The sequence below is a fragment of the Tenrec ecaudatus genome, chromosome 1, assembly GCF_050624435.1.
Source record: "Tenrec ecaudatus isolate mTenEca1 chromosome 1, mTenEca1.hap1, whole genome shotgun sequence".
In the NCBI taxonomy this organism is placed as follows: Eukaryota; Metazoa; Chordata; class Mammalia; order Afrosoricida; family Tenrecidae; genus Tenrec; species Tenrec ecaudatus.
Genome location: NC_134530.1, coordinates 157123863 through 157267341, shown reverse-complemented (window position 1 = coordinate 157267341; position 143479 = coordinate 157123863). Strand labels below are relative to the sequence as shown.

Below are 143479 nucleotides of genomic sequence, written 5' to 3'. Positions count from 1 at the left end.
CTTCGGTCCATTCGAATCCCTTGCTTTGCTCCCTCACCCCCCATGGGGTGTATCATGCTTGACAGCCCGTATCTGCATCTATCTGTCTCCTCCGTCGATATGAGCTCCAGGAGGCAGACTGCCGCCTTCACCGGCGTGGACCCAGCACCCAGAGGGCGCCTGCCACACACTCGCGCACCTATCTGTTGTGTAAATTCACACACCCCACTGCCACTTCTCCCCAGGGCCCTATTGTGCTTTCTGAATGGGTTGCATCCATTCTTCCCACCCCCATCCTTCACCACCTGGCCCCTAGCCTCATCCCTGGACCCCCTTACCTGCCCTCACCTGATAAGCCGGAACCATGTCTTCAGAGAAACAGCGATGCTGCTGTGGACCTCAGTCCATGCTGTTCCATGGCTGGCCTCTGATCCAGCTCCCCTGTCTGTCTCATCCCCCCGTGTGGCAGTGTGTCTCTCCCCGGGGGCCGCACTTCTTGTCCACGGATGTATTCCTAGAGCCAAGCGCAGGGCTCGGCACAGAGTAGACATCAGCAAAGATGCATTCGATGAATGGGTTCTTTTACTGCCGTGATCTGAGTGAAATTGAATGTCATTCACCCCTTCATACACACTTCGATTCATGGCAGTGACCGCAATGCCCAGGACCAACAGATCTCCTCCGTCTTCCCCTGCCTTTTCCATCCACCCAGCTCTCTGCCGCCCCTTCCTCCCCTGCCAGCTTCATCCCTGGGCACAGGCTCCCCTTGGGACCTTATGTGGTTGATTGACCGATGGCATGGACACCTTCCTGGGATTTTATTTTTCTTTGATCAATTTAACAACTTGTATGTATGTGTAACAGAGAGAGAATAATGTGCCTTTCTGGTGCTACTGTTCGCCCTGTTGGCCTGCCGGTGGCTTGGCTGAACGTTGAGCCTGGAGGAGTGAGTCTAGGTCCAGGCTTGAAGGGCGACGAAGGGCATCGTCTCAGGTGTCCTACTGGTCACTGTCGGAGCAGTAAGCCTGGTCTTTCAAGGATTTGGGGTGTTGTGTCACATGTTTCTCCTTCTCTGTCCAAGACCTTCTGTTGTGAGCCATCGCGGAGTGCCTGCTGGTGACAGCCGGACACCACGCTGATTGTTCTAGGATCAGGGTTGAGGAGGCCGCAGCTCGAGCAACCCAGCAGTCTTTGGGGTTGTTTGTTTCCAGTGTCTCTGACGTTCTTCACTGGTCTTTGCTGCAGACAGAGAGAGGCCCGGAGTTTCGCCTCAGATGGCCGCTCGTTGGCTTTGAAGACCGCAATCACGACTCACCAAAGCAGGATGGAGAGCATTGTCCTCATCAACATCGTTCAGCCGGTTGAGCTAGCTGTCCCAAGCTGTGGTCCTAAGCCCCAAGCCCCGTAACTTATTACCTCAAGGTGTTTGACTGTGGTCTCCATTTTTTTAATGAAGGGATTCTGAACGTTAAACTTTCCTCTCCGCCTCTATCCCGCAGGAACGTAGAATGTAGATGCTATGCACGCATGTCCACTCACCACCGGGGGGAAGAAGGCTTTAACTGGGTTCAGTTTCTGACTTCACGTTTTTGTTTCTTTGTGACCCCTGAATAGGTGTTTCTGAGCCCGTTTTTTCCTCTCCTGTAAAATGGGGAGAAATATGCTTATGAATTAGGTTGCTGGGAGGATTAAATGCGGAGGTGCCACGGCCTTCAAATGTCCTTCCTCCCCCTCCCCCTCATTTCTACCCGCTTATCTCTGTAGCTTAATTGACCCTCAGAGGAGTTTTCCATCATTTGCTAAAGGTTGGCAGTTTGAGCTCACCCAGTGTGCCCATGAATAAAGGCCTGGCCATCTGTTTTCATGAAGATTACACTCAAGGAAAGCCTCGCGGAGCAGTTGTAGTTTGTAACACGTGATTGGCTCTCTGGCAAGGTGGTTTTGCTGTCTTCCCAGTGTCCAGAGAACACTCTTCCCAGCAGCCCTCTCCGCGGGCAGTGCATCCTCTCTGCCTGGGCTCGCCAAGGGCATGTGCCTGTGTGTGCGAGGCGCCTGGACCCAGAATCAGGCTCCCTCACCGAGCAGGGGAGTATCCATGGGGAAGCCACTCTGCTTCTCTGAGCATTGGCTTTCCCAGTTTGGAACGAGATGGGCATGCTTATCTTCGTGACCATTTGTCCTCAGGATGGAAGGGGATCAGATGGGTGTGAGACAGAACTTCATAAATACCTAACCTGCCCCCACCCACCCACCCACCTACCCCATCTTGCCTCCTTTCTCTTAATAGGAACCCTGTTGGATTTGAAGAATTTCCAGAGGGCTCTCATCCTTGATTCGCAAAGTTAGTGTCTTCCAGGAGAGAAAAGAGCAGCCCCTCTTTCTTCCCTCATGCAGCTGGGCTGGCCTGGGGTGTGCCCTGCAGCCCCTGGGCAGCTGTGACTCACAGAGAGGTTGGCTCTGGCGGGCACGGGGTGAAAGCCAGCCGCTGCTCTGTGCTGGCTGTCCGGGAAACCCCACGTGGAGTGAGAAACAGGGCAGCCAGAGGAAAGGCTCTCAAGGGCCCACCTGAACGGGCTGAGGGTGGGGAGAACACTTGCTCCTCCCGACCCTGCCCCCGCGTCCCCACCTCTCGCTCCCAGTCCCTGGACTACAGGGCTTGACCTGTGGACGGATTTGGGTTCATAAGAAACTCAGGTCACCTCACTGACCCATAACCCTACAGAGGACAACACTGGAGACACAGTGTGGGAATTCTGTCTGATCTGACCCCACCACACCAAGGCAAAACAATAAGGACATGGAACAGAGCAGCAAGGGGAACAGAACAACGAAGTCCCCAGGGAATACCAAAAATAGACTTTGGGGCCAGGGCTTGGTGCCCCATCAGACTCAACTGGAAAACACGCCTAAGGGCCAACAGTCCTTGAACTAACTACAAGCTTTTCTTTCTTGTTGTGTTTTGTTTTGCCATTGGCTTGTTGTTGTTTTGTTTTGTTGCTTGGTTTTACGCTGTCTTGTTTTTATGCATGTTATTATCTCTGCAGCTCTGTCTAAATAAACTGAAGGAGAAAACAATGGGACTGAAAGTTCCAGGGGAACATGGGAGTGGGGGAGGTGGGGGGAAAGGAAGTGGTGTTAGCAAACTCAGGGACAAGGGAACAACAAATTATCCAAATCAGTGGTGAGGAGGGTGTAGGAAGCCTGGTAGGGCATGATCAAAGGTAATGTAACCGAAAGGAATTACTGAAACCCTAATGAAGGCTGAGCATGATAGTGGGACAAAAGGAAAGTCAAAGGAAATAGAGGAAAGAGCTAGGAGGCAAAGGGAATTTATAGAGGTCTAAATGTACATATGTAAATATATTTATATATGAGGATGTGGAAATAGATCTATATGCATATATGTATAGGTTTAGTATTAAGGTAGCAGATGGACATTGGGCCTCCACTCAAGTACTCCTTCAATGCAAGAATACTTTATTAAACTGGCATTTCATGATGTTCACCTTCCCGACATAATTGCTGAAGACAAAGCCGGTGAATAAGCAAATGTGGTGAAGAAAGCTGATGGTGCCCGGCTATCAAAAGATACAGCATCTGGGGTCTTAAAGGCTGGAAGGTAAACAAGCGGCCATCTAGCTCAGAAACAACAAAGCCCACATGGAAGAAGCACACCAGCCTGTGTGATCACAAGGTGTCGAAGGGATCAGGTATCAGGCATCATCAGACCAGAAAATCATATTGTGAATGAGGGTTAGTGCGGAGTGGAAACCCAAAGCCCATCTCTAGGTAATTGGACATCCCCTTACAGAAGGCCTCGGGGGAGGAGACGAGCCAGTCAGGGTGCAGTGTAGCAACGATGAAACATACAACTTTCCTCTAGTTCCTAAATCCTCCCTTCCCCTCCCCACCCCACCTCCACCACTATCATGATCCCAATTCTACCTTCCAAATCTGGCTTAGACCAGAGGATGTCCACTGGTACAGATAGGAACAGGAAACACAGGGAATCCAGGGCAGATGATCCCTTCAGGACCAGTGGTGTGAGTGGCGATACTGGGAGGGTGGAGGGAGGGTGGAGTAGGAAGGGGGAACCAATTACAAGAATCTACATATAGCCTCCTCCCTGGGGGATGGACAACAGAGAAGTGGGTAAAGGGAGATGTCAGACAGTGCAAGAAATGACAAAACAATAATTTATAAATTATCAAGTGTTCATGAGGGAGGGGGGAGCAGGGATGGAGGGGGAAAAATGAGGAGCTGATGCCAGGCGCTTAAGTGGAGAGCAAATGCTTTGAGAATGATGAGGGCAATGAATGTACAAATGTGCTTTACACAATTGATGTATGCATGGATTGTGATAAGAGTTGTATGAGCCCCTAATAAAATGATTAAAAAGAAAGAAAGAAATTCAGGTCTTGAAATACGGAATGAAATCCCACATCCTAAGAAATATCTGATAGTGACTGAGCCCTCAGACATCCCACAGACCCCCAGGACCCCTTCCATCAAACCACAGCGAGGAATAGAGCAAACAGTAATGCCCAGTGGGAACGTACGGTACCCGCCCCCCAACAACCAGCCCACCCTATGTGACCCAGAGGGCCGCATTTGTCCGAGGAGGAAGTGGGAAGTGTGCCCTTACACTGAGTGCGTTGTCACTCATGTCAGGAAACACACGTACCGAGGTTTGAATGACACACTAATCTTTAGGATCACCTTTCAGTGAAGGTTTCACCTGAACCACGGCAAAATGTCCAAAAGCGAAAAGAAAGTCAGGTCGTTGCAGTGGCACCTGGCATCCCTTCTTAGTGGACGCCTCCAGGGCAAAGGGCAAAGCTGCTCCTCCGCTCACACAAGGCAGGGAAATACTGTTGGAAGCTTGTGTCCTGCGACGTGGGCCATGTATGGGGCCCTTGGGCTGGCTAGGAAATCCTCGGGGAGGCTTGGGTCCGATCCTGCCCCTAGTGGTCAAAGGGACCTTGCAGTCCTGTCCTGCCTCCAAGCACCTGGTCCCGCCCCGCCAGGCTGACTGCTGGGAAGACTTGAGGCAGGATGTACCCATTAAGAAGTGGGTTTTCCCTGGACTCCTTTTGCTCCACTGGCTTTTGAAACAGACCCGTCCCTGAAGGACGTGAGGAGAGAGAGAAAGAGAACTTGAGAGAGCTCTGGTCTTGGAGTCACAAGCTCTAAGGTCAGGTTCACACTCTCTGTGCCTTTGCTCAACGCAGCTAACTCCCCGAGCTCGCTTTGTTTTGAAGTGAACTTCCTGTACTGCCTCCCTCAAACAATTACCCTAGAAACCCGCACTGATCCGGCGCTTTACACACCTTATCCCCGCGGTTCCCTGGGAGGATTAGAAAGCTCTTAATAATGTGAAGCGCGTTATGCGAGTGTAAAGCGTTGCTTGTGGTCTTGCCAAAGACCTTCATTCGGTCCTCAGGAAGCGTTCCACAGGAAGCCGTGGGCAGCCGGTGCCCAGTCTTCAAGGGCTAACAGATGAGGTGGCAAGATCTTGGTGGCTAAAGGTTGAGCTGTTTTAGGGAGTTGTCGAATTCTCACTTTCCATTCGGGAACCCCAAACTCATGGCCATTGAGTTAATTCTGACTCAGAGTGACCCTAAAGGACAGCCTGCAGCGGCTCCCGTGGGTTCCCGAGCCTGCAGTCTTCATGTGCATGGAAGCCCCCATCTGTCTTCTGCAGAGCAGAGCAGCTGGTGCTTTCAAAATGCGGGCCTTGCGGCTGGCAGCCCCAGGGGAGACCCACTACACCACCAAGGCTCCTCCCACTCCAGAGACCCAGGTTCTATTCCTACCCTCGATGGCAGAATGGCTCAGTGCTCCCTGCTCACCGAAACAGGAGGAAAGGGCTGGCAGTCTGCTCCCTGAAGGGCCACAGCCTAGGAAACGCTCCTGCGCAGTTCTGCTCTGTCCTGCAAGACACTGTGATATGGAGGGGACTCAACCGCATGTAACAATAGCATTCCTAGCCAAGCCACCTCAAGCGCAGCCAGCACCCTGCTGTCACTGGGAGCCTGTTGCTAGGATTTGGAACTGGTTTCAGCAGAGCTTGCAGACCACGAGAGACTAAGAAGAAAGGCCTGGTGATTTCCTTCCAACACTCAGCTGATGAAAACCCTATTGTGGTAGTTACATAATCGCAGGTCACTTTGATCAATACAGTGAAAGGGTGCAGTCTAGCCTGTCAGTCAGGTCACAGACTGATGGTACCTCCTTGAGGTCAAGGCCTTCTCATAAGGAGGGGCCTGGGAACCTCCCCCCTCTCACTTTCACCTTCATGTGGACAAGCTACTTCAAGCCACGCTGATGGCAGCCAGAGCACTGGAGATGTGCCCACCACCATTGGATCTACCAGACTTTGCACCCACCGGCCTGTGATCTTCCTGCATTCTACATCATTGCGTGTGTGGCTGAGTGAGTCTGAATAGGGATTTATGGACTAGCATTGGACTTGTGGGGTAGTATTGGCCTATGGACTTGATCCAGACTGGGCTGGGGTGTTTGCTTGATATAAAGCTCTCTTACACATATATGAGTGTCCCTGGATTTGTTTCTCTAGTCAACCCAGTCTAACACACCGATAGATCCCAACCTTCCTATCCCCAACTAACCGTGGGGCGGGTACAGGACTGTGTGGGGCAGCCATGGGTCGGGTGGGTCCAGCTCCCTACCACCACTTCCCTGAAGGTGAGAGAAGACCTCTAGGCACACAGAGCCCCAGCAGCTGTGAATTCCAGCTCGGCCGCTTTACTGTTCCAGGGGTCTTGGGAATTCCCTGACCATCTCAGGCTCCCGATGTCTGCATCTTGAGGGTGGTGCTGCCTCCTGTGGGAGGGGCGAGGGGAGAAGGTTAAGCAAGTACATCAGGACAGAGTTCTAGAGCAGTTCTTCACCTTCCTAATGCCGCGACCCTTTCATACAGGTCCTTATTGTCATGGCTATTTCATCGCTGTAATGTTGCTGCTGTTAGGAATCGTCATGCAAATAGCTGATGGGCAGGATGTCTTTTCATTGTTACAAACTGAGCATGATGAAAGCATCTCAAAAACAAGATGTCATTCTATATGGTGAACTATTTCTTTCTAATGACAATAAAATGATTTATTAAAAAAAAAAAGCTGGGGATTCTGAATCCCGAGTCTGACACCGTGCGCCAGGGATGCCCCCTTTGAACTCAGAGCAGCCCTTCCTTCCGTCGCCCTGATGGTGCTTCAGGAAAGGCCATGGCACACGGGGTGTGCAAGCCGGCTGGGTGTGCAGCCTGGGTACTGGGGCAGGGGGCTCAGCTGTTAGCAGTTGTCGTATTGACCCGACTCACTGCAGCCGGCACCTGACCCCAGGCCATGCCCATGACGGCTGCAGATGGGACTGTGATCCAGGAGGTCAGCACATATTCCTTCATTGGCTGGTTTTGTCATCGCAGCCACCTGACAGCCACCTGACAGCCACCTGACAGCCACCTGACAGCCACCTGACAGCCACCTGACAGCCACCTGACAGCCACCTGACAGCCACCTGACAGCCACCTGACAGCCACCTGACAGCCACCTGACAGACACCTGACAGACACCTGACAGACACCAGGGCACTGGCCCGGCATCCCACCCCGGCCTTGCCGCTGGCTGCATGCCTAGAGGACAGTGGTTACGAAGCGGGCTGTGATCCTCAAGGTCAGCGGTCTGATCAAAGCCACCAGCCCCTCCACAGAAGGAAGCTGGGCGGTAAAGAGCTACAGTGTTGAACACTCCCTGGGGCTGCTCTGAGTCGGCATCCACTCATGGCAGTGAGCTTGGTTTTGGAGCCGTCCTCTTGTCATCATAGTCACGCCTTGGGCTGCTAACTGCAAGGTCAGCCGTTCGAAACCACCAAGCTGTTCTGTGGGCGAAAGACGAGGTCTTCCATGCCTGTGAAGCGTTACAATCTTGGAAACTCACAAGGGCAGTTCTAGCCTCTACGACCTGAGAGAGCGTGGCTGGGAAGAGGCCCTTTGGACAAAACAACAGTGTCCGTATTGTGTTGTGACCCGTCAGCTTACGCAACAAACCCCGTAATCCGGAGCCGTGTCTGTCGAGCCATGTGGCACAAACCCCGCGAGAGCCCCTGGGAAGAAGAGTTGCCATCAGAATGAGGTGAAGAAGGACGGGGGGGAGGGGGGTGCACTCACTAGGCCTTGGGCGAATGGGGAGTTGGACTCTCCTCCCTTATGTAGTTGGCAGAGGTCAGATGTGACCCCCATATTTACCCCTCAGCTGGTCGCATTTGCTGAAGTAGATTCAAGGGAGGAGCCGCTCCTCGGGAGAAAGATGAGGCTCCCCACGCCCCTAAAGCGTCTCAGAAGCCCCCAGGGGTAGGGTCGCTACGAATCAGAATCGACTCAATGGCAGTGGGTCCAGTTTTGGGTTTTACCCTTGTTTGTTTTTCTTTTAGCGTCTAGAGCACATGTGTCTGCGTGGATCTCTCTTTCAGACCCCGGGCTGAATGTTAGCAGATGAACTTCAGTGGGGACAAATGCAGAGTTGTGATGGTGGGCCTTCGAACCAGGCGCCCACAGCAGAACAGGCTTCTGAGCGAGCGGGTTGTGGAAAGTGAATCGATAGTGTGATCCTCCAGATTCCACATGCTCCAGCCGCTCGGCATTCTGGGCTGCGGGGAGCCGGGCTCAGAGCTGAGGCCACACTTGACCCCAGAAGCAGACGAACCTGTCAGTTGGGCGAAGGCCATCAAGGCGGAGGCATCGAGGGGGGCCTGGGGACAGATGCACTATTTGATTTATGAGACCTTGAGCACAACACTCAGACCAGTACCTAGCAGCTTCAGTGAGCTAGAGATTCTGGATCAATATCAAACAAACAAACTTTGTAATCAGGAGAGCTGACCGCATGTGAATTGGGCTCCCACGGAGGGCTCCTGTCCATGGGGGTTTGAGTTGGTCCTGGGCACTTGGCCAGGGCACTGTGGGAGAGTCACCCTGCAGCCAGGTCCCTGGAACACATGGCCTTTAAAGTCCCTGGCTGCCCGCAACAGCCTGGTTATGATTCCACGGCACCTTTCATGCCTGTGAAGAGGCCTCATCTACCTTTTCGTGTGGTCAGGGACGGGGTGTGGCCCTCTAATTTGATAGTCTGGGCTTTAAAGAAGAAGGAAGGATGTATTTGAGAATCAGGCGACCCCGGGTGACCTTCTTTAAAGGACTGCTACCTTCCCCCTGGGCGACCCGGGTGACCTTCTTTAAAGGACTGCTACCTTCCCCAGGGCTGGTTGGACTTTGGTTTCTAAAAACACTTCCTGCTGTTGCCACCATCGCCCCGTCTTTCTGGAAGGTAATCCAGCGCGGCCTTTCCGTGTCCAGGGGGGCAGCAAGAGGTTCTCCATGGCGCCCTCCTTCTCCGAGAAGAAAGATTCCCGCTTCTGCCCGAGTCTTGCTCTTGCTCCATTAGCCCGTCCTGGGAGCTTTGACATTTCCTCACCTGGGCGGTGATTAGGATCTCCACATGGCAAACCCCGGGGGAATCTTCTTCTTCTTCTCTGTTTTGGTAATTGCTCTGATAACTCCAAGGTAAAATGGAAAGCTTTGTACTAGCCACGGCACGTATGTTATCTGATTTGCGCCTCAGACACCCTGTGAGGCAGGGAGCAGTACCACCTGCAAGCAGAAGGAGCTGGCTCCAAGAGGTGGAGGCACCATTCAGGGGCACCGCCCCCTCCCCGCGGCTCCCCTTGTCCCCGCACTGCCCGTGCTCCCAGGGGAGCCTTCCCTTGCTTTGTCTCCACCACGCCTGTGCCACCTCCTTCCTGCCTCCCCCACGCTGGCAGCGCCCCTTCCCCCAGGTTGACCTCCACCTCCACGGGTGCTCTCACCCCTCCCCTGCTTCTTTCGGAGCTTCTGTCACCCTGTTCTCTGTCTCCTCAATCCTTCCTTCTCACGTGGTTCTCCCCTCTCTGTCTTAAAAGTACTAAGCGTCCCTGCTCTTTAACGCATTGCCTCGGACGGGTCTCCTTTACGGACTGTCCTTCTTCACCACGTGGAGGGCGGGCTCCCCACTCCACGGTCTCTACTTCCTTTATCGCCGCTTTTGACTGTGCCAGCCCTCCCAGCTGCGTCCTTGGCTCTGTGGAGGACCCGCATCCCCATAGCTTGCGCAAACCTCTCACCCAGCCCCGTGCCCTTTCGCTCCGGCAACCCACAAAGACGCCCCAGCGCCACTGCACACTCACTGTTCCCTCCACCGCCAATACGCACTTCGTCCCAACTTCCTCAATTTTGACCCTTCCTCGTCGGGGCCCAGATGGCATCGTGGCAACCTGTTGAGCTGCTAACTGCAGGGTCAGCCGTTTGAAACCACCAGCCACTCCGAGGGAGAAAGAGGGAGCTTTCTACCCCCGTAACGTCATCGTCTCAAAACTCACATGGATGGTTCTCCTCCGTCCTCTGGGGTCTCTATGAGACGGCATGCGTTTGGTTGGGGTTTTATCAGGGACCGGGGTGAGGCGAGAACACTAGGACTTTTAGGGTACTTCAATCATATTGAGAGACAGACAGATACACACAGAGAATGAAGTTTAAAAAGGTGGGGGAGCGCCAGCGTTTAGGGGAAAGGGCTGAGATGAAAGACAAACTGCTACCCGTCCACTCCGAATTCCTCCTGCCTTTTCAAGCCAGTCTCGGAACAGGAAGAGCACATTTGAATCGCAGAGGTCAGGAGAAGCGTGAAGGAGGGGGCCCACATCTTAACGAGGTGAGCGCACAGCCCTGGGTGCTTTTCATGAGCTTGCATCTTCACACCTGAGGCTGCTTCAAACAATTAGCCCATGAGGAAATGAGGTGCCCTCCACTTTCTGGTCTTAAAGAGCCAGAGGGCAAATGAGGCCTGCGTCCCTCCTGACACCCAAGAAACGGGAGACCTGATCTGAAGAGTCCTGAGCTCAGTCACCGTCAAGGTCCCGAGAGGTGTCAGAGACAGAGAAGGGTGTGGGCACCTCCTCTAGCCTGGCACCAGAGAACTAGGCGGTGCCTGGATGCCACTGCTGGCCCCGCTCATCAAGACCACAGCGGAAGAGCCTCATTCGAATGTGTTCATCTGTTTACACACACACACACACACACACACACACACACACACACACACACACACACAGCCTTTCTAGAAGCCCCTGAAAAAACCTTCTGCCTTGAAACTGAGCCTTCCTTGGGCCTCCTTCCAGGCCAGCACCAGAGGAGAAGACAACACCAGCGTCTCAGAACCAGCAACATTTGTCCCCAGCCGCAGACGGGAGCAGGAGGGAGAAGGTGAGCGGCAAGCCGGGCACCCAGGGAGGAACTCGGCAGGGTGCTGACATTTGGGGAGGATCCCAGACAATGTCACGGGATCAATTTGTGTGTGGACCACTCACTGGGCCAACAAATGTGCTGTGCAAACATTCACCTGGAGAACAAGCAGAGGGCTTTTTGGTTTGTTTTTCAGGGTGCGTGAGCTCGTGAGGAAGGAAACGTTACATGGGATTAGGAATCAGCATTAGTTTGCTAACCCGTGTCCTTTCTTGTTTGGGTCAATCGAGCAACAGATGGAGGATTGTCTGAGGGCGACTTCAAACCTTCCCGGCTGGGTTGGCCAGTCTTCCATGCCAGCAGCTTCCTTTGCTCTCTCCCGGCGGCGCCCCTGCCCCCAAATCATCATCACTTGCTCAGCGTCTAACCTCCACAGTGCACTCTGAGCTTGACGGGGGACTGCCCCGGTCAATTCATAGCCGTGGCCACAGTTCCTAGCCTTCTCAATACCGTTGAAAAGGACAGATTGAATAACTAAAATCAATGAAAATACGTAGTAGGTAAGAAGCCCCGGGGGCAGAGTGGTTCCGTGCTTCCCTGCTAGACAGGAAGTTGGCCGTTCTAACCCCCCTGCAGCGCCCCAGGAAAAAAGAGCTGGCACTTTGCTCCCACAAAGATCCCAGTTGTGTTCCATCGTCACCTAGAGCCCCGACGCGTTAGCGTCCATTCAACAACCCTCAAAAACGATGGAATGGGCCACTGAGAAATGTGAGCTGCAAAGTACTGAGTGGAGTCTAAGTGCTTGCACGGATACAGGAAAACATTTCGTGCATTCCTGGATCGATGCCGATTTAAAGAGGAGCTGTAGTGTGGGCCACGGGTCGAACTGACAATACCCCCAGACTCCAACGTGCCAACGATCACCACGACGACGGCACAAGCCGGGCAGTGCTTGGTCCTGGTGTACAGAATGTGGCCTGGAGGCCAAGCCAGCTGATGACAAACTCAGTGACAGCGGTGGACCCCAGGCCTTTCTCCTTGTCCCTGCCATATCCAAACCCAACCGAACGCTTTTCCATCCAGTCAATGGTGCCCCTCGACGGCAGGTAGAGCTGCCCTGGGGCTGTCTGACACTCCCACTCCATGGGACTAGAAAGCTCAGTCTTTCTCCTATCTCAACGACAATCGAAGGCTTTGGTTCTGATATGAAAAAGAGAGCCAATAGCAAGGGGGGTTGTAGTACATTTCTAAGGGTTTCAAGATTCTGGAACGATTATTGATCAAATGGAGTGCTGCAGCTAAATGGGAGGAAATGGGACATTCTGAGTTTGGAGTAAAAAAACAAGCACACACGGAAAATGCAGAGTATTGAAGGAGTGACTTCTCTTCTGTGCGAAACATCGGGGCTTCCATTTCCTGTCGCCGTGAGCGTCCAGAACACAAAGGAGAACTCCCCCTCCTGTAGGGCTGTGTCACATGAAAGGAGGCGCTCTCTTGCTGCTGGGTGCTGGCCAGACAGGGCTTGAGCACTAAACATGCTCTTCCCTTTTGCTACCACACTTTTGGGGTGCATGTAAAAGACCATAGAACAGGGCAAAACGATGGAGTGGTCAGGGAGCACAAACCAGACCTCGTACACCTTGGTTGACGGTCCAGGGGACTGAGCTTAGGAAAGGGAAAAATTAGGCTGAGCATCAATGTGAATATTATTCATTAGCTGCCATTGAGTCGGTTCTGACTCATAGCACCCCTACGTGCAACAGAAGGAAACACTGCCAGTCTTGTGCCAGCCTCCCAACTGTCTTGTTGGAGCCCACTGCTGCAGCCACGGTGTCAATCCATCTCGTGAGGGCCTTCGTCTTTCCCGCTGCACCCCACTTGACCAAGCAAGACCCTGTCTCACCATCTCACCATCTACGGAGCATCCTGGCAGGACTTCTCTCTGGAGTCCACGGTTTATCACTGCCCCTCGTCAACGCCACAAGTTCGAGGAATCTGTTCTTCCTCAAGCTTCCTTCTCCACCGTCCAGCTTCCACGTGCGTACGAGGTCATTGAAAACACCACGGGTTGGGTCAAGTACACCTTGGTCATCAAAGTGACACCTGAGGCTTTGTTTAACCCTTTAAAGAGGCGTTTGGGATAGATTTCTCCAATGCAACAGGCCATTTCACATCTGCACAGCTGCTCCCATGAGCATTGATCGTTGATCCCAGTGGAATGAAATCTTGGACGAGTTCAATTTCTCCAATATCTTGCTGTTGTTTATTGGGCCCATTTTGAGAGTTTTTGTTTGTTTGTTTCCGTGCTCTGGTGTAATACATATTGAAGACTGTAGGCTTTAACCTTCATCAATAAGGCCTTAGGGCGTTTTCCCTTCGGACAAGCAAGTTATAACACCTGCATATCGCAGTGAGTCTCTGAGTCACCCCCGCCCCCCAATCCTGATGCTGCATTCTCTCTTACGCAGCTTCTTGGGTTATGTGCTCACCAGACAGCTTGAATACAGATGGTGAAAGGATATAGCCCGCTGCACATCTTCTCTGATTTTAAATCAGACAATCGAGCCAAGTGACTTGATATGGTCGCTTGAACTAGGGTGATGGAGAAAAACAAATGAACTGAAAAATGTGTGGGGAACAGGACTTGCTGGCGGTTTCATGTGTAGAATAAAGCAATAATCCACAACCCGTCCATCAGTTCACCATACTGTGGTGGCTTGCATGTTGCCATAATGCCGGAATCTATGCCACTAGCATTCCAAACACCAGCACAGTCACTCGTGGCGGGCAGGGTACAGAGAGCGTCTGGATAAGACAAACTGGGAAGTAAGGCTTGGAAAGCTACTTCCAAGCTCCAGCCCAGCCCCTGTGGATCACAGCCTAAGGTTGTCCGATGCGGCGTGAGCTGATGAGCCCTGTTGATTTCAAGGAACTCAAAATAAGTCCGGCGCAGCCCCAATGGTCCCAACCACATGCTGCGGGGGACGGGGCAGCGTGTGTGCTGGTGTGCCTGCATCACCAGGAGTCAGAGGCAGCTAATGACAACTCACCAACAACAGAGAAATAAGAATGGCTCCGAGGTACCTGCCACGACACCCAGGTGGATGGGCATATACCATTTATCATGGTAGGGAGGTGGGATATGGTGATTAGATTTAGGGGGCATTCAAAAGTTCAGTTGAAGACAATGTGGCGTGGCAGTTGCCTACAAGACATTCAAAGGTGGTAGTTGACTCTGTGAGTCTACAATTTGTATCAATAGGCTGGGAGGGAGGCATTAACGTGAGAGTTACCTGCCCACAGAGATGGTGTGTAATGATTTCTGACAAGGTGTATTAGAAGGCTGAGTGCAAGCCTCAGGACCAAGGGCAGGGCATGTTTGTATGTAAGTGGAATTCTTTAAAGCATGGACCTGGCTTAGGTATGATTTCAAGAGCAATCGTCTCATTATGTGTGGGCCGGGAGCCCCGGTGGTTCATGAGTGAGCGCTGGGCTGCTAAATCAGAGGCCGGAGACTCAAAGCCACCCAGCGGCTCCACAGGAAAAGGACCCCCTGAAAATTAAAAAATCAAACTCGCCGACCTCGAGCCGACGCCCACCCATAGTGACTCTCCAGGAGGGAACTGCTCCTGGGACTTCCCAAGACGGTGACTGTTCATGGGAGTAGAAAGCCTGTCTTTCTCCTGTGGAGTGGCTGGTGGTTTTGAACTGCTGATCTTGCAGCTAGCAGTGTAATGCATGCCCCACCCCACCCCTACATATTACAACTGAGGAAACCCTAAGGGACAATTCTAGTCTGTGATGTGGGGTCAGAATGACTTGACAGCACCTAACAAGAAGCCTGTCATTATTGTCCAGGCTACTAATTATTTCCATATGTAATGTGAACATAGAACGTGGTCCTGCTGAGCGTGGCTGAGGTTCCTGATGGGCAGCTAGGACACCTTTCCCGTGCTCCAGGTCCCCAGCACAGTGATGGCACAAGACAGATGAAGGTCCCTGCTGAAACCAGGGATGCCATTACGTCACGCTGAGGGCCAGCTGGTCCTTCTCCTCGGGAATATGATTCTCCTCCTTTCTCCTCGGTATTATTGCGCCTTTTCATAACGGACAAGCCCTTGTCGGCACTAACTACAATAAATGAAGCGAGTCCAAGCGTTTCTCCGCCTCGTTGTCAAGGGAAAAATAAACCGATGCTCCTGACAGTGTGCTGACATTTCAAAGCTGGCATTTCATTATTAACCATGCCTGTATAAATAAATGTATGTATATAGATATTAGAAATTAAAAGTTGATAACCATCTACACATGCACAGACATTTGAGAGGGCTTCAAAGAATTTGTGGGAAAATGGAATTGAAAGATAATGGATGTTTTTCCCATGAACTCTTTGAAGCTTCCTCATGTGTATATGTGTGCGTAGTGTTTATCTGTGTATGTGTACACACCACACACACCTACACAGAGAGAGCAGAAGAGAGAGAAACCTAGTAGCACTGTGGTTTAGATACTGAGCTACTAACAACAAGCAGCATGTTGGAGGGTTCAAATCCACTAGCCATTGCTCAGCAAAAAGATGAAGCTGTCTCCCTTTCGTGAAGATCAACAGTCTCATCAACCCTATGTAGGCTTGATGTGAATCCTAATCATATGGCAATGGGTGTATTGGTGGAGATAGGCACACACACATCCATGTCTGTATACACGCACATATATGTATGTGTATATATAGTACTCTAATATGCCAACTGCTGACAGCTGTACTCGAGCCTCACCAAAGCCTCGGAGGCTTTTTGCAGTTTGGAGAGCAAAATAAATCACAGTAATCCTCAATCCCCTGGAACTAAATGCACTGTGATGGACACTCGGCGGGGACTCAGCCCTGCCTGCACTGTCTGCAGTGAGCGGAGCGGCCAGGGTCCAGCGCGTCGGAGCTGCAAGCAGGTGCTGAGTTCAGAGTGACTGGCAGGGACGGATGTCTCTCCAGGGACAGCAGCGCCGGCGTAGCTGGAGTGGGGGAGGGTAAGGAGGGGGAAACGGAAGCTTCTGGAAACGGCGTGAAGGTGGAGCATCAACACAGGCTCTCAGGACTGTTCACAGAAAGAATGTTGACTGTGACTCCCAAGTATCTTGAAAGCCTTTGAGTCTTTCTTAACACAAAGGAGGCAGACATGACCACCATGGAGATGTGTAAGCTGTTGGCAACATCCACCCTTGCTCTAGGCCCTGGAGGAAGGAACGGGTCAGTGGTCAGCACTGAGCTCTGGGTGCAGTGCTTTCTTTGAGGCGATGAGAAGGACTGCTTTGCTCAGATTCTCACCAGGAGGGGCTGCCCCCCTTGGGGTAAGGTACAAGGTATGAGGAAGTAAACCCCAGAGTCAAAGACCCATATTTTTCCTGGAATGGATTGCTTTCTCCTGGCCTTTGCAGCCCCACTTCCCACTTCCCAAGTTGGCTGCAGCGTGTGTAAGCCCATGTGTTTCAGAGTGAGTAGCAGTGGGCGCCACAGGGTTTGGGAAAGTTGGGACCTTTGAAAAGTAGCTCACCAGATCTTTCTTCTGAGGCACCTCTGGATCAGTTCCAACAGCCAACCTTTAAGTATTTGTACAACCCAATCGGTCTTTGGAACTTCTAGTTCTCTCATTGGTGAGGTAGTGGTCGTGGTGGTGGTGGTGGTGGTGATGATGTGTTTGTGTGAGATAGCTAGTTTATTGTGCCAACCTGGCCTATAAACACCTGTGGGGTTCATTGAAGGGTGGAGCGATAAATGGCTCCGTGAGCCTCGCCTTTCTTGTTCTCGGGTCTCATGCTTTGTGGTGGTCGGACCAGGGTGCAGCTGCCTTAGCCAGTTCCCTGCTTCAGCTTGCAAGGCTCACTTCCTGCAAGGCATCCCTGAGGAGAAGCCACATGGACCTACCCCAATGCAGCCCCGGGTGCTGGAGAAGCCACGTGGAGACCCCTGCCAGTGCTGAGATGCTGACACGTTCACTGACTCGACTTCCCTCCTGCAGTCAGCACCATTACTTGTCTTTTGTGAGATGGAGGAGGACTTTGTGGATTGGTGTCAGATATATGGGTTAATGCTGGACTTGTGGGCTTGGCCAGCACTGGGTTGGGATGTTTCTTGATGTGCACTTAACCTTTATATAAAACTCTCTCTTATACATTTGAATTTCTGTGGATTCATTTCTCTAATGTACCCAGGAAAGGAAAACCTTGGGGGTGGGGAGGGATGAGGGGGAGATAACTAGATTTCCCCATTTAAAAAAAAATGTGCGAGAAAATCATTTCTGAAGCTTGTCTCTGTGCACCCCACACCCACCTTCTCCCTGCAGCAGTGTGGGTTCCCACGCACAATGAAGCACCGAGCCAGAAAGGAAAGGGTCAGAGAGCGGTCGCTCATGGGCAATAAACACATAAGGAGCCACATTAGGGAGAAAGCGGTCATTTCTATCACAACCCTCACACACACCTTCCTTTTAGCCATTTTATCATTTCCTTTCCTCCAGTGATAAAAGTTCAGCTACAAACTATCGTCCGCGTGCGTGCTTTGCAAATAATCGATTTAGAGCTGTCGCTAAAATGTGACCACCAAATTAAGCCTCTATGACTTTCCTTAGATATAAGGGTTGTGATTAAAAACCAAAACAAAACAACAACACAACTTCCTAAACAAGGGGTAGAAAGTCTGCCTCCAACCATGAACCATACATCAACCCCCCACCCCTCATATACACTTTACTTGTCTGTCCGTTTGTCACGGTTTTGGCTTGTGTGTCGCTGTGACGCTGGAAGACATGCCGCTGGGATTTCCAATGCAGCAGGGTCACCCAGAGTGAGCAGCTCCCAGCGGAGCGTCCAGACTCAGAACAGGAAAGGCAGCTCCACGCTTTGGAGGAAGACGCTGCTGGAAACTTTACATGTAGCTCGGAAGCGCTGCCCGATACCGAGAGCCCGAACAAAGGAAGCAGGACATTGCCGGAGATGCTGCCGCCGGATGGGCCCGTCAGGTCTGAGGCCACGCGCAATGGGGCTGAAGAGGAAATGACTTCTTGGGGGGGAGTCGATCATGGGGACATGCGTACAGTAAAGCCCGTGGGAGTGGAGTCTTCCGGATCTTCCTTTGCTGATGGGGCACGAGTCAAGGTACAGAGAAACAGCTGCAAAAAACCTTCTAATGATCAAAACTTGGAATGTGCTAAGTGAATTTAGGAAAATTGGAAGTGGCCAGAAATGAAATGGAACACATGAAGATCAGTATCCTAGGCTTTAGTGAGCTGAAATGGACTGCTGGTGACCATTTTGAACCAGACAATCATGGGGTTTGCAATGCCAAGAATAGCACAATCAAGAGGGAAAACATGGCATTCGTTGTCAGAAAGGATCTTACAATATGCATCACGAAGCACGATACAATCTGTGATCGGATTACATCTATCTGCTTTCAAGGAAACCCAATCAATAAGACTATTATTCAACTTTATGTACCAACCACTGAAGCTAGTGATGAAGAAATGGGCGAATTCTAGCCATGACTTCAGTCAGAAATTGCATGTTTAGTTAAACATGCAAGCAAGATGCATTGTCGTTGGAAAATATGGACGTGGTGATAGAAAGGACGCTGGGGATTTCATGATGGAATTTTGCAAAACCGAAGACTTGTTTGCAGCAAAAACCTTTTGTCAATAACACAAAAGGCAACCCTCCACGGCACGTCCCCAAACGGAATACAGAGAAACCAAAGTGACTACATCTGGGGGAAGACATGCCAGACAAACTCAGCATCAGCGGCTGAAATCAGCCCGGGAGTGGAGCAGACCATCCAGTTTCTCATGTGTAAGTTCAAGATCAAGATGAAAAAAATGAAAACAAGTCCACTGGAGCCAAAGTAGCACCTTCGGTCTATCCCACCTGCATTCGGGCACACCTGAATACCAGATCTGATGCAATGGACACTAAGGACAGATGACCTGAGGAGGACACCGAGAATGTCATTCACGAAGAAAGCAAAAGGTCGTGAAAAAAGCGGTAAAGAACCAAAAGATCGGAGTGTATGTCAGAAGAGGCCCTTGAACTTGCCCTTCCTTGTAGAGGAGCGAAATCAAATGGAAGAACAGATGAAGTCAAGGAGCTGAATAGAACCTTTCAAAGGACAGCTTGAGAAGACAAAGCCAAACATCACAACAAAACGAGCAAGGACCCAGAATGAGAAAACCAAAGGGGAAGAGCACGCCCAGCATATCTGAAACCGAAAGAACTCAAGAAAGAAAGAAAAAACGGGAGCCGTGAATTGCAATTTTGAAAGATTCTATAGCAAACATATTGAATGATGCAGGAAGCATCAAGATGGAAAGAATATACACAGTCACTGTTCCAGAAAGAAGTAGGTAACGGTCTACCATTTCAGGAGGTAGCGTATGACCAAAAACTAATGGTGCTGAAGGAAGAAGTTCAAACTGCCCCAAAAGTGTTAGCCAAAAATAAAGCTCGAGGAATGGATGGAATGCCATCGAGATGTTTCAGCAAGCTGAAGCAGCTCTGGAAGCACGCACTTGTCGCTGTCAGGAAATCTGGAAGACAGCTCCCTGGCCAACTGACTGGAAGAGATCCGTATCTGTGCCCACTCCAGAGAAAGGTGACCCAATGATATGACTAATATCCCACACAAGTAAAATTTCACGGTTACAGCAGTCCATTGACAAGGAACTGCCAGAAGTTCAGGCGGGATTCAGAAGAGGACTTGGAGCAAGGCTGTCACTGCTGATGTCAGATGGATCTTGGGTCGAAGCAGAGAATTCCAGAAAGGTGTTAAAGAACCTCCTTGAAAGAGGAGCCCTCACATTGGCTGGGGCCACTCCTTCAAGAAGGGGGAAGGGGAGACGACCATCCACGTGATGCTGTACCACACTGGGACCAGGCTGTGCCAAATCGGCAGCTCCTCCACAGGAATGAGAGGAGAATCTTACTGGGACATCGATGTGGAACCCCAACTGAATGAACCCTACCTCAAAGCTACCTGTAGCCCTTAGACTTAGGAATGAAATTCCTTGCTGGGAAAGGAAGCGCAGAATAGCCACCCCCAAACTGCAGAACTGGCAGTCATTGGACCATGGTGGGACCCCTGGCTTAGTGGGCATCCATTGAAAAGGGGACCCAGAACCCCCATATACTTGGTATCTCAATGCTCCCCTTGCATTGCTAGGACGGGTATTAATCTGAGAGGCGAGTATCTGTCCTTGTAAAGAATGCTGCAGTGTATGTTCTCCTACCACCCATCCTCATGCTTAATGTAAGCGGGGCTCAATCAAGACCAAATCAATCTATATAACGCACCAACGCATAGACTGCAGCTCACAGTCGCAGTCTACTGGCATCAACGACTGCAAGCAGGGCCTTAAATTCCATGCCATTGGATAAATTATGGATGCCAGCCATGAATCGCATTACACCCCAGGGGAATGATTAGCAATGCTTCTCTTGTGTGTGTTGTTGGTGGTGGTGGTTTTGTTTTTGTCAGAAAGTGCCCACTAAAGTAAGCCAAGCTGTTCATGACCCGGGGGCAAGCGGATGGATTCTGGGCTCCCACTTAATTCTAGCCCCAATCCAAGGACGATCAGTTCTGATCGCATGGGCTTGCTCGATACTCGCCTTCATGAAGATCGCTGAAGATAAGGGTGCTACAGCAAAGCGTGGTGAAGAAGCAGATGGTGCCTGGCTATTGATGAGAATCGTGTCTGGGGCCTTACCGGCTTGGATTCAAAGATGAGGTGTCCACTAAGTCCGCACAGAAGCAGCACACCGGCCTGTGCGATCCAAAGATGACCACAAGGAAATCCAAATATGAAGAAGGGAGAAGTATCAGAACTCAAATTGTGAACGTGCAATTTGCAGAAAGCCCTGGAGGACCGTGGGAGCTCAATAAATCCATTTGCAGAGTTATCTAGCCCAGGGGTTCTCCACCTTCCTCATGCCGCACCCCTGTCATACAGTTCCGCATGTTGTGGTGACCTTCCAACCATAAAAGTATTTCCATTGCTACTTTACAACTGTCATTTTGCTACTGTTATGAATTGGGCGACCCCTGTGAAAGGGTCATCCGAATCCCAAAGGGGTCACGACCCACAGGTTGAGAACTGCTTGTCTAGTTCCATTAAGCCTCTGGTGGATCCCCTCTGGCCACAGGCAGGAACACTGGCTTTACTATCAGACAGAGACTATTGGAAACTTGATTAGGGCGGGTCAACCACGGTGTAATTTACTTGGTCAGTTGACCTCCCTCTTGACGGAACCTGAATGTGCTCTAAGCTCAAATATTTCTCAATTCTTAGGCGACAGAAGTTTCTTCTCTAGCTTTTAGGTGGTCTTTTCTTTCTTACTCTTTATTTTATCTATTATTATTTCTTCTTTGCGTTTTGCTTCTGTTAGGTTTCCCCGTTTATGAAGCAAAGGAGCGAGTGCAGAGGATAATAAATGATGCAATGGCTTGGTGGGGGCAGCGAGAGGAACTGGGAGAAAACAATGAGTGCAGGAGGAGGGAGCTGTGATAATGTACATGCAGCTCTTTTTAAAGCCGACAAGTGTATGATTTGCGAATTTTATATCTTTTTTAAAAAAAGAAAAGAAAACAAAGTTGACCAAGGGTCCCATGGGTGAAGGAGGGAGGAAGAGTTGGTGCTTAGGGGCCTTGACCTATGTTAATGGTGGTGGAACGATTCGGAAAAGGGTATCAATGATGGTTGGACAACATGAAGCGTATCATCAATGGCACTGAATTATACAAGCAGTTGTTGGACGGGAGAATGCTGGGGTTTTTTGGCCACCATTAAAAATATATAATTACGCTAATAACGATGAAGGAAAAAGGAAATGTCCTAAAATTGATTGTGGTTATGATGGTATTGCTCTTCTTGAGAGGGGTAAACTTATTGTATGATATATGGATGCAGTGCCAATAAAACTGCAAAAACAAAATACTGGTCTGGGTTACAGAAGACAAAATGACAATAAGGCACAACTTGTTGAAAAGGCACGGCCAATATAACCGGATACTTTGTAAAGCAAAAGAGTTGAGTCTTGCGTTTAAGGACTCTGTAGAAAGAAAGAAAAAGTTGTCAGTGTCCTCCGGTGGCCCTCATTGCCTGCTGCAGCGTAGTAGTTCTCTTTTGGAGGGCCAATCGGACCACCTGGTCCTTGGGCTACCTTAGTGGCAGGTTTATTCATGAGGGGCCTGTCTGTGCTTATTTTTCCCCACCCCTCCTCACCCCCCTTAAATGCTCTCCTCCAGCCACATCCAAGGCAGGCAGGGCCTTGCTCATCCTATTGCCTCGGCTTAAATACTGACCCCCCACCCTTACTTGGGGACTCTTGCTTCTGCGAGAGTCCGTTCAAAACTCACTTTTCCTTTGAGGCTTGTCAAGCCTTCCTCGCTGGCTTGCCTCTGTCTGCACCTCTCCTATAGCAGCCACGGCCCTGTAGCAGTCTGCCTGGGAATTTTCTGGTGGCAAAATGTTTTGGGCTGCTCACCCCAAGGTCAGTGGTTCAAAACCCCCAGCTGTTCCATGGGAGGAAGATGAGGCTTTCTATTCCCATAAAGGGTTGGAGTCTTGGAAATCCACAGGGGCAGTACTAGGTTGTTCACAGTTGGAATCAACTCCAGGGCGATCAGGTTTTGTTTGTTTTTGTCTTAGTTCAATCCTTCGCACACCATTGGAGCTCTGTCAATGTGTGCAGAATGAGTCCCTGGGGAGTCTTAAGGAACCAGTTCAACCACAAGTCTAGCCAGATGCAGCTCAGTGGAAAGGACTGGCAATCTACTTTTGAAAACCCAGCCTTTGCAAATCCTACCCCTGGGCACCATTGACCCTGATCCACATTGGGTTGCCATGAGTCCGAGTCAGCAACTGGTTGGGTTTGGGGTTAAATACAACTCCTCTCCTCCCAGCACTCTAAGGGCACTCGGGAAAGGAAAAGACAAGTGTGGACGTTTACACGGGCACACAGCAGGGGTTTCTGATTTCTGCTGTGTACTTCATGGGGCCACGTGCAAAATGAAAACGCACGGCTTCCGCTTCAGAAATTATTAAGAATCTCAAACAGCAGCAGCAGTGCATTACACCAATCCCGGGGTCTGTGCAAACGCAGAGGGCGCCCACCCACCCGCGAAGCGGTGAGCACAGCTGCATCGTGATTACCATATCAAGATGGGTAGGGGCTGGAGAGAGAGGCTTGGAGACATTTTGCATCGATTTTTTAATTCTTTTCTTTTTAAAGAATGGGTTTAAAATATCACACCATTTTAAAAAAATCAGTTATTTTCTCATGCCCATTGCTGCTTATGATCCCTGTGATGGGAGGATTGGTTGTGTGTGTGTGTGTGTGTGCGCGCGCGCTTTCATTGGTTAGCAGGGATTCTCTTTTTAAGAGATGATCTCACTTTGCATTGCTTTAGGGGAAAAACACAGCAGCTACCTGGTTGGCCCCATGTGTTGCCAGCGTAGAATTGCTGTTTTTCTTGGATGTCATCTTCTGAAGCCCTGGCGACACGGTTGTGAGTTGGGTTGCAATGCACAAGGTCTGCAGTTCAAAACCACCGCCCTCTCTGAGGGAGAAAGACAGGGAGTTCTACTTCCATAAGGGCAGGCCGTTCTACCCTATCCTGTCTATAGGGTCAGTCTGAGTCCGCACGGTCATCTTCAGGTAAACAGATAAGCTACTGCTGGGTTTGAACCTCGAACTTTTAAGTTAGCATCACTCGCAAACCACTGCGTCACCCAGGCGATCCTCCTTGTCAGTCTTCAGGAAAGAATGCTCTCGCCTACCCCAAACCAGTTCCCCTGATTAAAGTGCTCAGTCGCCGGTGCCAGACTCCACGCAAGGCCTGGATAGGGGCCAAACTGGCTGGCTTTCACAGGATGACGTTAACATGAGCATCTTTATCACGGTTCTGGTTTTTAATCAAAACATTTTCCCCACGAACACTTCTCCATGCGTCAGCATTCAGTCTTCCAATCTGTACTTTATTGTAGGACGATCTTCGCCAACGACGGACCGTTGCGTTTAAGCCTAAGTAAATGTTACTGTGATAAACTGTTGGCATACAAGGCAAATGGAGATGTATGGAGGGGTCTTTTCAAAGCTCAACTAGTGACTCCTCATTTCCGACGCGTAACGATCCTGTATGGCAGCGTGGAGAGGCCTCTACAGGGGCCCCCAGGCAGTAAGCGATGCGAACAAATTGCCAGGGTCTTCCTCCGGTTCGCACTAGTGACCCTTCAGTTAACCGGGAAGCTCATTACCCACTGATCCACCTCACCTGCCACTATCGAGTCGATTCTTACAGCGACCCGCTAGGACTGAGTCCAAGTGTTCCCGTGGGTGTCCAAGACTGTAACCATTTGTGGGAACAGAAAGCCTTATCTTCTTCCCAATGAGCAGCTGGTGATTTTGAACCAACTGCTGACCTTGTGCTACTTTCAACTCAGCTGGTGGGAGAACCAGGGAAGTTGAATTTGCACTGCCCCAGGCTTCCAGCAGGGGGCCGCGCGAGAGGTGAGCCTCACCGGCCTCCCTGCCCCTTCCCGCCTGGGCTGGGGTGCTCTCTTCACAGGTCCACCACCTAGAGACCTGCCCTCTACATGGGGGGCTGCTTTGCGTTCCTTTCTTCGCCTTGGCCCCGTGGCTGGGGTAGTAGCAAAGGGGTCTCCAGACACCAGCAGTGACCACAGAAGCCAGTGCAGTGCACAAACGCCAGGCTGGACCATGCCTCTTACCTCAATCTTCACACTGGGCTGTTTTTAATCTGCTTCGGGCACTTCAAGGACAGAGAACCTGCGCATGTGGCTGAATCCAATAATCGCCCCACAACATAAAATGGTCACAATTCGTGAACAGCGGGGCAGAAGGATCGGTGTGCAAATTCTTCAGCGAATGACCGGTTTCTCCGCTGTCATGAGAGGGTACCAGCTCATCCACAGGGCCGTCCAGAAACGAGACTAATGCCAACATGTGAGGTGACTGGCAGATACTAAGTGGTCATCTCCACGTTGTTGTTGTTGCCTGAGGCTCTTAGGTTACTGAGAAGGTAACTGCGGACAATGGAAGAGAAAATGCAAACAGCTTTGCAAAAACATTCTCAGGCAGAACCCAGACTGGGAAGCGCCCGCAGAGCCCCATTTGTTGAACGTCCTCTGCAGACGATACACCTGCTGTTCCCCACTCAGATCCTCTCACCTAAGAATACAACAGACACCCACTCACGCCCGCAAACCGCCGACAGCGACTCCCCCCCCCACACACACCTGAACAAATCCAACTGCACAGAAACACAACAGCGAGTCCCTCAGACACACACCTCGCAGGATCCACAGACGTGCAGAAGGCAGGGGGTGGGAGCTCTCTAGAGGGAAGAGGGGGCGGACCGTGAGGCTGAGGGAGGCTGGGCGGACCTGGAAACCCACGATGTGTAATTATGAGAGATTGTACCTTAACTATAAAAGAAAAAGCAAGCAAGCTACCTCACAGCCTATTGAAACGACGGGAAATACTGCAGCCTTAATTACTGCATGCCATTCAACGGATCTTGAGAAATTTTCTAATAAGGATAATTGCACCAAAGGTAATTAGTAGTGGAGACCAGGCTCGCGCTTGGATTGGTGGCCAGAGTACTCACTCCCATGGGAATTCACTCACGGCAACCCCATCGAGCGGTGGTGGAGAACATCTGGACCACAGGCTGCGTAAGGCCCGCAAAATCATCTGTGCCAGCTAACAACTTCTCAGCCCTCCCCGATGAGCAGCCGATCCAGCCAACATACCGGGAAGGGGGGTGGAGGGTTGATGAAGTGTTTGGCCCAAGAAAGATGTTCATCAAGACCCAAACGGGTCTTGGCCCAAAAGAAAGGTTCCCCACAGCTGCTGTCAAGGGCTTCCATGGCTGTCAGTCTTCACGGAACAGCCGGCCTCAACTTTCTCCCAAGGCCTGGCTGGTGGGTATGAACTGCTGGCCTCAGGTTGATAGTGCAATGCTTACCGGACAGCCCCACCGAGGTGGTTACAGGACAAACCTACTCAAGCAGTTCCTTCTTCGCTGGAGACGCCACTTTCGCGGCCTCCCGCTCTTCGTCGCCGTCACGGTCCTGGTGACCGACCCGGAGAGGCCATCGTCCCTGCCTCTGGGTGGCCAACACTTGTACAAGAATCCACACGGGCGGAGACAGACACAGGCAGCGCAATTTTGTAAGAAACAATATATTTTATTTTTCTGACACCACAGCTCTGGCGAGTGGTTTTGTACCAAATTTAATGAAGGTTACACAGAACGTTTTACGCATGGGAGGGAGAGGAAAGGGGAGAAACCACAAAAACTGAAACAAAATTAAAAAAAAAACAGAACAAAAGAAACAGAACCCCGAAATCCTGGAGAGCTTTTAGCATCTGTTCCACTCCCACATTAATAGAATTTACTTGGGAATTCCTGCTAAAAGGAGAATAGAAAACGACGGGCCGGGGAGGGTTTGGGGTGGCAAAAGACTAAGGTGGGGTAAGAGGAAGAGACCATACAGAGCATCCCGAGCTTGCCCTCCTGAAACCAGAAGGGTGCTCGGCACGGCAGGTGAGGCTGCGCTAGATTTATTTCCCTAAAATAACACCGTGTATTGCAGCTGCCAGAGGGAACAGGGAAGCCCGGGTTAGCCCAGGGCAGGGAGGGGAGGGGCGCACACGGGAGGAGACGCACGTGACTGAGGAGCGGGGGAAGAGGGAGAGGGACCATGAGTGGAGCTTGGGAAGGTTCGTTGGTATCCTGGGAGAAGACTGACTGTGCTGAAGGGCACCTGGATGCGAATCAAATGTCCTAAGCATCGTTATTTAAAAAAAAAAAAAATCCCCCCTCCCCCCACCCCTTGCTGAACTTAGTTCCTTTTTTTTTTCTTTTTTTGTGCTTTTCATTAATACTCTGCTCTGAGGTCGTAGTTTGGTTTTTCTATACACTGGAGTTGAAAGAAATAGTCCAAAGGTCTGAAGATGGATTCTCCACCTAAAGTAAACAGCCCAGCATTCGTGTTCTCCTCTTGTCCCAAAGACTAAACGTCTCTGCTAAAATCCCTTTTACAATATAGTACAGCACACACACACACACACACAAACTTAATAAAGCCCAAATAAAAGGGGGTGGAGGGCAAATGAAAACGAAACCAGAAACCAATCCTGGGAGGAGCCAGTCCGAAGGACGTAAACATACAGAGACCGGTGCAACACAGGACTGATGGCAATTCTCAAAGCACGGTTACGGAGTCCCCAAAGTGGGTGCCATCACGGGATACCCAAGTCCACAAAAATAATTTTTTAAAAATAAATCTTAAAAAAAAACACACCTGTTGATTAAATGAATAATTTGTTTTCAGGTAAATCCATACATTCTCGAGGCCCCCCTCCCCCAAAGCAGCCCTCGGGGCCCCGTTCTCCTATTGCATGATCACTAGCACGCCGGAGCTTGCGCAGAGCAGCCCGCAGGACCTGGAATCTCATCTCGACAAGGGTCGGCACATCCGATCTTAGCAGCTCAAAACATCATGTTCCCTGCGTTGCCAGGTCCTTGGCCGAATCCACCCATGCCGACGTCAGCAGCCATGCCCCGGGGCCTCATCTGCGGGGGGATCATGATGTTCTGTTGGGGTCCCATCATGCCCTGCATGGACATCATCATGCCTGGAGAGCCCACGGGCCCCGGGTGGGCGTAGAGCCCGGCGGGGCCCCTATCCTTGCCAGGAACCATGCCCACAGCAGCGGCTGGATTGCTCATCAGGGTGGGCTGGCCGGGCATCGTCGATTGTGCTGGTGACATCATCCGGTGGTGGGGACCCATCATGCCTTGCTGGAGAAAGGCCGGCGGTCTCATTGGGTTGTGGCCTGGCATGGATGGAGCTGTACCCAGAGGAATGTCCGGAGTTCCCACTGGCCCTGGTCCTCCCATGCCAGGTAACGCCAGTCCCATACGGGGGCCTTGCTCGCCCATCATCCCTTGCATGTGTGGAAACCCGGGTCCAGGACCCTGGGGCTGTTTACGGCCTGGGACTTCCCCTCGAGGGAAATATTGCAGTGTCTGGCTGGGCTTCTCGGATGGAATAATGCGGGACAGGTCAAACTCGGGGATTCCGGTGGCTCCGGGTCGGATGACCTCCTGCAGATCGGGGTCTGTAAACACTGAAGGCATGCTGTTCCCCAAGACAGTGAAGGAGTCGGGACCCCCAGGGCCTCCAGGCTTGCAAAGTGCTGCATCTGCTGAACTTTGGGGCAGGTTGCTGGGGCGACCGAGGGGGCCTTCGCCTGGGAAACCCAGGCCGCCTGGGAAGCCGCCCTGCCCGCCGCTGGGGCCATTGTGAGGGAACGGGACCTGTTGTGGAGGAGACTGTACTGGAGGGAAGCCCTGGGGAAAGCCCATCCGTCCTTGAGGTACCATCGGAGGCTCCTGGGACCCGTGTCCCATCATCGGATTGTGTGACATCAAGCCAGGCCCCATGGGGACCCCATGAGGAGGTATGCTGGGCCCCATGGCATTTGGAGAGGGCATCTGGTTGGAGTGAGAGAGTGGCTGGGTCATTCCCATGGGGCTAAGGGTTGGCATCGGAACCACGGGGTTTGGACCTGAAACTCGAGGATTCTGCGTATTAATGCCCATTCCTAGAAAATAAAGATATCAAAGCAATCAACTCAACCAAAGGCAACCTCAAAACTCTGTTTAAAAAAGTAAAATTAACAAGCCACCACTGTGTGTCTAGTGTGCACAGCCCTGTGCTGAGGAAGCATTCCGCACGGCCCCTGTCCTCCGTAAGACTCCATCTGGGGACACCAAACCAACCGCTCGGCGTGACACTGTGCTATTATAAACTGTACGGCATAGGGTGCGTGTACAAGCTAGCTAAAGAGAGGCTCTCCTGTGTGGGAAGTTACAAATTAATAAACAAAGGTGGCCAGTGGTCTTGACTGGAGACGACACAGAAGAAAACAGCTGGCCTCAGTGACTTACGCAGGCTACTTGGTGAAGAAAGAACTCACCAGGCCTACGAATTACAAGAATCGGGAGGGGGGGGGGGAGGCCATTTTTTCAATTGGCATTTGGTATGATCATTCTATGTGCCCCGTCGAGAGTGTTTAAAACCCGGGGTTGTACGAAATGCTCCAGAAAGAGCTTTCCTGGCAATGGAAAGCTCACAGGTTCCACCGTGGTCTTTGGGCCCCCCATCTGCAGTGGTCGTCTCACTGATGACCACAGGCCATGGCAGGGAAGATGATCCGACTAATCAGGAGGACCAATGGCATTCCGAACCATCAGAATCAAGCTGCGACAGAAATCCACAGCTGACAAGGCACTGTATCTTTGCGGGTCACCTCAGCACCCAGGATCGGAGCAAAGGGGGCCCGGGGTGCGTAGGGGAGGGAGGGCTTTCAGGATGCCCCGAGTCCTAAAAAATGTGCCTCTAGAGAAAACAGGAACTTCTCCCGATGGAAGACTTGTGGCCGCCTGTGGTTTGAGGCTGCCCTCCCACATTCAGAGTCAGTGCGTCCAGTGGGTTCTGGGTGGTACCACTCCATGCAGGCCCAGAAGCAGCACAACTCCGCCCTATGAACAAACTCCACAGCATGCTCTCCCACTGCTTTAGAGTCGATCCGGCTCGCTGTGACCACTAGGACAGAGTAGAACTGCCCCTGTCGAGTTTCAGAGATTGCGAGTCCTATCGGAAGGAGAAAGCCCTGCCTCTCTCCCAGATTGCCTGGTGGCTCCCAGCTGCGGACTTTGTAGTGAGAGCCCAACACGCAACCCCTATGCCACTGGGGCTCCTCTGAGTCACCCTACAACAACACGTTTTATAGCTTGTTCTAGTCAAGATACTTCTATTTCTACCAAAACCCAGGTAGAACTTTCAGCTGGGGCACTGCAACTTGCTGAACTTCCCTGGCAGGCGAAGAATAGCTCTAGGTGGGTCCAGTCACGGAGAACATAGCGGACAGCATCCCTGGCTCAGACACCCATCTCCCTGAGTGCTCACCTGGCATATTGTTCATGGATGGCAAGTTGGGCGACCGAGCTGGAGGGGAGTCGTCGTCTGAGCTGGCCACAGTCTTGATGGCATCGTGGTACAGGGGGGTCGAACTGGGCATTGCAAACTTGGACATTCGGGACATCATAATTGAGAGAGGGTTCTGGGACAGAGTCGGCTCGGGAGGCATGGTGTAGGGTGTACTAGAGGGAAGACTTCCGGGGATATTCACAGAGGCAGACTGGCTGGCTGCAGGAGGTGGGGGCCCACCTAGGAGAAGAGAGAAGATCATACAAAAATGGGCAGGGCACTGGGTCCCAGGTGGAGGCTCCTGGGCCCCGTGATTATGAAACAGCAAGGCCGGGAATGAGCGGGCGAGCAGGGCAGTGTTATTAGACCCAAAAGAGGCGTCATCAATCTTCCAGTCAGGCCGTGCGTACGCGCAGGGGGATAGCAGCGTGACACTGGGATCAGCCGATGGGAAGACGCACACACAAAGAATGCATTAGCGATGTGAGTCCAAGCTGGGCAGAGAGGTGGCTTAAGGCCAACTGCTTTGCTGAGAGCCGTCGGCTCTCCCCCACCTCCCATCACTGCGCAGTTTCGCTCAGGGTGGCAGCCCCACCTCTGGCCTTGACAGCGCTGTCCTATACACCTTCCCAGCTAATTCCCACGCCTGGGGTGTCTGAATTAGAAAGGTCTGCGGGGGCGGCTTCAGCGTCCTGCTTCAGTGAGCTGTGCGGCCCAAAAGTGAGAGGCACTTTAGCCTGGCAGGAAAAATCACTTCGCTTATTCCCACACTAGTCTTTTCTCAAGTGGAGATGGCCTGGACCTGGTATTTATACCTCAGTGCTCATCTGCCACTGACCGTTTCCGGCCCCCTTCACAGAAGCACCTTCATCTGTGAGTGCCTCTCCCAGGAGGAAGACACTCAAGAGACTGGGAGCCGGCTGCGGTCACTGGGTTCCAAACGGCAGCACACATTTCTGCTACGCCATGGAGTCCTGCTTAAGACTCTACCCAGAAGCTCCCGGCATGAGGGTGGCCTCATTTCTCCGCTGTCAGGATGCTTTCTGATGTCCCCAGCATGTGGCCCTCCTGCCATCGTTAAGTCACTCCGTAACTGACATCTAGTTCCCACTTTCCCGCCTGCTGTCCAGACAGCCCCACTGACAGGCCGACTTTGCATGCAGGGCCCGTGTGTCTTTGCCAGGGTTGGACGGCTGTGCACAACCCGTAGGAAGCACCATGGCCCTCGCCACAAAGCTGCCCAGGTGAGCAAAGGCCGCCCGGTGCCGGCTGCGCGATCAAGTTAGGACGCCAGCCTGCCGACAGCGAATGAACGGGGGCAACTCCGGACAGGGTGAGAGTGGGGGTGAGCGTGCATACTGACCTGACTCGACACTTCCCAGCATGGCTGGGGAGGCCATGGGGAGGGGTGCTTTGTGGTTGGGAGGGATCCCGGGACTCTGCAGGGGAGGTTTTGGAGAGGAGGTCCACCCAGGCGACGGGGCAGGAAGAGACGGCGACTTGAGGTGGACAGGCGAAGCAGCAGCAGACCCCAGGACCGGAGGGGACTTAATGGAAGCAGCGGCAGCTGGGCCCGCCAGCATGCCTGCCAGCTGCGACGGAGTCTGAGGGGACTTGAGGTTCCCTGACGGCGAGCCCAGCATGGGTGACTGGACTTGGCGCATGGTGGGAGACTTCAGAGGGTTAATGCCCGGGGAGTGCACCTGGCTGCCTGCCACAGAGATATCCAAGGGCTTCCGGCCCAGGCCGCGTTGACCTGGAGGGGCTGTGTTGAGGCTCGTGGGGTTATTGGAAGGGTTGAGAGGTAGTGATGGCATATGACTGAGCCGGCTGTTAGTCCTTTGGTCGGGCCCAATTGGTTCTCTGAGATTCCGCAAGCCACTGTTGCCGCCTGGACCCTGAGACATGGGAAGAAACGGCCTAGGGCCCATGCCATACTCTTGCTGAGGGTGCTCCCCGAACGGCAGGGGCACCATCTTCTGCTGAGCGGGCAGCATCTCCGGGCCACCGGGGCGCAATTTCATCATCTCCTCTGGCCCGGCCCCCGCCTCGCGCAGCTTCTGAGGTGGCATCTGAGAGTTGGAGCCCATGCTGACGCTGAGGCCGACGTCTCCCTTCATGCCACTGGGAACCAACCCAAACTCAAGTTCCCGACCAGGGCCCATCTGTGGGGGCATTCCTTTGGGGAAGTCACCCCTGGAAGGACTCAGCGGACCCTCAACTGGTATTCGAGGAAAAATGGGATGACTCCCAGGCTCCATATGTCGCTGGGCACCAGGGATCATCCTATTGCCTTCCATGCTCATCCCGGGGGGCAGACCCAGCTGCTTCTCCGCCAGCTGCTGCTGGAACATCTCTTCAGACAAGCCTTGGGGGGTTGGGAAGCGCTCCCCTCGGCCGGGACCACTGAAGATGGCCTGACCGGGAGGGAAGGTTCGGCCATCTGGGATTTTGGGCACATCCTCGGGCCAACTGACTCCAGAAAGACCTGGTCTAGACGCCGGGTTGGGGACGTTTGGCCCCTCCATTTCAGAGCCCATCATCCCTGCGAATCCAGGGAGGCGCATCTGGCTCCCCGGCATGCTGGGGTGGGGAGCCATGCCCCGCGGGGCCAGCGTGTGTGGCATGTTGATACCGTCGGAGAATGGCTCTGCACCCCCAGGCCCCCAGCCTTCCCCTGGGGCCATCTGGTAGGGAGGCGGTGGCCCCCGGACCACGCCGCGAGGCCCGTGCTGATGGAGCACCACATCCTGGAGCGGGCACTGCTGGACCACTTGCTCCTGCTTCCTGCGTTTCTCTTCGTAGAACTCGTGCTGTAGCTTCAGCCAAGCCATCTGCTCAGGAGTCATGTGGTCCAGGTGATCTGGACCCACAGGCCCAGCCTGGGAGTTCATGGGAGGTGGAACCATGTCGTCTGCAGAGAAGGGGACATCTCTGTGTCCTTGAGGGCCAAACGGCGCTCCCACATCTGTCCGGGGTCCAGGTCCCTTGCCTAGGCTTTGGGACTGGGCCATCATGGCCTGAATCGGCCCCTCTGGCTTCTTCTGAGGTCCATCTAACACCCCAGTGTTCTGCTGGGGCACCCCACTTTGCCCTCCCGTGAATTCTTTCTCATCGGGGAAGAGCATCCGCTGGATGTCTCGGAGAGTTTGTAAGGAGCGCTCCCGGTGCTCCAGCTGCTCCTGGGACAGCCCATCGGGGTTCTCCCCCAGGAGGGGCGGCTCGCCACCGGACACCGGTGGAGGTGGGGGGGCTTTGGGATCTGCTGAAGAGCTATTGCTCCCCTGGGAGACAGGGGTCACGGCGCGGTTGTTGGGCGTCGAGTTGGGCCCGGTGCCATCGGGGGGCAGTGGCGTGGAGCTGGCGGGGCTGCCCACGGAAGGGATCAGTTTGTTTTCCACCCCAGGACTGTCTTGGTCCAGGGGGCGTGGGGGTGCAGCAGGCTTGGGAGCTGGTGCCGGAACGGGTGGAGTTGGCTGCAGTCTGGTGTTCTGCGAAGAGTTCTGGTCCTGGTTGACTGGAGCGGGGGGTTGTGACGGGAGAGGTTTCGGATCACTCCGAAGGGCAGAGATCTGTGTGTTCTGGAGAGAGACAAGATTTTAAAGACCACTGGCAAACTGCGCAGAGCGGGCAATGGGAAGAGCCAAGCTCTGCTCCTCGAAGCACTCGCCCAGGCCCCCCGAGCTACGCCGGCGCTGCTGCAGACTCGGCCGGTGCACAACCCCGCCATGGACCCAGGGACAGTTTGATTTTTCTTTTTCTTTCTTTCTTCCCTTCTTAACTTTCCCGTCAAATGGCATCCTCTCTCCCTGGCAGAAGATTAGGTTTCAATAGCTACAAGCACGCCTGGGGAGACCCGCTCCGCCAGAGTGAGGACATCCGAGGATCTATTTCAGGGAGCAGGTTTGATGTCACACAGCTAGCTACTCTGTGTCTCTGATTCGGGGGAGAGATTAGTTTCTTGGTATGTGGGAGGCTGTTCCTCACCCCTTTTTCTTTTCCCTGAACGTTACAACATGCTCCGTCGCCGGCTCGCCCGTCACGTCAGGCAAGGTGTCGGGTGTTTCCAGCTGGAGGGAGAAGTGGGCAAGGCTACAGCGGCTCTGGCCCCGGAGGCGGGCAGGACCCTTCCGTTGCCAGGGCGCCTCAGGCTCGGCGACTGCCCAGTACTCCTCTCCTGGAGTTTCCAGGGGGCCTGACAGCTCTGGTTTCTGTTTTCAGTTTGTGATCACTGATTGCATATTTGATACGAATTTGTACATGCACTGGAGTAAGAGAATCTGCAGGCAGGAAGCGTGTGCGGGGAAATCTGAGGCCAGGGAGCCAGGGTGTCCCTCGGGCTGTTCTTTCCAATAGGCAGCAGACTGCTCTGCTTAGGGGCTGGGCGGCTGCCCTGGTATTACTTATTAAGCACCCCCGCTAAAGGAGGTCCTGGGTGAGGTACCCTCGCCAGCGGCAGGCGGCAGCATGGAGAGGAGCTAGGCCTGCACTCTCACAGGGCTGAGACTTCCTGAGGCCGCAGAAGGAAACAAGGCTGACACACAAAATGAAAGATGACAACCAGGGCTACATTAATACCCATCGATGTGAGACCCAAGGACCAACGATTACCCTACAGGAACGAGGCGACGATAAAGGAGGTGGGGAAACTAGAGGACTGGAGAGGGAACAGCCAGGACACATCGTGACCACGTTCACCCACGAAGAAGAAGATAAGGGATGTGACTGGGATGACGTGTGTAGGAACTGTCAAATGGGAACCTAATTTGCTGTGTCTCCTTCCTCTCACCGAAAATACAATTAAAAAAAAATTTTTTTTTAAAGGGAAGGAAAAGAGTCAGTTCCCCAAACAGCCTCGGGATCCCCTTTGGATGTTCTTTGCTCCACCTTGCTGTCTTCAGCCAGTCTGCATTTCTAGACCCCCTAGAGGAGGCCGGGCAGAGAGCTATACCTTGGGCTGCTAACAACAACAAGGACGGCAGTTCGAATGCATCCCTCACCCCGTGGGAGAAAGGAGTCATTCCGCTCCCATGAGGATTTACAGTCTCAGAAACTCAGAGGAGCAATTCGACTCTGTCCAACAGGGTTGCTGGAGCCCGAACCCACGCCAGGGCAGCGGATTCTGTTTTCAGAAGGCTCCCGGTAGTGCCTCGGGGCTGCAAACGCATCTGTTGCTTAATGACATACCCTAACCTTAAGACTGGTGGGTCCAAACCACACACAGGGCCCCTGGGAAGGCCTGGTCACAGCTTCTGAAAGGTCGCTGTGTTGAAAACCCTGCAGAGTGTAGTCCTACTGCGACGCGTGTGGGGTGGGTACGAGTCAGAATCAACCTGGCAGCAACAGGTTTTGGTTTTTAGGTGTTAAGGGTCCTACTTACTGCCCCTTGCATATACTCTGGCATGTTTACCTGTGTACAAATCTGTACGCAAATCATGAGGAGCCTCTCTGCATATGAGCACTTTGTGTGATGTGTGCCCAACGCTACGTCGTGGGAGTGTCTCCGTCCTGTGACTGTGTGTGCACATGTTTCACATACATGTCTGTAGGTACAGGTTTGTGTAGGAAGGCCCAGTTGAATCCAGATGACCCTGGATGACCACTGTGTGGAGGGCGCCTTCAGTTCCTTCCATGGCTACTTTCCGTCTGGGTTTGATGGTTTGGGGTGCAGGACAGAAGAAGCAAGCTTAGTTCCACCCTTTTCATTTTATACTTAGAGCCATGGCTGTGTGCTGGGTCCCAACCCCTGTGATGTAGTGGCTTGGGCGTTAGGCTGCTGTACATGAGGCCGGTGGGTCAAACTCACGGGTTGCTCTTTAGGACAAAGAGGAGGCAGCCTCCTAGAGCTGTGCAGACCTGAAAACCTACAGAGCAGTTCTACTCTGTCCTTCTGGGTCACATGTTGGAACCGACTCAATGGCAGTGGGCATGGTTTGGGGTTTAGCAGAGAAGGTGGAGGTGATAATTACGTTAAGAGCTGACATTCGGGACAAGATCTGACAAAATAGTAACTTATAAATTATCAAGAGCTCATGAAGGAGGGAGGAGAGGAAAAAAGAGAGGACCTGACCTGATGCCAGGGGCTTCAGTGGAGAGCAAATGTTTTGAGAATGATGAGGGCAATGAATGTACAGATGTGCTTTACACAATTGCTGTATGTATGGATTGTGATAAGAGTTGTATGAGCCCCCAATAAACGAATTAAATAAAAAGAGCTGTTGTTAAGTCAAGCGCGTAGTGGTCAAAGTTACATGCACTCTGTGCCTTCCGGCCCAGCACTCGCTCGAAACACACACAGGTATCTATCTGCATTCATGCTCGAGGGCTGGCGTGTTGCTCGGCTACTCCTATTTCAAGTACCAGCAGGGCCACCCATAGGAGACAGGCTTCAGAGGCACCTCCAGTTTATGACTGACAAGGAACAATGGCCTGGAGACCTACTTTTAAAAATTAAACCAAACCCAACTTACTGCCTTCAAGTCGATGCGGACTCATAGCGACCCACAGGGCAGGGCAGAACTGCCCCTGTGATTTCCCAAGGCCGTAACGCCTATGGGCGACAACAGATGCTTACCCAGTGCGCTGCTGCCCAACACTGATGACGCCGGAGCGCGGCACTGACTGGAGATGGCACCCGCCTGGACAGCGAGCACCGTGCTCGGTTCTACTGGGCTCGCCAGGGGTTGGGGCTGGCTCAAGGGCAACCGAGGACACTGAAGGGCCTGAGCAGTTGGAGGGGCAGATGCAATAGGCAATTCCTCAGTCCAAGCGAGCCCAAAGGAGGCTTTTTTTGACCCACAACGCAGACATCATCGCTTTTCAGTCTTGAACTGTTACTTTGGCCATTTATAGTCCCTTTAACTCCATCACCCTCCCAACACTAGATTTTAAGTCTGTGACATCAGGGACTGTGTCTTGAGTCTCTTAGCATCCCCTGCCACGTTTAAGGCATGCCTGGGTCATGCGCGGCACTTAAGAAATATCTAGATGGACGATAGGCCCCACTGTATGCTTTTCCTAAGGTAACTTTTGGTTGGAAGTTTCAGAGGGCAGACTAATGTAGTTAATAATTGTGGGACTATCAAGCAATTACAAGTATCGAAAGTCACTACCGTTCTAATTACTGTATTATTATCGTGTGGCCCAAGACTGTAGGTCAGTGGCTGCTTTTCCTCTCATCATCAACTAAACCCTATTCCCACCACAGGACGTGAATCAGATTTTCCCAGAGATGATTACAGGTAGAAGTCCTATTCTATCTGTAAACCCCCTCTTTCTGCACCTTATTCCCTAGTCACTCAGCAGCTTATCAGCATGTGAGTAGGAAAGGTGGGGTCAGTGTGATCTAAGACCACTCAGTACAGCAAACCTTTCTCTTCCGCCAAGGGCCATTTGGATATTTATAACATCACTCTGGGGCCGTACTGATCAGAGTTCATTACCTCACCCCTCCTGTGATGGTTGGAAGTGCCTCTCTTCGATGAGGCCTATGCTGTTAACCAGTACTGATGATTTTGTGGGCCTTACGTGGATGTTGTCCAACCCAGCCATAAACTCAAAAAGAACGACGACGCCAATTTACTTCTACTGAGTCCATTTTAACTCAGTGACCCCATAGCGCAGGGAAGAGCTGCCCAGTGGGTGTCCAAGACTTTAATCTTCACAGGAATAAACAGTCTCATCTTTCTCCCAGAGACACTGGTGGGTTCGAACCACTGACCTTGAGTGTAACAGCTCAATTCGCAGCACACTATTGCGATCAGGGCTCATTCTCATTATCACAGTCAAGTTAAATGTTAAGGTTGTACCTCATTCCCTCAAGACTATCTCCCTGCCAATGGAAGTCTGGTCTCCCCGCTTTAAACCAAATGTTCCACTTCAAAACACTACATACCACAGGGGCTGTGCTTCTGTCTGCCTTGCTGTTAGAGATGTTCTGGATGTGGAAAGAGACGATCGTTTCGACCTGGCCCTTCAGTACAGCGTCTGCAGCTCTGCAAACACAGAAAAGGCAGCACGGGATAGGACTTATTTTTAGTTCAAGAACTCTAATTCCCAAGCAACTTAGTCCCAGCTTGTACTGGTAAGGTGGGGAAGGTGGGCTATTACAGAAGCACCAGAAATTTTGAATGAGAAAAAAATCAAGAGGAATAAGCTACTATTACAGAAGGCTGAGTTTATCATTTACTCTCAAAATTCAGAAGTTAAAAATCCAAGGTAATCATTAATTATCTCATCTCAAAATGGGCAACAGAAAACAATCGAAAACCCTTACAATTTTCTGCTGTGAACCAATCCACTGCCGTTTCTAGAGAACCCTAGTTCAAAGGCCCAACCCAAGAAATGTGAGCGGGAAATGTCACAACCTCTAGTACAGGCTGGCAAGAGTCACTTCGCATCTTAGGTAAAAATCCTGAATGGGGTAATAAGAATAACAATAATAAATTAAAAATCAAAAAACTGTTTGCAGGGTATAATCATACTTCTGGTTTAAAATTTTATTTAATTAAAAATTAATTAATTAATTAACCGGTCCATCTCCAGCAACCCACTGGAAACACACAGGCTAAAATATTCCAAGTAGTCATCTCTGTTGTCAGAATTCCTATTTGGTTTTTTAAAAGTATTTATGTCGTTTAATTATCCTAAAACATGTGTTACTTATGCCAATTAAATAAACAACAATTAAGTTGATTGTAGACGTGTATTTTAAAAAATTCTTATTATTCCACTCAGGAATTTTTACCTAAGACTCCAAGTGAATTTTGAGAGCCTCGGGCAACTATTAGGTGCTGTGAACTTCCCTACTCCCCTTTCTTGGACTGGGATTTTGAAGGAGGGTTCTCTATAACAAGGTGTCCACATCAACTTGTGTGAGCACAAAACATTCCCGTAGGGTCAGTGAAGCAAGTCTGACCAGATGGTGCCTCTGGGAAGCAGGGTTGGGAAAGTTTTCATAATTTATTTTACCTCTTTCTGTGCTGCTAATTTTAATCAATAGTAACACAAGTGGGTTAAAAAAAAAGGGACCAATCTGTAAAAGAAACAAAACCTTGTCTCTCCAAATTTACCCAAAACCCATCGCCTGGAGTTGATGCCGACTCACAGTGACCCTACAGGACAGCGTACGGCTTCCCAAGACTGCAGCTCTTTGCTCAAGTGGAGAGCCCTGTCCTTCTCCAAGTCAGACTCAAACAGTACAGCACAGCCACCGACTTACTTATTGGCCATCTCAGTAGAAAACACGTACACCACTTTGGCTGGAGTCTTCTGAGCAGGTGTGGGCTCTGGGGCAGTAGTCTGGCCATGGGAGGGGGTGGAAGACCGGGGGACTGTAGCATTTGACGGGGTCATTGAGTGTGGTGTGTGCTGGGAATCCTGGGACTTTATGTGGTCAGCAGAATTACATTCTAAAAGAACGAAAAGACTCAGGTCATAAGGGAAATCAGAAAACGCCTTTGTTGTGCCTGCCAGCATTTACTGTATCGCAACACAATCCCACTCTGAGAATTCCAGGAGGAAGTGAGTGGACACCCTCCTCTCTCTCCAAGGCATAAAAGTTCACATGCTCTCCTCCCTAAAGGAATGACTCGAAAGGACACCTCCGCCACCGCCTCACTTCTCAGTCCCATCAGTGCCCACCCCTCCGGGAAGCCTTCCGGAACACCTGGGACGTGAATGCGAGCCTCTGTTCACTGATCCCAGAGCCGCCTGGCTTCTCTGATTTCAGCATTTACCCAGTATCATTGTAGCCGCTTGGTTAAGGATCTGTGTTCTAGGAACACTCTGCCCCTTGAGGAGCACAGATGAAGTGCCGGGGCTCATAAGAGACCCTGCAGACACGAGAGGCAGGCGGAAGTCCTCACTCAGGTTTTCATGCCCAGTTTGGATTGGGGAGCCCCACTCTCCTTCCTTCCTTGAATACGAACTTCGTGCTCTGCCCCCACCCCCACACGCCCCACCTCCCGGTTAGAATTCTTGGTCTGAGAACCAGGAGGGAAAAGCCCCAGAGAGCGTGGCTGGTACACTCGTCCTGGCGCAGTCCACCTTGGGCCTGCCGGAGGGCTACCACATGCAGCCACTCGTCCCCGCCACTGTGAATTCAATCAGTGCTGCCACAGCCCGGCCAGGGCCAGGGCCATGAAGGCGGGCATCCTCATGTCCACACAAGACCCAGATCTCGGAGGACCCATCTGATGGAGAAGAGAACAGGGTGCCAAGGTAGGCTGGTTGCACACAGGCTGGAGGCACTGGCTTGGCATGAAGCCCCCACAGCACGGTGGCCAGACACACCCCAAGAATGGAGCGGGGCCTCGTGATGCCCCCCGGTAACACCCAGTCCACCTGCCCCCTCAGGGTGGGACTCCTCGGCCGGGGGTGTCTGCTGCACAGTTCCAGCAGCCTCTGGGAAGACCTCGGGCTGGTGCCGACTCTCCCAGCGTGCTGCTACCAGGCGCTGTGAGGCCTATCGGGGTGAGCGGCCACCTACTTCCCTCTGAGCCTCTGAGACCTTGTAGACATACCTTTCATGTCAGAGTCATCGTTGGGAGTCCCAGGATCTCTCTGATCAAAGGAGTCGGCGGAAACACTTCGCTCCCTTTTCCCCTTGCCCTTGGCACCATTTCCAGCCCCATTCTTCAGCCCCATGCTCCCACCTGGGCCAGGGAGTGCTTTAGGGGCATGGCCCCCACTCTTGGAGTCACAGGGGGATGGCTGGGACTGGCTGGCCGAGCCCCCCGGTTTACCCTGATTGGAGAGTCTGGAGTCCAGCTGGGGGTTTCCGGATGGGGACATCACTGTAGGGGGACGGACCATCACCTCCTGCTTTGAAGTAGGGCTACTACAAGAAACAGAGGCACATCAGATGGGGCGTAGCGGGGCCGTGGCTACTAACTTGCTCCTTCCACCCCTTCTCCCACCTCATCTTTCAACCGTGAGGAAGACCGAGTGAGCGGGGTGGCCCTGCTAGGCCTCGGGCACCCTGGAGTCACGCAGGGACCCGACTCCAGGGCTCCTGTCCATAAGGGACAACGGTTTCTAGGTACAGAGAGAGTGGCTCTGAAGAGTGGCTCAGCGTAAACAAGCAGGCATCGCTAAGATCAGAATGCGACCCGCCCCCAGGCTGATGACAAGGGACAGCTGGGATGAGTGCAGAGTCCCTGCTGGAAAACATGAGCGGGTCCAGGAGCGCGTGGGGACGCTGTGGGTGACAGTAGGGTTAGGGGGATCGCCAGCCCACAGATCCTCCCAAGGAGCAGCACAGCACTGCGATCAACTGGAGGGGCGCGGCTTACAGAGGAGAGAGCGGCAGAGTGAGTGCAGGCTGGCCATTCAGATGGGAGCTGAACCTGCTCTCTCCCCTAGCCTCGGCCTCCCAGCTTGTACGAAGCCCAGCTGACTCCACTGGTGGGGCCTTTAAGGCCCTTTGGCTTGTGCTTTGGCAGGGGAGGGAGGTGGCTGGCAGGGGAGGGAGGTGGCTGGGAGGGGAGCTCTTGGCATGGCAGATAACGGGATCACAAAGGAAACTGGGTTCTCCCACCGGTCTGGGTGCTAACCCCCTCCTATCTCCCAGTCTATTTGCCCCTCCTCCCCCCACCCTAGGAGCCCTGGGCCCCGGCCCTTACCTCTGCGCGCTGCTGCCTGACGGAGAGCTCCTCACTTTAGCGTTACTGGGATGCATTGATTGAAATCCTCAGCCTGCAGTCACACGCGGGGACAGGCTCACCGAGTTCTGCTCGGGCTGCAGCAGAGACAGCTGCTGAGGGCAGTGACAGCAGCCCACTGCTTGCTGGGCGCGTCCCTTAGCGCCGGGCGCCGGGGTGCCTTTTTCCTCTTGGTTTTTCTCTGCTGTGGAAGTGGGTCCTTGCCCCTCGCAGCTCCTGCATTCTCTGGGTGTGTGCCTCCTACTGCCCAAGGGAAATCTCGCATCTCCAGGGCACCCTGTGGAAGAGGCCACCCAAAAATGTGGCGAGCAGAGACAGCGATGTCAGACACCCTTCCGTGAGGCACCGGTCAGCTCAGCGAGGCCGACGCCGGGTCACTGCTCAGGGTCTCACAGGGTGAGAACAGAGGGCGACACTCCCATTCTGGCCAAGGCGCTTGGGGGGCTCAAGGCGCTGAAGAGTGACTAAGACGTTCTGCAGAGCGAGCCTCCCACCCAAGTATCCGGTACCAGGGCCGTAGCCAACAGAGGAGAAAAGCATTTTTATCTTTAGCCATTCAAAAGCTGTACAGTCCTGCTGAACACAACTGCTTCTTAGGATCAAACCCTTAAAAACTTGGGGTTTTCTTCTTCTTTTTTAACACAATGCTTGAAACCACCGGGCACTCCAGATCCACCGGGCGCGTCAGCCCTCTGGCCAGCGGTGGCGTGGAAATGTAACTAACCCAGGCCAGTGCCAAGCAAGAGGCACTCAGAGATGTTTCTAGTCTCAGGGCCTCGGAGCGGGGCTGGAGGACATTAAAGGGGGTACTTCTGGAACCAGATATTGAGCTAACACCAAATGAGGTCAGTTCTACCCGATTTCCATGGTCTTCCTATTAGATTATGGCGCCGGTGTGTCTTCTGTTCTCACTGCTTAATGACGGGCTGTAGGCATGGGTACGCACCGGAATGATCCATAACTCTGAAGGTGAAAGAACATCTTGGAAGGCTTTTTTCTTTGGAGTAAATTTGCAAGGCTAATTTGAAGCATAAAGGTCAAGAAAATATTCCCAAACCTTGCTAGAGAACAAATGAGAAAGCCTTTTATTCAAAGCAGCTGGGGCTACTTCAGGGGAGGCAAAATCTATATGGTGATGTCACCACTCCCTCCCCACAAGGTGCTCTGGGACCACTGTCCTCTCACCTGCTCCTGCTTAAGGCCTGCGTGCCCACTCAGACTGACGGCGACCCCGGGTACTGAGAGAGCACTGTGTTCCCGGGGTGGCTGAGGGCTGTTTTTTCAGGAGCAGGTGGCCAGGCCTTGCAAGATGCCTGCCGGTGGGCTTGAACCTCCAACTTTTCCCTTGGCAGTCTTGCACATTCATCCACTGTACCACCTGGGGACTGCTCTGAGAGCTGCTGGATGGCTTCTAACAAATCAAAGGGAGCCAGAAGGAGCTCAGGCCTTACAGCTTTTTGTCGCCTTTGAGACTCAAGAGCTGGACTGAAGCTGGGAGGCTCCGAGTCTCAGTTTGGGCACGGATTATAGGGAAAGACGGGGCCTTCTACTCTCGTCCAGACTTACAGTCTTGGTAAGCCACAGAAGCGGCTCTACTCTGTCCCATAGGGTTGCTACGAGTCAGAATTGACTCAGTGGCAGTGAGTCTGGTTTTTAACTTTTTTTTTTAATGATCATTGTGAAGGGTCAAATGCTTGTCTTCATTTGAAAATGTGCCACAGTACCAGCTATTTCACCTGGGACGTTGAAACCAATCTGTGTAAGTTCTGAGTGCACACAATTTTTTTTTTGGGCATTTGAATAAAGAAGTTAGGAAAAAGAAACTACAATGTTTATGCACTGTTTCAATGCTGTCCTCAGGGGGAAAAATCCTAAAAAATATTTCAGTCTTGATTATATTTAAGGTTGTATTTTTATCACCTGCCATCTTCAGCTGGCTCGGCTCCACCACCGCCCCGGGCCCCCCCTTTAGACATTAAAATTGATTGTAATTGTCAAACTCAATATAAATCACCATAAGCCATTTTGTAGCCTCTCAGTAACCATCATGAGTCACTGGTAAAACAGAGTAGCAAATGAATCTTGTATGGACAGATACCCAGAAAACATTTACTTCAGAAAAAGAGAAACCGTTACCATCAACAGAGCCCTCACCACTGCCCTGTGCTACTTCTGCTACTTTCTGTCTCCTGCACACTGCAGTCAGGCACACATTCTGCTCACTAGTTCCCAGTGTGGATTTTGTCTTCCTCCTTATGAAAACTAAGATCTTGGAAGGCATGGACCTTGTTTAAAAGTTCCTTGGCTCTGTCTATAATCCCTAGCATGTCCTGCGAATGTGGTTGGAACCTACGTAACTTATTCAGCTTCCCAAAGGACAGTGACACCTGGCATTGGTGCCACTCTCTCTTTCCAACGAGACTCAAAGCACATGACAAATATTGAATCTCTTAATTCATCTGCGAGACATTTCTGAGGAGCTGGCAGCAGCAATGAGAAGGCCTAGTGAAAATGCTGAGTGAACACAGAGCACCAGTTTTCAAAGGACTTTCATGTTGACTTTCGGGAACACACACTTCCCCAGCGTTGACGGGCAGGCGGCTCAAGGATGGGCGGACGGTGCACACTCATGGGAAGGACGGCTTTGAGGGCCCCCTGTTCCGCTCCTTACTTCATGGATGAAGAGCCCCCACAGAAGCCACGAGAGGCTCGTGGGCGCACACACCATCGGGAAGAAAAATGCTGTGGTCGGAACCCTTAAGCCGAAGGAGTTGCTGAAGTAAGTCTTCCCACCTTGAGGCCCTCTGACAATAAGACAAGACATCTACCTACTCCTCACACAGTTCCAAAGGGGAAGCACTTAGACGCTTGAGCACCTATTTGGCAGTTTGGTGCTTGGCTGCTTACCCTTGAAGGGCTGGAAAGGGGCTCCTATGGAATGGTTAAGTGTAGTTAGAGAGAGATTTCCCCCAAATGTGACAACTTAGTTCCTCTGATCTACTTATACAACACTGCTCTTTAAAAGTAACACTGAAATGTGTATTAACTTTTACTAACAATTTAAAATCTTAGCAGCTTATGTGCCGGCACAGTTGTAAGCACTGTTCATGTTGACTCAGTAAGGCCGACCCCTCTAGGCGAGCGCTACTGCTGTCCCTATTCTAGAAACTCAAGACCAAACTCACTGCCATTGAGTCGATTCCCATTCACACGGTCGAACTGCCCGTGTTTCCGAGACCGGCACTCTTCAAGGGAGCAGAAAGCCTCATCTTTCTCCCGAGGATGGTTTCAAACTGCCGACCTTGCAGTTAGCAGCCCAATGTGTAACCACTACGCCTCCAGGGTTCCTCACACTCCAGATAGCGGGGCCAAAACTGAGGCCCTGGAAGGGTAAGTGGTCCAAGGTCACAGCCATGGACGGGGTAGAGCCCGTGTTCTGCATGGCACTCTGGCAAGTCTGCTCTTCCTCACTGTGGGGTCGGGGCCTGGAGCTGGTTCAGCACAGCAACCCCATGCTAACAGTCACCGCCAGGATTGCCACGCTCCCAACGCCTAATCCGCCTAAGCTTTACTTCGTAGCATTTGGCTGCCAACTCAAAGGTTGGCAGTTTGAGTCTCCCCAGTGCTCCTCAGATGAAAGGTCTGGAAATCTATTTCTAAAAACCCTACCCCTGATCCCCCTGACGCACGTGGGGCCCCATGAGCTGAAACGGAAGAGTTGGTAACTGGCTTTCACACTTGAATCCAGCACCCTCTTCCCACCCCCCACCCGAGGGCCACTTCCTAGTGCTTGGGGAGAGCAGTCATTAGGCGAGGGGGCCTCCTCACTACACCTGCACACTAGTACCATCAGTACCCATCCCGACGTCTCTATTATGGAACACAGCCTACGATTTCCTGCAGGTGGTCTAGGCCTCGCCCCTCCAGCCATCCGAGAGCCCTTTATCTCTCCTGCATCCTCAGATCTATCCAACCAGGATTCAGACACGCGCCAGTGTCTTCCAGCTTAAAATAAAGAAGCAAAGCAGAGCCCGTCTCATCTCCAGCATCCTACTGTCCTTCATATCCAGGTTCTTCAGAGCGTGGAGTCATTCCGTCATCTGCTATCCACTACTGATCAACTTCGACCCCCAGATCACAGAAGCCACTGCTTTTGTCATGGTCACCAGCGGCCACTCCTCCAACCTCACCTTTCCTGATCTCTCCAACTCCCCTCCTGGAAGCGCCCCTGCCTGGGTTTTCCTACCCAATTACTCCCCCGTGGTTTCGTCCACCTCTCCAGTGCCGCTCTGCCCCCGCAGGCGCCTCCCTCTACCCAATCTAGAGCTCGTCAGGGTGGTGTTGCCCGGGGTTCCCTTCTCTCGTCTCCAGACTTACATCTCCAGGTCAGGTTTCACTTCCACCCGTCAGACCTGGATCTGGACATCCCTCTTGAAGTCTCTAACTTAACAGACTGGAGGACCAATTCTTCATCTCTACGGAAGCCACTTTGAGGACTAAGGGGCGCCTGACCCGAGCCATGGTGTTTTCAACTGTCCTTATGTGTGTGGAAGTTAGATAGTGAATAAGGAAGACTTTGAGAGCCGATGCGTGTAACTGTGGTGCTGGAGGAGACGGAAGGCACCATGGGCTGCTAAAGGACACGCAAATCTGTCTTGGAAGAAATGCGGTCAGAGTGCTCCTTCGAGGCAAGGATGGGGAGACTGCAGCTTACGTAGTTGGACATGTCAGGAGGGACCCGTCCCTGGAGGGAGACAGCATGCGTGGCAAAGTGGAGGGGCCATGGGACAGAGGAAGGCCTCAAGGAGACGGACAGATGGACACAGTGGCTGCACCCATGGGCTCGGGCACAGGAACCCCGTGAGGATGGCACAGGCCCGGGCCATGTTTCGTTCCGCTGTGCATAAGGTCGCCATGGAACCAACTCGATAGCACCCCCCAACGACACAGGACCCCCCCCCCCCAACCCTGAACGACTTGACATCCCTCTCTTGATGTCTCTAACTTGACAGGAGGCGTGAACTCTTCGTCCCTATTGAGCCTACCCCGCCAAACGATTCTTCCGGCAGTCTTAGTAGACGGCACCTTCACCCACCCAGCTGTTTATGCCCGAAATTCAGGAGCCACCCTGTCACCTGTCTCCCTGCTCCTCGAGCCGCCTATGTCGATTTCAAACGTGTTTATCGAACGGACGAAGGGACTGCATGAGGAAAGTCTCGGCTGGAGCGTTTCTTCTTCAGAGAAGCAGGAGCTCCTAAGCACACCCGAGCCTCCACGACACCTTTCCCGAGAAGCGTTTTGTAACTAGAGGAGTAATCATGTGATCATCACGGTCATGTTCACCTCGCCCCTAGACAGGGAGCCCCAAGAAGGCTAAGACCAAACCCGCCTTGTTCATCCCTCTTTTCCAGCACTTGCTGTCACCCAGACCCACGGGCTGTGCCTGAGAAACACTTCGCGGGATCCTTCAAAGCTGGCGTGCTCTCGAGTGCGCCCATCCTCCAGGCTACTCACCCAAACCCCGAGGGTCACGACACTGCAGAGCTCATCCTGGAGGTGAGGCGTCCAAGGAGTCCAGGAAGCCCCTTCTCGCAGGGGGCCCTCACCTGGACAAAAGAAAAAAGAAAACTCATCTGAAGGGCGTTACAAACTAAGAACCGACAGCATCGAGGCTGCCTTAAAAGATAAACCAGTCCCTAGAATGTCCGTTTTAGAGAAAGCTGTTGCAGCCCCCACTGGAAAGAGAAGCCACCCCCAATTATTAAAGAGCGTATTAGCCAATCTGTAGATATTTCAAGGCGCTTGCGGCTTCCCCTCCTCCCTTCACAAGCTGCAGATTTTCCTTTCAGAGGCTGGAGAAATGCTAAATGCAAATAAAATCAATTTTTCTACTTTTTACATTTCTGGGCGTTTAGTGTAGGGATGGGGGGTGGAGGGAAGCACACTCACATTTTCGATTCTCCCAATTCCTTATTAGATCAGAGAGATGAGAGCTGATTGTACAGGCGAGAAGAGAGAAAATTCCAGATAAGCTTTGAGATTCCCAAAGTGGAGCCCCTTTAGTTCCCCACCACCTTCCATTCTAACGGTATGCCTGAGGGCTAGTTGGTATTCAGCAAGCAAATGTATTTTCACACACTTAGGGAGGCATGAGGTTCCTACTGGGTGCAAGATGCTGTGTTGGACTGAGCCAGGTAAGTCAATAAACTACTGTTACTGGTCAAGCAGAACACTTTCCAACATTAATCCTTAAAAGCCAACTATGACACCGAGCCTCCCACTTTGCTCAGAATTTACGGCTTGAAAATGCTAAAGAGAACTGAGCTCCGGATTGACTTAGCGCCAAATTGTCTCAGAATCTTTAAAAGCAGCCATCAGGGCTGCCACAAAGTTAAAACAACTATCACCGGACCACTTGGGCCCGGCTCACAATCACCCCTACAACTCCAACGTGAACTCTTCCAATAACTTTCCCCACTTCCCTGCTCCAAGATCAAGTTTATTGCAACTCTGCCATGTTTAACAAACCTCATTTCTATGCTATGACCACTACTCCATAAAAGGCATAGTATCAAACTTAGAATGTGGAGCTGAAAGGCCTCAGGATTCCATTCCTAGCTCATTCTTAACTTCTGGCATGCCAACAACTAAAAGGCTTCCTCTCCAGGAAAAAACCCAAAATACAGTAGGAAGAACCGATCTTTCCCCAACTTGGGAGAAAAAGAAAATTAGGCAATGGGCATCTACAGAAAACCTTGGTCTACACGAACTCTTAAAAATGTTTCTGTACGCGGAGGGGAAAAAATGCAGTGACCACCTTTCAACGGCTTAAAAAACTTTAGGCAAGCCAATAAAGTCTCTACCAAGCTAAAGAGTTATGCCCGAAGGTATGCATTCGAAACTGAATTTCTATTTCCACGCTTGGTAAAATGACTAGTCCCCTCACCCCCGGGATGTCCCGCCAAAAAGAATTTCAGCACCATTGTCCCTCCTCTGAAACTCACTGATTCCCGACCAAACCAAAAACCCGCTGCCACTGAGTCGATGCTGACTCAGAAACTCTAGATGGCAAGGTAAAACTGACCCTGAGGGTGGAGTTCCGAGACTTAACTCGATGGCAGTAGACAGCCCCATCTTTCTCCTGTGCAGTGGCTGGTTTTCAAACCGCTGACCTTGTGGTTAGCAGTTAACTAGTAAGCCATGGTGTAACTAGTAAGCCACGATTCCCAACCCTCCTCTGGACACCCATCTGTGGTCCAGCATCGTACTCCCGACACTCATGGAACACTTCTAAGACGGTCTCGTGGTATGTGCAGACAGAGAACAACCTGGGGGGAGACCCTGTGCCATCCATCATGTCAGCACCTACCTACCACCCAGACGACACTCAATCTACATGCTGGTTGATCCACATATGTAATGACCTGAACCTATTGCTGTTAAGTCCGCTCAATTAGACGACTCACAGCAAGCCTTTCGGAAAGAACAGACTGGCCTCGTAGGCTTCCCAAGGCTGTGGCCGTGATGAAAGCAGGCTTTCACATCTTTCCGTGACAGAGAGGCGGGTGGGCTTGAACCACCTGCTGACCTTCTGGTTAGTAGCAAGGCTTAGACCGCTGTGCCACCTGCACTCTGTCTTCAGTAAGGAGGTCGGCCTGTGTAGGGCTGCATTCACATACACCAAGGATAACAGGAGAAATACCTGCTTCATGTCTCACCACCTGCCTTCCCCCTCAGTTTTATGAGGTGAGTTATTGTGTTGATTTGCATTTAACTGGATGACCTTTGCCTTGGAAACTGCTAGAATAATGTACATATGGACTTTTAGTTTACAAAGAACATAGATGAACAACAATAACAAAGTACTAATCCAACAGTCAGGTTGAATCACACAGGCTGTATGCGTGTTAACTGGTTCCTTACCTTCTAAACGCCCAATCTGCTCGCTCTTCTACATCGGGGCCCAAAAGAACTTTCCAAGCTTTCCTGCCTCCCACACGGAAGTCAATGTTGAGGTCAAAGTGGAGCGACACCAGCTAGTCCCACATCCTACAGGGATGAAGAGAGGACAGTTCATTCCCCAATGCACACTGCTTCCAAAGAAAATCACCCAGGTCATAGCACTCTGTAGCCAAAGCAACCTTTGGAGAAAGAATAGTAAGACAATGGGTCAAAAACAAGGAAGGAAATCAAAACCACAAAAAATTCAAATTACAAGAAGTTGGATGCAGGGACAGTGCAAACAATCCACCACAGTAAGGGCTGTTGCTGTGAGGGGCTGTTGTTACTGTGAGGGGCTGTTGCTGTGAGGGGCTGTTGTGAGGGGCTGTTGTGAGGGGCTGTTGCTGTGAGGGGCTGTTGTGAGGGGCTGTTGCTGTGAGGGGCTATTGCTGTGAGGGGCTGTTGTTGCTGTGAGGGGCTGTTGCTGTGAGGGGCTGTTGCTGTGAGGGGCTGTTGCTGTGAGGGGCTGTTGTGAGGGGCTGTTGCTGTGAGGGGCTATTGCTGTGAGGGGCTGTTTTTGCTGTGAGGGGCTGTTGCTGTGAGGAGCTGTTGCTGTGAGGGGCTGTTGTGAGGGGCTGTTGCTATGAGGGGCTGTTGTGAGGGGCTGTTGCTGTGAGGGGCTGTTGTGAGGGGCTGTTGTGAGGGGCTGTTGCTGTGAGGGGCTGTTGTTGCTGTGAGGGGCTGTTGTGAGGGGCTGTTTTGAGGGGCTGTTGTTATTGTGAAGGGCTATTGCTGTGAGGGGCTGTTGCTGTGAGGGGCTGTTGTGAGGGGCTGTTGTTATTGTGAGGGGCTATTGCTGTGAGGGGCTGTTGTGAGGGGCTGTTGCTGTGAGGGGCTGTTGCTGTGAGGGGCTGTTGCTGTGAGGGGCTATTGCTGTGAGGGGCTGTTGCTGTGAGGGCTGTTGCTGTGAGGGGTTGTTGTGAGGGGCTGTTGCTGTGAGGGGCTGTTGTTATTGTGAGGGGCTATTGCTGTGAGGGGCTGTTGCTGTGAGGGGCTGTTGTGAGGGGCTATTGCTGTGAGGGGCTGTTGCTGTGAGGGGCTGTTGCTGTGAGGGGCTATTGTTATTGTGAGGGGCTATTGCTGTGAGGAGCTGTTGTTGAGGGGCTGTTTTGAGGACTGTTGTTGAGGGGCTGTTATTGTGAGGGGCTGTTGTTGTGAAGGGCTGTCGTAAGGACTGTTGCAAGGGGCTGTCGTCGTGAGGGGCTGTTGTTGTGAGAGGCTGTCGTTGTGAGAGGCTGTTGTGAGAGGCTGTTGTGAGGGCTGTCATTGTGATGGCCTGTTGTTGTGAGGGCTGTCGTCGTGAGGGGCTGTCGTTGTGAGAGGCTGTCATTGTGAGGGGCTGTCGTTGTGAGAGGCTGTCGTTGTGAGGGGCTGTTGTAAGGACTGTTGTGAGAGGCTGTCGTTGTGAGAGGCTGTTGTTGTGAGAGGCTGTCGTTGTGAGGGGCTGTTGCTGTGAGGCTGTCGTTGTGAGAGGCTGTTGTCGTGAGGGACTGTCGTCGTGAGGGGCTGTCGTTGTGAGAGGCTGTTGTAAGGACTGTTGTGAGAAGCTGTCGTTGTGACAGGCTGTTGTGAGGGGCTGTTGTAAGGACTGTTGTGAGAGGCTGTCATTGTGACAGGCTGTTGTGAGAGGCTGTCGTTGTGAGGGCTGTCGTTGTGAGGGGCTGTCGTCGTGAGGGGCTGTCGTCGTGAGGGGCTGTTGTAAGGACTGTTACAAGGGGCTGTCATTGTGAGCTGCTGTCGAAAAAAGATTTCCAGGCAGTAATCTTTCCAGAAGGAGCCCTGGCAGTGCAGGGGTTTAGTGCTCAGTGGTCAACTGACAGGTTGCCCGTTCAAAGCCACCCTTCCAGAAAGAAGTGGCATATTGCAATCTGTAAAGATTGCAGTCCTGGAAACCCTGTGGCAGCGGTTCTCAACCTGTGGGTCGCCACCCCTTTGGGGGGTGGGGGGAGTCGAATGACCCTTTCACAGGGGTCGCCTGATTCATAACAACGGCAAAATTACAGTTATGAAGTAGCAACAAAAATAATGTTATGGCTGGGGGAGGTCAGCATAACACGAGGAACTGTGTTACCGATTGTGGCTTGAGGAAGGTTGAGAACCGCTGCCCTACACTGAGGAGGGTCATTAGGAGTCAGAACTGACAAGCCAGCAAAGGGTTTGGTTTAATCTTTAGACGTGATTGCCAGGTCTTTCTGCCGCAGTCACCGGTCTGTTTGAAGCGTCCAGCTCTCAGCGGGCAGCCAAGCATTGAACCATTAGACCCTGAGGGCTGGCCAGGTTCATGAGTGATGGGGAACCTAGAAGAGCAAAATCCAGCCGGTGCAAAAGCCTCTAATTTCAATCACCTTTGAACTTTCTCCACAGTCGGGACAGTGGTCACAAGTTGCAAACTAAACTTTTTGTTTTGTGTCTACAACTTATTCCTGGCAATAAAGGCCATGCTGAGAAAACATTGACAAGCCTGAAGTGCAAGTGACCCTAAGACAAGCCAACCTTCTGAAATCAGAGAGGCTGCCGGACAACAGCCTGGGAAAGCCCACGGAGCAGGTCTCCCAAGTTCATCTTGGGTCGGAATTGGTCAGAGCAGACTCTCAACGGCAGTGTGTTTGGTTTTGACAGGGGCTACATTTTGTTGTTCAATGTTCTAAAAAGCATACTTAAAGTTCACTCTATCAGAGCTGTTTAATATTTTGATAACTATTCCAATTACAGTTGTAACCCTATACATTTTGTTCCATGCATTTAGGAAACATTTTCTCAGAAGAGGTCCTATGACTCATCGGACTAAGAGAAAAAGGGAGGGGGGAGGGCCACAAACTGCAGAGGTTTCAGTAGAGTCAATCTCCATGTAAAGTGCCTATAGTCCTGCATCAGCACCCAAGCAGGGCCGCCCAGCCCGCACCAGTATTGCACAGCTGAAGGAAAGGAAAGGCAACCAGCAATGTGTCCAAAACTCAAGACCAAACTCACCACCTAGTCCATTGGGACCCACAGCGACCCCATGGGGACAGGGTGGTTCAGCCCCCGTGGGCTTCCAAGACTAACGTTTGACGAGAGTAGAAAGCCTCATCTTTCTTCCATGGTGCACTGGGGGGCATCAAACTGCTGGCCTTGCAGCTAAAAACCTAATGTGTAATCCACTATGCCACCAGGGCTCCTGTAAGATTGCGAGCAAATTCAGGGTGGCATTGGCCTTGGGTAGTGCTCACAGCAGCATCCTACTACTCTTCCCAAGGGGACCTGTGCTTTCATAGTTCTGCAGCTGTCTCATCACCAGTGTTTTGACACTAAAGAGGGGAGGTGCCACCTCTCAAAACTAATATAAAACTGGAACCCAAGACAACTGAGGCAGATGTAAACCACACTCACTGCTATCAAGTCGACCGTATAGGACAAGGTAGAATTACCCCATGTGTTTCTGACACTGTAACTCTTTGTGGGAGCAGAAAGCTTCATCTTTCTCCTGCAGAGGGACTGGTGGTTTAGAACTGCTAAACTTGCAGTTAACTGAAGCCTAACTCCCAACCACAACACCACCAGGGCTCCAGCGATGTACAGGGTACTTCCTTGATAAAGCACGTGGCCGTAGAGGCTACAAAAGCTGGATCTGGTCTGCTGAGAAGGGCTCATTTTGCAGGAATGACAAGAAGTTAGGCTACGAAACTACTTGTTCTCAGAGATGCTAAGTGTTCCGGTGGTGTAGTTCAGAGCAGTCGGGGCAGGTGGGCTCAACCACCTCAGAAATGGGAAAACCAAAGAATAAGCAGGAAAGGGGTTTCAAAGTCACGCGCTAAGTTACGGAGTGCATCGACTTCCTGATTTAAAGTTCAAGGCTCCAACCAGTGTACCATGCCACTAGGATCAAATCGTTAGCTGACTGTGATACTTGTGAAACCTCTATTTACAAGCCAGCGAGCATTCTCCCTTCATTCACAGGAACACACACTTGTAAGGCTAGGGGGGAATATCTTATAAATTCCACACTACACAGGCACTTTTTCAGTAGTGTGAGCCAGCCTGGCTGGCAGTCCTGATCCGGATGGACCTTGAGCCTCAGAGCTATGGATGGTGCTGCCGGGTAAATGCTGGACTGCTAACCACAAGGTTGGAGGTTCAAATCCACCAGCGGTTTCTTAGGAGAAAGACGAGGCTATCTGCATTAATAGCCTCAGAAGCCTCAATTCAGGTCACTATGAAGGTTTAGCCTTATGGCTGTGGGTTTAGACTTATGTCTGGGAATTCTTCCTCCATCTTTTAGCCAGTGACTGCTCTACCTACTTTGGATCTTTTATCTTCTCATATTCAACATTGTCCTTCAAAATAATAATCTAGGTCTAAAACCATAAACCACCACGTGTTACCCTAGTCTCGACTGCACCAGAAAAGTTCTCTTAAAAAAATACAAAAGTTCTCTTACCTAAACCATCAAAGAATCAACGAAGCCCTCATTCCTCAAAATCTCGCTAGTCCACCTCACAGCTCCTGTTCTGATCTTGAAAGTTTGGATCTTTTTCCAAAGGAGCCTTTTCTTAAAGTTTTACTTTAGACCCATACCTTTATTCACAGTAACACTCTGTTTCTGCTAAAACGTCCCAAATCACTAGCAGCCAAACATAAAACACAAAACCAAAAGAACAACCATCGTGTGCATGATTTCCAAGAAGCATCAGTCTTAACCCACCATCTTTCTGCCTCCGCCTATCCAAACTCTCAACTAGTTCACTACCAATTCTTCCCACCTGCTAAATTCTCATTGATCATTTTTGTGCTCAGTGCACAAGAGCCCGAATCTCCGCCCCAAGAACAAACACTTCATCTATATATTGCTAACAAATACCCCATCACATACAATTGACCAAGATGCCCGCCTTGCATTACTCAATCATCTTCCATGTCACTGTCATTGTTAGGGGTCTACCTTTGCCTTAACCCCGGTCTAACTTGAGACCACTTCGGTGCTAACATCTTAGTGACCCGTAGGTTCCTTTCTTATCTTGTCTAACAACTTTGTTGGTTCCCAACCGGGGCCACGTTTAAGCTGTGAGCCACTTCTCCATCACTTGGAGCCTGTTTCCTTACCTCCCAGCAGACCACGGAGCTCCTCGTACCATGCAGGGTAGCCTTCGCATCAGGCCCCCAGCAACACTAGGCCTCTCTGGCCCTTCCCTCTGAACATACTGACCAAGCCTGCTGCTATTTCACTTAGGGTAGCTTCTTTCTCCCGGCTCCCCCAACATTACACAGTGACACCTTAATGGTCTTCGCAACTTTCAAAGGCCGAGGGCTCGGGCCCCACTTTGTACATCGCTGGTGTGCCCCACGACCCCCTCAATGACTCAGTGACCTAGACAACACCAGCTCACCTGCTGGAGCCCTTTACTACTCAGAGGTGCTTTGCAGCTCCCACCTCCCCCCACCTTTCTACAAGTCACTGGTCTGCAAAGTCCCCTTTATCTCTCTATCCACCTCCGGGGTCTTGGAGACCCCACCAAACTCAACCTGAATTCCTTCTTTTATTCTTTTTGGCTTTCCATTTCGATCCACCAACACCCTTCAACCTAGGACCCTGAAGTCATCCCATGTCCTCACTCAGCCTCTCCAAGCACTGCTCCGGGACACAGCCTCTGGAAAATCGAGAGGCCCCCATCTCTCCCCACCTTATTGTAGAGGGGTGAGCGGAGGACGTCCCTCTCCCCGCGCCTTACCCTACTGGTTCCTCCAGCCTCCACTCACTAAATCCGCAACCCGACCCCCGCCCCTCTGCTCCCCTCCCCCCTACAGCTCTCCGCCGCGGCGGCTACCCCTGGCCCCAAACCGGTTCAAAACACGCGGACCCGACCGCCCCCTCCCCGGGCCAGTCCTCCCCTCCCCCCAAGGTGCCACTTACCCCGGAGCAGCCGTGGGGGAGGGGAGAGGAGGAGCGCGGTGGGGGAGGGGGCTCCGGTCCGGAGCGGCTCTCAGCCCCGGGGGGCCGGGGCCGGGGCCAGCGGCGGCGGCGGCGCAGCGTCTCCCCCCGGCGGCGGCAGCGGCGGCGGCGGCGCCGTCCCACTCCCGCAGGCACACATAGGCTCCATTGTCCGCCGGCGCCTCCCCCTTTCCGGCTCCCCCCCCCCGGGACCGCCCCTTCTCCCTCCCTCAGCCCTCCCCAAGCCGCACCGCGCCACGAAAGGTACAGCGGCCCCGCCTCGGACGCGAGCCGAGCAGCGCCCCCTCCCGCGTCCCGCCGTCCCCCCGGGCCCCGGGAATGGGGGCCGCCCCTCCCGCCCCACGCCCGGCCCCGCCCCCTCCGGGGGAAGGTCCCTTTCCCCCTCTCGCCACGCGCGCAATGGTACCAGCCCGGCCGCTTCCTCCTCCCCTCTCCTCCCCGCCCCTCCCGCCTCCCCGGAGAGGCCCCGCCCCGCGCCCCGCCCCCAAGGTAGCCTCGGCCCCGCCCCTCCCAAATTTTACTATGGCGCCGCCTACCGCCAGCGCCACCTCCTGCTTTGCATGGCCACGCCCACACCATCCCCTACCACCACCCCGGTTCGTCACCCGGCCAAAGGTGACGCCCACTCCCCACCTTAAAGAGGCAGACCCCTCTTTCTCAACTAACCGCGCCTCCTCGGAGGGCGGGCGGGGAGGCTCTCCCTCCTGCGCCGCGCTCTCCACGCACCCTCTCCGCGGACCTCCCCACCGCCTCGCGCAGCGCGGAGAGCGAGCGAAGGGGACTGGGAAAGGCGCGGGAGGAGGGGGATGGGCAGTGTGAAATTTGGCCATCTTTGACAGAAACGAATTGGGAACCGCTGAAGGAATGGGTCTTCCCTCACACTTGCCAGCCTCCTCCTCCTCCTCAGGCTGCGAGGCCACCCACCCCGCCGCACGTCCAGGATGGAATTCCACCCCTTTCCACGGCCCTTCCTGCCCCCTCCCTGGGAGCAGACCCCCCTCAGGCTTGCACTCTGCTCCAGCCCCTCCAAAGCAGGTGGTCGCCGGGGTCCTGCAGAGGTGGTGGCTGGTGCGGGGTCTCCGCTTCCACGGCGGGCCCAGCCCGCGCCCGCGCCGCCTTCGCTACCTAGTGCCCACGGAGGACCTTCTGCCCGATCCTCGGATCCCTTCACAACCGCGTTGCGATCGCACTCCTGGCTTTTCGGAAGGCCTCTGCTCTGGATCGCACAAGGCCCGGGCATCCCGGCACTGCCCCCTGTGCAGGGCGAGGGTGGCCCGCAGGGATTGCACTTTTTCTCAGAAGGGAAAATGATGGCATCCTGGTGAGCGCATGCTGCTGAATTAAGCTCAGAGCCCGGCGACTCCTGCCTTTTCTGTGCAGTCTGGCTGTTGCCACGATCAGCCCGCTGGGCATCCCTCCTCAAAAGCATCCTGGCGTATCTCTGGCACGTGCCTGCTGTGTAGTCTTGATCTAAGCTACTTCTGCAACTACGCACTGGCCCCGCCGCTCTGTAAACGCAGTTCCCAGTACCGCCTATTCTCCCTGAAGATATATGGAAGCGACATGGCCAAGGGACTCCATAAATTTTCTTCAGCGTTTGCTCCTGTCACCGTGGTTCTGGCCAAGATACTTATTTCTGTGTCAGTTTCCCTGTCTATAAAACAGGAAATGCTCCTTGGGGCAAGCTTTTAATGAATGGTGCTGGTGGTAAGGGATGGTACGAGAAGGCGCTAAATGATAACGTTGATTGACTGCTTTGAAACCATTTAAAACGCTTAACTGGTCCTGTAAGTTTCTACCCTGTGACTTCCCGAGCTTAGATCCGAAGAAAAACTGAAGCAAGATACTGCAAAGCTGTAGCAAGATGCTTTTTCTTTTGTGTTCTATTACAACTGTGACTCTAAATCAAATTCGGGGCAGAGGAGGGCTGGAGGGGGAGGCAGGAGGAGGGGCATAAACAGTTCAACTACTAAACCAATGGTTAATGGTTTGAGCCCACCCAGACATACTGTGGAGGCAAGGCCTGGTGAGCTACTTCCTTAAGATGAACCCAATTGCGATAAGGTATCAGGCATCAAAAGACCCCAAAGAAACAAATATGTCAATGCAAATGATGGGGTCAGAGTGGAGTCCCAAAGCTCATCTGTAGATAATCGGACATCACCTCACAGAAGGGTCGCAAGGAAAGAAGGAGACAGGGCGCAGCAAAGCATGGGCGGAACACACAACATTCCTCTGGTGCTGTAAGGCTTCCTCCTCTCCACTATCACGACCCAGGTCTACCTTACCAATCCAGCTAGACAGGAGCATGCACAATGGTGCAGATAAGAGCTCTCCACACACGGAATCCAGGACAGATCAACCCCTCAGCAACAGCAGAGGGAGCAGAGATACCGTGAGGGCAGGGGGAAGGTGGGAGAAGAGGGAGAAACAGAACTGATGACAGTGACACACAATTCTTCCCCACTCCCCAGGGGGTCAAACATGGACCAAGGGAGACAGCGGGTGGTGTAAGATATGAAAATAACAGCGTCGTGCCCTGCGCTGCCCAGAGCCCGAACAATACAGTCAGGATAGCGAAAGGGGACCCCAAGAAACCAGAGGGCCAGATGTCTGCTTACGCCTTCTTTGTGCAGACGTGCAGAGAGGAACATAAGAAGAAAAACCCAGAAGTCCCTGTCAATTTTGCCGAATTTTCCAAGAAGTGTTCTGAACGGTGGAAGACCATGTCTGGGAAGGATAAATCCAAATTTGATGAGATGGCAAAGGCGGACAAAGTACGCTATGACCGGGAAATGAGGGATTATGGGCCAGCTAAGGGCGGCAAGAAGAAGAAGGACCCCAACACTCCCAAACGACCACCATCAGGATTCTTCCTCTTCTGTTCTGAATTCCGCCCCAAGATCAAATCTACAAACCCTGGCATCTCCATTGGTGACGTGGCCAAAAAACTGGGTGAGATGTGGAACAACTTGAGTGACAGCGAGAAGCAGCCTGACATCAACAAGGCGGCAAAGCTGAAGGAGAAGTATGAAAAGGACGTTGCGGGCTATAAGTTTAAGGCCAAGTCTGATGGTGCGAAAGGTCCTGCCAAAGTTACCCGGAAAAGGGTGGAAGAGGAAGATGAAGAAGAAGATGAGGAGGAAGATGACGAGGAGGAGGAGGAGGAAGATGAATAAAGAACGGTTTCTTTGTCTCCTTGTGAAGACCTTAGAGTAGGGAGCGCCCGGGATTGCTGTGTCTCGTCACCCTCGTTAGGTTTAATTCCACAGTTGGATCATGATCATAGTGTCGTCTTTCAAAGTGCTCTAGAACCCGTCCAAGGTCTACTTGATGCGGTCAGGGTGTCCGGAGCACCCCAGAATTGTATCAAAAGTGTACATATTTCCACGCATTTGTAAAAGAAAAGGCACTTGTGGGCCCCTAGCTCTGTGCACTTTGCTGTGGAGATGACAAGGCATTTAAGCAGTTCTGGCCACTTGTTTGTTTCCTTAGTGAGGTGGTGTTCACTAAATGGTGATCGGCTAGGAATCCCGCGTTCTGCACTGTACATATCTATAGTTTGTAAAGAAACAAAGCGAAAGAAAGAAGGAAGTAGCCAGGACACACACTCTGGCATCCAGGCTGGGGGTGGGGGGTGGGGGAGGTGCCCTTAGAAGGGGCCGGAGCTCAGGGCATGCACTGTGAAGCTGACCTGTTGACACTGCGGTGGGCGTCCATTTAGCTTCAGGTTGTCTTGTTTTGTATATAGTGCCATAGCTGGCATGAGAAGTGTTTGCAATTTTTTTTCTTTTCAAAAAAATTATTTTTGTTTAGGACGGTCGTTTCAAAGCTGTTTTGGAGCGAACTGTCGATCTCTTCGTTGTCAGCAAAGAGCCACTGTACTGATGGAACCGTCTGTACTTAAACACACTTTGCAATGTTCTAGGGTGTTTTTTTTGTATGTTTAGAATGCTGACATGTTTTTGAAGTTAAATAAACAGTATTACATTTTTTCAAAAAAGAAAATAACAATAATTTATAGTTTATCAGGGCTCAATAAGGGTGGGAGGCTAGTGGAGGGAGGGGAAAAAGAGCTGATACCAAGGGCACAAACAGAAAGAAAGTATTTTAAAAATGATGAAGGCAATATATGTACAATTATACTTGATACAATTGATGTATGAGTTGTTATAAGAGTTGTAAGAGCCCCCAATAAAATAAATTTATTTATTTTAATTATATATTAACCCAATTGCCTAGTAATCTAGTCTAAATGCATGTCGACTTTATGTCTTAGAGTAGAACTGCTGCATAGGATTCTCTTAATTAATCTCCAGAGAAGCGGATCGCCAGGCCTTTCTCCCACGGCACACTGGGTGGGGTTGAATCCCAGGCTTCTAGGTGAGTAGAGGAATATCACTATTTGTGCTGCCCAGGGAGCAGTTCCACTCTGTCACACAGCTAAGAACCTCTCTAAAAGGAAGCAGGAGGGAAATGCCAAGCCTACGCATAAGGAAAGACAATCAAACCCAGGAATTTGCAAGACACATTGAGGATTGTTCATATCGGTGGAAGAACGGGAATCGCAGATGATATCTATAAGAGAAAACCAATGCCAACAGGCTCTGGACCCAGGTGTTCCAGACCCTATCACCTCAGCTCAGCAAGCTCAAAAGACAAACTCCTGATAGCCATAATGCACATGCAAAAAGTCTTCGCCATTTGAAGAAGCATTAAGCCCTCATTCAACCATATGTGTCAAAGTTCAAAATTATTTATTGACCCAGAAGAAAAATGAATATCGAATGTGCCACACTAAGGTAAAGTAGCAATAATCCTGAGAACTGAAGCATGCTAAAAAGTCATGAAATCAAAAGGTTAGTGTTTGCATATCCGCTGCCAGGGGGCAATTCCAAGTCACAAGCACCCTGTAGGACAGAGCTTTCCAAGGCGGTGGTCTTGGCGGAGGTAGACCAGAGAGCAGCTGGTGGGTTCCAGTCTCAGACCTTTCAGTTCGAGGCTGATTGGTCCTTAGAGGGGCAATGGTTTCCTTAGACCAGCAATGGTCATGTCAATTTAGTTTCAAAACACACAGAGCAGAAATGATTGTAAAACCTCCATTCCTTCTATTAAATGGCTTATCTTCCTTAGAAGAATTTTTGCCCTTTGAATTTTCCAGCTTCTATGCACTTTCAATTCATTTAAGAAAGAATTCTATTTTGTGCGGTATGGGGAATTTGTACACTATATACACATAAACACTAATGAATAGCAACAAAAACGTTTTTAAAGTCTCCTATAAACAAAAGCTTCAAACTATTTCTGCTACTCCAGAAAATTTAAGATTATTATTATTTTCTTTTAAGTAAGACGATAAAGGATTTTGACACTAAAGAATCTGGGTTGGTGCTCGCTTCGGCAGCACAAATACTAAAATTGGGACGATGCAGAGAAGATTAGCATGGCCCCTGCGCAAGGATGGCACGCAAACTCATGAAGCGTTCCATATTTTAAAAGAAAAGAATCTGGATTTAAGTTTTTACCTTCTGCATTTTGCTTGCGAGCACAGTGAATCACAGTGACAGACACTGTCATGCAAGCATGGGGTAAGCTTGGCTTCGTGGTTCTTCAACTACATTGACATCTGTGTTGTTTAACTGCCTCTAATCTCTTCTGTTTGTAAACTCCACTTTCAAAATGCTTTCATCCCCTTAGCGCTTGATGAAAACATTCGCCTATCTTGCAGTGTTAGAAGGAAGGAACCCCATCCTGGTTGTTGTTATTGAAAACTCGAACGGCTTACCAAGGTTTGCTGGTGTTTGTTGGGCTAGGTGTCACTGGCGAGAACTGGTGGCATACTGGGTTATGAGTTGGGCTTCTAGCAGCCCGACAGTTCAAAACCACCAGCCGCACCTTAGGAGAGAGATGAGGCTTTCAACTCCCATAAGGTCTTACATTCTCAGAAACTCATAAGGCCGTTTTACTCTGACCTCCGGGGTCACTATGAGTCAGAATGAACTCCATGGCACTGAGAGGGAGGTGTCACTGAGAGAGAATCCTCTGTACAGCAAAACGATATATTCATTGCTACATTTGAGCACATTGTTGCAGCCACTGTGTCAATCTCTTTCCTTGGGGACTTCCTCTTTCACTGATCCTCTACTTCACCAAACATAACATCTTTCTTCAGGGACCAGTTCCTCCTGATAACATGGCCAAAGTACATGACACAAAGTCTCCCTATCTTTGCTCCTACGGAGCACTCTGGACACAGTTCTTCCAAGATAAACGCGTTTGCTCTTCTGACAGTCCATGGTAAGTTCACGAACGCATTACACTGCGGTTTAGGAACGAGCATTTTCAACTCCACACTACTGTTCGAACATTCCAAGAATTGGTCTTTGCGTTTACTATTTATTATTGTGGGAAGGAACATGAAGTTTTACCTTAGGAATGATGAAGTTCAGACTCTAAAAGTTCCAGTCCATGCACCCAGTGCTAAGGTTGTAAAAGGCCCTAGTGAATCCTTGCCTTGGTCAAAGCCCTCAGTTTGTCCATGAGTTCCTGCGGCTTGTACTGGTTCTTACCCATCATCTACCACATGGCCCAAGCCACAACCCAAAGGAAGACCTACCAAGAGAGTCATTAATATTTGAAATGAAGGGTTAGAACTGAATAGCATCTCGTGACTTTCATATAGTGTGATGAAACAGCCAGGAAGTGCTTTCTCCTACCAGTTGTCCACGTAAAGGGACCGCCTCGCTACACTAGCTTCCATCAGTCCACTGAAGCCAACAGGGTGCCCCAGGAAAACGGAGAGCTTACTGTCTCTTTTGCAAGGCATCAATCAATATCCCCATCTCCTCCCCTCCTGCACCTTCCTCACCTGGGGCCACTGGCACTTTGATGAGAGTCTTGAGTCTTGTTATTCTCAACCACCACATTTTGGCTTCTCCCAGTGTGAGACTCAGAGCCCCCTGTCTGTGGAACACCAACTGATCTATAAAGTGACATTCAAATCCCTTAAGACAGCACCACTACTTCTTTTCATACTCCAATATATATGGCAGTGCGTCTTAACCTCCGTCTGGAGCGGTAACTCATGTATCACTCCTCACCCCCAGGGGGGCTTGTTTCTCCCATACCAGACTATATCTAATACACACACACACACACACCAACCCCAAACCCCAATTCACTGCTAACAAGCGAGTGACCCACTCATAGTGATCCTAACCCACGGGGTGGCATTGCCCCCCTGGGTTTCTAAGACTGTAAATCATCTCCCTCAGAGCGGTGGGTGGTTTTGAACTGCTGACCATGTGGTTGGGCTATAACCACTACACACCACAGGACTCCTACAAAATACTTAGTAATTTCATCATAGAATAACATGTGATAAATATAGTTGCACATGGCTGAAATTGGAAACTTCTTAGATTAATGAACGCTAGCAGCAAAATTGTTTTGTATAATCTATGCTGAATTACATTATTATTTACTATGTGGAAGCCTTTTTACATTTTTCTCCATCTTTTTCATTAATTACTCTTTGATTCTCAACAAAGTTATTGATAAAAATTCACAAATATTAATCACCACAATATTGTAGCTAAAACACAAGAAAACTTGGCAAAATAACCAACTTTTAGAAGCACTGGCAGCAACAAAACCACCAGGCTATGCAGATGAAACCACACACCTTGAAACATCACTGTAATTGGGTAACGGACTTTCTGACCTGCGCGCAGTAGAAGAAAGTTCAAAGAGTAAATTAGCCTGGGTGTTTTGTTTTTTTTTTAGCCTTCTGAGTATATTGATACATGGAAATTGTGCCTACCCACAATGTGTTTGTTTGTTTTGGTTTTTAAAAAAAAATTTTTGTGTGTGTGTTTGTTGTTATAACATGCTCCAGAGGTATTTTATGAAAAAGAATAATAAATATCTGCTGAGACATCACAGAAAAAATTTTATAGATAATCATTTTGAAGTCACCCCTCCTGATTATGTCACCTGGTGTGGCCTCTGCATGCCCATGGGAACACTTGCTCCCCAGCCTCTAGTGATGTTACAACTAATCTCAAAACTCTGCCTTCTAGAGCTTAAGCGCGGCAACCTTCATTTTCCATTTCCTGTGCCCTGATGACTGGCAGATGGATTTTGATCCCCTTTCCCACTCGTGCTTTCCCCACAGTCCATCATGGTTCAACAGGTGTCAAACCAGGTGCTCAAAGAGCTCTAATGATTTCTCCCCCAAACCTCTTGCTCTTCCTACAAATTCCATCTATCCACCCTTAGAGTCCACTTCCCTTTTCCTCCCGATTTCCCACTAGTATACCAGTATATTTTGTATTCTTAACACCTGTCCCCAAAATAATTCTGGGTAAGGACCCCTCAATTTTATTAGATTTCCTTCTTCAGGACCGGTGGTTCTTAACCTGTGGGTAGCGACCCCTTTGGGGGTTGAATGACCCTTTCACAGGTTTCACCCAATTCATAAAAGTAGCAAAATTACAGTTATGAAGTAGCAATGAAAATAATCTTATGGTTGGGCGTGGTCACCACACATGAGGAACTGTAGTAAAGGGTGGCTGAATAAGGAAGGTGGGGCACCACCGATCTAGACTTTCCCCTAGAAATGTTGTTCTTCAGATACATCTCTTGTACTTGTGCTGGGTTCTGCCCTTACTTAACCTCAGGTGAGCAGTTCAAAACCACCAAGCCCCTCTGAGGCAGAAAGATGAGGCTTCCTACTCCGGCAAAACAAGCTTCCGTCTCAGCAACCCACAGGGGCAGTTGGACACTGTCCTACAGGGGCTCTACCACTTAGAATGGGCTCCCGGAAGTGAGCTTGTTTTGTTTTGTTTGTTTGATTTTTGCCTTCACTGCTGGACTTTCCCCAGTTTACCCGATCACTCCCCATCTTCTCTGGAATTGCAACCCAACCACTTCAGTTTTAACTGCAGCGCTCTGGGTTGCATCCGGGTTGCTCCCAACGGGCGCCTTTTTGGAGCCCTTAACCACCTTCAGTTCCAGCAATCGAAATCCCTACAATGGTAGGATCGATCCACATGCGTTTGTTTCCACTTCCGGGAGACCAGGCATTGCTGGAGGAATCACTGAAACCAGGAAAATGGATCTCAATCCAAACGGAGGCGATGCAGTCTCAGCTGGCGGTCTTTACCTATTACTCGGCAATCTTTTTCTTTATTCCCCCTTGCCTCCTCTGGGAGTATAATTGCTTGTAGCAATTATTCCATTTCCCCACACGCACACTTATCCTGGTGGCGTGGTGGTTACACATTGGGCTGCAATAGGAAAGGTCAGAGTTCAAAACCACCAGCTGCTCCACGGGAGAAAGACGGGGCTTTCCACCCTCTTGAAGAGTTGCAGTCTCGGCAACTCATGGGGCTGTTCTGCCTTGTCCACTAGGGTCGCTATGGTTCAGAAATGACTCCGTGACAGTGAGTTACTTTTTGTCCTGCTTGGCTTTGGTCAGTGATCGCCCTCCCTTGGCTCCTTGCCCTTTGCTTGAGTAAAATCTGACACCCAACCCATACTTTTTCCTTTTCTTTTCATCCCAAACGTGTCCACAGAGTAGCCTACATCCTCTACTCACACGATTCCTTCTCCCACTCTGTAATGAAACACACCATTTACCAAACTGGCCTCTCCAAGATGGCCAAACTAAACTGCCAAATCCATCCCAGAGATGGCCGTTGCTCCTTGAGTCTCTGTTTCAGTTTCAAATGCCAGGATATTATGATATTCCGGAGTTGTCTTCTAGACTAATGTAAACTCTCCCTCTTGCTTCCTGAATGTGGTCATTCCTGGAAGCCCTTCGCTCCCACCACCCTTCCCGAGAGCGCTCTCCTGCTCGCCCACCTTCAGCTTCTCTGTGGAAGACCACCTTTCACAAGCGACCAGCATGCCCCGCAGGCCTAGTTCCGGCCTCTGATCTTACCTACTACATGCCTATCTACCTAGTTCGCCCACCTAGAGGTCAACTTCACATCACAAAACAAACGTGTCATCTTTCACAATTAAGTCTCATCTCTGAATCCCCTAACTCTTTCACTTAGTCTCAACATTTCCAGAATCAAAATCTTCCTTGATGTATCTTCTTAGTGACAACATTTTTAAAAATCAGTTCCTTATTTCTGTTCCCAGGTTGGGGCTGTTGTGATCACCTCCAAATAGACAGCCCTGTTTCCAGTCTCTCCTCATCTTCATCAGTCAATTCTACATAGATGGTGGAGTTGTGTGCACAACAGAACGGAACACTGCCTGGTTCTGCACCATCTTCACAATTGCTGTTATGTTTGTGTCCATTGTTGCGACCACTGGGTCAATCCACCTTGTAAAGGCTCTTCCGTTTTTCACTGACCCTCTACTTTATCAGCACCTGGTCTCTTCTCCTGTGTACTTAACACCAATAGCTGAACAAACACAATGTCTACACAGACAGAACTTTCCAGAAGACATACATGCTGTACTTATTGCCCTTGCTTGTTCTTCTGGATCCAACATGACCCAGGATCTCAACAACATGGTACAACGGAAGCAACATTGTCTATAGAGTTCAGTGGACCTGGCTTTAAATATTGGACTATATTTTACTAGCCAGGTAACATTGGGCATTCATTCATTTCAGGAGTAGTTTAGAATAGAGCCTAGATATGCACACTTTAATATCAATTCCTTCATATTATATGTCCCAATCTTCCTCTATATTCCATTAGCAGAGTTTTTCCATTAGGGAGTTCATTAAATCTCTGTATTTTTCAGTCATGGACTCAAGAATGCTCTGAGTTGCAGTTGGTTGACTGACAACTGAAAACACCAACATGTAGTTATTGAGCATCTATTGAGTGCAGATCATGGGTGGGGGTGGACGGGGTACAGTATGAATCAAACACTGCAGGCTACCCTTAAGGTATGCTCAGACTTGTGTGGAAGATTATTTCATAAACGGTCAAACAAATTTATAAGTACCTATTTTGTGCTAGGCATTATGAAAAAAACAACAACCCAAAACTCTCACTGCCATCAAATCAATATTGACTCATAGCCACCCGTTGGGACAGGGTAGAACTGTCCCTGTGAGTTTCTGAGACTGTAACTCTTTATGGGAGTAGAAATTCAAATCCATATAGGGCATGTTCCCTGATGTTTGGATCTGGGGTCTGACACACATTGATAATCGATTGTAGTAGGTGTTCTAACACGGATACGCAGCAGGTGTTTGGACGTGCAGAGGACAGGAGAATCCGGGAGTGCAGTAAGACCTGAGTAGAATCTTAAAGATTGTGTGGGAGTCAGCCAGGCAAAGGAGGCAGCAGTGTGCAGAGCTTCAGCTGGTTGACGATGTATATAAATAACCGCCAAGCAGATAGGGAACCATCAAGGGCAGCACGGAGGCAAAAAGCACAATGGCGAGCAGAAAAGAAACACTATCCTGGGGAGGGAGGAGGCGCAGGGACACACAGTGAGGCGGTGACAGGCGTCTCTGTTTGCTCAGCACTCCATGCAGCGCCTTCCACACAAAAGACACACCCCCCTAACGCTGGTGACATCTATCTAGGTTTCTCTCCTGAACTCAGCATCTCCATTTCCCCAGAATGTGTGCAAGAGGACACTCTAACAGAGCCCTTTTGGGGGGGTGGGGGGGCGGGGGGATGGGGGTGGGGGGCTCTGACGTCAGGTCAGACTGCCTGGCTTTGAATCCCAGCTTGACCACTAGCAGCTGGGGTGAACTTAAGAAATGGACCGATTCCTTCTGGGGGTTGGCTCTCCCTGCAGTGGAGATGAGGAATGAGCGAGCGGCTGCATGTTTGTGGCGGTGAAGAATGAGCGAGCGGCTGCATGTTGGCACTTAGGAACAATGTCTGGCGCTTAAAGGGTAAGAAAGTTGCCGTTGATCCTGTGTGTGTCGAAGTAGAACTTATCAATGAATTGATTCTGACTCATAGTGACCCCGTTGACTTGCCCTGTAAGTTCCAAAGCTGTCAATCTTCATGGAAACACACTGCCACATCTTTCTTTTGTGATGGCTGGTAGGTAGGGTTCGAACCACTGACCTGTTGGTTAGCAGACAAATACTCAACCACTGTGCCACCAGGGCTGCTTCTAGTGCACAGTTAGAACCCAGGAAACGCTGGCTCTTCTCACTGCATGTGATCACCTCTGAATTACCCACAATGGGATTGGCGTTAGGGGAGACATTAGGAGGCCATGAAAAGTTCCTCGCTTCAAGATTCGAATCCTTCTTCCACACCTAATCTCACTACTGGAATCTCCTGACACGCTCCTTAAATCCTGCCACTCCATGACATTTCAGATGTCACTGAGCCCCTAGGAAACTCAGCACACTGAAGAGTGTTTGTCTCATTTTTAATACGTTATCCGATCAGCTCTCTATCGTCCTTCACTGCTAACTGCCACAGAGAGACCAGGACTGTTAGGTAGCAAGAGAGGGGGTTGTTCCCCTCCATGCCCAGGGGCCCCCTACAGGAAGTTGGAAGCTGTTAAACACTAAAGGGAATGAGGCAATTCAGGCCCTTGAGCCAGGTAGGCTTAATTCAGCCAATGGGGTCAAGCAGTCCCATTGACCAGGCCTCCCAGCAGAAGGCCTGAAAGGCCGGAACCTGGAGACCACAGCCCTCTTTTCCAGCTGCTCCTGTCTTCCGGTCTACCGCTTGGCAGTGCCCCGGCCTCTCTTTCTTGGGCCTCAGGCGGCCACGTGTGGAAATGCAGTCCGGTTTTCAATGATTGTAAAACCTGAAACTTCTACTCTCCTTTATAAAAAAAAAACAAACAACCCCACTTGGATCACAAACCAGGCTTTATCATGATTTCTTTCTCATGTGAAGACAAGAACTGAGGTATTTCCCACAGGAGGAATCTAAGATATTCTGACTCCCTGTCGGGGAATCGAACCCTGTCTCCTGAATGACGGGGTGGGGGGTAGGGAGGTGCGATACTCACCACTATTGTGGGGAAGAAGGAAAAGCTATTCCTGAAGCTTGGAGAACATTCTCCAGAAATTCAAGCAAAGCCATGATGCTCAGAGGACTTTCTCAGGGCAGAAGTAGGCCCGCTGGGATTGGGGGAAGAGGTGGAGGCAGAGCCCTTTACTCCATTATATTTTGTTTTGAAATCAATAAGTTTGCTCTGGATCAATCCATGAAGGAGACTGTGCGGCGGATCAAGAAGCCCTTGATTTGTCATGTCTGAATGACTTTTTATGTTGGCGTTCACAGTTGCCACTAGTGTTGGTGGTGCAGTTGGATGGTGAAGCACTGGTGGTGAACTTGTTAGGTTGACTGTTCAAATCCACCAGATGCTCTTTGCAAGCAATATGTTTGCACCCATAAAGCTTGATAGTCTTGGAAACACCAGGGAGCAGCTCTCCAGTGTCCTTTGGGGTCTCTACGTGTCAGCATTATTAAGAGTTAAGAGTTAAACTCTTGACTACTAACCTAAATGTAGGTGATTCAGATCCACCTGGTGATCTGTTTTCAAAGCCACAGTCTTGAAGACACTGCGGAGCACAGGTCTAGTCTGCAGCGCATCAGGTCGCCATGGGTTAGGGCTGACGTGATGGCAGTGATTACGGATCCGGTGCCAGATTTAGTAGAGAGAGAGTTTTATTACACGCTGAAGAAATAGTCCCTCTTAAGAACCTCCCAGTCTGACTGAGGAGGCAAAAAAAGAAATCCTTTAATAACAATGAATCCCTAAGCAGTGTCAAGGACTTAGGGGCCAGCTATAGACTTCTAGGGGGTGGGGGAAGCAAGTACAGTGGAGAGTTACTGCTGTAAGGCGCCTTCAGGTTGATTTGACTTGAATGATCATAGTGATTACACAGAGGCTCAGCAGTTAGACTGAGCTCTGGAAGAACAGGATTGGGGCAGTTCCAGGAGGGAGGATGACCCAGAAAGAGAGGAGTAAAGTATTCGACCCGACTAGACCATAAGGAGCAGAACCTACGTGTGGACCGTGTGTCAGAGAATGAGAACGGTAAAGGTGACTGTGGTCAGTGGAGTCTTTAGCATGTGTAAGTATCAAGTGTTATTCTACATGCTTTCATACATGATCTCCTGTAACACACACGAGGACCCAGGAGGTATGAACCGCTATCCCCATTTTGCAGGTCCAGACTGGATGCTCAGAAGTCACGCAGCTAGAGAGTAGTGGAGCTAAGCTTAAGACCCACGCATGTCTGTCACAGAAGCTCTTAATGACTCCATTCCGTGGCTTATTCCACTAGGGAATACAGTAGGATGAATAAGGTGAGAACATGTTCCACAGAACGTAATTTAGCGAACATGTACAAAAAGGATACGTGGTGAGTTATTAATAACATAAAGCTCCAGTTGACAGAACACCTCCTACAAGATGACAGGACCACAGTCTGCCCAAAGAACAAACAGACCTGTCTTGGAAGAAGTGCAGGAAGAATGCGCCTTAGAAGCGAGGATGGGGAGACTTCGTCTTAATGGATCTGGGGACAAGTCAGCAGGAGAGACCAGTCCCTGGAGAAGGACATCATACTTGGTAAAGTAGTTCAAAAGGGGAAGACCCTTGACAAGACAGACGGACACAGTGGCTGCAACAATGGAACCAAACATAAGAACCGTTGCGAGGATGACGCAGGACTGAGCAATGCTTCGTTCTGTTGTATGCAGGGTCCCTATGAGTCAGAGCCAACTCGACAACACCTAACAACAACAACAACAACAACAACAGCAACAGCAACAGCCTTCCAGTAGCATCCGGAATGTGATTTATGATCGTATCTCTTTTACAGGTGAGAAAACCAAAAGGGAGCTGTTAGGTGACCTCCCTGCCCAGATTTGAATGCTGGTCTGCCTGCAGAGCTTGTGTTCTTGAAACTACCCAGCCAGCCAGTGCCTCTCTCCTTGAAGAGGGGAAGCCTTCTAAAGATAACACCACAGGATTTGCATGGTGTTCTTCAAAGCACTTCCATATCCACAGCCACATCTGATCCTTATGCTAACCATGTGATATGATAGGCTTGGCAAAGAGTCCCATCGTAATGACGAACAATGCTGCTCTCAACAACCATTAAAGCTATCCTGGCTGGCACTGAAAGAGTGCTTGGCATACACCTAGCTCGGCTAAGGGCATTGTGTAGATTGTGGAGTTGGTCAATAACTCCTCTATAAGATAGGGGCCACTGTTATCCTCAGCGTTTTCTTGGTGCAAACAGTTAATGTGCTCGGCTGTTAACTGAAAGTTTGGAGCTTTGAGTCAGCCCAGTGGCGGCTCAGAAGGAAGGCTTGGCGAGCCAGTTGCTGAAGAGCACTCAGTGAAGCCCTATGGAGCACCATTGCCGTCTGAAATACTCTCCAGGAATTGCACCATTGCCTCTGAAATACTCTGCAGGAATTGCACCATTGCCTCTGAAATACTCTCCAGGAATTGCACCATTACCTCTGAAATACTCTCCAGGAACTGCACCATTGCCCAATGAAATACTCTCTAGGAACTGCACCATTACCTCTGAAATACTCTCCAGGAACTGCACCATTGCCTCTGAAATACTCTCCAGGAACTGCACCATTGCCTCTGAAATACTCTCCAGGAACTGCACCATTGCCTCTGAAATACTCTCCAGGAACTGCACCATTGCCTCTGAAATACTCTCCAGGAACTGCACCATTGCCTCTGACATACTCTGCAGGAACTGCACCATTGCCTCTGACATACTCTGCAGGAACTGCACCATTGCCTCTGAAATCCTCTGCAGGATGGCCACTGGTTCTCTGGTATAATTATCCTTACCTTGCAGCTGAGGAAACTGGGACTCAGAGAAGTTAAATAACTTGATGAAGGAACTGGATTCAGATAACTCAAGGACTAGTTCAAGATCATGTGGTCATGAGTGGTTATTCCTAGGCCAGAGCACAGATCCCCTGAATTCCATATTCATGCTCTTTGCACATTGGGATTGGACCGCAGCAGCAGGGAAGCGGATTCGAAGCAGAAGCTACAACAGGCCAGGCAGGAGAGATGCTAAAAGTTAGATAGAAAATTAGAATTGAAGTGACATAGACCCAGGCAGTGTGGCATAGAGCCCTGGTGGTGCACTAGTAAAGCACTGGACAGCTATGGGACAGGCTAGTGGCTTAAGCATCCCCCACCCCAGCCCCCAGGAGCTCTGCAGGGGAAAAGAGCTGGCGCCTGGCTCCCTTAAAGCCTGGAAAGTCCCAGGGGACAGGCTACCTATCACCCAGGGTCACTGAGAGTCTAATTGACTCAATAGCTCCATTCGGTGTGGCACAAAGGAGAACAAAGAGAAGGTAAATCATAGACTTTCTTTTCAAGGGTAACATGTCCATATAAATAACATGCAGGTGCATGTAACAAGCATGAAATTAACATGTGACAGAGATTGCCTGCTTGCATAAAACCTGGTGAATGACAGAGAAAGTTCACTCACTCACGCACTGCCATGTAGGTGATTCCAACCCACAGTGGTCCTATAGGACAGAATAGAACTGCCGCCCGTGGGCTTTCGGGACTGTAACTCTTTATAGGAACAGAAAGCCTCATCTTTCTCCCAAGGAGCGGCTCGTGGTTTCAGACAATGGACCTTGCGGTTAGCAGCCCAAATCGTAACCACTACACAACCAGGGCCTCTGTAGGTTTCTAGCCATAACGCCTGCAGGGAGGAGGTGATGTAGTCAGAAAAATGACACTAGTCCACCACGAGCTGCCACTACACCAGGGGATGACCCCACTAAAAAAGGGACAATGCCAAGTATTGGTGAAGATGGGGAGACACTGTACCCCTCATGCATTCCTGGTGGGAATGTAAACTGGTGCGGGAAATGTTCTGGCAGTTTCCTAAAAAGTTAAACATCCATTTACCATATGACCCTGAAATTCCACTCCTACATGTCTACCTAAGAGAAATAAAAACACATGTTCAGGCCAAAGACTTGTACATGAATGTTCATAGCAGCATTATTCATAACAGCCGAAAAGTGGAAACAATCCAAATGTCCATCAAGCGATGATGGATAAATCAGATGTGGTGCAATGGAATGCGCCTCGGCAACAAAGGGAATGACGCTGCCTCTGCGCGACCACAGGGAGGGACTCAAAATCATCAGACTAAGTGAGAGATGCCAGATGCAAGAGCCTGCACAGTGCAGGGTCTCATCTACGTGAAATGCCCAGCAAAGACAAATCTGGAGAGACAGAAAGCAGATTGGTTGCCTGGCATTGGAGGTGGAAATGGGAATTGACTGAACGTGGGCATGAGGGATCTTTTGGGGGGAAAGCAAATGGTCTAAAACTGGGGATGGCCGCATAGCATTGTAAACCTATACATGATGACTCATACCCATACACACAAACTGGGTAAATTTTATGGGATATGAAAACAAAAGCTGGTTTCCAAAACTAGTTGATTCTGACTCGTGGAGACCCAGGAGGGCAGAGTAGAACTCTAAAGAGTTTCCAAGGCTGGGACCTTTGGGAAATTGATCTCCAGGCCTTTCTTCTGAGGTGCCTCTGAGTATTTAAGCTCATCAGCCTCTCAGTTCCTGGCCCAACCCTTAACCATTTTTGGCACCTAGGGGATGTAATTATGCCTCAGTTCCAAGAACTCACTGCCCACGGCTCATAACCCAAAACTGCGTTTGAAGGAAGGAGGAGCGTTACATTTTAGATGATAGGTGGCCACTGGGCGATGAAGTGGAAATGCAAAATATCCCAGCAGAAACTCAAGATTTGATGCCAGTGGAGAGGGCAGGCTCGAAGTGCAGAAAAAGGAACCGCAGCCATAGAAACAGATGTGCTCGCCAAAGGAAAAGGCTCAAAGTGATCAGGTATCAGGGAGAAACCCTTGGGAGCCACTACCATTAGGGACCGGGTTGACGGTTTGTCTGGCGAATGCTGTACTCACCCTGGTAGCAACCTGCTCAGCTCATAGTAAAGTCCACTTGTATTCTCTAAGCTAGCATCTGGGAGTGCAGAAGTATGTGCCTCAAGGCATGATGGGCACCAGGGTAAATCTGTCTAAGGGAAAATTGCTTCTAAGTGACTAAAATATACAAGGGTAACTGGGAATGGACGGGATATGTTCCCGGTGTTCCGATGCTAAAAAGAGAACAGCACAAACACTTTACCCAAATTAGAAATAACATCAGCATTGGGGAGTGCGGTGCTTCAAGAGCAATGGCATTTCATTGAGTCACTGACCACTGGGAAAGATGGATGCTCGGCTGGGCCACCCTGAATTGAGCTCTTTGGTCCTGACTATTGACTTTTGAGTTTAGAAGGAGCTGGCACAGACTTTCAGACAAACCCTGAAATCTGCTTCCCACTCTACCTCCACCACCACCCCCTCTTTGTAAAGGGACCCTCTCAGACTAGGAAATGAGCCTCACCTGGACCCCTGCCCCCCACCCATCCCCCACCCACCCCACACTCAGCCTGGCAACTTGATGCCTTTGCTGGTGGAAGGAGACCCCAAACAGTCACCTTTTGTCTTGCCTTCTTCCACGTCCGTGCAGTAAGTGAAGCAAATTTAGACTGCTGTCCTTGGTTTGGCAATAAAAGGTAAAAATTAAAGAATCTAGGAGCTCAGGCAGTCGGGTGGAGAAAAAGAAGCTGGGGCAGGGGTGGTGGTGGAGGGAACAGACGACCCACATGAGGAAAGCGGGGTTCCTGCATTTTTTGGGGTGGAGACTGTGCCTAGAACTGGGATGGAGGGGGGGGGATATGTTTAGTCTCACTAACTTCTAACTGAAATGGATAGTTTCCTCCATTGGTGACTGTCAGCCAGGGACCAAGTGGTATAAGCAGCCTGTGACTTTTCATCCACAGAATCACAGATAATGTCATATCACCTTACAGCTGTGACCAAGTGGTGGTGGGGGGGCGGGGTGGACCCTCACTGCCACGGACTAGTAGTCATCACTACGTCAAATTTACAGTCGTCCCTAGACCTGCCGCTGAATCCTTTATTCATGCTTTCCTAAGGAAGTGCATATAGATCGCACATTTGCTGTTCTCAATATTGTGACCATGAAATGCCATCCTATCTGTTTGGGGGTGGTAATCCTATGCGTTTTATCATGTGTTCCAAATTATTCATCTGAAAGGGGACCCCCAGGTGTCACTAACTAGCATGCCAAAGGGGTCCATGACACAAAACATGTAAGGGCCTCTGAGCTGGAGAAACCATCTGTCCTCAGCTAGAATCACCCCCCCACAAAAAGCTAAAACAAAAAAACCCTGCCTGAAATCCCACCATTAAAGAACATTTCCTTTGGGTTTTTAAGATTCCCATTAAAATGCAAATGTCCCCAAAGGAGCAGAACTTCTCAGAGTGTTATTAGTTAACCCCTTAAATGGGATTGTTTAGCAGCTAGCTGAGCACAGCGTCCTACAAGTCAATTAAATAAACATTTATTGAGCTCCTGCCATGGAGAGGGAACAAGCGTGGGACAAGGAGGGAAATCCTCCCGTTGCACCCTTCAAGGGTGCTTGTTGGTGCGATTCTGATTCATAGCGCCCCAGTTTCTTGGCCGTGATCTTAACGCAAGCAGACCGGTGCTGTATGGATCGGGGCTCTTCCGTCGCAGAGCGGCAGCGTGGCTTCGAACCACCCACCAGAATTAGCAGCCGGGGCCTGTTGTGTCACTAGTTTTTTGTATTTGACGTGCCTCCTCACTGCCATAGGGTGACTTGCCCATTCCCAGGGACCCTATAGGTTTGCTATTTGGTAATGGCGAAACAAACAGGTCCAGAGATAAATGCACAGGGCGAAGGGCGACTACTGCGGTGGGGAGGGAGGGAGGGACCGGGAGGACAGAGCGGTCAGTGGCGCTCACGCCTGCATTCCGGAAGTATTGGCTGAGCAGCTACTCGGTGCCAGGTTCAATAAGCTGAGCCAAGTTCACGGCCTAGCGTTCAAGTAAGACCGGTAACCGTGCAGCAGGATACCACTGCTGGCCGCTAACAAGGTAAGGTGTGGGAAAGGTGGGGAGCCGCGCGGAGGAGGGGTGACTCTGTGCGGTGGAGGGTGGGGGTGGGGTGGGGTGCAGAAAGACTGTTGACTGTGATGACCGAGGAGGTGACATCGGAGCTGGGCCTGGTAGGATCCGTTTCGTCCACAAGAGGGGGAGGGGAGGGGCGCCGCATTCGGGGGGGGGGGGGGTGCGGGAAGCGGGCTCTGAGAAGAGGGCCATCCTGAGAACGCGGGGTGGGGGGCTTTGAGAGAGGTGGGAACAGGCAGGAGATTGTGCACTGGGGCGGGCCTGCGAAAGCACCGCAGACGGAATGCGATGGAGCTTGCATTCTCCCAGTGAAAGGATCGGAAAAGGATTCAGGAAGGAGACCTAAGGCAGAGAGAAACTCCCACGGGTGGAGACGGGGCCAGACAGGGAGCATTTCCCGCCAAAGGGGCTGCATTGCCTGGCGCAGATGGTGGGAGGCCCGATGGAGGGCCTGGCCAGAGAGAGCCACACAGGGACATGGGGCGGGGTGGGGGGTAATGTCGGTGAACCCTGCTTCTTCCCAGGCCTCATCTCATTGGGCTGCCAGAATTGGCGGGTGATGGTTTAGTAGGAGACCAACGGCCAAGCAAGCAGCTGCCTTGAGTAAAGCCCCTTACTGCGACACTCATGGTTTCCTGAGTGCTCCCTGCAAGGTAGGGAAAGTAGATTGGCAGACTGTTCTTCCCAGCCACCTCCGGCAGCATGTGGACCATCAGGTCCTGTCCATTAACTGTGCCTCCCAGTGTCTCCCAGTAGCTGATGAAAGGCTGTAAAGAAAGGTGAGCATGGAGAGGAAGAAGCATCTGTGCTAACCAGGAAGGCAATAAGGAGCTGCTGAGAATGGGGGGCGGGGGTCAGGGGCATTTATCAGAGGGGTGTGGAGGGACACACGTGAACGCAGGAGTGGAGGTCAAGCTACCAGGGCAAAGAAGGATGCAGGGACCCAGGTCAGGGCTCCTGTCGCCCAGCGAAGGAGTAATGCGGATCTGAGTGATGACAGTGGCCGGGTCGAAGTCTAAGGGGAGGGAAGAGACCAATGTGAGAGGCATTGGGGTGGCAAAGCCGACATGGCTGACTGGGCAACTGAGGTGGCTGGAAAGGCTGAGTCACAGGTGACTCCCTGGGCAGGTGGAACACCGCGGGGCCTTGACCGGAGAAGCAGGGGAAGGTTGTTCTGTAAGGCTCCGGGCACAGGCTCAGAAGCCAGGGGTGGTGGTAAGGCTAACTTTGCCTGAGCCCCCCAGGGTGGCTGGAGGAACACAGGGTGGGAGAGCAAGGCTGGGCAGGGCAGAGGAAGGCGTCCAGAGCTGCATTGATGATCATTTTGTTGAGCATTTCCCAAGAAGGTGGCGAGCGCGCGGAGCGGTAAACCCGGGCGAATCCCTTCGCTTCCTCAGCAGCTTTCCCCCAGTGGAAACGCAGGTGATCATACAGCGCAACACCCACTCATCCCTGGGGAGTGCTGCGAAGAAGCAACCGATATACATACATAAATAAGTTTAAGGCGCTCAGCAAGAACAAAGCGTGCTAGAAATGCTAAACATTAATAAATCCAGGGGCCCGCTTCACCACCAGAGTAAACACAGTGTCTATTTTGAAAAAAAAGAGAAAAAGATGCAGTGAACAGGCCGGTACTTTGCAGCTGTCTATGTAGCATTGGGTCTTGGTGGCTCGGGGGCTAAGCTCTCAGTTGCTAACCCAAACAAAGCAGTCTGCCCTGGGAACACTCATTCACAACCCCATGGGGGGTGCTCTCTGGGGACCCTTCTTCTCTGGCCCATGGGTTGCTAGGAAGTAGAATCAACTCAATGGCAGTGGTTTGGGCTATGTTTGGTTTTCTAAAGAGGTACCTCAGAAGAAAGGCCTGGCGATCTACTTCCCAGAAGTTGCCACCCCAAACCCTTTGGAATACAATTCTCCACCAACACAGGGTGTCCCCACGAGTCAGGGTCAACTTGGCTGGCAGCCCCTTTAAGCTCTAACAACGGGTAATGAAGTTACTTGGTTTTCAAGAGTTTCCTCATTAGGGGGTCTCAGAGGTACCCCAATACGTTCATCAAATGAAAGCCTGAACAATGTGGTCAAAGCCACTGTCATCAAGTTGATTCTGACTCATAGTGACCCTAGATGCATAGGTCCTCAGATATTACTTGGCCTACTGTCCCATTTACAGGGAAAAACAACAAAATTACTCGGTGCAGCCCTGGCAGTGACAGGTGTTCTGCTATACACCACAGTGCCTGCTTCTGCAGCTGCTCCTGGGGCCACTTAGAGCACCACTGCCTGTAAATCTTTATGGGAACAGCCTCATCTTTGCACCGCTGACTCTAGTTAGTAGTCCAGTGCTTAAGCCACAGAGACACCTGAATGGTATGACAGTTGATTAATTAATGCACGGAAGATTATGGGATCACTGCCCTCTCCCATTCTGGGTATAAGACTGTAATGTCAACATCCAGACTCCATAGGCAGGTTGCACCCCCCCCCCCCCGTACTCTTGGCTGCGCCTGGGAGGTCTGTCTCTGGCAGAATGGTGCCATATGAAATATTCAGATTCTAGGCAGGATGCACACAACCTGCCCAGGAAAGAAGGCGAGCAGAGAAACGGAAGGAAAGCAGAAACAGCACTCCTATAAAGGCAAAGGTTGCCGGACCAGTTTGAAAGTGACACATCTCTAATTACATGTTCCATGCATAGCAAATCTCTTTTCATAAATCCCACGACAACCTCTACCCTCCTGAAAGAGCAGGCCTGATAAAGTAATAACTCCCCTCCGTAGTGGTAAAATCCAATTTTCACACCTGGTAAATGAAATAACTCCGCCGTGAACCAAGGTCTGGTTAGGGTGAGCCGTTAACAGAAGGTTAGGGGCCGTGCATCATGTAACAGCTCTTCTGGGAGCCCCTTCCAGAGATTTGCTCTTTTTATGCCCGTTGATGGTATTTGGGCCAAAAACCACCCACCTCCCAGGTTATGAATGCACACGAGCTCCCGGTTCCCATACGGGAGAGGTCTGGCTGTCTCTTGTTTGACAAGACAGTCCCTGACCGTTTGTGTACTTTGGGGAGATAAGCTTACACTGCATTCCTGACAAATTGACCAAGAGTAGGGGTGATGCTACTGAAATTCACAATTGCAAAGGAGGATGACAAGGGAGGGACCAAAGAAAATATAGCTCCCCAATTCTGCCAGAATCTATACTCTGTAAGTATAAGAAGAACAAGACAAGTAGAAAGGGCGGACATCCCCAAGGAATCTGCCATGAAAAACACCCAAAACATATTCTGAAATGTAAGTGTGGAATTAGGCCAGGAACAGATTCCAGGACAGAGAAGAATTTAGTAAAGGTCACTTCCCAGGCAAGTAGGTAAACACATAGTTACAATTGTTCTCTTTGCGGGGGAGGGGAGGAATTAAGATCCTCATTTCACATCACACCACAAAAAATTTCCAGAAGCATGAAAGAAATATAGATAGAAATGAATCAGGTAAAATATAGGAAAGCACTTATTTGGCTTCGGGGACAGGGAAAACTATTCTTAGAATAAAATGAAAGGTAAAAAAGCCCCGAAAGGTTCAATAGATGGGTTACATAAAATTTTAAATTTTGCATGTAAAACGCATCTTCAACTTCAATGTTGACTTTAAAGAATGTTTTTACTCTACAAAAGGCTCGATGTGAAAAGTATCCGTGTTATAACAGAAATTTAGCATGAAAAAGGCACAGAAAATTCCTAGAACAAGTATGAGGGGATATTTCCCCCCAAATGGAATCCCTTCCACTCCCCCAAAACTTTATATTTAATGTTTTTTACAAAACAATCTTCTCACCTTCAAAGTACCTTCCTTTACACTTAATAAATACGCTGGTCAAATCTGTGATTTGATTCTTGGAAACATTTTTCAAATTCCTCTGTTTGGATGCCTGACAGCACCTCCCTGGTGTTTTTCTTCATCTCTTCTAAGTCATCAAATCTCTGTTCTTTCATGTCCCTCTTCATTCAAGGAAACAAAAAGAAGTCACAAGGAGTGAGGTCAAGTGAGGAAGGCGGGTGGGGCAAGAGAGGCGTGCTGCTTTTTGCCCAAGACTGATGCACTGAGACGGCTGCGTGAGCAGGTGCATGGTCGTGGTGGCCAATCCAGTCCCCTTCTGACATCATTCAGACCTCTTTTGTCTCCACTGTTATGCCATCTTTTCAGAACGGCTAACTAGAAAGCTTCATTAACAGTCTTACCTGGTGGAATGAACTTCAAATGCACTAGGAATTGACATTTTTGTCTGTCCAGGAAGTTGACGGATGTCCAGAATGAGGTTTGTCATCCATCGACATTTCATCCTTTCAGGAACAAGAAAACCACTTGCATGTTTGTAGTCCCCATAGCGCTGTCCTCGTAAGCTGTGCTCAACATCACAATAATTTCTGTGGCTTTTTTCTCCCCAAGCAGGAAACAAAATTGCACAACTGCATGCTGTTCTCTGAAATTGGCCATCACAAAAAACAAGGTTCCAGCAAAACTGCTTTTACCAAAAAAGCTCACTGTGACCAGAGAGAACCTTCCCAGGTGACGCCACTGGGTGCACTAACTCAGAGTGAGTTGCTCAAATGCTCGCCTACCAGAAAATACATACTATGAAAGCTCTGTTCCGCCCAGCACAATCCCAGGTCTTGTTGGAGCCTATGAAGAAAATTCAACCTAACTAGTAACCAAACAAATACTAATTTGAATTTTTCATAAGGAGTTGGCACAAAGTAAGCAATCAGTAAGCTTCTGCTGATTCAAATGAACAAAGCATAAGAGCAACCTGACATTCAGTGTAAGGAGCCCTGGTGGTGTAATGAGTTAAGCACTGAGCTGCGAACCACAAGGACAGTGGTTCTAACTCACCAGGGGGAAAGAGGAGGCTGTCTGCTCCCACAAAGGTTTAAAGTCTTGGGAACCCAAAGGGACAGTTCTACTTTGTCCTCTGACAGTGGGCGGTTTTGTTTTTTTTTTCATGTTCAGTGTTGGCGTGGTGCTGGGCTGCTAACTGAAGGATTTGAGGTTCCAGTTCACCCAGGGACACCTCCACAGAAAGGAGTGGTCATCTACTCTCAGGACTCAGCCTTTGAACCCCCTGTGGAACACATAGTTCGGCTATGACATGTGTGGAGCCCTAGTGGTGTAGTGGTTATGAGTTTGCTTGCTAGCCACAAAGCCAGCAGTTCAAAACCACCAGTCACTCAGAAGGAGAAAGGTGGGACTTTCTACACCCGTAAAGAATTCCAGTCTTGGAATTCCTCCTATCCCCCGCCCCGGGGCAGCTCTACCCTGTCCTCTAGGGTCGCTGTGAGTCAGCATTGACTTGAAGGCAGTGAGTTTGATTTTGATTTTTGGTTTATGACACGTGTGTGGTCACATAAGACAGAATCAATTCCATGACGATTGTTAGTGTTCGGTGTGCATGTGCATGTGGGCAAATGAACACTCCTGGGCAGCTTGGAGCATCACCTCCTAGAACAGGGGCTGGCAAACATTTCCCATAAAGGGCCAGCTAGGAAATGTTGTAGGTCTCTTAGAACAAAAGAAATCTTAATACAGAAACGAGTGGATTGACAGTGAAAGCCCAAATGGACGTGCAGACGCCCCACTCGGATTGAGCCTCCATTGACCTCCCAGCCCATGGACTAGCGATGCAAACAGTCCTGCCCTCCGGCAGAGTGCACTGGGAAGTGGGGTACTGCTGCAGTAGAGTTAGGTTAAGAGTTAACGGATTATCATTTGTTTTCCCTTTTGACCTACTTTTAATTTGTTCTAGTTTCTATTAGCTTCTGCTTTCTCTTGCATTGAGGTTTTTCTGTATTTCATTTTGTTGTCGTTGGGGTTTGTTTGTTTGATTTTCTTTATATGAGATCCAGGAGAGGTAAGTCTATACAGAGAGTAACTAAATTAATAGCTTCTTAGGGTTATGGCTAATGATAATGGGAACAAGAATGAAGAAAATGTTCCAAAACTGATTGTGGTGATCATGGCATAACTTTAAAAATATATTTTAAACAGTGAATTATATGTCAATAAAACTCTTGAAAAATGAATGGGCTTGGCGGTATTCCAATATATATTTTCTTTATGGGCATCAAAATGTGAATTTCATATCATTTTAGGACATTACAAAGTATTATTCTCCTTTTGATTGATTCTAACCAGTTACACATATAAAAACCACTTTTAGTTTACGGGCCCTCCAAAAACAGTCCTCGGACCAGATTTGATCTGTAGCCTGTAGTTTGCCAAACCTGGTACTGAGACAGTGTTTCTGGAAATCCAATCCACTTGGCAGTATACATCAGGAAACTGGTTAAAAAAAAAAAAAGCCCACATATAGTCTGGTTGGTATTAAGATAATCAGGTACAAGTGCTTTGTTAAATAAAAAATTAAAGGTTTATGCACTTGGCCCTAATAACTCCATTTCGAGGAATTCATCATAAAGAAAAAGGAAACCGCGACATTCAGGAAGGTATTTATTGCGGGAGGCATCTAGCCACCCAGCAGGATGCAAACAGTTAAATAAGCCTTGGTACGCTCATGTAATGAATTGCTACACAGCCCAAGTCTTGCTTAAAGGGAAAAACAAACACCATTTTATGACATGCCAAAAAAAGAAGTGCTTTGCTATCCTGTTAATGTGAAAAAAGCAGGATACAACTTGTATATATTGTCCAATCCCAATGTTTTAAAACATGTATCTACTATACGTACATTTCTCTAGCTAGAAATATGCACAGAGTGCACAGAGAACAGACCAGAGGAAGTCCAACAGAATGTGAATCAGATTCTGGACTAGATGCTGGGTTCATGGGTGATTAATTTTTTTTCTTTATCCCTTTGTTCTAATTCTCTACGATGAACAGTTATTACATTTGTAATCAAAAAAGACATTAATATTATATTTAAAATAAAGCAAACTGGAAGAGAGCCAGGATCTGCCATTTCACACAGAATAGTCAGAGAAGGGAGAAAAGCCTTCCAAATGCAACCTAGATGTGAAATCCTGACAAAATCTGCAATGAGAAACAGACCCAGGCAACGGAGAGTCGCTGGGGTCTAAAATTCATGCAAAAATCACCACCAGGGCGGGGGTGGTATTCTGATCAAAAGCAGCTGAGACCTGGAATCCACAAGGACCCTGCCCTGAGCACACCCAGAAAAGCAGCATGACGTTAAAGAGCTGCCCGGGTCCCTGCGACATTGTGACTGGGGGGGGGGGGGACCGGGAAGCTTCCTTTTTCTCCCCTGCCAACATGCCCCTAACAATGAACCAAAAGACAACTCGAGCTTTAGCAGGGCAGAATTCTACAAGAACACTTCTTTTGTTTTATCATTGAAGATGTCTTGGTTCTTTCTTCCAAAATAAACCGGTCCCCGGAGTGTTAACATGGCCCTTAGCTAGACATTTGGGCCCTGATGTGACTTTGATGGTGAGAGTGAGTGGCAGGAGTTGGGGGTGGTCAGCTTAAGGAAAGGACGTCTTCCTCAAGTAGACGCTGGCTATTTCAAAGTTTCAGCTAGAGCCTGACCTATACCCAGGAAGTAGATGGCTATTAGGGTGGTGGTGTCGTGGATTATGGGTTGGGCTGCTACTCACCAGGTCAGCAGTTTGAAACCACCAGCTGCTCCCGGAGAGAAAGGGGAGACTTTCTACTCCCGTAAAGCATCGTAGTCTAAGAAGCTCACAGGGGCAGTTTTACCCTGTCCTGCAGGGTTGCTCAGGGGAAGGATCGGCTCGATGGCAGAGAGTTTGGGGGTTTGCCTGCTGAAGTCCTTGGTGGGCCAGCGTGATAAGGCTTGGGGCGCTAACCAAAAGGTCACCTACTGGAGCCCACCGGCGCCGCACAGGGAAAGCTGTGGCAGCTGCTTCTGTGGAGGCGTCCGGCCGTGGAAACCCCGTGGATGAGGCAGTTCTGCCTTTTGTGCGGAAATGGACGTGTCGGCAGTGAGGAAGTTTTCAGTCCTGATCGACCCCACAGCAACGGTGTGGGCTTATTATTTTGGAGAGTTTACTATGTGCTGCCGGGGAAATGCTGCGCTTTGAAATGGGTTGTTTCCCTGGATTCTTAGAGGCAACCAATTAGGAGGCCTTTCCCCCCAGTTGCCAAAGTAATTACCACACTAACAAGCACATCAAGGCGTAACCAAAACCAAACCAAACCAAACTCATTTTTCTCCCCCGGAGAAGCCGGTGGGTTCAAACTACAAATCTTTTGGTTAACAGCCCAACACTTCATTGCTGCGTCACCGGGGCGCCCTCACTGAGGCGTAGAGGGGCCAAATGATTAGCCCAGGAGCACCCAGGTAACGAGGGGCGGGGTCAGTTCCAAACTTGACCCCCAAGATCGGGACATGCTGGCGGAAACACTTGTCAGACAGATTTCAAGGAGAGGCAGGGCAGGGTCCCCATCAAGCAAGGCTGGAGGTCAGAGTATTACTTGGGGCAACTCGATTATTCTTAGTCTCCATTTTCTCACCTCTCACTATCCGAATTGAAAAAACCAAACCTTTCTATCAGACTTTCTAGAAGTTGCGAGATAAGGCGCGGAAAATAGGTGACACACGGAAGGAAGGCTTTCAAAAAGTGGCAGAAGACCCCAATCACAATAATTTCCTTTGTGAGTCTTCTGTCACAGGATGCCTCCACAGAAAACAAGGCAGAACTGAGGTGAAGTCGGGTGGGACGGTTGTCTCAGTAACTTGAGGAAAAGCCTTTTCTTTCTGGCGTGCCCCAGAGAGCTTTACGTCTTTGCTTTTCTATTTAAGAGGAAGGAAGCGCGGGCCTGGAGTTGGGGGGCACTTCAGGGCATGTTTATGCTTTTAAAAATCAAGCCTAAACCCTTTTGAGACCACAAACCACCACGCTCGGTGTTTTTTCCACAAGAGTGGAAGCAACAAGCACATTCCTGGAGGAAGATCCACTCACAGGGCCCGAGGGATGAGCCGAAGACCTGTCTGCCCACAAAGAGGAAAGGGGTGCGTCCTCCACTTCCTTTGCGGCTTGAACCGAAACCACACCTCCTCCTTGTCAGTTTGTGTCTTGTCTTCAGGCGCATTCGGAGGTGGATGAGCCTTCGTCCAGCTGATAGGTCGCTCCCTTCCTTGCCACAAGGAAAAAGATACCCTGCTTTGCTTCCTCCTACGCTGCAGACCTGGGAGAAAGTTTCTTCACGCTCAGGAGTGATGCTGAGCTGCTCCAACCATTCGAGACAGTATGTTCCCGGGAGCCCGGTGTCCTTGCAGTGCTCTGACTCGGAGGCCGGGACTGGGCTTCACTGAGGCCAAGAGGAGGCGCCTTCGGCTCTGAGACAAGACCATCAGGGTCCCCCCTTGTGGATGAGAAGCAGAGCTGTCAGTGTCTCGCTGGGGTCTGCTCTCGGTGTGTAAGAGGAAAGCAAAAGGAACGAGAGGGAAAATGAAGGCAGCGCTCGTGCCAAGGAAAGAGAAGCATCCAAAAATACCCCCCAAAGTGGTAGGTTCGGGAAGGTGGGTAGACGGCTCTCGCCCAACTGCTGGTGTGGTCCCCGAGTTAATATTTGCCAGACTAGCATTCCTGCAAGTGCCGGTGGGATGATGGGCCCCGCTCGGCGTCACGTGAGTTCTCCATCTCAGCGCAGGGACGGGATTTCAACCATGTCACACACAGCTCTCCTTACTTGCAAGGAAATGATCTTACGGAGGAAAGCAGCACAAGCCATCAACACGTTTACTTAAAAAGGCAAAGCTGGTAGGCGTGCCCCTCAACTTCATGACTCATGCCGGGTGCTGGGCGCAGCCGCTGGACAGCCTTTCCCACAGGGCACCCACGAGCTCCTGTGGGTCCCTGGGACACTCTGGGGTTTCGCGTCCTTCTGGAAGGGTTAAAGGAGCAGTTGTTTTCTAGGGAAGACTTTACGAAGCACCAGCTAGGTCAAGTAGTGTAGCAGCTCCATCGGAGAGAAAGAGACGTTCTCTCCCCTTTGAAGAATGTGTAACCTTGTTAGGGAATCGGTTCACAACATAACAGAGGTCCGAGGCTGGTGTCGTCGGACCCTAGGAATCCTGTGACCCATCTTTTGGATGAAAAGCTGAACATTGAAACCTAGGGAAGTTAAGTGACGGTGCTTAGCCGCTCAGTTTGTCAGCCAACAGAAAGCGTACCGCGCCGCCCAACTCTGAGTTTAGAGGGCTTTCCCTTATATTCAAAAGAAATCTAGAGTAAACAAATGTGTAAGTTAACGTGATACAAGCCATGCATGCAGAGGTATTGTGGAAAAGAAAGGAACACAAAGTCTGAATTGAGTTAGTCCGGAGAGGTTTATTTGCAGGAGGGTCTGTAGGGATGTGAGGGAATTGTCAGACATTTTTTTTCAGTTTTATAACCAGTTTCTAAATGTCTAACACTCAGAAGGGGTCCTTGGGGGGTATCACGGTTCGCAAGTCCGGCTGCTAATTGAAAGGTCCAAAGGTTGATTCCACCTAGAGGCACCTCCAAACAAAAGTCCGGTGATCTGCTTCCCCAAGTCCGTCACTGGACACCCTGTGGAGCACGGTTCTACTCTGAGGCACACAGGCTCTCCTGCGTCAGAACGGACCCAATGACACCGCTTTCCATGTGCATGAAGCAGTTGGCATGGAGGGGAAGAAGCAATGCCGACTACACTTATGAACAGCAAAAGGGGTGTAATGAAAGTCAGTCTCACAGACAACTTACTAGCTAGCCCAAGGACAAAGGCTTTGAGGGGTATGGATATATACCAAGAGGAAGAAGTTAAATCAGATTAAGATTTCACAGACGGTCTTCTAAATTTGTGCAGAATTAAAAAGGAGGCACTCAAATACCTCTTTTAAAATTTTTTTTATTTTAATGTTGGGAATTTGCCCTTACAGATGTAAGGTCTTGATTCGTTTCCTGGATCTTAGCCCACTTCATTCAGAACTGAGTATGAAAACATACACAGGCAACGTGAGGAAATGGTTTCAGTAGAAAAACTTTGGGAACACTGCTCCCAAATTCCTACGGACAGACTTGCAGAATGGCAAATACGGGAAAAGACTTAGTGATCAATGGATCCAGCATCTCATTAGAAATGGAAAGGTCAAAGTCCACAGAAACAAAGCAGACATCTAACTGGTCTAGTTTTGGAAAACCAGATGAACTTGTCTAGTGCATCACAGGAGGAACCACCCTAGAGCACCCTAGAATAGAATAGAATATTTAAAGACCAAAGGCTCCTGAGGTCCCAAGCGATGCTTCTAGAACATTCTACCCCCTTGGTCCTTTTGTTTCCCAAAAGCACATTTCAGAAGAACACATTGAGGCAAGAGAGCCTTCACAGTTAAAAAGAAACCTGGGTGCTGTAATCATTAACCAGTTGGGCTGCTAACCGAAAGGTCAGTAGTTTGAAACTACCCGCTGCTCTGTAAGAGACAGAAAGACAAGGTTTTCTACCTCCGTAAAGACGTGCACGCTCGGAAACCCACCGGGGCAGTTCTATAGGGTTACCATGAGTCGACTAGACCCTGTGGCAGCGAGTAAGGGTTAATATCCATGCAAACTGAATCCTTGGTGGAAAGAGAGGGCACTGTGGGGACTGTAGATAGGTCTTTGATTAGCAAAATGAGGTGATAAACAAGATTATCTAGTCGGGGGCCACCAGGTGTTCCACACAGACTAGCAAATGCAGAACTCAATACATTCGACATATAAAAAATACAAGCTGAATTGGGCTGAGGTACATCTTGCGTATGAGATCCTCATGCGATAATCCCACTATCTCAAAATGTTCATCCCCGTTGGTTGGTTACTGGGCTACCCAGAACTCACCGCCATCGTGCACCAAATAGTCCACCAAGTGCTGCCTTGGGTCTTGTCCACGCAAAACAGTGTAACGGGGATCTCCTTTGTGCAAATAGACATTTCTCGTTGATGTAACAGACTTGCGTGAGTTTGTCCTCACTCGCCCGGTGACTCAGAAGTACGTTAAGTTGCCCACAAAGACTGGGCGCCACGGCCCAGCCTCATTACACTAGCTGCACGCAAACATCTAACGGAGCACGTGAACGCGCAGGTCACAGAAAACACAGAAAGAGTCCGGACTCCCTCTTGCTGCCATTATTAGCTCACCTCAAGTCCTAGTTGTCATTTACGAGTCCTCTATGTCAACTTCCACCATGTTAGCAAGCTGTTCAGTAACAGGTTTGAAAGAAAATAGATTCATAGGTTTGTATTTTGGGTTTCTATGTCATGAGCTTCCCATTCTCACTTCCTGTTTTTGCTTAGACTAGGAAGTGAGCTAATTCTCCTCCACGATCCAGTGGGTACGACGGAGTTTTATCGAGAAGTAATGCCTTCTGAAACGTGTATTTGTATCTGCGAATTTTATACTTTGCCTATCTCCTGCTCGATGTTTAAGAATAATACATGGGGAAAATTTTTAAATAAATATGAGAATTCCTGTTGAGTGTTTCCAACCCTGGCCAAGCTTAAACCATAGCGCTTTCCACCGTGTTAGAGGCTTCCGTTCCGTTCTGCCGGAGCCTGCCTCGCATTCCTCCGCAGAGCACCATGTGGCACATTCTCCTTCAAACACCCAGAAAAGTGGATTTGGGGGAAGGAAAAAAATCCTGAGAATTTTGCGCCACTCTTCAAAATAACTGGCTATTCTTGGGGTGTGGAAGAGCCACCGCCAGAAATCACTAAAATAGACACTCTGAAAGTCTGAGCTAATTTTTATAAATTTGCAGAATCCAATGACGGATATAAATGCACACAAATTCTCTCTGGTTTGCTCCAACTCTCTGGGGCTTATTAGATTCAATTACCAATTATTTCGGGATAGGCACAAACCTCTAAACTGTAGCATAGGGTTGATGCATTGAGTAGATAAATACAGTGAATGTTTAAAGGGTCTGCTGTCAAATTCAAAGACAGCATTTTGAAAAGAGAGGGTGAGGGAAAAAAAACCCAAACCCCCAAAAACAGCCCTGTTCCTCTGCCCCTCCCCCAACACTGATTCTTGTATTTGTACTGCCTAGAACCTTAACTCTGGATTTTCGATGGTGAATATGGAGGCATAATTGCAGTGGAAAACAGACATATTACCACCTCCCACCCCCAGATCTGGGTTTGGATCGATTCATTTGTTTCCTTCTTGTGGTGCACCTGCTGGGCAGCTGGCACTGTGCTAGGTACAAGGCACCTGGCATTGAGGCATGGAGCAATGAATGAGGCAGAAACAAGCTTATTGTTTGGCGGGGAAGACAGATAATTAAAGGACTACTTTCAAGGGAGCTTCAAAAATGTTGTGGGAAAATTCCATTATCTTGTCATTGCATTTTTCCAGGAACTTGTTGAAGCCCCTTTGTATAATAAAGCGCGTGAAAGAAAACGTTCAAGTATTTTGCAGGAGGCAGGGGTGGCTAACTGGACCTGGGGCTCGGAGGCAGCATCCTGAAGGAAGGTGCTCCAGGAAGAATGGCCCGAGGGTAGCCTGGCAAAGCCACCCCTCATCTTCCGCCATCCCCCCGTCTTATAATGGGTATCATCAGATGCACCCTCAGAGTGCTTCTCTGACAGCCTAATGCATTTGGTCCATAGAGCACAAGATCGGGCACACAGGAAATGCTCATTGACAAAACCAGTTGCCAATGAGCTTATTCATGGCAACCCCATGTGCATCAGGGTAGACTGTGCCCCAAGGGGTGATGGTGGTGGTGTCAGTGACTGAGTTTCCAGAACTAGATGGCCAAACATCACTTCTGAGGTGACACTGGGTGGATTTGAACCTGCAACCTCTCGGTTAGCAGCCCAGCACATGAACGGTTTGCAACCCACAGGAAGACAGCTAGTATTCTTTCTTCTTTTTGCTCAGTCTCCTCGGGACCATGTGTGAGGCAGTCCTCCAAAGTATACAATTCACAAAGTAACCCTTCGACCAAATATTGACCTTCTCCTGAACATGCTCCTGGTGGTGGGAGGACCGAGGAGACGAGCTACCAGTCTCTCAGCAAGCCTGTCGGGGCAGGGCTGGGTACTCAGTGTGCCCACAGAGGCAGGTGCCCCAATCTTGTTTGTCATGGGGTTAACATGTCTGTGAGCCAGACCTGGAGCCCTGGCCCCCTCAAAGGCGGCTGGGTCTCCCTGTTTAATCAGACATGAAACAAATCGCGAGCTGCGGCAGAGGCGTACAAACACGCTTTAATTACAATATTGTAACACCAATTAGAGATCTATCTAATCGAGGACTCGGCACTTCCTGCTCGGATATTACTCCCATGTTGGGATAATTACTGCTAATTAAGCTTGGAACTAATTAGGCTAAATGATCTCATTTATACCAACAAAGATGACTTCTAGGAGTTCATAAGAAAAACCAGGGTGATTTTATCATTCCTGAACTATTTGGCATTTCACACTGGAAGTAAAACACCTTCCGCACAGCCATCAAGGTGCACAGACAGCTTGTTCGTCTGGAATTCTGGTCCCAGATGGCGGGAGGTGCTTCAGTTGTCTGCACAGAGTCTCCTACAGACAGTGGGGCAAATACAGTAAAAGCCTCTCCGTCCAAAGCAGGCTGCGTGTGCTCACAAAGGGCAATTGCAGTCTCCCAAAGGAGCTGCCACTGAGTGCAGTGACGGCGGCAAAGGGTCGCTCCATCGCAGCCTTCTGCAGAATCCCCTTGCCTCCCAGTTGCATTGAACACACTTGGAGAGTCTGCATGTGCACGGAGGAGTGGTCCATCAGACACACGCGAGTTGAGGTGAGTTACTTCACCTACTTAAGCCTCAGTGTTTCATCTGTTCCACAGAGGTACCAAGAATACCAGGTGGCATTTCTGCAAGGTCTACCAAGCCATCCGATAGTGTAGATAGTACTCGGCACTGTTATTGCTGTTGTCAGCCATTGGCTCAGCCACCCACTTGAGGTGACCCTCTGCACCAGAGAATGAAATACTGCCCAGTCCTACACTTCCCATCGTGGATTGGATGTCGGACCCAATTGTGATCCCTGGGAACTTCAACGGCTGATTTGAGGTGGTTGGTGGCTGGGTCTTTCTTCGTAGTCCATCTTAGTCTGGAAGTTCTGCTGCTATCTGTTCAGACCAAGGCGATGCACACTGCTCCACAGACAGAGGTGGGGAGCATGAGGGGTGTCGGTCAGGCATTGAACCCAGGTCACTCACCTGGAAGGTGAGGATTCTACCACGGAACCGCCAATGTGAAGGGCTTTCTTGCCTTCAAGACACCATACTGCCCACTTCTGAAGTGAGCATCTTCTTACTTGCCCTGCTACTGTCTTCTGCCATAATGTAACAGTGCTGGGGCAAAACACCAGCACAGGAGCTTGGAAACCGATTGATTTTCAGGTTTTGCTTTAATGAGCTTTGTGATTTGAACGTCACCTATCCTTCCCGGGAAAGCAGTATTCGCAAGGCAAAAATCGAGCCAGGCCCTATGATAAATTTGTTTTACATGAACTTTATGACTTAATCTCTACTGCAATACTCCCGTCTTAGAGACGAGGAGAGGGAAACCTGACCAAACGTGCGATTTGCTAAAAATCCAACTGATAAGCAAGAGCAGGATCAGAAGCTGAACACAAGTCTTGCTCGAGAACCTACCCTCTTCACTGTGGTTACCTGGAATCATCTTTCCGTCTACTTGTAAGTTAAGGGGCCTCCCAAGGCCCTTCCGCTCCCAAGAGTCTGTGCTTCTGTCCTATCTAATGGCCAGGGTGAGTCTCTCCGCTTTGAGCTTAGTTAGCAAGCCGCGTCAATTATGAAGTCTCAACTGGGTGCCACTGGGCGATCATTGCTGATGTCAGATGGATTTTGACTGAAAACAGAATACTAGAAAGATTTAAACTATGCTCGGCTGGCTACCCAAAGGTATCCAAAAGCATTGGTTCATACAACTTATGGATTAACATTGAGAAGAATGGGAATTTGGGAACACTTCGCTGTGCCCCTGTGGAACCTCTACATAGACCAAGAGGCCCTGGTTAGAACCGAGCAAGGGGATGCTGAATGGTTTAACATCGGAAAAGTGTGCGTCAAGGTTGCGTCCTTTCACCACGCTAATTCATTCTGCATGCCCAGCAATTAATCCCAGAAGCTGCACGACATGAAGAACTGAAAGAAGACTCTGAGGCAAGCAGCCTTTAATATGCAGATGAAACAACCTTGTTAGCTGAAAGTGAAGAAGCCTTCAAGCACTTAACTGATGGAGATCAAAGATTACAGTCTTCAACCTAGATATGTCTTGACACCAAACTCACTGTCATTGCGTCAGCCTGACTCATAGCAATCCCATCAAACAGAGTAGAACAGCCCCTCTGGGTTTCCAAGACTAAATCTTTACCAGATTAGAAAGCTCAGGAAAACAAAAATCCTCACAACTGGACCAACAAGTACGTAACAGTAAATAAATGGGGAAAAGACAAAAACAGACAAGGATGTCCTTTTACTTGGACCCACAACCAACAGCTACAGAAGCGGCTACACATCAAATGACATTTGACCGTGGACAAATCCGCTGCAAAAGGCCTCTTTGAGGAGAGCTTGTCTCACGTGCTTCGGACATGTTATCAGGAGATTGCTCCCTGGATTTTCATGCATGGTGTAGTAGCAAAAACAGGAAGACCATACAGGGGACAAAGTTATGAAAACTTCTTAGACATACCCAAACACTTTGAGCAAACGAGTCACTCACTGGACCTGGGAGAGTAGGGCCAGTATCTTAGGGGACAACCGTTACCTGTCCTAACGCAGTCCACAAAGACAATGTCCCATGTACTATTGAGACAAGCAGTAACTGGGTCTCAAAGGTCAGGAGTGGCCACCTGTGGTGCAACTATTGGTCTTTTCCTGTTTGGAAAAAAAAGAGGAAGAAGAAGAGTGAAAGTCAAAGATACATGGAAACAATTAGTCCAATGGACGGAACAAACTTCAGTCTCCATGACTCTGAGGCCACAAGAAGTAAATGGGGTCCGTGGGCCATTACCAACCAGTCTGGGAAGGATCACAATAGGTTCTGGATAAAGTGAGAGAAAAGATGAAATAAAACCAAAAGCCATTAAGAAGACCAAGCATATTATAGAGTCTTTGGAACCCCCAAGACGCTAGCCCTTAGTCACCCTTCAGGTCTGGAAGTGAACTCACCCCCACGGCAATGTTGCAGCCAAACGGTCTATTAAGCACACAACACCACTGAAGAGATCAGCACACGTTAGGATAATTGGGCAGCATTTCCCAGGGATCAAATTCAGAAGGGTTGAAAAAGAAGGAGAGATGGAGGCAGGAAGAGAGTGAGATGAGAGATATCACATCATGGGAATTGTCATTAATGAAATGAAACAAAATACGAACCTACTGGGAAATGGACAACGGATCTGCTCTGTGCACCTTCACTCCGTTCACAATAGAAGTTCTAAAAATCAATCAATAAAAGTTAAACAATGTAGGGAAGGAAAAAGACAAACTGCACGTTGCATTGGTCAAATCAGTTGCAAAAGACTTCTTTAAAGTGTTAGAAGAAGACGACAACCTCGAAGGAGATGAACTGGCACAGTGGCTGCCATGGTGGCCTCACACAGCACCTGGCAGTGTTACGTTCTGCAGCACCTACAGGGTCACTAAAAGTCAACCCCTAACAACAGCACATGAGCCCTGCTTTCCAGCAGGGCCTCCAGCACACTCACACGCGGACTGCTTTCTACATCAGTCTACCTGATTTAGGTTTCCTGTGCTTTGACAAATATGTATGTACCCATAACAGAATGACCCATTTCAACACTTTCACTACAAACACACGACTTAGGAGCAATGTCCAGTTATCTTGAAAAGCCTCACTTAGGACATCTTCTCTGGGCTCCAGCCTTTGGGTTTTATTTCTTTGTTTTCCTCTGAGAGAAAGAGAATTGTAGGGTTTCTCCGGTTCTCGCTGACCCTCAACTCTAATAAGAGTCTCCACAAATAGATGCGTGTGTGCACGCACCCACACATGCACTCTATCTGAACGGTTCCATCGAGAGGGAAAACGACAAATAAAAATGCCCTTGCTTGTGTTCTTAAAGATGACAGTGGATTGTGAACTTTCCTCTGTGAATCTTCCCTCCTATAAAGGTGTTCTGGAGCTCAGGGTGCAAGGTCAAAGTGGCCTCAGCCACATGAGCTGTTGTCCATCCTGGACATTATTCTATCCACTCTGGCTGAGACTAGAGTGGAAGTCTACTGGTCGCCTGGCCTTTGCTCAGAAAGCAGTTCTACACCTGGCCTCCAGTCTGTGTCCTGTTGAAATAGAAACTCCAGGTGGACAGAATCATCTTGGGTGATGACCTTCCGCAAGTATCATTGACGCTGTGGCTGCACCAATTGACTCAAACGTAACAACTACGGGACCGGATGGTGCTTCCTTCTGTTGTTTCCTTCTCGTGGGATTTCCAGGAGCTGGAACTGCCTAGATGGCATCTACTAGCGACAACAGTGAGACCTGGGTCTGGCACGTAGCAGATGATCGATCATCTAGGGGTAGCAGAGGAGCGGACTTCTGGGTTCTGCTATGGTTGCTCAAGGCAAAACCAAGGAAGCTTCCCCAGCTCTTCAGACCTATGGAGGTCTGGAAAGGTACATCCTGCTCCCCTTCAGAGCATGTTTCCTGTGTCTCATCCTGAGGAGGTGACCCTAGCAGTGTGGGCTGGCTGTTTCTTGAAGCCTTCACCTACTGGACTATCCACCCATAGCCACCACCCCATGGTGAAGCCAATTCATGGCCCTGATTCCCATCATTCTGGGGCCTCCCCATGGAGGAAAGGGAGGCCAAGACGTAGGAAACAAGAGCGCTTTCCTCCTGTTTAGGTAGGACACGGGGATTCAACATGGAGAGGAACTGGTAATAACCCCGCTCTCAAAAGCTAGATCGCTGAGCACCATTCAATACAGGGACTCTGCTTTGCTGGAGAGGAGAGTCTCTGTTTGCATGCAGCTCCTTGGAGCTAGAAAAGCACAGAAGCACCCTGGCTTTGGTGGGAAATACACCGCCAGGGGTGATCTCTGGCCCGCAGAGTGGGAGCATTCGTCGGCCAGCAAACACAAGGAGAAGGAAGAAAGAATGGATGGCAATCCGAAGACCCGTGCCTCTTGTGCAGCCTCCCTTGCTTCCACTGCCAAGTGAGCACAGTGAGGGCAATGGTGCCAGCTGCAGAGTTGCGAGCCCCCAAGGAGACGATGAATGCCCCACATGACTGTGCCCTGCAAGTGCCACACAGTACTGAGCTACTGCCTCTTGGCCACCAACCATCTGTTTGTGAAGGCACATTGCTAGGCATGTCTGTGCCACACTCTGGCCTCAGGGACACTTGGGTGGGCCCCAGGGTATATGGTAGGTACATGGGCACTGGCAGATGAAGGTGCTCAGGCAGGTTCCCTGAGACCAAGGACAAGTCCCTGTTTGCCAGAGACTGTGTATGGTTGCTCTGCAGCAGGGTGGGTCGGAGCCTTGACCCTGTGCCGCAGAGCGCGCTGCTGTGCCGTTCGTGGCAGGCCCCCACCTGACTTTCCTGGGCATGGGCTTACATGAATAAAGACCTATGGGAGCTAAGGGTTCTTCCTCATGTTCCGCTGCTCCCCGGAGTCGGTCCCTTACCACGCCTAAGAACATGAGCAGCCTTGGCAAGCAAGTGCCTTGGGGCTAGGCGCTCAGTCACAGGGAACCACACTGAGACATCTTGGAAGAGTGCACTTTCAGTGAATTCAGAAAGCGAATCGATTCTTAGCGCAAGCCTTGAAACATAGAACGTGATGAATCAGCAAGGATGAAAAGGGTGTGTGTGTGTGTGTGTGTGTGTGTAAAAACAACCCTCACCGGCATCAAATCAATGCTGACTCATCGTGGCCCTCTAGGACAGGGTAGAACTGTCCCTATGAGTTTTGGAGACTGTAACTGTTTATGGGCATAGGATGCCCTGTCTTTCTCCTGAAGGACAGCTGATGGTGTCAAACTGCCAACTGCAGTCAGCAGCCAAACGCAGAGCATACGCCCCCAGGGCTCCTCCCGGGCATGTACACAGAAACAGACACACACACACTTGTTTCACACCATGAGTCAATTCTGAATACACATGTATATGCACACATCTCTAGTATGTATGTATATATGTGTGTAGCTAGAGAGATAGACTAGTGTCACGCTTGGCTGCTAACTGAAAAGTTGGTGATTCAAACCCAATGGCTCTGCAGCAGGAAACCCTGTCCATCTGCTCCCAGAGAAACTGCAGCCTAGGAATCCATGTGACCATATAGGGTTGCTATGAGTTAGAATAGAATGGACTCAGCAACACAAAGTGTGTGTGTGTGTGTGTGTGTGTGTGTGTGTGTGTGTGTGTGTGAGAGAGAGAACTCGCAAAGTGCAGAAACCTTTCGTAAAAGAAGGCATCATGCCCGTGGCCTGGTTCTCGTTTTGCCTTCTGTTTTACCGCATCATGCTTGTTTCCTCAATGCAGCCGAGCTCCTTAGCTGCCTGGGCTGCCAGGACATGCTAGACAGAGAGCGGAGGGCCTGCCTGTGTGGCTAAGGTGGTGAGGAAACGATTCCAAAGCCGCAAATCTCAGCTTCGAAGGTCTGAGGGAGAATTTGGTTGAGTTAACCAACCCCTTCATTTGACAGATGAGAAAATTGTGGCCCAGAAGGTTCCTGACGTGCCCATGTCCACATGACTCTGCCCCTCTGCAGACAGGATATCGGGCTATTTGCCTGAGAAAACAGACGGCTGTCCTCATCGGAGGCAAAAGAAAAACAAAAACGTTTCACATTTGTTGCTTTAAGGGCGGGAAGAAGTCAAGGATATTGCCGAAAAAACAAGTCCTTCCATTTAAAGGCGTCAAGAGAAGTCCCCTGGTGAGTGTGGCAATCCCAGCAATCCAGCCGGACTCCTGTGAATGACCGGTCACGGCGCCCCAGGGGGCCCCAGACTTTCTACTCCTTTCCCCTCAAGTGGCCACGCTGAGCCCCAGTGAGGCTGATTTCTTAGATCAGTACGCATCAGCCCATGCACCTGAAGGAACAGCCCTGTATCTGAAAATGTTGTCCACTAGCCTTCCAAGAGGACTCTGGGTGGTGAAACCATTCCTCCTTGGCCATTAAATTATAGGTTAGTCATTTGACCCCACCCAGCAGCACAGAGGGACGAAGGTCTGGCAATCTGCTGTCCTACAGATTCCAAACCAAACTCACTGCCAGAGTCCCTGCCGCCCCATCGCGACCCTCTAGAACAAGATTGAACTGCCCCGTGGGTTTCCGCGACTGTGGCTCTTTACAGGAGTAGAAAGCCCCATCTTACTGGTGCAGAGAGTCTGATTGCTGAACTTGAGGCTAGCAGCCCAATGCGTAACCACTATGCCACCAGGGTGCAGTCTGAATCGCCTACAGGGCTTCCTATTCCCGGAAGCAGTGACAGTCTCAGAAAGCCCCGGGGGCAGTTCTCCCCTGTCTTCTTTTTTTTTTATCATTTTATTGGGGCCTCGTACAATTCTTATCACAATCCATACATACATCCATTGTGTCAGGAACATATGTACATTTGTTGCCATCATCGTTCTCAAAACATTTGCTTTCCACTTGAGCCCTTAATATCTGCTGCTCATTTTCCCCCTCCTTCCCCACCCCCCCATGAACCCTTCATCATTCATAATCATTATTATTTTGTCATATATTACACTGTCCGACGTCTCCCCCCGCCTTCTTCTCTGCTGTCCCTCCCCCAGGGAGGAGGCTGTATGTAGATTCTTGTAATCAGAGCCCCCTTCTCCCCTGTCTTCTAAGGTTGCTCCGCGTGTGCATCAACCGCATGGCCATTGAGTTGCAATTAGCTTACAGCCAAGCACATTCTATGGCGCCGTCCTTCCCGGTAAATGACAGAGGTTGCCGTGGGCCAGACACACGTAAGGCTAGCAGATGGACTATTTGGTTGACCGTTTCAAAACACATTGAGAAGAGTGAGCCAGAAGCCATGGGGTTGCTTCTGACTCATGAGGGACCTTTGTGTGTCAGAGTAGAACTGCGCACTTTGGGGTTTTCAGCGGCTGGCCTCTCACAAGTAGATCCCCAGACCTTTCTTCTGAGATGCCTCAGGGTGTTAAAAAGAGTGTTCTGGAATCTCCTGCTGAATTCCTCCTCCTCATTGTTTCACCAACAGATTCAGCTTTAAAATGGGTCTTTCTAAGGGGTCTTTCCTGCCCCCACCCCCTGCACACCCACACCGGGTGGTAGGAGAGGAGATGGAAGTAGTTCTCCTCTCAGGTGGGGATCTGGTTCACATGTCTGGTGCGTGTTAACACGTCCACTCATTCATGTATTCGACTGGCTCTTACTGGGATCCTACTTGGACCGGCACATCAGATGCAGCCGAGGCATGATAAAATCCCTGCGATGAAAGACTAATTACTTACCCGTAATTAGCCCCCATTTCCACCCCCTGAAGACTAAATTATCTATCACTCACTCTTCTTATCTGAGAACCCCTTCCTTCTGTTGGGGGAATAAGGAGGGAGAGATTCATCTCTGGTTTGTTTGATGTATCCATTCTGCTTCAATTAAAGTTCACATGTCAGCCCCCCACCCAGCTAAAGGACTCCTTGCTGCCTAGTGGATGCTGATCCAAAGCAACGCTCTAGGACAGAGTAGAACTGCCCCACAGGGTTTCCCGAACCGTAAACCTCTACAGAACCGAACTGCCACGTGGTGGCTCCAATGGCCAGCCTTTCAGGTAGCAGCTGAGTGCGTCCTTCACCCCCGCAGGGCCAGGGCTCTTTTCAGAACTATGGCTGAAGTGGGCGAGCTGCGTTGGCAGGCCAACGGCGGGCAGGGAGGGCAAAACCGCAGGCAGAGAACTGGTTCCCCAGCCTCCCAATAGCAAAGCAAATAAATGCCAGCTCTGAAACGGTCTCACTCATTCATTCCTTCAACATCTGTTCGGTGTCCACCGGGTGCCAGGCACTGCACGGGGTCCAGGCCGCTGAGGTTAAACAAGGAGTAACTTTATTCCCAGGAGAGTCTTATTCTCAATAAGATTCTTAGTCTCCAGACTCCCGGGATTTTAGAGGAGAAAGGCACACACACCAAGTGACGATGGTGTGGAACAAGTGCTGAAAGAAGGCTGTACACAGCGCTGTGTGGAGAAAGAAAATGCTGAAAGATGCGTCCTTGCAAGAGAGAGCGAGTAGATCTTCCAGACTCTTTAGATACATAAATTAGGGGGAGAAAGACGGAAGATTCCAGGGTTTTCCTGAGGAGACTGACTGACAGGGAGAGGCAGGCTTTGGGGATGTGTGGGACTGCGCTCTGTTTTGCTCCGGGTGCTCCTGCAGTAACAAGGTTGAGGTGTCCAGGGCTGGCTGGCCATGTGCCTGGGACTCAGGTGACAAGGAAAGGTGTTAGAGAGTCATATAGACAGGCGGGCATTGAAGCCATGGAAAACACCAGGGGAAGTCAAGGGAACCGTAACTACACGATCAGTCAATAACGTTGCGCTAGTAGGGAGCCCTGGTGGCCGAGTGGCTCACACATTGGCCAGCAGTTGGAAACCCCCAGCCTGTCCACGGGAAAAAGAGGAGGCTTTCTACGTCGGTAAACTGCGACAGTCTCGGACAGCTACACCAGCAGGGCTAGCCTTTGTCTTATGGGTCGCTATGAGTGAGAATTGACTCCGTGGCCTCGAGGGTGCGTGTTCGAGGGAGAAGTGGAAACAGTCCTGCAGTACAATGGTCAGCTGCTCAGTTGCTAACTACATGGCTGGGGGAGGGGGTGTCAGGGGGGGCATGAGTCCACCCAGCAGACCTGGCTGCCCGCCCCTGTAATGGTTGTACCGTACAAACCCCCGGGGGCAGCTCTCTGCCACACAGCAGCACGTGGAGTTGAAGTCACAACAGGCGGCGTGCAGAGGGGATGCAGATGGAATAAGGAAAGGGAGGGAAAATACATGCGTTCAAAAGCACGATCCCGGTCCCTACGATGATGTCATGCCAAGTTTCCAGCCACCCCGCTCCATGGAAGCCGCTCTCACTCACATCACACATGACCTCCCAACGGTCGCCCCGGAAGGCCCCTCGGAGCGCCTCCCTCTTGCCTCAACTGCGGCGTTGCAGACTCAGCTGGAAGGTCCCCTCCTGACACGGCTTCTCCCCTTCTCTCCCATTCACTGTGGGAGGTGCTCAGGGTCCCATCCCAAATCTCTTCATTCAATATGCTTTCCTGATGTCTTCTGATAGTTTCAATTGTTGCCAAGGATCTCAAACCCTATCCCCAGCCCAGGCCTCCTCTTGAACTCACGAACGCCTGTTGAAACGAACTGAGTTTTAGCGGGATTTTTCCAACCACAAGCTCCACGAGGCATTGGAGTTCTCAGACTCAAATACGAAATGAAGTTAGTCTGCTGTGAGCCTGATTGCCCCCCCCTTTTAACCCATATATACATGTATATACGTGTATGTTTTCCTTTCTTGCAGAAAATGGTAAGTCACTGCCATATTGTCTTCCAGACCCTAACTCCGACACATCTTCAGTAGTTCCCTTCTTGCTCGCTCTGACTGCCCCCACCACCTCTTGGGCTTCACTGGAAAGCCTGCCAGCTGTTATTGAGTCCAGCCTTGCCCGAGTCCCAGGTACAGGGAGAGTGCTTGAAGTTCAAAGTCCATGTCAGGGGACAGGACCCTTCATCCCCAGACCCCGTGCTCATTTCCATCTACTCTCCCCCCAAACGACTCTTTTTCAAGAAAATAACTCTTCCCCGAGAAGACTGGTCCTTCTCACTGGTTGCCTGTCCTTTACTTGCCTCCTTTCTCCCCTAGAAAGCACTCCTCAACCTGTGGGTCACGACCCCTTTGGGGTGGAACCACCCTTTCACAGGGGTCGCCTAAGACAATCAGAAAACATGTATTTCCAATGGTCTATGGACCCGAGACACCACTCCTCTAGCCTCCAGGCAGGCCTATCCACATGCAGATAGGCCCACATATGAGTATCAGGCGTGAAGACTGTTACACGTACTACACCATACTTCAAGACAAGTTTTGATTTATTTTTAATTAGAAATAAATATTTCACAATATAGAATTACATATTGTTTTGGTGATTAATCACTATACTTTAATTATGTTCAATTTGTAACAATGAAAAGACATCTTGCATATCAGATATTTATATTATGATTCGTAACAGTAGCAAAATTACAGTTATGAAGTAGAAACAAAAGTAATTTTATGGTTGGGGTCATCACAACATGAGGAACTGTATTAAAGGGTTGCAATATTGGGAAAGTTGAGAACCACTGGCCTAGAGAGCTCAGGGTAACAGTCTCCTCCTCCCACTGCCTCCTCCAGCTGCCTGTTGTTTAGACTGGGCATGGTGGTTATGCAGTGGGTTGCGATTCCAAAGGTCAGCAGTTCAAAACCACCTGCCACTCAGTGGGAGAAAGACATGGCTTTCTACTCTCCTTAAGAGTTACAGTCTTGACACTCACAGAGATCGCTCTATCCTGCCCTATAGGGTCACCGTGAGTCAGAATCCACCGGGTGGCAGTGAGCTTGTTTTTCCTCTAACCAAGGAGCCCTGGTGGCATAGTGGTTGTACATCGGGCTGCTAACCACAAGATCAGCAGTTCAAAACCATCAGCTACTCCAGGGAGCAAGATGAGGCTGTCTACTCCTGTAAAGATTTACAGTCTAAGAAACCCACGGGAGCAGTTCTACCCTGTCCTATCGCATCTCTGTGAGTTGGAATAACTCGGTGGCAGTGAATTTGTTTTGTTTATTCCTCTAACCCTAGAGTTCTAAATGGCTGAATTTCCAGGGATCGATCGCTTGGTCTTTCTTCCAAGGGACCTCTGGGTGGCCTCGAACCTCCAGCAGTCAGATGCATTAACAATCCAGGGCGTACCTCCCTCCCCTGGCTTCTATGAGTAACTGCTGTCACTTTCGGATCACCTACACTACACTGTTATACTACACAGCCTGCTTCCTGAAGGTCGAGAGTGTGCCTGGTGACTGCTGGGGATCCCGAGCATTGGGCACAGTGGTTGGTGCTCAGAGAACAAGTGAATGAAAAGTGAAGGAATGGGAAATGGGACCCAGATGAAGAGTGTCATGGAGAAATGTAAGAACTTAGGAGGGGGCTTCCACAAGTTCACGGACAAATGGAATTAAAAATAATAGAATTGATCCACACACTGGTGGACAACGCTCCCTTGCCTACAATGATACACAGAAAGAAAGGCCCTTGCCATGGAGAGCCCTCTGCGCCAGATCTAAACAGAAGCTGGTCTTTCTTCAGACATGCTCACGGGTCGAATTATTTAATGTATTCCTCTCTCTTAGAGAGACCTTTAGGGGCAGGAGAAGGCGACTGCTGATAGTCTTCTTGAATCAGCTCTCTTTCTTTTCTTTCCCCCCCAGCTCTCCCTTTTCATCCTATCCCTTTTCTATATTTAGAACAGCAGCAAACAAAACATTCCCCTGAGGTAGGTGTACAGAAACCATAAACAAACATTCTTGTTCTGTGCAAGACCCAAGCGAAGTGACTGAAAAACTGGTTTGTTTGTTTGTGGTTCCCCCTCCCACCCCCCACCCCCCTTCTAACAGCCTTTCTGGTTCAGCCTGTCCCAGGCACGAAATTTAATGATACACAGGATTTATGCATTCGGTCAGAAGTAGCACTCCACGGTATCTCCAGACCCCTCCCTACTCTGAACTCTGATATTCCGTGGAGCGCACCCTTCTAGCTGGTGTCCGTCAGAGGGTGCTTGTCTGTTAGCACTCAGCGGTTGAGGTGGACTTAGGGGATGACAAGGCTCTGAGGGGATGATTTGATCACCGTTTTCTCCCCAAGCGGTTCAGTCCTGCGACAGAGCCCCAGTGGGAGTCACTGCGTGACTAGGGAAGCTCCTGGGTGGCACTGATGGTGAACACCCTGTCTGCTGACCAGAGGATTAGAGGTTGGGTCCACCCAGAGGTGCCTCTGATCAACAGCCTGGCAACTGCCTTCCGAAACATCAGCCATCGAGAATCCTCGCGGTTTTACTTTGCACACATGCCGTCGCCCCGAGTTGGAACCAGCGCCACGGTAACTGGATCCCAGCTAGAACTTTCTTGGGTATGAGAAGGCAGCTTAGCTTGCACCTCTGTCTCTAAAGAGATGAGACTCCAGAGTTAGGCGAGATCATTAGCCTGGGGGAAACTGGACATGCCAGGCGTTCTATAAGGATGGAGACGCCATGCTTTGTTAGGGAGAGAGTACAGCTACGGGAGGTGGGCTGGTGTTTAGATGTGCTTGTGAGTGTCACAGAAGTATGCCTGCAATTTGGAAGTGTGATGATTGGAGCTGAAATGGAACCTAAACTTTGAAATAGAGAGCAAGTCGCTGTGTAGAAAGGCAGTCAGACCTGATGGGCCAGTAGCCATGCCACGGGCAGAGCAGATAAGGGAATCTCTCTGGGCATGTGCAGGAGGGAAAGCTTGGTTTCTGGGCCAGGGGAGGGTCCTGGGACGAGAACGGATTTCGGCTTCATTGTGCATGCACACTGCTTGCTTTCACGTCTCGCGGTCTCATTCATTATTTCCTCCCATGCTTCATTCCAGCAGTGAGGCATTATTCCCTGTGGAGGGCGAACCACATGCCAAGGCCAAGGCTTTAAAAATAATGATTTTGTACCATTAATTGTTAAATGGATCTGATATTTGTTAAAAGACGAAATATTTCTCCTGTTCTCATTTTACTAAAATAAAAAAAGGATGGATTCCATTTTGTCATTCCCTCCCAAGATTTCCCGTAGGCATATGTCAAGTATGTGTGAAATGTCAACTCAGTTTTGGAAATGAGTGATCTACGATGGTGAAAAGCAGGCCAGAGCTGGATTTTCTTCCTAAACGCATTGGCAATATTACTATGACAATAGAGTCATGTTACGAACATTCTAAACAAAGCAAAATGAAACAAAAACTAGTCCCTTCTGAATAGCTGCGCTTGATTTGCTGGCGCAGTGCCGTAGCGCCCGCGGATTCCGCGTTCCAGGCAGCTATCGGCGAGGTCACTGGGCTGTCACACCCGCTTGCTGGAGGCAGGAGTGGTGCGTGTGCACCGAAGTCCGCACGCTGGCAGAAGGAGGGCGGGGAAGGCTTGTTCGTTTCAGAAAACGAGAGAGAGGGAAATAAGGACTCCTCTGTTCCTTCCCGAAGCACAACGAAACCATCTTAGGATCGGCGCGGCCCCCCTCGGCCACCTCGGTTCTTGCCATTCTCCAGGTCTGAGTGTCCTCTACCAAAGCTGCAGAAGCCACACACAACTCCCCTAGGTGACTGCATACCTGTCAGGACCTCCCGTAGCCAGAGTCCTTGTGTAATGAGCTTCCACCCCACCCCCACATCAGGAAGCCCTCACAGTCAGGCCCAAACCTGTAGACAGAAGAGGAAAGCTAAGGAGCCTGTAACTTTCAGACCCATGAATTCACAGGCCCCTTTCAAGCCCTGCATCGAATTTTGTGTATGTGTTTTGTTTTGCTTTTTAAAATTGTAATAAAATATATATAATAAAATATTGGCCATGTAACTAGTGACATTACTGCCAATCCAGTGGTATTATTAATTCCAATCGCCATGTCGTATGACCATCATGGGGATCCATTTTCAAATGCGCTTTCATCTCCCTGCTCCCAACAGCAGTTGAGGCATTCGGCTGCTAAGCAAAAGGCCTGCAGATTACACTCGCCAGCCGCTCTGATAGTCTGCTTCCACGAAGATTCAGAACCATGGAAACCCTCTGCAGTCAGCAGTTCTGCTCAGGCCTGTAGAGTCACTAGGAGTCGGGATTCACTTGAGGATAGAAGGTACAGAAACCATCCCCCCTCCCCCTGGCCCCTGTTGCTGCAGTGTGCAAATAAGTGGATGCCCACTCATAGCGACCTCACATCATCTTTATGGAAGAAGATGGCCAAGTCTGTTCTCCTTAAGTAGTTACAGGCCCTCTGCTCACCACACCCATCTGTCCACCTCCTTCTTCCCCCTCTACCTTCTGGGGCCATTGGCCCCATTGCCTTCTCCCCAAGCTTCCCTCCCATGTCCAACTCATATAATTAGACAAACCAGCCATGTCCTAGTCTGAACAATACGAAAGCAGATGGTTGAAGAAAGAAAAGGAAAGGGAAAAAGACGGGAGAAAGAAAAACAAAACCCTACATAGGTCCAGGTCTGTTTGCTGGCCCCCATGAGACCGTCTCCCCTGGTCCTGAGGGAGATCTGGGGGCTGCCCCTCCTAGCCCAAAGTCCAGTCTTGGGCTCCACAGGGGCTCTGTGGTTCGGCTTTACTCCAATTGCTGGTCTGTTATGCTCCATCCCTACACTGTCTCCCCGCCGTCCCATTATTTTCCCCTGTCTCTGTTTGCTCCAGTTAGGGGACAACATCACTTGAGCTGTTGGCAGTCCCACAGTCCTCCCTGTGCTTTAGCAGCTCCATGCAGGGGCCTCATCCTCTGGGCTTGGAGTGCCCATACGGAGAGTAGGCTTACTGCCTCTGTGTCATGGACAGGGGAGCAACTAGGGAACCGGAACCAGCATCTAGGAGAGGGTCGAGATCCTGTGAGTATTAGAGCAACACCAGGCTAGTGGAGAGGAAGCACTAACAGGTGGAAGAAGGGGGCAAGTGATGTCGAGGCAGGAAGAGGCAAAAGGAAACAGGCAAGCTCTAGGAAGCAAAGGCATAGCTAGGGAGATTAACAGATGTGCATACTTATGTAAATGCATTAATCCATAACAATAGAGGGATTGGCCTTTGTACATATATTTATAAGGCAATACACTGAGGCTGCAGAGGGGCCGTGGACCTAGGCTCATACCTTCCCTCAATACAAGAACACATTGTTGTAACAAATTGGCATTCTGTGATGCTCAACAGCCCCCCCCCTCTCACACACACACACACACACACACACGATTGCTGAAGACAAAATGGGTGCATAAGCAGATGTGGTGAAGACAGAGGATGGTGCCCAGCTATTAAAAGATAGTGTCTGGGGTCTTAAAGGCTTGAAGTTAAACAAGCAGCCATCCAGCAGGGAAGCAACAAGCCCACATGGAAGAAGCGCACCAGCTGGTGGAATCGGGAGGTGTCATTGAGACTGAGCAACAGGCATCAGAAGATTCACAACAAACAGTAAACAAACAAACAAACAAACAAAAATGCATAGTTGAGAATGGAGGAGGGTTGGAGCAGCGCCCCACAGAGGGGTCATGGGGTGAGTCAATTAGGATGCAGTAGAGCGCTAGTGGGTCACGTAATATACCTCTAATCCCTTGAGGTCTCTACCTCCGCACCCCACCCCATCATGACCCTAATCTAGACTAGACGGGAGCATGAACATAGGTATAGGCTAGAGATAAAACTCACAGCACATGGAACCCAGCAACAGGAATGGGAATAGAGATACCAAAAGGGTAGGGGGTCGTGGGGGAGAGGGGGGAGGGAGGGAGCACCAATCTCAATGAATGGCACATAACCACACACCCCCATCCAGGGGGAAGACCAACAGAAACCAGAGGGGAAGGGAGACAGCAGTCAGTGTGAGATTTGAACACAATTAACAATCTATAATCTATCAAGGGGCCATGAGAGTTGGGGGAGGGGAGTGAGGGGGAAAAAAAGAGGAGCTGATCCCAATGGAAAGTAAATGGCTAGAAAAGAACGATGGAATCTATGTACTAATATGTCGGATACAACTGATGGGTGGATTGTAAGAAGAGTTGTAAGAGCCCCCAATAAAATGATTTAAAAAAAGTAGTTCCAGACCTTTCAGTTGATGATGGAGCGCTTAACCATGTGTTGGCAGAGCCTCCCTTCCCAGACCCTCGTGTTGGGGGCGTGGAGTCGGTTCCGACTCGCAGTGACCCCATGTATATCAGAATGAAGCACTGCCCGGTCGAATGCCACCTTCATAATCGTCGCTACGTTTGAGCCCCTCGATTCAGCCGCTGTGCCCATCATTGATGCTCTGTGTCTTCTCGCTGACTTTCTGCTTCACCAAGCACGACGTCCTTTGCTGGGGTCTGATCTCTGATAACATGTCCATAAGCAAGTGGGACAAAGTTCATCATCCTCGATCCACAATATTTTCCATAGTATTCACAAGAACCATAACTCAAAGTCTTCCTTAGTTACTGTCCGTTACGGCATGCATGTGAGATGACTGGGAATACCATGGCGTGGGCCAGGCTCGCACTAGTCTCCAACGTGCTATCCTCGTTCTTCAACACTTTAAAGAGCTCTCGTGCAGCAGATCTGCCCAATGAACTACATCACTTGATTTTTGACTCCTCCCCCCATGAGCACTGATTGTGCATATGAACAAGATGAAATCCTTGACAACTTCACTCTTTTCTCTGATTATCACAATAGTGTCTGTTGGTCCACTGGTGAAGATTTTTGTTTTCTTTACGTTGAGTTGTAATTTCTATTGAAGGCTGCAGCCTTGTATTTTAATCTGAAAATGATTAAGTTCTCCTTGCTTTCAGTAAGCCAGGCTGTGTCATCTGTGTATTGTAGGTTGTTAATATGAGGGGACCCCCCCCCCACACCAGCATTGCTCTGGGCAGAGCAGAGCTTTTGTAGCATGCATTTTTCTCGAGAGGCGAGCGTTGAGCAACTTGCTCCGAGTCAGTGCAACCAGGGGCAGCTCCTTGAAAAGTCCTCTCTGGCCACAGTGAATTTTTCATAAAAGCACTTGCACTGGAACCTAATTTTTTGTAATGGCCAATTTTATTTATTTATTTTAAATGTTTTGTTAGGGGCTCGTACAACTCTTACCACAATCCATACACACATCAATTGTGTAAAGCACATCTGTACATTCATTGCCCTCATCATTTTTTTAAAACATTTTTTTAGGGGTTCATACAACTCTTATCACAATCCATACATATACATACATCAATTGTATAAAGCACATCTGTACATTCTTTTCCCTGATCATTTTCAAAGCATTTGCTCTCCACTTAAGCCCTTGGCATCAGGTCCTCTTTTTTCCCCCTCCCTCCCCGCTCCCCCCTCCCTCATGAGCCCTTGATAATTTATAAATTATTATTTTGTCATATCTTGCCCTGTCCGATGTCTCCCTCCTCCCCCTTTTCTGTTGTCCATCCCCCAGGGAGGAGGTCACATGTAGATCCTTATAATCGCTTCCCTCTTTCCAAGCCACTCTCCCTCTACTCTCCCAGTATCGCCACTCACACCCCTGGTCCTGAAGGTATCATCCGCCCTGGATTCCCTGTGCCTCCAGTTCCTATCTGTACCAGTGTACATCCTCTGGTCTAGCCAGACTTGCAAGGTAGAATTCGGATCATGATGTGGGGGTGGGGGGGGGAGGAAGCACTTAGGAACTAGAGGAAAGCTGTATTCTTCATAGGTGCTACATCGCACCCTGACTGCCTCATCTCCTCCCCTAGACCCCTCTGCAAGGGGATCTCCAGTGGCTGACAAAAGGGCTTTGGGTCTCCACTCTGCACTGTGATGGCCAATTTAAGAGAACAGTGTGAAGCTGTGAAAAATTGTTTCCTGCTCAGGGAAAATGCTCAGGAAACTGTTGTGATGTTGAACACAGCTTACAAGGACAGCACTATGGGAAAAAATCTCAAGTGGACAAGTAGTTTTCTACTTTTGAAAAAGGTGAAATATTGATTGATGACAAACTTCCTTTTGGATGTCCGTCAACTTCCCAAATGGACGAAAATGTCAACACTTTGTGCTTGTGCTGGAAGATGGACGACGATGGGCCATTGAAGAGATGGGGAAGTTATCTGGACTATTCAGTGAATTTTAATAAAAGATTTGGGAATGAGAAGGGCCACTGAGAAGCATGAGCCCCTGGTTCAACTGGAAAAATGAGTGTCAACTGGAAACATGCCGTGCTTTGAAAGAACAGCTCCAAAGTGACCCAGACTTTTTTTTCCCAAGGTCATTACTGGTGACGAAACATGGTGCTATTCTTAAGACCCTGAAAGCAAACATCAATCAAGCCATTGGAAGACACCATCATCACTTCGCCCCAAAAACTTAATCAAGAGAAATCAAATATGCAGATGATGCTCGTTTGCTTTTTTGATGTGAGAGGAATAACGCATTTGGAATTCATTCCACCAGGCCAGACTGTTAATCAAGCTTTCTATTTAGAGGTTCTGAAAAGATTGCATAACAGTGTGTGACCAAAAAAGGCCTGCTTTCTGGCACATGGGGGACTGGTCTTGCCACAACAGTACACCTGCTCACACAGCCATCTCAGTGTGATAATTTTTGATGAAAAACAGCATGCCTCTTTTGCCCCACATACCTTACTCACCTGACCTCATTCCATGTGACTTCTTTTTGTTTCTGCAAATGAGGAGGGACACGAAAGGACAGCGATTTGACAACATTGAAGAGGTGAAGAAAAATATGAGGGAGGTGCTGTCAGCCATTCAAACAGATGAGTTTGAAAAATGTTTCCAAGAATGGAATCACAGATTTGACAAATATATTAAGTGCAATGGAGAGTAATTTGAGGGTGATAGGGTTGTTTTATATTTTTAAAAAAAGGAAATGAATAACTTTGAAGGAAAAAAATCCATGGTTTGGGGGTATCCCCTCATAAGTCTTTTTTCCTATCTTGATGTCCCATTCTTCTTCACATAGTCCAGCTTCTCGGATCATTTGCTCAGTATAGGACTTGAGTAAGTATGATGAAAGGATGCAAACCCAAATTTCCTAGTTTTAAACAAGTCCCTGTTCCCTTGATCGACTGCCTCTTGGTCTATGTACAGGTTCTGCATGAGCACAGTTCAGTGTTTCGGAATCTCGATCCTTCTCAATGTGATCCATGCACGGTGGAGTGCCTTAGCGTCGTCAGTAAAAGACAAGTGGACATCTTCTGGTTGTCTCTGCTTTCAGCTGACATGCACGCGCCACCAGCGTGACATCGCTCATTCCACCTTCGCTTTTGAATGCAGTTTGAACTTCTGGCAGCTCCCTGTCAGCATACTGCTACAGCTATTTGCAATTATCTTCAGCAGAGCTTTTCTTGAATCAGATAGTAATGAAGTTGTTCAGTAATATCCATTTTCTGTTGGGTTATCTTTCTTCGACACCGACACAAATATGGGTCTTTTCCAGTGGGTTGAAGCCGCTCGGCCCTTCATAACCACAAATAAACTCTCGTGTCTGTGCATGGGCCTATTGGAAGCATTTCAGATAAAGGGGGATATACAGCCTTTGTTCTGTATGGTTTGATTTACTTCACTCAATAAAATGGTTTGAGTGCATAAGCCTTGGATTTCAAAAATCGAGATCTGTCCATGCTTATATATAGGAAGTGACTTCAAAAAGTTCATGGACAAATGGAACTAAAAAATAACGGAATTTTTCCACAAAATTTTTGACATGTCTTCTTGTATTTTTATCTCAAGTACAAAGCTCACCCCTCTCCCAGTGAGGCCTCATTGGTAAAACATTCTCCTCCTGCAATATCTATTTCACCAATGAATGAGACGCTTCATCTACAGACATTGGTGGACAGAGCACCCACACATGGTGGATGTTTGGGCACAATTCCATCCAAATGTTGTGTTCTGTTGTTTCTAGAAATGCTTTTACAGGGAGCTTGGTCTTAATAGTTAGGAAACAGGTTCCCATACCTTCATAGCTGTTAGCACATACCCTTGACTTCTGATTAATGAAAGTTCATTAGAGGAACAAAGATGTTAAGAAGCAGGAGTTGTGGCTTCCAGAAGATGGGAACTACAAATGCCAGGTTGGTTATGCAGGACAGAGCTGATGAGGGGATAAGAGTAGAAATGGGCAGATCTAGAAAAAGGGGAGTGAAACATCTACTGGGAACCTACTCTGAGCCAAGAGCTCTGTGTAGCATTTTGCATCCACACTACAGGTCATCAAGACTCCCCCATTCATAGCAGTTTGCTTCAAGAGGAAGGGTGGTCCAGCCCAGGGTAGTTGAGCTGGCCTGGAGAACTGATTCAAATTCCAAATCATGGGATGTCCTGGTTTCCCTGGCAGCCTCCCTCCTCGGGGCCTCATACTCTTTACAGAGGCATCTGTGTAAGGCAAGCCTCCTCTTGGTATATCATCACTGTGCAATAGTGAGAGTTCAGCAGCAACACTTGGCAGGGCAAGAAGAAGAATGCCCAATGATGACGGGAAGCCACTTACAAGTTCTGTCCGAGGCACAGATCCTCCTGAGATGGACGGTATTCATTAGCCTCCTGCAAGAGGAAGAGAAGAAGCCTTCTCTGTCACTCGGGTGCTCATAGAGACGCTGTGGAAAGAGCAGTGGGAACCCATGGGAGGGCTGGTGGGCGCCATCAGGCGACCGCACGTGTCAGGGCTTACCTTCTCTCACACGCAGTGTTAGGGAGCTGGAATACAGGATGGCTAGCATCCTTTTGCCTCTTGATAGCCCATGATGTAATCATTGACATTAGCCCAAGCACATTGGGTTCATAACTAAAGAGCGTTTTGTTGTTGTTGTTGTTGTTAGACGCCATTGAGTCAATTTTCTACTCCCAGTGACCCCACCTGGCAGAGTGGACCTGCCCACAGGGTTTTCTCGGTTGTCATCTTTACAGAGTTCTACTCTGCCCCCAAGGGTCACTAAGGGTCAGGTGGACTCAGTGGCAGTGCGTGGGTTAGCCTTCATGGTAGCAAATCACTAAGTCTTACGCTCTGGAGCCACTGGGTGCGTTCGAACTGCCAACGTGTCCCTTCTCAGGGCGAGGGCTTCCCTGCTGTGCCGCCGGGGTTCCTCGAAGCACACGAGCTTGAGTTCTTGTGTCTATGAGGTTGTGACCATGCATAGGATTCAAAAACCTCAATAGTAATGCTGTCCAACAGAACTTTCTGCAGCGAGAGGAATTATCTCTATCTTCCCCAACCAATTTGGCCACCCCTAGCTGCAGGTGTCCACGGGGCTCTGAAATGAGGCCAGTGTGACCGAAGATCGTGTGGCTTCACTTTAACTAACTTAGCTGTAAATAGCCTCATGCGGCTAGTGACTGCCCTGTCAAGAGAACAGGTATCAACCTCCATCACGTAGAATTTCCAGGACAGATGAGAGAGTGCGGGTGTGGTTTGTGAATGGCTTCGGCTGAAGAATCAAGGCAGGCATGGGTGTTAATTTAGGCCATTTGCAAACAGAGTACTAGTATTGTCCCAGCCCTCTAAAGGGGATGAGAGCGTCTACGATTACATGGATATTTATGCTCTCTGAAGACCTTTCGTGGCTATAATTTGTTCCACACAACTCCCCTGCGATGGAGGAGACAAGTATTATTATGTAATTTTGCAGATGAGGAAATTGAGGCCCACACGCTTGCCCAAGGTCACACACTTCAAACAGTATCCCCTCCCGTCTTCTCGTCCCAGTTCCTTTCACGGGCATGAGTCTGTAATCTTGCCCTTTCCCAACTCCAGCCCAGACGTGCCAAGGACTTACAGAAAGTTCCTCACTGTGCTACGGACGAGAGACTCAAACGCTGAAAGAATCGCGTATTAGGTGGATCTCTTAGGAGGAGAGGAAAGGGCCCTAACCCATGAAGTGCCCACTCCGCCCTCAATTGCCAAAGACCTCTGTCCAATGTTAACGAGCAAAGATGTCACTTTGAGATGAAGGTGCACCTGACCCAAGCCATGTGTTTTCAGTGGCCTTAGATGCGTATGAACGATGGCGTTGGTGAAGAATAGTGAAACCACCACGGACTTCAAGAAGAGCAATGAATCTGTCTCAGAAGAAGTATAGCCAGAATGCTTCTTAGCATTCTTAGATAGCAAGACTTCCTCTCACATGCTTTGGACATGCTCTCCGAAGAGACCGGCGCCTAGAAAAGGACATCACGCTTGGCAAAGCAGAGGGGGTGTTTGGGGGAAAAGAAAACCTCAGAGAGGTAGGCTGGTACAGCGGCTGCAGCAATGGGCTCAAACTTAGCGACACTTGGAGAAAGATGTGGGTTTCTAACCCCATAAACAGTGACATTCTCAGAAACGCACTACCATTCGGCTCTGTCCGATAGGGTCGCTATGAGTCGGAATCGACCTGGCGGCAGGGAGCTTGATTTTGGTTTGGTGAGTATGGGGCAGGACCCGGCAGTGCTTCGTCCCGTTGTCCGCAGGTTGCCTATGAGTTGGAACTGATGCAACACCACCTGACAGTAACACAGCAGCAACACGCCTGGTGTTCGACAGACTGCGCCTGGCAGAGCAACCTCACATGCCCGCTTTATCAACATCATGCCAGCGCTGAGGAAGCGTCTCGTGTGCAATCACCCAACTCCTGGGAGCAAACCTGGGATTCTGGCTCCTGGCTGTTTCCAAAAGCCACATTCCTATTTAAAGGAAGAGGAAGATTTCTCGCCACTGAGGGTGATGCGAAGCGGTCAAGCTGCAGGCTTTGAGCCCGAACCTCAGTTCTGACCCTGGGAGAGGGATTTCATGTTTCTCCACCAGAGCTTCCTCAGCTGCAAAATTGGGGAATCGCTTTCCTTACTAGGTAGGGCTTTGGACGGGTTAACGAGACAATGTGTGAACGTACAGTACCAGTCGTAAGTGCTTAACATTTTTCATTATTAGTAAGGTACTATTTGCCTTAGTAATTAGTGGATCAAAACCATACTCACTGCTGTCCTGTCAAGTCTCACCTTTAAAGACACCTTTGAAGACAGAGTAGAACAGCTCCTTATGCATTCAGAGGCTATAAATATTTACTGGAACAGACAGCCTCAGTCTGTCTTCCGTGAGGGGGCTGATGGGCTTGAACCGCCGACCTTGTGGTTAGGAGGCCATTGCTAAAGAGTCTATACCAAATAAACTCCCCCCCAAAGCCCCCTGCCAATCAAGTCATTTGAACTCATACCACCTCTACCCTGGGTTTAAGGGTCTCTTTATAGGAACAGAGAACTGTCCCTTTCTCCCTCAGAGCAGCTGGTGGGTTTGAACCTGGCAGGTAGCAGCCCACGGTGAACCTGACAGCACCACCACGGCTCGTTAAGCATGGCTACAATAGAAATTCTAAAAAAAGGCAGCATTGTTCTAAAGTTTAGCAAGCAGACGGTTCTGTTGGGCAAAGGACACTTACTTGGACTCTGTAGGTTACATGGGGCGACTCAAAAACACAGGGACCCGATGGACAGGGTGGGACAGCCCCATGGGCTTCCAAGACGGTCACGCTTTAGGAGTCGAAAGCCTCCTCCTTCTCCCGAGGAGCAGCTGGTCGTTTCACACCAGCCGACCCTGCGGTTAGCAGCCCTACATGTAACGACTCTGCCACCAGGGTTCCTAAGGGCCTTAAGAGTCAGTGATGGGTGAGCGAGGCCGGTGCCATGAAATGAAGCCTTTGCTCAAAGAAGCCAAGAGCACGGGCAATTCCACCTCACTTTCCATCTCTGCCGAGAGAGCTGTCAAATCTGGCCCTTCTCCCTTCTCCCTTCTCCACCCGAATCTTACTCCTCCCTGACAAGCAAATCTTCCCCAAAGAGAACCCAGGAACCCACCGCTCATCCACCCATCCGTGCATCAACAGCCACAGAGGCGGCACCTTGCATGTGCGAGGGCCTCCAACACGGGGGGTAAAGCCACAAACCAGACACACTCTTGGCACTACCTTTTGGTGAAGGAGAGTAGCCACAAGGCAAGTAAGCCAACAAGAGAGATCATTTCCGGCAATGGTAAGTGCTGGCCCCAAGACGGTGTGACGCAGCGTGGCCGTGGGGAAGGCTGCCGCGACGGACTGGTCCACGAAGGCCTCTCCACAGAGCCCTGACAGACAAGAAAAGACAAGCCACGCGAGATCGGAGGGCAGGGGGTTCAGCAAACGCACAGGCCCGGCCTGCGGCAGAAATGAACTCGGAGCACTTGCAGGATGGACAGAGGCTGGTGGGGCTGAAGTCAGAGCTGGGGGCAGGGATAAGCGGCTAGAGAAAAGCAGGGTCAAATCGCGGCGGGCTTACGTGAAGTCATGGTAAGGAATTTGAGGTTTATTGTAATGTAGTAGAAGGGCCATCGGGATATTTTTAAGTGAGGCAACAATGGGATTTGATTTGCCTTCTTTAAAGACCAATTTTAAAAAGATGACTCCCAATCCCGCCGTCCCCTGGCCAGGCATACAAGAGCAGGCACACAAGTACACAGCACTTAAAAGTTTCTCTTAAAAGCACCATCATTGTGCCAGTTCCCTCGTCATGGGTGAGTCGGTCCCCTGCACCCCACTTGGAATCCCATCATTCTACCTCCACAGTGTTCCTCAACCCTCCCCTTCCTGGCATTTCTACCGCCATGTCCCAACCCAAGTTTTCACCGCGACGCACCTGAATTACTTCAACCGCTCCCACTGATCTGCCGAGTCCTGGCCCGACCCTTCCGAAATCCACGCTGCATGGCACTGTCAGATACGTTTTCTAGAGTTATGGTCTTCTCAAACCCTGCTCCTGCTCAAGAGCCTGCCATGGCTCCGCACTCCTTAAGAAACTAATTTCTAATTCTCTGGCCCAGGGTCCACGTATCTTCACACGGCAGTTCTCTCTTCTCTCAGGCTTGCTCTCATTCATCCTATGCGCTGGTCAAACGGGCCTGCTGCTCCCCTCCAACCTCAAAAAACCAGACTCACTGCCATCGAGTCAATTCTGACCCATAGTGACCCTATAAGACAGGGCAGAACTGCCTCTGCGGGTTTCCAAGATGACATCTCTTTACAGGAGTAGAAAGTCTCACCTCTTTCCCATGGAGCTGCTGGTGGTTTTGAACTTGTGACCTCATGGTTAGCAACGCAGTGCGTAACCCAGATAGGGCTTGCTTTTATTTGTGCCATTTTATGGATCAGAAACGCTGCTGTCCCATTCACATCTGCGGAGCCCCTCTACTGTCCAATCTGGGGAGGACACCGGCTCCTGCTCCTCCTGGCAGCACGTGGGCCCCACATGAGTCTGTTGTCTGCCTTTGTCACGGAGTCCTCTGTGAAGTACAGTAATAATCTGTGCACGTGTCCTACTCTTCTACTGAAGTACTAGCATCTTGGGGGCGGGGACTGAATGGCCCTCATCTGTAATGCCGGTGCTAATGAGCGCAAGCTATGGCTCGCAGGAGGGACTGGATAAGTATTTGTGGGATGAAGGGATGAACAAATGGATAAACAGACAGGAGACCCTCAGATTCATCTTTGGGCCGGATTGCTCAATAACATGGTTTTGGAAAATTATAGATAATCATGAGAGGGAATAAGGAGGGTCTAGCCCTTTCATCTTACAGTGGCATCTCAGGGCTCCCAGGAAACACAACTAAGCATGGAAATGGGTTCCCATTGTTTTACACAGAACGGATGTCAGACAAAGGCACCTGGGAGTTGCTGGGAATTATGCACTGTGTTAGGAGTGCCCCAGGACATAGATTCCACGCTGTGGCTCTCCACTACCCACAGTCCTTCAGTCCCCAAGGTGGGTTTATGGGAAGTAATGTAAAACCATTTCCCTTAGCAATTAATTTTTAGTTGAGCAGTTCCTTTTTAGAGGGGAAAAAAAGATAAAGGTTTCAGCTAATTCCCTAATTCTCCACTGCACGATATGCGCATCCCACAAAGACGGAGCTAGTGTGTTGGGGTGTATCTCCATCAATTGTCTGGGGAGTTCTTTTATCTTAAGTGACTTTGCTGTGGAAGAAAGGTGCTGACGGCCATCCCCGCCGAGCACAGGCGTCCGTGTATGCAGAAAATGGGTAGCGCACAGGCCCAGGAGGCAACAAGACCACACGGCCTGACGCCCCACCTTTTGCTTCTGCCCTGCCCGGGATCCTCTTTAGAGGTTGGCTCCCGGTCCCAATGTGCTTTAAGTCACACATATTTATTACACTGTTCTGTTGCAAACCACGCGTTATTAATTATACTCTTTTTTTCTTCCTCTTTAATAATTATGCCTTGTCTTTATTCTGTTTTCATAGTTAAAGAGCCTACTTCCTGGAAGATTAAAGGCCCTGCCAAAGTCCCTCATTGAGAGAGAAACGTGCCCAGTGGACACTTCTTCAGTGGATGCGTCACCTCACCGTGGATGGCCACCCCTCACGAATCCCAGCCAGGCCAGCCCATCTGCCAGCGGGCAAGCTAGACACCAGTTGTGGGTGAGTCACACGGATGGTTCCCTGCGTCATTCACATTTCATATGTATATGTGTGTATGTACATGTGTGTAAAACCAGTGATACGCATGCAGACAGAGCTCGGGTGGTGCTATTGGGTAGACACTGAACTGCCAACTGAAGGGTCTTGGTTACGTTGCTCCACCAGAGAAAGATGAGACGATTTGCTGCTCCCTGAAAGATTTATAGCCTCCGAAACCTCAAGGCTGCTAAGAATCTTAGTCATGTGATTAAACATGTTAAGGTGTCTAATCCATGACACTGGGGGTGTGTATAGATATACTTTTAAAACTTTATGACAACATATAAATTCTAAATGTACATATTTAGCTTTTTGACTAGCTAAGGGCCTTTTGGACTTCTTTTCCAAAGTTGTTCAAATACAGAAATGATATATTTAAATATATATCTATTTTGAACTTTATGCCAGTTTGAGCTAAACTTTATTCTAAATTTTGAAGGCTCTTTAGCTCATCTTCGAAGAAGAGAGTGAAGCAAGGCTTTCTGATTTTGGTTGAGAGAGAGAGAGAGGATGGCTCCATTACCCGGAGTTTAAGGAACATGACCCCTTGCTTTTCAGCTTCCTAAAATATGCTTTCTTTGGGCTTCGGTTCCTAGCCTTCAGGAGCCAATGACTGTTCATTGCCCAGAGGGGCAGGAAATAATCTTTTTTTCATCGTCCAAACACCATTGGTGGATCTTCTTCTATGAAGACACAGTGAGTGTCCAATCCTTAGAGAAGATGCGGCATCTCTGACAAGAGCGTATTTCTGTGATGACGCTTGGCTCCTTGAGGCCACACGCATTCGCCCATCGCTCAGGACAATGAGGCAGAAACACGGTCGCTGGGTCTCAGCAAGGTAACTGCTGACTGGGCACAGTCAGAATATCATGGGAAACTTGGATGCAAATCCTGGTTCTGCTTCTACCACACAGGGTAACCTGGGGTGAGCTACTTCACTACCTGGAGGTTTGGCTGCCCAACTGTAAAAGCAGGACAATCCTTGGTAGGTGAAGGTTTTCCTGAGGTGGTAGAGGCACAGCGCCTGGTAATAGGGGAATGGAAGAATCGGGTGAGTTGGTAACTGAACAGCTGTAACAACTGTAAGTCTCCAACTCGGCTTTGGCCCCATTCTTTTAAATGTTTAAGTAATGATTTAGTGGTTATGAATTGGACTGAGATCTGCAAGGTCACCGGTTTGAAACCACCAGCTAGAAAGACAAGGCTTTGCACCCCATAAACAGCTACACTCTGGGAAACTCACGGGTGGGGGTGCAGTTCTAATTTGTTCCATGGGGTCCCTAGGAGTCTGCTGGCAGTGCGTTTGCATTTTTGAGTTTTTTAAAATAGTTGCCGTGAGTTAGAATTGACTCGATGGCAGTGAGTTTCACAGGACCCAATGGTCTGTCATTTCATTTGTCAATGTCACAAACTGGGAGAGATTGCCATCCAGGTACAAAAGTAAATAAAGAGCTGGACAGGCCAAGCTTAACCAAATGGATTTTAAACGTGGTAAAAGCAGAAGCAACTTAAGTCTAGCATATAAATAAGTGACAGAAGTCCAGGTTGGCTATAGAATGGCATGTATTCAAAAATGAGGGCAAGAGGAAGAGAAAGAGCAGGGGGAGGAGGAGGGAGGAGGAGGAAGAGGAGGGAGGAGGAGGAGGAGGAGGAGGAGGAGGAGGAGGAGGAGGAGGAGGAGGAGGAGGAGGAATCGTAGGTCTGTGATGGGATGCTGTCCAGAGCAGCACCCTCAGAAGTCTGGAGCCTCAAGCATGGGAGGGGATCCTCTCTCTACTCCACAGGGAGCAAAGGGACCCATTCCGGATTCCTCCATTTAGAAGGGATTCCGAGACACTTTAGTGTGGTCAGTGCAGAAGCCAGAGAGACAGGGCAGCCTCGCTTCCCTCAGCCAGCAATATTAATACTCAGGTTAACGGTTGCTGGGAGGCTTAAGTGAGATACCTTATCTCAGTGATTCTATGACGCATACTTTTTCACATCTTAATAGCTCTGAAATCAAGGTGTGTTTCACCACGATGGTATGAAGTAGCTTAATTTGGAGTGCTTTTTTCTGTCATGGTGGCACCTAAAATGATGTGGGTTTTACAAACAATAGAGACTTCTATCCAAAGGCATATGTTAACAGATATGAAACCTTCGCCTAACGTCTTGTATACAATGAATGTTCCATGCAAGACTAGTTCTGTTCTTCCGGAACTTCGAGTTCTTCCAGACTACTGCTCCTCGGCCTCTTGAGGAACAGGGGCGTCCTCGGCAATTAATCATTGGAACTGATCTCAAGAGTCCCTAGATGGGAAATGAATGAGGACGTTCAGCCCAAGGCCTGCGGAGGATCATTTCCATTCTCTAGAATCTCCTTCTCCCTGTTGTCACATCAACTGAGGTTTCTGGAACTTTCCAGCTCTGCTGGCTCTGTAGATGCTGGCTCATTGATGGAGCAGAGGGCTAGATGGTGTCGCCTCCTTTATCTTAGGAAAAAGATGATCTTGCCCACTGCAGCATCCCGCCCAATCCGCTGCCCACCGCACAGTGTCTTTGTCAAGTTTAATATGCTTCAGCTCAGACATCGTTCCCCATCTGGTACTCAATGCAAGATGCTTTGTTTTGCCACAAGAAGCATCTCATGAGCTCAGCGCTACAAGGACATCACGAGAGGAGAAACGTCGTCGTGTTGACCTGGCTAGCCCCAGACACAATCACCAGAGAGGCCTCTTGTTGTCAGATAGTGTGGTTGTAAGTGCAGATTGTTCCTCATGTAAGCACATAGCTAATCCCTTAGAAAATGCTATCGGGCAAGTTGCATCGCTGGTATTTTGTGTTAGCGAGCTGCCCAGGTTAATTATACATTACAAAATGCACCTCTTCGAAGCTGCCTTACATTAAAAAAAAAGAGCTATTTAATGGAACATATCATCTTACCTCCAGCAATATTAGAAAGTCACTTGCTAGCTCTTTCTGCCCTAACCCGATTTCTGGAATAGCGTGCTGCTGGAAAGGACCCCCATCAGAGGCAATGCGGTGACAGCAGGCTTTCTCTTCATTGGTGTAGTCGCTTAGCTAGGCAGCGTTTACTGAGAGCCTATTACACACCCAGCACCCGCTGAAAGGCTGCTCTACTGTGCGCTGCTGTGACTCTGTGACACTCGCCGTCATGCCACCTGCCAGTTAGGTACCAGCAGCGTCACTCCCGTGGGCTAGTTTCCGCAGACCTGTCAGAAGAGGTCCGACTAGGGAGAAAGGCCTGGAGCTCTACTTCTGAAAATTAGCCAATGAAAACCCCATGGATTACAAGAGACTGCTGGCCAGTCGGGTGCTGGAAGACGAGTCCTCGATGGAAAGCACTGGAATTACACAGTGGCCCCAACAAAGGACTTGGCATGCCAACGATGGGGAAGAGGGCGCAGGACTAGACGACATTTCATTCTGTGGTCTATGAGCTAACCATGGAGTTACACTTGACTCCATGGAAGCTGACAAGAATGACGCAGACCCATCACTGTGCTCCATTCTGAGACAAACTGCAAAGACAGAAGCCAGAGTCTCAGGGCATTTCCCTTCTAGGGACGAGACAAGCAACAGGCGCCATATTGGACAGGGGTTCTATCCAATGACCTACCCTTAGCTGATCAATCCGTGGACTCCATTCCCTCTGGAAACGCCACGATTTAAGGGCCCTGTCGGATCTGCACTCACTCCTTTAGCGGGCTACTTGCTAGGAAGGGTGCATCGCATCCAGCTGCTGCCCGGAGAGCTGTCTGCCCACCGAGAGCCCTGGGATTGTTCCCAAGCCTATTTACACTCCCGTTGCAGCTGTCAGTTGCCTTCAAGTTGATTCTGACTCATCGTCGACCCTGAGTGACAGGGTAGATCTGCCCTACAGGGTGTTTAGGGATGTAATATTTATGTGAGCAAGTCAGTAGGTCTCCCCCAGGAACTGCGGGGTGAGTTTGACCCCTGCCCCGGCCTTTCCATTGGCAGCTGAACAGGGAGCCATTGCACACCCAGAGGCCCTTTCTATTAATGCTTGCTCTTCTTCGGCTTGTAACTGCACAGTTTAGGTAAATTTACCTAAACTAATGAAATGCGAGCGCAAAGACGCTACCTTGGTTCTACAAGGTCTGAGCTGAATGGGGACAGTGCACAAGAGCCGAGTGGCTGAGAGTGGGCTGTCAGCTGAGGCACGAGCGAGCCAGCGGGAAAACATCGCTCAAACTGGAAACATCTCATTGCTGCCCAGATGTCCTGAAGATCCAGCTCCTCTTTAGAGCAGCCAAGACCTAAAGTGACCGAGAACGCGTCAGAGGTGGGATTGAGAGAAGCCGCAGGACGCAGAACTCTAACGGGAGGCCCTAAGCTTGGAGACAAGGTCTTGACCCTACATTAAAACCTGAGGGAGGCTTTGAGTTAAAATAAAGGTGTCAGGAGTGAGTCTATCGTTTTATGCGATTCCTGCTTTAACAAGCTTGTTCAATTAAATGACCAGGTATTCACTGAAGTGGTGTCAAGGGTGTTCGATTGTCTTACCTCTGTTAACGTAACAACGTGTTCATAGGGGGAGCAGAGGGTGTCAAGTCCGAAATCTGACCTCTCTGAGGAGAGGTGCGACCCGAGACAGCCTCCCGGGGAACCCTGAAGTGTGTGCCAACGTTCAGAGAAAGAGCTCCCAGGGAGGTCAGGAAAGGCCAAGCCACACCCAATCCCCCACTATCGAGTTGATTCTGATTCATCGCCACCCTACAAAAGAGGGTTTGTTTTTTATTTTACAAGAGAGTTTTGAGATGAACTCTTCACAAGACCAGACTACCTCATCTTTCTCAACGCAAAGGCAAGACAACCTAATCTAGATTTCCTGCTCTGCCCTGACGACCTGTCATCCAGCACTCTGCCCGAGCGTCTTCCTGCGTCAGATGAGGTCCTGGCAGTGCCTACTTCCTCCAAGGGCCATTCTGAAGACGGACAGGACTTTTAATAAGGCTGCCTGAATGGAAAGCAAGCACAATTATCCTCAGGCTTTCCAGGAGCCGGGAGTCAACATGCTGCAGGGTGATGCTAAAACTGAAGCATGATTTTCCTCTCTCGTCTATAATCTCCTGCCCTGAGCAAAAGAAGAGAAGGCCTGTTATAACCCAACACTCCCCCACCCCCCACTCCCACCCCCGCCCCCACCCTTGCTGGAGTCAAGTCAGCTCCTGAGAGCAGCAAGTTGGAGGAGACACTACTAGGTGCTCTGCACGACCAGCCCTCCTGCATCCAACGAGCTCCTGTCTTCCCCGTAAGTCTCACATAGAGTCAATACTACAATGATCTGAAATTTTACCCATGAGGAATTGAGTCTCATGGAAGTTGAGGGCATCGTTCATGTTGTCCAGGTGATAGATATTGTGTTGAATCAAAGTGTATTCACCCAAAATATGTGTTGTAGTATTAAATCCTATACCTGTGGATGTAATTTTGTTTGGGAATGGAATTTATTGTTATGCTAAGGAGGCAGCGGTTAGGGTGTGTCCTACACCTAATCAGATCTGCATGGCAAGGAGCGGCATAGATGCAGAGAAGAAAAACTCAAACCCAAACTCTCTGTCATTGAGTGGCTGCCCACTCATAGTCACAGAGAAGAGGGAGCAAGAACCAATGCAAGATCACAAGGAGAAAACAAAGAAACTGGTGGTTCCGTGGGGACATGGGAGAGGGGGAGGCTGGGGAAAGGAAATGGGTGGTGACAAACCCAGAGACAAGGGAACAACAAGCGATCCAAAATCGGTAGTGAGGAAGGGATAAGAGGCCTGGTAGGGCTTGATCAAGGGCACTGTAACTGAGAGGAATTACTGAAACTCAAATGAAGGCTGAGCATGATGTGTGACAAGAGGAAAGTAGCAGGAAATAGATGAAAGAACGAGGAGGCAAAGGGCATTTATAGAGGTCTAAATGCAGGCATGTACATATGTGAATATATTTTATATGATGATGGGGAAATAGATCTATGTGCATATAGGTTTATTATTAAGGTAGCAGATGGACATTGGGCCTCCATTCAAGTACTCCCTCAATGCATGAATACTTTGTTCTACTAACCTGGCATTCCATGATGCTCACCTTCCCAATACCATCGCTGAAGACAAAGTGGGTGCATAAGAAAATGAGGTGAAGACAGCTGATGGTGCCCAGTTATCAAAAGATATAGCATCTGGGGTCTTAAAGGCTTGAAGGTAAACAAGCGGCCATCTAGGTCAGAAGCAACAAAGCCCACATGAAAGAAGCACACCACCCTGTGTGATCATGAGGTGTCGATGGATCAGGTGTCAGGCATCAAAGAATAAAAAAAATCATAGCATTGTGAATGAGGGGGAGTGTGGAGTGGGGACTCAAAGCCCATCTGTGGGCAACTGGACATCCCCTTACAGAAGGATCACAGGGAAGAGACGAGCCAGTCAGGGTGCAGTGTAGCACTGATGAAACATACAACTTTCCTCTAGTTCTTTAATGCTTCTTTCGCCTAACTATCATGATCCCAATTCTACCTTACAAATCCAGCTAGACCAGAGGATGTACACTGGTACAGATAGGAACTGAAAACACAGGGAATCCAGGACAGATGAACCCCGCAGGACCAGTGAGAGTGGCGATACCGGGTGGGTGGAGGGAATGTGGGGTAGAAAGGGGAAACCAATCTCAAGGATCTACATATACCCCCCTCCCTGGGGGACAGACAACAGAAAAGTGGGTGAAGGGAGACATCAGACAGCGTAAGACATGACAAAATAATAATAATTTATGAATTGTCAAAGGTGAGGGAGGGAGGGGGGAAGTGAGGAGCTGACACCAAGGGCTCAAGTAGAAAGCAAATGTTTTGAGAATGAAGATAGCAACAAATGTACAAATGTGCTTGACACAATGGATGGATGGATTGTGATGAGTTGTATAAGCCCCCCAATAAAATGATTTTTTAAAAAAGATCACAAGGAACAAGGACCCTTTCCCTGCGGTTCCCACCCCCAACCCCCACCCCCACCCCAAGCCCACAGAGAAAGCATTCCCCTCTCATGTCCTGAACTGTGAGGAAGTTTGTTTCTGAGAGCTCCCCACTAGCGGTGTTTCAGTTGGAGCAGTATGAGCTTAACTAAGACACCCCACCCTAGACCCCAAATCATCTGAGCCCAAATTGGATGCACGTCCCAATCCCCTTGCCTGTCTCTCTCTTAAGGCTGGGCTGCTTGGGCCTGTACTCGACTGTTGAAACTTTGGGTAGGGCAGGCTATGCTGCTAGTGATAGCTAAAATGAGAGTTGGAGATTATCAGGGATTTCAATTATCCTGCTATCTCTGACCTCCATTACCCAGGATAATCAGAAGCTGGCTCAGGCTATTTTCTGAAACTTTCATTACTTTTAAATAAATTTATACAATGTCATTTCCACCCCTTTTACCCAAATTTAAAATGTCCCTGTCTTTTCTGTCTCATTACAGGCAAATCGCTTACATGTCTTGGAGCTGGTCGGTTGTCTTCCTCTGCGTCCTTCGTATTTCTGCTTTGTTTTCTCGGCAATGGAAGGACCCAATGCCGGATTCTGATTTTAAGGCGAAGTCATAACATCCATGTATATCATTAAAATGTTTTATTGTAATTACAGAAATAGTCAATGCCAAATTATGTGCACTATATTATTTTCTGCATCCTTCTTTATCCCATTCTCAAAGTTAATACAGCCTATTATCTCTCATTCATTCTTCGCACTGCCGCTGCACAGCGAGCAGATGTCTCCATTGAGCGATCCACAATGAATCCGAGCTCTCTTCCTGAGGACTTACAAGTAGAGTCATTCAGGGCCCATCAGTGAGCCTGAGCTGTTTCAATTGTTCCTCCCAGTGTACATTAGCCTGCACTTGTCTGACATAAAATTTCAAAGAATCATAGAAATTAGAGATGGAAAAGACCAGTCAGTTCCTCAAGCCTGCCCACTCTGCCAGCCAACGCAAGCCAAGGAACACATTCTATCAGTCCATGCGATCTGAATGATGCTTATTCGTAATTATTATATTATTATTATTTATACTATGTAGCCTTTTTCACCTTAAAATCAGGTAGACTTTTTTAAAAAGCAATGTTCCTTTCCCAAAAAAGGAATGGTGCTCAGACATGCATCTTCCCATACCCAACACCAGTCCAAGAAGGCAAGAATACAACTCATTTCTTAGCATCAGCCACCTGGAAGCCAGAGACCCTGTTGGGTGTCCTCAGGAGACACTGGTGTACAGAGCCGAGCTCTCTCCGCTCTCATTTGTCACCTGCTTAAGGGTTTGAGATATCATGATTACGCTAAGCAAAGTACAATATGGAAACCACTGGACTTGGCCGATTCTCAGGCTCTAGGACAGTGGTTCTCCACCTTCCTCATGCCATGACCCTTTAACAGAGTTCCTCATGTGGTGGTAACCCCAATCATAAAATTACTTTCGTTGCTACTTCATCACTATCATGTTGCTGCTGTTATGAATCATAATGTAAATATATGATATGCAGGATGTATCTTCATTGTTACAAATTGAATATAAATAAAGTATAGTAATTAATCACAAAACATGACGTCATTATATATTGTGAAATATTTATTCCTAATGACAAATAAATGAAATCTTGTCTGAAGCATGGTGGAGCATGGGTAAGTCTTCATGCCAGGTACTCTTATGTGGGCGTCTCTGCATGTGAGCGGACCCACCTGGAGACGGATAGAGGAGCGGTGTCTCGGTTCCTAAGACCACGGAAATATGTTTTCCAATGGTCTCAGGCAACGTCTGTGAAAGGGTCATTCGACACCCCCCCCAAAGGGGTTGCGACCCACAGGTTGAGAACCACTACGCTAGGAATTAAGAAAGACTTTGTGAACAAAGTGACATTTGAGCTCCATATTGAAGTATAAGGTCAATTGACAGCGCTTAGGAAATAGAATGAGCCAATCCAAATCCAAACTTGAGACCTCAGCTGTGTTTCTCCCTTATAATGTGAAGACCGGCATGATGCTCCGAAGAATACCTGCTCTCACCGCCCGAAGATGAAATCCACACGCAGTAGATGCACACTGGGCCTCTTCAAACAATAGTAAGATGTGCGAACTTAGTTTAAAACATGCCCAGCCAGGAAAACCAACCTGAAACCAATGGTCAAAATAGGTAGATTGTTCAAGCCCCAGTCTACTGAAGGGGGATACGACAGCGCTCCGTTTGGAAGACAAACAACAACAACAGACACAGGAAGTTTGGTATTATACGTAAGAAAGACTGAGAATTTGCAAATACAAACCAGAATCTTTCATCAAAAAAGAGACATAAATGACCCATCTGCCACTGCCCCAGTACCACATAAGACAGCAAAGTACTGAGACCGGTGTGCCATCTGGTCACTCTGGGGATGTGCAGACCCTTATCTGATTCCTGGGCAACTCCAGATCCCCCTCCGAGGAGGCCTGGAAGCGAGCACTCCATTTCCGGTTCCTTCCATAGAATTCGGCTTAGTGCACACTAGGCAAAAACCAAAATATACTTGTGATTATACGAGTAGATATTTCTCCAGTGCCACTGAAAACCTCAATCTTTGAAAACACTGTTATTTGTCACTGCGTTAACTTAATGGTTAACTTACTGAACACTACCCTTTCTAAAGCCATTACTTTGAAGAAAAGAAAATGATAGACTTCTAGCACCTCCTTCATTCATCCCTCCAGGTCCACTGCAAATGCCACCTCCTGCCTGAGGTCTTCTCTCGTCCGCTCTCCACCGTCCCCTTCACCAGCAAATAAAGTAGGTCCATTGTGAGCTGCTCCCGCTCTTCGCGCCATCACTGGAGACTTTGTAACTAGTTGGGTGGGCATCCGTCTCCCTCCACCAGAACGAAAGCCCCTGAAAGGCTGGGATTCAGCCTTCCTCTTCTTGCTTTCCTTCAAACACCCAGCTCATTTTCCATGGCCTGGCAGACAAGAGATTGAGTACATTTTTTAAATGATTCCACCAGGTCTCGGAAATTTATCCCCAGGCCCTATCTGCACTTGATCCATAATCTGCCCTTTGCCTATTTAATCATGGGGCCCAGATTCAGGTACAGCATCCTTAGAAGTCTACGCCTATCCTGCGTTCACCCAGCATGCATGCGTGCAGGTGGACTGAAGATGTACTCCCCTTAAAAAGACCTCGCTCTTGACTCTGGCCTTAGCAAGTATGTGACTTTGAGAACTGTTTGAAGCCAGACCAACCTCGGTACAGAGAGACTCAAGTCTGCTCACCATTGATTAGTTGTATGACCGTAGGCAAGTCACACTGTCGAACTGTGCTAGGAGAGGAATTGTTTAACAGTACCTATCTGAAGGAGTCCAGGTGGTGGATGGGTTAAGCATTGGGCTGCTAACCAAAAGGTAAATGGTTCGAACTTGCCTGCTGTCTTATTCTTCTGTGAAAAGTTTATAGCTTCGGAGACTCTAAGGAACAGTCCTATGCTGTGAAGCACTATGAACCAGCCGTTGGGTTAAAATGAGACAACGTACAGTAACAAATGCAGAACACACTGTTCAAAAAATAATAATAGTCCCTGAGGATTGCCATAAGGAGGAGTGATATAAGGTCAAACTCTAGCACAGGGGTCCGCAAACTTTTTAAACAGGGGGCCAGTTACTGCCCCTCAGACATGTTGGAGGGCCAGACTATAGCTTTTTTTAAAAACCTATGATCAAATTCCTATGCATACTTCACATATCTTACCTTGAAGTAAAAAAACAAATGGGGCAAAAACACCCGGCGGGCTGGATAAATGTCCTCGGCGGGCTGCATGTGGCCCGTGGGCCGTAGTTTGAGGATGCCTGCTCGAGCCCATGTTTAGTCAAAGGTTCCTTCCTTGTGCTGGAATGATTGCCACAAGTGACTGAGCACCTATTGCATACCAAGCATGAAATGTGTATCATCATCTAAAATATATTATCCCATCTAATTTAATTCTTATAGCAAGCTGTTGAAATGATCATCAGCATCCCTACTTTACAGATGAGTAAATTGAGTTTCAGAGAGAATAAATAACTCACCCAAGTTCACATGATTAGTCAGTGGCAGATTCTTCTAGAAGCAACAGATAAGTGGAACTAAGTATTGAGTAAGGAAGTATTGGGAGAACGTACAGAATAGGATTTCTGTCCCCTATGGAACTGAGCATAGTCCCCAATTCCAGAACCGAGCTTGCTTTTGAGCTAGCCATGAGGATCCATGTCAATATAATCTCACTTTTACCAGTCCCCATTCTTGTGCAAAAAATGCATGAAATGATGTCTAACTTCTAAAAATTCTCTACTACAGTTCCCTCTTCCGATTTATTTCCTGATTATACATTTGCTATTTGCACCCCTGGCCTTCTTATCTTAGTTATACCAACTGTCATTCCTGAAAGATTTTAAGTTTTAATAATCTGGTCAGCCTTAATTTCTTAAACTTCTACAGGATTGTATTACCAAACCAACCAAACCAAATCCACTGCTGTTGGGTCGATTCTGATTCATAGCAACTCTCTAAGACAAAGTATAACTGCCCTTTTGGATTTCTGAGACTAAATTTTTACAGGAATAGAAAGCCCCATCTTTCTCCCTCTGTGAGGACCTGGTGATTTCAGACTGTTGTCCTTGTGGGTAGCAGCCCAACTCAGAACCCACTACATTACCAGGGCTCCTCGGTTCGTGTTAGACGTGCCAAACACATTTACTGGCACAGTCAGAGGCAACCTTGTTTTATGGCAAGCGGTACATCTGCCACCTCTACCCACCTTTTCCATTGTCACAGGGCCTAGAGGCGAGCTTCTGACCCTTGGCCAATCCAAGGAGAGGCTCGGTAGCAACCTATACGACAATGGAACGATGGGCTGGGTTCTCCTCCTTCCTGGGAATCTCTGCGGGAATTCGGGAGAATGAAAATGCACTTTGGGGCACAGTGGTAAAATGCACAGCAGCTGAGCAAATGCAAGCCAGGTCCGGGAAGGCTGGGTGGGGGAGTAGTGTTCTGGACGTGGAGTTCTAGGCAAGTCAGAGTTGTGGGGAATTAACAATTAGGTGCTAGCCAAAGCCCTGGAATTGAGAAAGGCAGGTCTTTGTACATGCAAATATATATAGGAGGATGGGGAAATAGATCTATGTGTCTATATTTATAGGTCAAGTATTAAGGTGGCGGAAGGACCTTGGGCCTCTACTTAAACACTCCCTCAATGCATGAATACCTTCTTTTATTAAATTGGAACTCTATGATGCACACTCTCCCGACACAACGGCTGGAGCCAAAGTGGGTGAACAAGTAAATGTGGTGAAGAAAGCTGATGGTGCCCGGCTATCAAAAGAGATAGTGACTGGGGTCTTAAAGGTTTGAAGATAAACAAGCGGCCATCTAGCTCAGAAGCAACAAAGTCCACATGGAAGAACACACCAGCCTGTGTGATCGAGTGGTCCCAAAGGGATCAGTTACCAGGCATCAAAGAACAAAAAATCATATCATTGACTGCACACCTCCATGATAGGATCGCTGAAGACAAATGGGTGCATAAGCAAATGTGGTGAAGAAAGCTGATGGTGCCCGGCTATCAAAAGAGATAGTGTCTGGGGTCTTAAAGGCTTGAAGGTGAACAAGCGGCCATCTAGCTCAGAAGCAAATAAGCCCACATGGAAGAAGCACACTGGCCAGTGCGATCACGAGGTGCCAAGGGATCAGGTATAAGGCATCATGCAAAAAAAAAAAAAAGATATAAGTGTGTGTATGTATGTGTATATATGTATATATGTATATGTATATATATCATATTAAGTGAAGGGGGAAGTGCAGAGTGGAGACCCAAGGCCCAAGTGTCGGCCAATGGAGATCCCCTCATAGAGGGGCTTAGGAGAGGAGATGGGTTAATTAGGGTGTGAGGTAGTATCGATGAAGAACACAGCTTTCCCCCAGATCCTGGATGCTTCCTCCCCCCAACTACCATGATCCGAATTCTACCTTGCAGGGCTGGATAGGACAGAGGCTGTACACTGGTACATATGAGGGCTGGAGGTACAGGGAATCCAGGGTGGATGATACCTTCAGGACCAAGGGTGTGAGGGACGATGCTGGGAGAGTGGAGGGTGAGTGGGTTGGAAAGGGGGAACTGATTACAAGGATCCACATGTGACCTCTTCCCTGGGAGAGGGACAGCAGAGAAGGGGGGAAGGGAGACACCGGATAGGGCAAGATATGACAAAATAACGATGTATAAATTACCAAGGGCACATGAGGGAGGGGGGAATGGGGAGGGAGGGGAAAAAAAAGAGGACCTGATGCAAGGGGCTTAAGTGGAGAGCAAATGCCTTGAGAATGATTGGGGCAGGGAATGTATGGATGTGCTTTATACAATTGATGTATGCATATGTATGGATTGTGATAAGAGTTGTATGAGTCCCTAATAAAATGTAAAAAAAGAAAAGAAAAAAAAAGAGAAAGGCATGTCTTAATACAGCTACAAGACTGCATGGTGGGTGGTGTGTGCCACCCAGCTGCTTCCCTTGGAGGGACCCTGTGTGACGAAGTAGAACTGTCCCCCGGGGCTTCCTAGGCTGGGATCTTCACAGGAGCAGATCACTGGGTCTATTTCACCCTCTGGCTGGACTGAAACAAGAACCTTTTGGCTAGCAGCTGAGCCTTTACGTAACTTAACACCAGGCTCCGTAGAAGACTAGACTAGTGGACAGCAAAAGGAGCCAAGGTGAAGGGAAGATGCAATGAGGGACAGGGATCCAACTGAGAAGGAGTCTGTGAGCAGAGAGCTGCCTTTCAGGCTACGCTGAGAGCACCCTCCCAGTGCGTGCCCCTTTCCTGAGGAAATGTGAAGTTCATTCTTGCCAACCAAAGGCCTTTTCTTGACATCCCTATTCAAGGAGTCCTTTGTGCACAGATCCCGAGTAATGTTTCTCTCCTCATAGACTCCGTGCCTAAACCTTTTTCCTAAAAGATAGAAGTTAAAATTCTATTGTTCCCTGCTGTCTCACCTGGGTCACAATGGCGTATTCCGGTCAGTCAGGGGTGGGGAACCACTGGCCCTTGGGTCATTTAAGGCCTCACTTCCACTCCCCCGCAAATCATCAATACCAACCAACATCACCCACCTCCCCAAAGAGAAGCAGGTCCAGCCATCATAGTAGGAGAGAGCAAATAAATGTGCGATCAAATATCATGTGTAAGTTGATCGTTTTGTATGACCTGCAAACTACACTATAAAGATCCAAATGGCCTTTGGCAGAATAAAGCTTCCCGCCCGTGCTCTTAGTCAAGCCTCGCTTTGCTGTGGTGGTTAGGTGTCGTTCGGGTCAGTTCTAACTCATAGTGACCCCACGTCCAACACAAGAAACACTATCCGCCCCTGCCCCATCTACATGTTATGCTTGAGCCCACTGGATCGTCCTATCCCACTGAGGCCCTTTTTTGGATGTCCCTCTACCAAGAATAATGTCCTCCTGCAGGGAAGGGTCCCTCCTAGTAATATAATGCGAGTCCACGAGAGGAAGTCTCACCGTTCTTGACCCCGAGGAGCCTCCTGGCTATACTTCCTCCCAGGTAGATTTGGTCTCTTGGCAGTCATTGCCTATTCAAGTGTTATTGTTGTTGTTTTTCTTGCTAGCACCACAATTGAAAGGCATCAGTTCTTCTCTGGTCTTCCTTATCAATTGTCTGAGTTTCACAGACACATCGAAGGGATTACCTTAGGCCTCAAAGCAGCATCTTTATTCGTTAGCACTCAGGAATGGCCTTGGCTCTCTATAATATGGAGACGTCCTCCAAGAGCTCAATTTTCAGTCTTCCTAAGATAGAAGAAACTTTCCCTCTTTAAAAGAAACCAGTGACCATGGAGCGGATCCCAGCTCATGGCAACCCATGGACGTAGAACCTGTGTTCCATCGTGTTTTCCATGGTTGTTGGTTTTTGGAAGTAGACCTCTTGGTCCTGCTTCCAAGCTAACTGCTTGTGGACTTTAACTTCTAACACTTTGGAGAGCAGCCAAAGGCCCCACGTTCGCACCACCAGCGGACTCCCCTCTCCAGTGCTACCGATTGTTATTGTTGCTGGATATTATAGAGTCCAGGAGCCCTGGTGGTTACAGGATGGGCTACTGACACAAGATCAACAGTTCAAAACCACCTGCCACTCCACAGGAGGAAGATGAGGCTTTCTACTCTTGTAAGGAGTTACATTCTCAGAAACCTCTGGGGTCGTTAGGAGTCAGAATTGACTCGATGGCAGTTAGTTTTTATTGTTGAATCCATTTTTTTTTTTTTTACGCGTAGAAGTCCATGTAACAGAGTAGGCTGTACTTTACTATCTGGTAACTCAGGCAAACTTCACCAACTCATTTATAATCTTGTGCTTCTTCGAGACAAAAAATGAACTTCTAATAAAGGAACGGAAAGGCTCAAGAATAAAATGAAAAACATGGCCCACAGCAGTTTTAGCGGAGAAAAGATAGACATAAAAGAAAATGGAGGATTCAGCAACATGCAAAGCACTTTGTTATGAATATGCAATTTATGTTTTGCTTGGGGAGGGCATGAAGAGTGAACCCCCTGGTTAAAGAAACTTTCATTTCTTGTCTGTGGGAGGTGAGGTGACCAAATCTAAGATTGTAGCTGTCATTGTTTCTATAGTTTGCAAAGTTGATTGACAGGCTGTGTATCAATGTGCTCAATAAATTTCAACAGCATTTATTCTCCACCCGCACTGTTTCCTTCTGTGCTGGGTACTGAGGGTATAAACAAGAAGATGGCCCCAAGCCTGGAGGAGGAGGCAGACGACTCGAGTGACATGCGATGGGGCCCACACACGGCCCATACACCCAGGGGAGCAGGGAAGGGTGGCTTGGCCAAGATGAGGCTGAAGAGCATCCCAGACAGAGGTCGCAGCCTGGGCACCAACATAAAAACAACACGGTCGTGGGGTCCATGCTGACTCCTAGTGACCCTAGAGGGCAAATAGATCGGCCCCTGTGCGTTTCCGAGACGGTAAATCTTTATGGGAGTAGTAAGCCTCATCTTTCCCCCATGGAGTGGCTGGTGGTTTCAAACTGCTGACCTTGAGTTAGCAGCCCAAGTCTCAGTGTGTCATAGACTTCTAGGCAATAAACCACTAATCCCAGAATGCTTAGACTGAGCGTACCCTTGACCTTCATTCAAGACGTCCCTTGGACACGGATCCTGAGTAATGCTTCTCTCCTCAAATCAAGAATTCATTCATTCTGGCTCAATTCCTTCATTCCAGTTCAATTCCCTGCTGAGAAATTGCATGTCCACACACAGAATCTGAATCGACATCTTAAGGAAATTCTCAGGTGATTATCATAGAGCTCCGAGTAATCTTTCACGTCACTATTTTGAACTAGATAGTACACAAGCCCCCAAAACTAGACAGTCCAATAGAAATGAAGTACTAAACAGAACAGGAGCACTCAGCTGCTAACCAAGAGGTTAGTGGTTCTGACCTACCCGCCGCTTCTTCCATAAAGATTTACAGCCTAGGAAACCCTCTGGGCAGCTCTTTGTTGTGGAGGGTGACAGTTGGTTTGGGTTTTACACAAGATAAAGCTACCTCAGTGTTTACAAGTTTTGCTCTGTTTCTTTCACCTGCCATTAGTGGCAATTTTGAATTTATTTTTCTGGGAAAAATGACTGTGGATTTGATGAAAATTACTAAAGCTCTCTAAAGCTTTAGACAAGTGGCATTTTGAATCTTTTAAGTGATTCACACTAGAAAGACGCGTGGCAATTATTTAGATAAGCAAAAATCAGATCAGCAATAAGGGAGCATGTTCTTGTCCTTCCTTCCGTCTTGCACTCAACAGCAGCCAAGCATTTCACATCTTCTTCGCACGGCCGCGCGTGCATTCTAAACAGCTGCCCCTTAGACCTGTGCCCGCTTTCCTCTCTTTGAAGCCAGTAACAAATACCTCTTAGGTTTCTACTTTGCCACGTGATTAGGAAGTTAAGCAAGGTAACAAGTGTTAGAAATTTCAACTAAAAAGGAACAATGTAGGAGAAATTCTGTTCTCCAGTTTGGAATAAATTATATCTCATGCAATCTATTTCTTTCTTTTGTTCAGCCAGAAAAAGTTAGGATTTGTTCAGCGGGAGTCGGTGGTTTGCTAACGGCGAAAACAGCCTTGGAATTAGTCTCCCGGCTGCAAGGAAGACGACGTCTTTAAAACGTGGTAGACGGACTTCCTCCGGGCTTCTAAAATCTGCGATGACATGAACTTTGTAAGATTTCTTAACTCTATCTTTTCAACTGTTGAGTCAATCTCAAATGATAGGGCTCGGAATTACTCGATCATGCTTAATGAAAACCCCGGGAGGGGACGGGATGTGCAAGAACTGATTGTGGTGATGTATACACCGACTCTTTAAATGCGACCGGACTGCGAAGAAGAAGGCATCACTCACTCGCAGCCCCTTCAGTCCCACCTTCAGCCACATTCCAAACACAGTCTGCTATTCACTATGGAAAAGGTATAATGCTCACGACATACACGTTTATATGTGTGCTGCATGTCTACCTACAACACTAACACAGAACATTCCAGCAAGTCACCAACAAGCTCTTCTGGGAGTTGCGTATCCTAAAGGTTGTCCGTATTCCTATGAGCCCGCAAAACACAGTGTCAGATACATAACACGTATCATCAGCGCTACAGTTGCTTAAACTGCTCCTGTGTGTTCTGAAAACATGTGCGCATAATGCAAAAAGGTACAGCACAGTGTCTATGCAAAAGCACATGAGAATGGCAGAGAGATGTGCCCAGTGCCCGTCCATTTTAAATTCATACTTATTCTACAGCAGGACATGCATTCAAAACAGCCGATTCTTTTGAAAACGGTTCTTACGTCTCCTTGCACATGTGCCCCGCATGCGGACTGCCATATTATCTTAAAATCCATAAATTAAAACCCTACTTGTTCCGAGTGTGCCTTTCACTTCGAAGTATCAGCAGAGTTCGCCTGGTGGGTGAATAGGGATGGATCTCAGAGATCCACAAAATCCACAACATTTCCCCTTGGATAACCACAGATCTTGAGTTGAGCCGCAAATAAAGTGGCCAAAAGACCAGATTCACGGGAGAGCCTGTTCATGGAATCAAAGAAATGCTGAATCACAGAGCTAGAAGGAACGGGAGACAAAGTAGTCCAATTCTATCATTTTATATCAGGTTCAGAGAAAGGGAGTGGGGAGTGCTAAGTCAGACAGGCAAAATCAAAATCAGAACCTAATCCACTGCACTTACACACATATACAAACACACACATGTGCACACATGCAGGCACACACATGTTTAGTTGGAATTAGATATCCGTTTTTTCGACTCTCTAAATCCTAGTCTTTAAAAAAAATAAAGGCGCGCGCATGAGAGAGAGAGAGAGAGAGAGAGAGAGAGAGAGAGAGTGTGTGTGTGTGTGTGTGTGTGTGTGTGTGTGTGTGTGTGTGAAAACTAAGACAATCATTCAATTGCCAGGTCAACACCTTACCTTTGACCCAACTGCCTCACTGCTCACTACACTGGTCGCTCACAGAGATGTAGCCATCTCTTATTTTATTATGAGTCCTTGGGTAAACTGTAGAACCTTACTCAAATATAGCAAAGATGACAATATTACTTAATTTGCCAAGCCATTAGATGAGAAAACTAAGTAGGCCTCATTTCAGAGTGTATTAAAATGTCAAGGTTTGGAAATTGGACATCCCCTTGCAGAAGGACTGTGGGGAGGTGACGAACCTGTCAGAGTGCAGTGTAGCAACGATGAAACATACAATTTTCCACTAGTTCTTGAATGCGTCCTTCCCCCCACTATCATGATCCCAATTCTACCTTACATATCCGGCTGGACCGGGAGAGGTACACTGGCACGGATAGGAACTGGAAATACGGGGAATCCAGGACAGATGAGACCCTCAGGAACAGTTGTGAGAGTGGCGATATTGGGAAGATGGAGAGAGGGTGAGGGAGAAACGGGAAACAGATGACAAGGTCTACCTGTAACCTCCTCCCTGGAGGACGGACAGAGGAGAACTGGGTGAGGAAGACATCGGATGGTGTAAGATATGATAAAATAATTATTATTTATAAATTATCAGGGGGGAGGGGGGAGGGGAGCAGGAGGGAGGAGAAAATGAGGAGCTGATGCCCAGGGATCAGGTGGAGAGTGGGTGTTTTGAGAATGATGATGGCAACATATGTACAAGTGTGCTGGACACAAATGATGTGTGTACGGATCGTAAAAAGAGTTGCATGAGCCCCCAATAAAATGATTTTTTAAATGTCAAGGTTTGAAGGAAAAGGAGAACATTTCCATTTTACATCTTACGTATTAGTGGGTGAGGAGAAACATGGCGCGTCCGGCATGTTGTGGCTTTCTCCTCAGGAGGACTAGAAGGCTCTAGTCTTACTACCTACGCGTTGCACCTTTAAATGTCATCCCATTCTTACTTTTGATTTCCCTCCCAGTGAAGAATCCCTGGGTCACTCCTGTCTGGCTCCACCGTTTTTTCAAGTCTCTGCCTCCACCAGATGCTTCCTTTCCTTGCTTCCTCCGCTCGCTCCGATGACACCCTCCTGGGACACGCTCCCAGGGCCGCCTCAGCCTGCCTGCTCCAGAGGCAGTTCCCCAGCGAGCAGCATCTGGGTGGGGGAGTGTGACTTGCAAATGAAGTGCATACCTTCCTCCCAGAGGAGACAGGGACTGGTCACTTAGGGCAAAGGAAGACCAGGGAGAAAGGGACTGGTCACTTAGGGCAAAGGAAGACCAGGGAGAAAGGGACTGGTCACTTAGGGCAAAGGAAGACCAGGCCGACTCTATTCTGATTTGTGGCTATAATATGGGTAAGTTCCAGCCATCCCCGTGGGACAACGTTGGGGTGTCTAGAAATGACTCTGATTTTGCTCATCAGGCAACTTAACCACCCAACATGTGTGGGTTCCTGAAGGATAGGCACCAAATCTATGATTTATGTGTGGGTGGGCATGTCTGTCTGCTTTTTAAACTACTATATTAATATTTTTTTTAAAAGAAAATGGATCGACAAGCCTGAAGCCGGAGCTCTTCTGAGTAATAGAATAAGACACAATGTAGAAAATGGTGAGAGTCACTAACACAGATTTGCCTCCATGGAAATGACTGGTATTTCAACCAGATGTTCTCTCCCACGGAAGATCACAACTAGAAGAAGAGAGGGACCCACGATCCTGCCTCTGACAGCATCGCACCAGTGCACTGTTTACAGCCCACTAACATGGGAGCAGGTGGCGGAGAGGGTTTGCTGGTTTTATTCCTCTCCTACGCTTATAAACACACAGGTCTTCTCGTTGGGAGGGGTGGGAGCGGCCTTGTCCTTACCGTCTTTGCCTTCCAAGATGACAGGGACAATGGTGGGGTTGCCTTCGGCTAAGAGTTGAGTATCAACTGGCCCAACTATGGAATAAGTAAAGCCAGACAAGAACTTCACTCAGCACCCCTCTCCTTCAACACCCACTAGACTTTCACAGACGATAACTCCCACGAGGGGCCTCGGTATGGGCTGCCAGAGGCAGGCTGACAAATGTGGAGTTACTTAAGAACACAAGTAGGAAGGGGCAACAGGGAGCGTCGGTACGGTGTGCTCAGAGAAAGAGTGAGAGAGCCTCAAACAGTCTGTGGGAATGCTGAGCTCTGTGCATGAAGGAATGCCGCTGGGCTTGGGGCATGGAGAACGCAGCCACAAAGAAGCAGAGGAGTTAGCGTATGTCTGGCGACAGACTGGATGTCAGCATCGTATGCGCCTTTGTGCACCGGCCCTGCGTGCCGTGCAACGTACATTATCCACATTATAATCACTATTTTATGCAACTATGGAACAACCCGCTATGTCACTCACACAACCTGAGACTGTAGGCTCCGTGAGGGCAGGAGACACACCTGGTTTATTTTGGGCCAACGTTCTCAGTACCCAGTAAAATGCTGGAGACATAGTAAATACGCCCTAATATGTTAACTGTACGGACAAGTGAACTCATTGATGGACACATGCAAATTCATGTTGTGGCATGTGTTTGCCATGTTTGACACATCTCATGACATTCTCACTCAAGTCAGAGCTGACTCGTAGTGACCTTTTACGGGGAGTAGAAAGCCTTTCTGTCCAGGAGCTGCTGCCGGTGGTTTCGAACTGCCGACCATGCGGATCACAGCCTAACAGGAAACCACAGCAGCACCAGAGCTCCTCTGATAAGACATGAGCAAGGCACAAAGAGTGTGCGGCCATAATCCTGGGCAGCAAGCAGAACCCCCAAAGTCCCTCTCTCTGACAGACACAAGGGCTACAGGTGTATATTTTACACAAGTCTGAAAGTGAGGTAGGGCCCCCACCTGCTGACCCTCGGGGCCCTGGAAGCCCATGGGTGTGGTCTGGATGCTACCAGAGCCTCCATGAATGATACCCTCAGATCATTGCGTCTCTTTCCCCTCACCAAAAACCTTTGCTTCGCTTACATGTCTAAAATCACCTCATTTTAGGAGATAACTGGTCCTGGAAGTCTAGCCAGAGACAAACCACGGTAAGACCCTCCAACTACAAAACAGAGAACAACTGCATCTCATGATGGGAAGCCGAGCTCTGCCCAAGCAACCGCTCAGCGAGGCGGCCGTGGCCTCCTTGTCCCCTTCATAGTCTTTCCTTCATCTCTCCTGGCACCCAGCAGTCACCTTCCCCAGGCCTCCGTGGGAAGAACGCTCTGCGTTCTCCACCTGGGCCTCTCCTCGGCTTCCATGGCGGCTATCACGGTGAGTTCGTTTGGTAAACATCTGCAGTTAGAACGGAAGAAGGCACCACCTCCAGAGTTTCTTACAGATTTTCTTTTCTTTTCTTGGAACAAGTAGCAGCGTCACAGAAAACCTAGAATTAGGTAAGAAAGCTAAATGCCCCGGAGAATTGGCAGAGTGCTAAAACAGAGCCTGGAAAACAATCGCTGTGTAAAACAGAAGAAAGGAAACTCACACATCCAAGAAGATAAGCCCATATTTTTCCCTTAAAATTCTTTTTAAAAGATGAATATTGGGATCCGATCGGAGCCCTGGACTCCCATTTCGGAAGATATCACTCAAAAAAAAAATAAAAGCAAAATGTTTTATCCACAAACCACCGATGAGTAAACAAACAGCCTGCACATTCCTACCCTCACACAGAAAGTAAGCTATTTACTGTCTGATAAACAGCAATTGTAAACAAATCTCATTTAATCTCCAAAAGCCACCATAAAATCTTTCACCCCCAGGCCGAGTTTACAAATGGGTCTTCAGCACTGCGGGCGCCGGGGAGAAGGCAAGGTCTTGAGCAAACTCCTCTCACCAGAGGCGCGTTTGCTCTCAAGCATCTTACATTGACCTTCTTCTTCTTCTAAAAAAAAAAAGTGCTAGGGCGGAGGAAAGGGGAAAGCCCCAAGCCCTCCCACCCCATTCTTTGTACAAATCGCCCAATAAATCTGAGGAAAAGACACCAGAGAGAAGGACAGAAGCCAACAGGTGGAGAGGGCTTTTAGTTTTCTTAGAAATGCTCCGACACTTGATCTGTGCTCCCGGCTCTATGGGTCTCGGGGTGCCTTTGATGATGGTTTTATTTCATCATCCTCATGATCAAGAAGAAGGATCACCCGCTGCTGGGCGTCTGCACAGCCTTTTTCCAGCCCCGGGATTTCGCCAGGCGTTTCCGCGCGGCGAGCCGCTGTTCCTTGCTGAATTCCAGGGTGGCACGCAGCATCCCCAATCGGCTCACGTCCGCCCGCCCGCTCGCCCCCCCCTCTTTTCCCCTCGCTCCGGTGCAGGTGGGGAAACGGAGGCACGGAGCACCCCCCCACCCCACTCCTTTCCAGGATCTGCGACCACAGAAATCCCCGAGACTGGAAAAGTTTCTGGATTGTCTGGCGGACAGAGTTCGCTCGCTCTCCCTCCTAGGCTTGGCCATGCCGCCCTGCCTCGGGGAGTCTGGGGTCGGGCGCCACGGCTTGGGGTGCCTCCCCCTCGCCAGGAGGCAGGCCAGGGCGATGTGTGTGAAGTGCACACACACAGCTCGGGGCGACGTCTGCAGTAAGTCGGCAGAGCCCCAGCCGGCGGGGCTCCGCCTGGGAAGGCGCAGCGCGGAGCTTCCAGGCCGCCCCGGGCTCGGCTCCGGGCTGGGGCTCCGCAGGGAGGGCTGTGCCCCGCTCGCCCTTCCCTTCCAGGCTTCTCTGCTCGCTCCCTCCCACCCCTCTCCATCCACCCCTTCTCCCCCACCAACGCAGAGGCACAGATCGTGTTACTGGGGTTCCCTCGAAAGAGGGGCCATCCCCAGCCCTGAGCGCCTTGAAAGACTTCCAGGGGCAACGCAGGAGCGCCGATCGCAGGACCCCAGCGCTCCTCCTGGGCAGCGCAGGAATGAGACCCCCGCTTGCAGGCATGGGCGAACCAGCCTGCCACAGAAGAAGGAATTGTTAGGGCGCTTACCTTTTTTTATGAGGAGAAATTCTAGAGAATCATTTCACAAACTGAGGGGGGAAGTGAATGAAGACAAAAAAGACCCCTTTCCTGCAATCCCTGGCCTCCTGGTATCAAGACACTAGGACAACATCAAAGCAACTTAGGGGGAACACTTTAGGGGCCTATTGTCTGCTCTGGTCTGATCTGTTTTTCTTCTGACTCCCCCTCTTGCTGCGGTGACACTTGGTACGGCCCAGGCATTCATGCCAAGTAGCTTTCACACATGGAAGCTTGTCTCAAGCAATTGCTGACAAGCCACAAACAAGACATTCTCCCTCCCTTCTCCGCACCCCCCTCTGGCCCCCTCCCCCCTTCCCTCCCCCTCGCCCTGTCTCCCCTCCTCCTTTCTTCTGAATGCAAACTAAAAACTCTCCAGTGACAGGCAGGCTCACAGGCCTGGCCTAGCTGCACACACACACACACACACACACACACACACACACACACACACACACAAGCAGCTCAGCTAGTTGCTGCTGCCCGCATGGAGTTAAGAGACAGGAAAAAGCCCAGGCTGAGTTGGGGGCAGGGAAAGCAAGCCAGGGAGAGGCTGGGCGTGAGAGCCGCCTCCATGCCCTGGTAAAATGGCAGAAGAGAGGTGAGCCCTTTGGAAAAACAGCAGTGGCCACACACGTGTGCACACAGACACGCAGGCAATCTGAGCTTCAGGAGGAGTGAAATAAATGGCCCGACAAAGGGAAAAGCCAAGTCCAATCAGTTTGAGGTTGACGGTGCGGGGAGATAAGAAGGTGGGGGCACCCAGGGCTGGGGCTTCTGCTGAAGGTTGAGGTGGCTCTTATTTTTCTTCCTTTTTACCAGAGGGGGGAACCCCAAATTGTTCCCTAAGGACTCCGTCTTTCTTCACTGTATAATTGAGCATAGACCTGAGCTACTAGTTGAAACAAAACCAAGAAACGTGTAAATGTATGAGCAAACTAAACTTAACCATGGGTTCCCCTTGTACCCGGGATATTTTTTAAGTGGAGGGGTGTGTGAGTGTGTGTGTGTGTGTGTGTGTGTGTGTGTGTGTGTGTGTAGCAGAAACCCTAGAGAGCAGTAGCAAGGAGAGCAGTAACAAGTGGTCAACCATGAGAGCAGTGAAGTGGGATGGTAACGTTACTGACCGCCAGACTGCTGGAATTTATGGAGGGTGGGCGTTGCTGGGGAGCAGGGGAGAGGCTCTGAGCTGTTTTCCAGGAATGAGAGGGAAATGAGGTAGGATAATGAAGATGGCCAGAAGGAAGCTGCGATTTGATTGGTGTGGAAAGAGGAGGAAGGTGAGGGGTGAAGGAGAGAAAGGGGGTTGGGGAAGGCTCATCAGGTTGAAAAAGCGGAGGAAAGCTGGAAGACCAGAGCTGGTAGCACGTGGAGTAAATGAGATGGCCAAGGAAGGCGTCAACTGTGGGCGACAAGGATCACAAAGTGGGTGCGCAGCTGCAGACGGCACCGACTCGAACTCAGGAGAGAGGCCAGTGGAAGTTCTGTAGAAGGGCAGGGTGATGATATGCTGCTCATATTTGGGGCGTGTTACAAAGCCATGGACGTCACAGGGTCCCTCCGCCTAGGTCAGGCTCTCGCTGCCCGTGAGTCCATTACCCCTCTGAGGCTAGGATCTGAATCCAGCCCAGGGACTAACTGGAGGACTAGACTGGTTTTGCAGGAGGGTCTGCCCTAAAACAGACTCTTCCTTCACACAGTGGAAAACAGGTGAACACACATCACCCAATCTTTTCTAAGAGTGCCCAACCTCAAGGCCAGTGAGTCAATTCCAACTCCAAGCAAACCTGTAGGACAGAGTAGAAATATCTGGTAAGGGGCCCAAGGCGGTCTTTTTTTTTTTTTAGTAGAAGGAGGCTGTCTCATCTTTCTCACGTGGAGTACCCAGCGGATTCGAACTGTTGACCATTTGGGGTTAGTGAGCACTTTAGCCACTGTGGCAACAAGGCTCCTTCTGTAGGAGTGCTTGTTGTTGTTGGGTGGTGTCAAGGCAGTTTCAGCTCATAGCGACTCTGTACAAACAGGACAAGTATCCTAGGTCCTGTGCCATCCTCACAAATGATCTTATGTTGGAGTCCGTTGTTGCAGCCACCGTGCAATCCCTTTTGTGCAGGGTCTTCCTCTTTTTTCCTGCCCCTCTACTTTTACTAGGAATGATGTCACGCGGGGACTGGTCTCGCCTGATAACATAGCCATAGGAGGGCAGGAAGGACTAGATTATGGCCTTCCACACTTCCAATCCACACTCACTGCCACTGAGTCAGTTCCGCCTTATAGCAACCCCACAGAAGAGCATAGCAATGACCCTGTAGGATTCCAAGACTGTTACTCTTTACTGGAATAAAAAGCCTCATCCTTCTCCCTTGGTTCGGCCGGTGGTTCAGAACTGCTGACCTTGCGGTTAGCAGGCCAACACATAACCCACCTCCAGGGCTCCTTCCTTTTATATTTGGTAGAAATGGCTAGAGCCACTTCAGAGAGACATCCTTGTTCCTGCTATCTTTTCCCCTTAGTTGTTTTCTCCATTATCGCTGATCCCTACGACTGTCCATCCTCACAACACCCACTAACAATGATAACAATCCATTTTATGCAAATAGCATATATGTTCTACAATTCTTGCAAACCACACAACCCCCTCCTGTGTTAGTTCCCTATTCGTGCTTTGCATGTCATATGTGTGCGCTCATTATTTACATGGGCTCGTTATTTGCCAAAAAATACAGCAATTTCTTTTTATTATTTACTTGATTCTAGGCATTTTCC

The 143479-nt window shown here is 49.6% G+C and overlaps 2 protein-coding genes and 1 non-coding gene across 4 annotated transcripts; 1 reads left to right on the top strand and 2 right to left on the bottom strand.

Annotated features, from left to right (window-relative positions):
- Positions 1-26511: 26511 nt before the first annotated feature.
- Positions 26512-42088, bottom strand: BCL9 (BCL9 transcription coactivator). Its single transcript, XM_075560449.1, has 7 exons — positions 41955-42088; positions 40854-41170; positions 39551-39740; positions 38225-38324; positions 31694-33911; positions 30310-30570; positions 26512-28942 (listed from the first exon to the last, which is right to left on the bottom strand). The coding sequence occupies exons 1-7, from the start codon at positions 42008-42010 to the stop codon at positions 27825-27827; spliced, it is 4260 nt and encodes a 1419-aa protein (XP_075416564.1). The 5' UTR covers positions 42011-42088; the 3' UTR covers positions 26512-27824.
- Positions 42052-140841, bottom strand: LOC142459165 (uncharacterized). 2 transcript variants are annotated; one of them, XM_075560473.1, is made up of 4 exons: positions 140684-140841; positions 49917-50042; positions 47508-47599; positions 42052-42270 (listed from the first exon to the last, which is right to left on the bottom strand). In XM_075560473.1, exon 4 carries the CDS (start codon positions 42256-42258, stop codon positions 42052-42054), a length of 207 nt encoding a protein of 68 aa, XP_075416588.1. In that variant the 5' UTR covers positions 42259-42270; positions 47508-47599; positions 49917-50042; positions 140684-140841. The 2 variants fall into 2 exon arrangements, with proteins under 2 accessions (XP_075416588.1, XP_075416578.1); XM_075560463.1 differs by lacking the exon at positions 140684-140841 and adding an exon at positions 55882-56092.
- On the top strand, positions 61309-61415 carry LOC142438197 (U6 spliceosomal RNA). Its single transcript, XR_012782622.1, has one exon. It is a non-coding gene; the product is annotated as a U6 spliceosomal RNA (small nuclear RNA).
- Positions 140842-143479: the final 2638 nt, after the last annotated feature.

Coding starts and splice junctions, on each gene's coding strand:
- BCL9 (XM_075560449.1), bottom strand. CDS start 42,010: ATGCATCCCAGTAACGCTAAAGTGAGGAGCTCTCCGTCAGGCAGCAGC. Junction 41,171..41,954: donor TCAGGCAGCAGCGCGCAGAG/GTAAGGGCCGGG, acceptor TGTTTCTTGTAG/TAGCCCTACTTCAAAGCAGG. Junction 28,943..30,309: donor ATCCATGAACAATATGCCAG/GTGAGCACTCAG, acceptor TTTATTTTCTAG/GAATGGGCATTAATACGCAG.
- LOC142459165 (XM_075560473.1), bottom strand. CDS start 42,258: ATGCGAGATTTCCCTTGGGCAGTAGGAGGCACACACCCAGAGAATGCA.